Source organism: Polypterus senegalus, chromosome 8 (genome assembly GCF_016835505.1).
Source record: "Polypterus senegalus isolate Bchr_013 chromosome 8, ASM1683550v1, whole genome shotgun sequence".
Taxonomy (NCBI): Eukaryota; Metazoa; Chordata; class Cladistia; order Polypteriformes; family Polypteridae; genus Polypterus; species Polypterus senegalus.
Genome location: NC_053161.1, coordinates 20,728,491 through 20,872,669, shown reverse-complemented (window position 1 = coordinate 20,872,669; position 144,179 = coordinate 20,728,491).

Here is a 144,179-nt window from a genome sequence, read left to right as displayed (position 1 = left end):
CAGTTGTTGAGTACCTATGAATAACTCAATGAAAATTTTCATCCATCATGAGATTGTGAGGGTCTATGTTGGGTGCCGGAACCTTGATAATGAAAATTTTATCATCATAATTATTGTGCATATCTATACTAATAAAAGGCAAAGCCCTCACTCACTCACTGACTCATCACTAATTCTCCAACTTCCCATGTAGGTAGAAGGCTGAAATTTGGCAGGCTTATTCCTTACAGCTTACTTACAAAAGTTGGGCAGGTTTCATTGCGAAATTCTACGCGTAAGGGTCATAACTGGAACCTATTTTTCTACATATAATGTAATGGAGTTGAGTTAGAGATGGCGTGGGGCGGAGTTTCGTGTGACATCATCACGCCTCCTACGTAAGTACGTAAGAACAAGGAAGAACTCCAAACAGCGATGAGCACAAAACGCCATTTCACAATTGAGAAGGCAGAAAAACATTATGAAGCAAATGATGCATACAAGCATATTCATAAGTACAGCTACTGCGGAAACAAAGCACGGCGTGAACCGTAAGTTTATATTAAATTAAGTTCATAGACAGGCTGCCACTAGCGTTTGTAATTTAGTGCCTGCCCATATAAGGCCGTCCATCAGCGGCAATCCAATACAAACACTGCCGGTAAATATTCATGTGTGAAGGACTGTGCTTATGCAGAGGAAGATGAGATGGTCAGGGTGGTGTTTGGCACAAACTCAGCGAAACTGCGAGAGAAACTTTTAAGTGCGGGTCTTAGCTGACATTACGAGATGGCACCAGTACAGCTGGGAACCTTCGATGCAAGAACACCAAGTGACTCACGTGAACTGGCGCAGTGCACAGACAAAAGCAACAGTTCCAAAGAGTGCTGAACAAAAACCGAATTACACAATTGAGAAGGCAGCAAAAAAATATGAAGCGTCTGATACATAGAATCATATTCATAAGTGCAGCTACTGCGGAAACAAAGCACACGGTGGAAAAAGTGAATGTCCCGCTAAAGGAAGACAGTGTAAAAAAACCGTGCATGCAGTTTGTCACATCTCAGATAAAGAGGAAGACGAGCTGTTTATTGATGCAGTAAGAAACTAATCGATGAATGAAACCTCTTATCTTTACAACGATTGACAAACACGGAATGTAACTTGAACACAACACATCGTACAAATACGACCCTGATTGAAACAAATAATGATAATCAAATCCTTGATGACAGCAACATTCAATAACACTCACAAAACAATTACTGTATATTGACAATCATGTTACGTTATTTTTAAAATGTTCCCTTTTTCATAACTTCTACTTCTCCACTGCGATACGCGGGTATATATATATAAATGTATATATATACCCGATCTACAATACATACTCGCATAGACAAGCCACACGCTGTGGCTAATTGTAGAGTCTTCGCCTCTAATGCCGATATTCGAGGTTCGATTCCCAAGAGGGGATGCACTGAGTATGTACGCGCGCTACCCGATTCATTTTACCTTCGATCTCCTTGGTTTGGGGCGTATGAAAAATATTCGGTTAACGCAGAATCAGGTTACGTTATTTTTAAAATGTTTCCCTTTATTAGCACAAGCACAGCTGAGAAGCTTCGATGCATGTACTCCATAACGCGTTAAAAAAATAACGCATTTAATCACACTTTCAATTCCAAGCAAGCGGAACTTTTGTCAATGCATGATTTCCTGGTACATCCATTACACTGATGCACACATCACAGCTACAAAAATGTTAGAGTCGAATAAAGCGAAGCCTTGATAAAAGCATGGTTTTGTGCACACTGAAAAGCAAGCAAAATTAGATGCATTACAGAAAGCGGACTTTGTGGCTCTTACTGGGGATCATTGGATTTCCATGACCGTTAGTAATTCTGATTACATCTAATTACAAAATGTTCAATGATCACACTGTTTTAGCCTAATGTACAAAATAATTTTGGCTAAGGTTACTCAGAGTTTAAAGATTAAGTTGGTCAAATTACCTTTTATGTTTCTGACTTATTTTTTTAAGAAGAAAAACTGCACTTTATGTTGAAATTTTGGTTATTATTATTTAAAGACAATACTATTCTGAAAATCTACTTAAAGTACTTAAACTACCACTTTATTTTTAAGTCTGCCCAATTTTAACCAGGGATGATATTTTTGTTTCTGTTTTGAATTCAAATGCAGTTTAAAGGCTTTTTTTTTCAGAAATTAAAACAGCTTCAGTTTACAATATTCATGTACATGTCTATTATTTGATTCTGTCGCCCACTAAAACACTTTTAAATTAAAAAAAACATTTGCGATTTGGGGCAAATTTATGTAAGATTACATACGATTAATCAAGATTAATTCTTACACAGCCTGTAATTATTTGGATTAATTTTTTAAATCGAGTCCCACCCCTAATATATATATATGTGGATATATATATGTAGATTTGTATATATATGTGTATATACAGTATATATGTAGATATGTATATGTGTATATACAGTATGTATATATGTGTGTGTGTATATACAGTATGTGTATATATGTATATGTATACAGGGAGTGCAGAATTATTAGGCAAGTTGTATTTTTGAGGATTAATTTTAATATGGAACAAACACAGTGCTATCAGTCAATCCAAAATGTTAATAAACCTGAAACCTGAATGTTTCACAACGGAAATGTGAGTGTGAACATCATCAGGGAATACATATGTGCACAATTATTAGGCAACTATTAGTGTGCAGATTTATTATGCAACTAAAGGAAAAATGAAAATTTTCCCATCTCACTTGTTTATTTTCATCTGTTATAGTGAGAATAATAAACAAACACCTCAAAATTTACAAATAAACATCTCTGACATTTCAAAAAAAATCAATCAATCAATCAATGACCAATATAGCCACCCTTCTTTCCAATAACAGTCATAAGCCTTTCCATTCATGGAGTCTGTCAGTTTCTTGATCTGTTGACGATCAGCTTTTTGTGGAGCAGTGACTACAGCCTCCCAGACACTCTTCAGAGAGGTGTATTGTTTTTCTCCCCGTAAATCTAGCGTTTAGAAGTGCCCACAAGTTCTCGATAGGGTTTAGGTCAGATGAGGAAGGGGGCCATGTCATTATTCCTTCATCTTTAAGGCCTTTACTGGCTGGCCACGCAGTGGAGAACTTCGATGCAAGTGATGGAGCATTGGCCTGCATAAAAATCATGGTCTTTTTCCTGTATCACTGTTTGAAGAAAGTGTCTTCAAAAACTGGCAGTAGGTTTGGGAGTTTATTTTGAGTTCATCTTCAATGCAAAAAGGTCCAACTAGCTCATCTTTAAAAATACCAGCTCATACCAGTACCCAACCTCCACGTTGAGTGGAGCTCTGTGCCATTACTGATCCACAGGTCCATCCATCTGGTCCATCAAGAGTCACTCTCATCTCATCGGTCCATAAAACCTTTGAAAAAATCTGTCTTCAGATATTTCTTGGCCCAGTTTTGACGTTTCAACTTATGTTTCTTGTTCAGTGGTGGTTGGGTTTCAGCCCTCCTTTCCTTGGCCATGTCTTTGAGCACTGAACACCTTGTACTTCTGGGCACTCCAGGTAGGTTGCAGCTCTGGAATATGAAAGTACTGGAGGATAATGGGTTCCTGGTAGCTTCACGTTTGATTCTTCTCAAATCTTTGGCAGCTAATTTGCGTCTTTTGTTCTCAACACGTTTCTTGCAACCCTGTTGACTATTTGCAACAAAATGTTTGATGGTTCTGTGATCACACACCAATATCTTAGCAATTCCAAAAATGCTGCATCCCTCTGAAAGACTTTTTACAATTTTTGACTTTTCAGAGTCAGTTAAATCTCTTTTTTGGCCCATTTTGCCTGAGGAAAACTAGCTGCCTAATAATTCTGCACACCTTGATATAGGGTGTTGATCTCCTTAGGCCACACCCTCCCTCATTACACAAATACATATCACCTGACGTGCTTAAATCCAATAAGCATTCAAGTTAATACAGCTTGGAGTTGGAATATACGCATTAAAAATGATGATATGGTCAAAATAATCACTTGCCTAATAATTCTGCACTCCCTGTATATATGTATGTGTGTATATGTATATACTAGCAAAATACCAAGGCAAGCAGAGAGAAGTAGTATGTTAAAGAAGCAATGAAAAAGAAAACGAAACACTTTGAAAATAACGTAACATGATTGTCAATGTAATTGTTTTGTCACTGTTGTGAGTGATGAGTGTTGTTGTCATATATATATATTTACACACACACACATAAACATATATATATACATATCTATACATATACACATATATACATACATATATATATCTACATATATACACATACATATACATGCACACATACATACATACACACACATATATACACACAAATACATATATATATATACATACACACACACATATATAAACACTAGCAAAATACCCGCGCTTCGCAGTGGAGAAGTAGTGTGTTGAAGAAGCAATGAAAAAGAAAAGGAAACATTTTGAAAATAACGTAACATGATTGTCAATGTAATTGTTTTGTCACTGTTGTGAGTGATGAGTGTTGCTGTCATATATATATATATATATATTTACACACACATAAACATATATATATATACATATCTATACATATACACATATATACACATACACATATATACATACATATATATATCTACATATATACACATACATATACATACATACATACATACACACATATATACACACACATATATATATATACATACACACACACATATATAAACATATATATACATATACATACATATCTACATATATACACACACAGCTATTTCGTATCAGTGCAATACGCTGCTTGTTAAAACGGATAACTCCCGCTCTTACTTGCAAGTCTGCGTGGATATTATGAACTATCGTATTTGTTCAAGTTCTATTTAAATTTTAAATAGAAGGAATTTTTATTTAGTCGACAGAAATATCTTTGGTAGGAATGGTAAAAACAGACAGGAATATTATTTGTGAATAAATCAACTCAAACCTTAAATAACTTAAAAGAACAAACATTCAAATTTCTTTACTCTTATGTAAATTTATATAAAAAATAAACTTAGATTTTAAATATCCCAAAAGATTTTGCTCTCCATAAAAATATATCCTTTCAAAATTATACAAATTCAAATATGAACATGCTGCATAACAAAACCTGGAAATATAAATAAAATGTGTTCCTTTCAGCAATAACAAATCAAATCATTAAGTTGTCTTTGCTCATATGTCATTTTAGAGCTGGACGCCTGGCATCTATTTTTGGCAACAGGTTCGTTTATGTTTGGTGTGAGGTTCTGTGTTGTGGAGATTCTCAGGATGGATTGCAGGTGCTCATCAGTGAGGCGACTCCTGTGTGCTGTTTTGTTAGTCTTTATCACTGAGAAGAGCTTCTCACACAGATATGTGCTACCAAACATGCACAAGGTTCGAGCCGCATGTAGACGGACTTTTTGTTCTTCAAAGTCACCAAAGCGCCGTGCAAACTCAGTGCGCCGGTTTATCAGCAAAGTGCGTGTTTGGGAACACCGTAGTGACGACTTGGTTTAACATTACTTGGCAACAGGGAAAGTTGCACTGGTGCATTTGTGTCTCCCATAAAAGCAACTTCACTTGAAATCACTTTGTGATTGTGCACGGTAAAAACGTCCGCTGAAGTGTCAGATTCTTATTTAATTCTTCTGCTTTCTGTATCTTCTGCATTGCATTCAGGTCTTTCAGCCTCACTGATGAGCACCTGCAATCCATCCTGAGAATCTCCACAACACAGAACTCCCTGATGTTTTGTCTCATAGTGCCGTCTTAGATTAAATTCTGTAATTACAGCCACATTAGCTCCACAAATGAGACACACGGGTTCAGTAAACATATACTCAGCCTCCCATCGGTTTTTAAAGGCTCTATTTTCAGAATCAACTTTTCTCTTCAGCATCGTGTGAGCTAGCTTCGCAATAACTTGCAGCATCATAAGCTAGACTTGATTAACGCGGTAAGTGTTCGCCAAGGCAGCTGAAGCGCTGCATTATGGGATCTGTAGTTTATTGTGTTACCAGCGCTTCATATACCCGGCCATTAATAACAATAATACAGTATATAAAATGATCTCGCTGGCTGGATATAATTACACGCCGGGCGGATGTGGCCCGCGCCCTTGAGTTTGACACATATGGACTAAATAGAACTTGAAAAGATATATTTTTCAAATGTGATCGCAAATTCAGATAGAGTTGACGCCACTACAGCCTGCATGCCTCAATAAGTCATCCTCCCTCGCTCTTACTTTTTACCGTTCATCTAATGAATACACTGAGTATGGCTTTACCAAAACAATCATTGATGGCGAATAAAGTATCCATTATTCGAGTATGTAGATCGGGATATATATATATACATATATATATATACCGCTATCGCAGCGAGAAGTAGTGTGTTAAAAAGCTAGAAAAGAAAAGGGAACATTTTAAAAATAACGTAACATGACTGTCAATATACAGTATTTGTTTTGTGAGTGTTACTGAGTGTTGCTGTCATCAATGATTTGATTATCATTATTTCTTTCAATCAGGTTTGTATTTGTAGGATGTGTTGTGTTCAAGTTACATTCCGTGTTTGTCAATCGCTGTAAAGATGACAGGTTTCATTCATCGATTCGTTTCTTACTGCATCAATAAACAGCTCGTCTTCTTCTTTATCCGAGACCTGACACACTGCATGCACGGGTTTTTTACACTGTCTTCCTTTAGCGGGACATTGACTTTTTCCACCGTGTGCTTTGTTTCCACAGTAGCTGCATTTATGAATATGCTTGTATGTATCAGACGCTTCATATTTTTGCTGCCTTTTCAATTGTGTAATTCGGTTTTGTTCAGCTCTTTGGAACTGTTGCTTTTATCTGTGCACTGCGCCAGTTCACGTGAGCCGCTCGGTGTACATGCATCGGTTCCCAGTTGTGCTGGTGCCATCTCGCTGCTATGTCCATGGCTGTATTTAATGTTACCTTAGTCCTGGCACTTAAAACTTTCTCTCGCAGTTTCGCTGAGTTTGTGCCAAACACCACGCTGACCATCTCATCTTCCTCTGCATAAGCACAGTCCTTAACCCGTGAATATTTAGTGGAGTTTGCTATTGGATTGCCGCTGACGGACGGCCTTATATGGGCAGGCACTAAATTACAAACGCCAGCGGCAGCCTGTCTATGAACTTAATTTAAAGTGTAGGTTTACATCGTGCTTTGTTTCCGAAGTAGCAGAACTCATCAATATGGTTGTATATGTCACTCGCCGCTTCTTATTGTTTCGCTGCCTTCTCAATTATATAATGCATGTTTTCTTCAGCGCTTTTTGGAGGTCTTCCTGATTTTCTATGTACTGCGTGATTACGTGGAGGCGTGATGATGTCACACGAAACTCCGCCCCCACGGCGTTCAAGCTCATCTCCATTACAGTAAATGGAGAAAAACAGCTTCCAGTTATGACCATTACGCGTAGAATTTCGAAATGAAACCTGCCCAACTTTTGTAAGGAAGCTGTAAGGAATGAACCTGCGAAATTTCAGCCTTCCACCCACACGGGAAGTTGGAGAATTAGTGATGAGTCAGTGAGTGAGTGAGTGAGTGAGGGCTTTGCCTTTTATTAGTATAGATATCACAGCGACACTCATAACAATGACAAAACAATTACATTGACAATCATGTTACGTTATTTTCAAAATGTTTCCTTTTGTTTCTCTTTCCTTCTTCAACACACTACCAAGCGTGGGTATTTTGCTATATATATATATATAGCAGAATACCCGCGCTTCGCAGCGGAGAAGTAGTGTGTTAAAGAAGTTATGAAAAAGAAAAGCAAACATTTTAAAAATAACGTAAGATGATTGTTAATGTAATTGCTTTGTCATTGATATGAGTGTTGTTGTCATATCTATCTATTTATATTATATATATATATATATATATATATATATATATATATATATATATATATATAGCAAAATACCTGCGATTGGCAGCGAGAAGTAAAAAGAAAAGGAAACATTTTAATAATAACGTAACATGATTGACAATGTAATTGTTTTGTCATTGTCATGAGTGTTGCTGGCATATATATATATATATATACACACACAGACACATATATAAACATATATATACATATAAACATATATAAACTGGTCAAAAAAATTAAAGGAACACTTTGAAAACACATCAGATCTCAATGGGAAAAAGAAATCCTCCTGGATATCTATACTGATATAGACTGGGTAATGTGTTAGGAACGAAAGGATGCCACATCGTTTGATGGAAATGAAAATGATCAACCTACAGAGCCCTGAATTCAAAGACGCCCCAAAAATCAGAGTGAAAAAATTATGTGGCAGGCTAGTCCATTTTGCCAAAATTTAATTGCAGCAACTCAAAATTGTACGCAGCACTTTGTATGGCCCTGTGTTCTTGTATACATGCCTGACAACATTGGTGCATGCTTGTAATGAGATGACAGATGGTGTTGTGGGGGATCTCCTCCCAGTTCTGGACCAGGGCATCACTGAGCTCCTGGACAGTCTGAGGTGCAACCTGGTGGCATTGGATGTACCAAAACATAATGTCCCAGAGGTGTTCTATTGGATTTAGGTCAGGAAAGTGTGGTGGCCAGTCAATGGTATCAATTCCTTCATCCTCCAGGAACTGCCTGCATAGTCTCACCACATGATGCCAGGAATTGTCGTGCACCAGGAGCCACTGTACCAGCATAGGGTCTGACAATGGGTCCAAGGATTTCATCCTGATACCTAATGGTAGCCAAGGTGCCTTTGTCAAGCCTGTAGCGGTCTGTGTGACCCTCCATGGATATGCCTCCCCAGACAATCATTAACCCACCACCAAACTGCTCATGCTGAATGATGTTACAGGCAGCATAATGTTCTCCATGGCTTCTCCAGACCCTTTCACTTCTGTCACGTGCTCAGGGTGAACCTGCTCTCATCTGTAAAAGCACAGGGCACCAGTGGTGCATCTGCCAATTCTGGTATTCTATGGCGAATGCCAATCAAGCTGCATGCTGCTGGGCAGTGAGCTCAGGGCCCATTAGAGGACATGGGGCCCTTGGGTCACCCTCATGAAGTCTTTCTGGTTGTTTGGTCAGAGACATTCACACCAGTGGCCTGCTGGAGGTCATTTTGTAGGGCTCTGGCAGTGCTCATCCTGTTCCTCCTTGCCCAAAGGAGCAGATACTGGTCCTGCTGATGGGTTATGATTAATGATGTGGCATAGATTAATATCCCATAAGTTTCATTGACTTTATGCTACACTCTGATTAAAAAGTGTTCCTTTAATTCTTTTGAGCAGTATATATATATATATATACACATCTATACACATATATATACAGTTATATATATATACATATACACAGATACATATATACATATACATATATACACATACTGTATATATACACAAACACATATATACATACTGTATATACAACATATACATATCTACATATATACTGTATATACACATATATATACAAATCTACATATATATATATATAGGGGTGGGACTCGATTAAAAAAATTAATCCAATTAATTAGAGGCTGTGTAAGAATTAATCTTGATTAATCGTTTGTAATCGCACACGTAAATTTGCCCCAAATCGCAAATGTTTTTTTTTAATTTAAAACGGTTTTCGTGGGCGACAGAATCAAATAATAGACATGGACATGAATATTGTAAACTGAAGCTGTTTTAATTTCTGAAAAAAAGCTTTAAACTGCATTTGAATTCAAAACAGAAACAAAAATATCATCCCTGGTTAAAATTGGGCAGACTTAAAAATAAAGTGGTAGTTTAAGTACTTTAAGTACATTTTCAGAATAGTATTGTCTTTAAATAATAATAACCAAAATTTCAACATAAAGTGCAGTTTTCTTCTTAAAAAATAAGTCAGAAACATAAAAGGTAATTTGACCAGCTTACTCTTTAAACTCTGAGTAACATTAGCCAAAATTATTTTGTACATTAGGCTAAAACAGTGTGATCATTGAACATTTTGTAATTAGATGTATTTAGAATTACTAACGGTCACGGAAGTCCAATGATCCCCAGTAAGAGCCACAAAGTCCGCTTTCTGTAATGCATCTAATTTTGCTTGCTTTTCAGTGTGCACAAAACCATGCTTTTATCAAGGCTTCGCTCGGGTAGTCGAAATGATCAGTCGTAGGAACGCGCTTTATTCCGACTCTAACATTTTTGTAGCTGTGATGTGTGCATCAGTGTAATGGATGTACCAGGAAATCATGCATTGACAAAAGTTCCGTTTGCTTGGAATTGAAAGTGTGATTAAATGCGTTATTTTTTAACGCGTTATGGAGTACATGCATCGAAGCTTCTCAGCTGTGCTTGTGCTAAGAAAGGGAAAATTTTAAAAATAGCGTAACATGATTCTGTTAACCTAATATTTTTCATACGTCCCAAACCAAGGAGATCGAAGGTAAAATGAATGGGTAGCGCGTACATAGTCAGTACACCCCTCTCGGGAATCAACCTCGAATGTCGGCGTTAGAGGCTTAAGACTCTACAATTAGCACAGCGTGTGGCTTGTCTATGCTAAAGTATGTATTGTAGATCGGGTATATATATACATTTATATATATATACCCGTGTACCAGTGGAGAAGTAGAAGTTATGAAAAGAAAAGGGAACATTTTAAAAATAACGTAACATGATTGTCAATATACAGTAATTGTTTTGTGAGTGTTATTGAATGTTGCTGTCATCAAGGATTTGATTATCATTATTTCTTTCAATCAGGCTCGTATTTGTAGGATGTGTTCAAGTTACATTCCGTGTTTGTCAATCGTTGTAAAGATAAGAGGTTTCATTCATCGATTAGTTCCTTACTGCATCAATAAACAGCTCGTCTTCCTTTTATCTGTGATGTGACAAACTGCATGCACGGGTTTTTTTACACTGTCTTCCTTTAGCAGGACATTCACTTTTTCCACCGTGTGCTTTGTTTCCGCAGTAGCTGCACTTATGAATATGATTGTATGTATAAGACGCTTCATATTTTTTTGCTGCCTTCTCAATTGTGTAATTCGGTTTTTGTTCAGCACTCTTTGGAACTGTTGCTTTTTGTCTGCGCATTGCGTCAGTTCACGTGAGCCGCTTGGTGTTCTTGCATCGAAGGTTCCCAGCTGTACTGGTGCCATCTCGTGTAATGTCAGCTAAGACCCGCACTTAAAAGTTTCTCTCGCAGTTTCAATGAGTTTGTGCCAAACACCACCCTGACCATCTCATCTTCCTCTGCATAAGCACAGTCCTTCACCCGTGAACATTTACCGGCAGTGTTTGTATTGGATTGCGCTGATGGATGGCCTTATATGGGCAGGCACTAAATTACAAACGCTAGTGGCAGCCTGTCTATGAACTTAATTTAATATAAACTTACGGTTCACGCCGTGCTTTGTTTCCGCAGTAGCTGTACTTATGAATATGCTTGTATGCATCATTTGCTTCATAATGTTTTTCTGCCTTCTCAATTGTGAAATGGCGTTTTGTGCTCATCGCTGTTTGGAGTTCTTCCTTGTTCTCTACGTACTTACGTAGGAGGCGTGATGATGTCACACGAAACTCCCCCACGACCATCTCCAACTCAAGACTCCATAGCTTCCAGTTATGACCCTTATGCGTAGAATTTCGAAATGAAACCTGCCCAACTTTTGTAAGTAAGCTGTAAGGAATAAGCCTGCCAAATTTCAGCCTTCTACCTACACAGGAAGTTGGAGAATTAGTGATGAGTGAGTGAGTGAGTGAGTGAGTGAGTGAGGGCTTTGCCTTTTATTAGTATAGATATATAACTGTATATATATATGTGTATAGATGTGTATATATATATATTTATATATATGTTTATATATGTGTCTGTGTGTGTATATATATATATACATACATACATATATATATATATATATATATATATATATATATATATATATATATATATATATATATATACCAGCAACACTCATGACAATGACAAAACAATTACATTAACAATCATCTTACGTTATTTTTAAAATGTTTGCTTTTCTTTTTCATAACTTCTTTAACACACTACTTCTCCGCTGCGAAGCGCGGGTATTCTGCTAGTACTGTATATTAGCTAGGATTAATAACTCACTGTTTCAATAGCATACCATCTTTGTGAATAATATTCCCAATCTTATATAAGCCTTCTTACCATGAAAAATTTCAGTTGAGACTAATGCTTCCTATTTATATAGGTCTAGAGATGTTTCTCTGTCTCTCCCCTGAAGTAAGACAAAAGAGCCCCTTTTTCCCTCATCATGACTGAGACCTTTGATGTTGTAGATTAGGAGGTGAATTGAGTGATCTGTATTATGTCATGATATAGCATATTAATATTTCTTAAGAAAAAAATGTTCTTAATTTGTGTTCTTGTGGACAGACACATAACTGCTGTGATAGGTACACTATTCATGAGAATTACAAGCATATTGAACAATGGAAATTCTACTGTACATTGGTGTAAAATAAGCAAGGGGCTAATGAAAATTACAGTAAACGTATCATGGTATTTTCTGCAATTTTTTTTTCTGCTGAAGGGCTTGAAAAACATTCATAATATGTAGAAAGCTATTTAGTTTTTGTGCAAGCAGTAAATTAAAATCCTTTTATTTTTTAATAATTAATTAACTCTAAGCTCTTCAGTTCAGCAGTATTCCAAATAATGCTGTCTGAGTATTTAAATTTATTGTAACAGTTAAGAAACATTTTTTCTCCTAATGATTTAAGAGTAGGGCATCCCCAGATCATTTTAGCAAGGCAGGAGCTTGATGATTTTGTTCATAATTCGGATATAATTTAGATATTATTTATCAAGGTAGATATATGTTTTGTACAAATTTTAACAGAATACCAGCATGATTTGCACAAACTGATCTCTTTAACTGACTCTTATTCATTATTTGAGGTTTTAATTAAAGGGCTGCACTCCTTGAAGCAAGCTGGTAAGTCTTTAAATGCTGATTGTGGCTTCAGCATCCTTAGGTAGTTTAGTTACAGAATAAGGATATTTCTTTAATAATATTCTTTTGTATAGACATACAGATCTGCAGCTTAATTACTTTTAAGAGGATTTATAGCATCTTGGATTTGAAGAGCCTCCATGGTTTTGCAGCTCCTCTATACAATGTGCAACATTTATTTTATATTGAAGAAAGTATTGGCATGAGTTTCAGTTTCAATATACTGTGATATGTAAAAAATATTGTATTCTTAAATACCGGTATGTTAGTTATTTCTTTGCATTGGCTACTATTACTTCCAGCTGTATTGTTAATTTCTGTAGTTCTGTAGTTTGCTTCCAAATTTTTCGTGTATATTTTTGAAATAAACTCTTTTTAGACTTTCCTCTGGGATCATAACAGAATAGCAGTCGCTTATGAATTTGTTTTTCTTGCCATTAAAAAAATTAGCTATGTTTTTATAAAGACAACTCTTATTTGCAGTAGTGTATTGGACTATCTTGATCAGTTACAGAAATCTCAGTAAGTAACCGTGATGCCTTTCTACTTTGTAATTTATAAATAAAACGTGAAATGGTAACTGTGGTGCATTGATTATAGGTAGCAGTTTCCTGAAATTATTTTAGGCAAAACAGGAACAGATAAACCAGGTTGAATAGGGTGGATCAATTTATGAATAACAGACGGAAGTCTTTATGCCAAGACTTTAGCAAAGAGTTTCACAACCACATTCATTAGGGATAATGGTCTGAAATTCTGACACTGGGTAGGGTTTTTGCCTTGTTTTAGCAGAAGAGTGATGACTGAAGTGTTGAGTCTAAGATTTAAATAACAGGAGGAAATGGCTGCATTCAGCAGTTGGAAGAAAGCTATTCCCAAAAGGCTGAAATGAACTCAATCAGAATTTTATCAATTGCTGGAACTTTGTCTTTATTCATTGGTTTTACAGCTTCCTTCAGCTACTTCAGAGTAATCAGGATGTGCAAATGAAATGCTTCCTTCTCTGAAAGACAAAGCAAATTCAATGAATGTAAGAAAGATGAGTAAATTGTGGAGGGTGACATAGGCATCTCAAAAAAACAGATTGGAATAGCATTTGAGAAACTGTTTATTTATTTGCTTTCGGTCATTAGTGATTGCAGTAGAATCTATCCTGACAACTAAGAGTGTAGCAAATGACTCATTAAGATGGAGACAAAGAGCTAAATGTTTAATGGGCTTGGGTGTTTAGACAGAATTCATTTAATTTAGCAGCAACCTGATCACAAGATTGTTTATTACTTAAAAGTGATGTATTGAATTTCTATCAGTTGGCAAGTGGTTGCAAGTTAGGATGATGGCATTAAGGAAGAGCACTCTTATGGTCTTAGACTGGGGAGGCTAGATGACAGGAATATATAATAGGTAGAACCAAAGCTTGAGAAATAAATAACCAATGTGTGACTGGCATTTATAATTTGGAGAGAAGAAAGAGTATTGTTTAGCACATGAGCTGGATGAGGAAACTTGTCAATAAGGGGTTGCATAACCATGTAAGACCCCCCCTAACTCTTCTACCTACTGCACAAATTTGCAGGAGAAACAAAGTCAAAGAAAAACCAAACAAAATAAGTGAGCTCCCAAAAAACAACCAGTTTGTCCCAAACCCCCTTAAACTTGGTCAACCAAACAGGAGTTAAACTAATACTTAGTATTAGTGCAAATTGAAAGTCTCAAGAGGAGGAATTTATCATTGACACAGAAACAGCTCTCCAACAAAATCTTGTTCCATCCTCCGACCAGTACCTTACTGTTTAAAGTATGCATTGTAACAAAATTCTTATTTATATTCCAGTAATAAATCGAGTACGCAGACTGTTGAAAACTGAAGTTTATTATAGCTATCTTTACCTTATGACAGTTTATAGCCCTCCATGTGTCCAGTCGTGCTGCTTTATCTCCAGGCATGCTTTCAAATGGAAGTGATCTGACAGCATAGCGGATGCCTGAAGCCACTGCAGGAAGGAAAGAGCAGAGGGCTGCGATCAAGAGGTTGCTGGCAGAGAAAGAATGTGCATAGAGAAAGAGAGTAGTTGAAAGTTCACTATGCAACTTACCTGTAGTGGTGAACAAGCACCCAGCAGAACATGGTTGCAAACATATACACGCATGAAAGGATAAGAAGGTTTAAATGAGTGACACCATACCTGATCAAAGGATTTTTCTATTGGGGGACTCTGGAAGATGAAAATAATGATTGGCTAGGCAGAAGCATTAGCAAAATAAAACTGAAGTCTAGACCGCCATTGGTCATCTTTTGACTGGTCTTCAGGCTTGTAGACACTTCTTTATGCTGAACAGGAAGTGCAGAGAGAAGAGCATGTAAAGTCTGTATATATTAGTGAGGACAGCTTGCTTCTGATTTGTATATACGTTTTGGGTGTAAGTAATCTGTGTTTGTGAGTGCTCACTTTTTCATTATTGTCTGTGCATAGTTTTTTCATATTTTACTATTGATTAATTTTTTTGTCTGTTCTTTGTGAACTGTCTGTTGAAGAAGGAGGAGGAAGATAAGGATTTTTGTTTATTTTTGTTGGATTTTTTCTCATTGCTTTTTGCTTTGGAGTCACTATAATTATTGTATATATGTTCTTGCAAAAACTATGTATTTGCAAGACATTTCTGTAAATAGATATTGGCACATCTGAAATAAATGAGAATTCTGTGTTTGGAACAGTCAGTATTGTCTAAGTGTATATTCTCCCTTTCTCTGGTCATTCGTTTACGGCTCCAACATTGACTTGAGTAGACCCTGTAGACCCTTTCAAAGTGGTTCCACTTAACTCTAGAAAACATCTTGACCAGGCTTTAGTGACAAAAGTACGTAAATTGTCTTACTCCATTTTTTCAGGGAGGCTACAATTCATGTATTTTTTTTCTGGAGATCCATGTCCTCTTTGGCAGCTTTAACTTGTGTGTAGCAATCTCTCTGTGTAAGGATCCATTCTCTTCTCCATGATGTTAGACACTGGAATATAAGAATTGGAATTTGTTTCTAGTGTGGGATTGCTCAGATTTAATACCTTGTCCTCGTCCTATAGCATTCAAGGTGTTTCTTTGTTTTCTGAGATTTTCCATCATTTTCCAGAATGAAACAACAGATTCTCTAGTGTCCGCTGTTTGCCCCCAGGAATTCTTTGGCAAGTTGAAGGCTTTAGTGAGAGTCCTGTGAGCATAGTGAGTAATTTTCACAACAGTAAGGCAAGCAAAATCTTTGTCCTTTAACAAACTATTTAAAAATTGGGGTGTAAAACTGAATAGGTCTCAGATTGCGGGATGGCCAAAACAAAAGTACTAAGCTGCCATTGTCAAGAAGACCTCACATGACTCTTTCTCCTTTGGCACATTCTTAATGAATGTTGCTTTTTGCAGTGTCAAAATGTTTTATTATATTGTACTTTTATTATATTCTACATGCCATCCCTAAATAAACTCCCCAAATGAAAAATGTTCAGATGCAGACTCAGGAGTTGAATCCACAACTCAGAGCCACCCTATCGACACATGTTTCTTAGTTTCTTTGAGTCTGCCATTCTATGTAACTAAGATTCCTTGTTACCTATCATTTACTGCACATTAGCCAAGGAGATTATAAGATCATAGATCATATGCTTTTAATACTTTTATTAACAGCAGTGTTTATAAACAGTAAGATCTGTCTATTTGCAGGGGTTATGTGTCAATACAAGCGTTTCTGAAATTTATAAATGTTATGGTACTAACTTTAAATATACATTTTTAAAAGTTTTTCACTTAAACAAACACAACTAGTATATAGCATTTAAAATAGATAAATGAGATCTTTAATCAAATTTAAATAAAATTTTGATCTGTAATTAATAGATACATTTAAAATCATAATTTTCTAATAGTTTAAATGTTTAGAAATGTCAGGACAAGATAGCCAGTCATATGTGTGCTAAGTCACATGTCCCAAAACCCTTTGTGTGCATTTTAACATAAATATAGCTTGTCTGAGGGACCAAGAAAAAAAAACAACAAAAGAACATGGATTGCAAAATCAAAAGCTCCCAGAACAACATCTACCCATTGACATTTTTGATTTACAGTGAGCTTTATCTAAGGCGCATTTATATGTGTTTGTTAGCTCTTGTTATAGTGTATCCCTATATAGAGAATTCTGTGCAAAATATTGTGGAGTGCCTGGCACTTGGCACCACTTGATTCTGGCTAGGATCTCAATGTACATGTGTATTTATCTGTGTCTGTGCTAATCTTAACATTGAGATGTGGGAGTAAATCAAACCAAATAATGAAAGTGAAAAGTCTTACAAATTACAATATAATACAGATGTCCATCTTGGAAATATTGGAACAGTAAATATGACTATAATTTAAGATTATTTAAAGAGAATATCTGTAATAGTTTCCACATGCTATTTATCTTTGGTCAGATTTCCCAGATTAATTCAGTGGCACTTCATGGTGCCAAAGATTGATAATGTATTATATGTTTACTAGGGGGTTCGCCCCCTGCTTGCCAACCCCCCCGGAGTGTGCTACACGCTAGCCACTTCGTGTCTCTGCCGCTTGCATTGTGAAGAGGGGGGCTTAACGCACCCTAAGGAGATGCGGCCACTCCTCCAAAATCCCCTCTTAAACAGTGACACAATGGGAAACAAATACAGTTTTTTTTTTTTACCTCTTCTTTGCTCGATCAATTGCTGGCTTGCTGCTACTGCTGCTGCCGTACCGTGTGATCTGCATCTTGCATGGCGCTTTAAACATTTAAAAGCCTGTACAGCAGCTGTCCTACTCTTTGTCTTTTATTTCTGATCCAAAGCAATTTCCCTCATAGGATTGTATGTAAATACAATTAATCCATTCCACACCATATGGACTGTATGTAAATATGTAAATATATGTAAAGATTAAGCACAAATATAGCTAATTACACCATAGAATGCACAGTGTAATAGTAAACTAATATAAAAACATTGAATAACACTGACACAAAACACCCAGGCTCCCTGCTCAGCTACACGAACAGGCTCGCTCGCGCGCTCTCTTTCTCTGTAGCACACACACACCCCACCCCCTCCCTGTCAGCAGCACGCGCTCGCTCTCTCTACGCTTGCTTGCTCGCGCTCTCTAATCTCTCTGTAGCACAACCCCCACACCCCCCCTCTGTCAGCATCACGTGCTCGCTCTCTCTCTCTCTGTGCTCACTCGCACGCTCTCTCTCTCTCTCTCTGAACAGAGGGGAACATTTGAACAAATCTGAACTTTAATTTAAAAACCAACCACAAGCAACCAAAAAGTAGTATTGCAGGAATTCATGCTAATGGCCTTAAAGCCTGATCGCTGTAAACACTTTTTTAAAATGAGTTTTAAGCACAGCAGAAAAAAGGAGCATTAGAACAAATTCGAAATTTATTTAAAAACCAACCACAAGCAACCAAAAAAGTAACAAGATCACGCTATTTCAGCCTTATATTCCGATCGCTGTAAACACTTTTTATAAAATGAGGGAAAAAAAGGAACATTTGAAAAAAAGAGAAAAGTAACATTGCAACAAATCACACGATGAACTCCTCCATGTAAACAGTTTTTTTAATGAGTTTTAAGCACAGGGAAAAAAACAAACATTTGAAAAAAAGAGAAAAGTAACACTGCAACAAATCACGCTATGAAAAATTAACTTTTGAAAAATCCGTAATACAAAAACTACTGTATAAACCACCAAGAAAACTAACCTTGCATGAAGTGAGGAGGAAATGGGTGGAGAGGAGGTTACAGTTTTGAGGGAGAGTCCGGCTCCGCGATGGAGGGATATTTTCTTTCAGGCATTTTCTCTGTTGTGATTTCTTGGGTTTCTGGTGTTTTTAGCTGTTTAGCTGGTGGATCAGACTTAGTCAAATAGCGGTCTAATGTGACTTGCCTTTTCCTTAAAATTTTTTAGAAATGCGAGACGACATTGTCGTTCATCATGTTTATCACTCTGTTCGTAACCGCTTTGTCAGGGTGGTTCTTTTCAAAAAAATTCTGGCACTCGTTCCATTTTTCCATGATGGCTTTTATCGCATCACTTTTTATAACCGTCCTTTCCTCTTCTACCCCGGAGGACTGCTCCTCGGTGAGAAACCTAAGCTGCTCCTGCTGGAGTGCAATGAGTTCCTCCGTCGTCAGCTCCTCCTTGTGATCCAGGACCAGCTCCTCGGTGTCCTCATTGTCCACTTCAAGACCCATGCTCTTGCCCATGGACACAATCTCATTCAGAACAGGAGGCTCAAAGCTTTCTAAAACCTGTTCAGGAATGCATTCAGGCCAAAGTTTCTTCCAGGCCGAGATCAATGTGCGGTGTGTGACGTCTTCCCAGGTTTTATCAATGAGGCCGATGCAATGAACGATATTAAAATGGTTCTTCCAGAACTCTTTCAGGGTCAAAGACGTCTCCACGGTCACATTGAAACACCTGGTGAATAGTCCTTTGGTATGCAGTTTCTTGAAATTTGAAATAACCTGCTGGTCCACGGGCTGCAGAAGAGGAGTCGTATTGGGGGGGAGGAACACGACCTTAATAAATTCATACTCCTCAACCATATCGTCAACCAAATTTGGAGGGTGTGCCGGTGCATTGTCCATTAGAAGAAGCCATTTTTTAGGCAGGTTATTCTCTTTGAGTTATCGCTTCACAGCAGGAGCGAAAGCCTCGTGCAGCCATTCCAAAAACAAGGTCCTTGTGACCCACCCCTTCGAATTTGCCCTCCACATCACAGGCAGTCTGGCTTTGTTTACATTGTGCTGTTTGAAAGTACGAGGGTTCTCAAATTGGTAAACGAGTAGCGGCTTGATTTTTACATCGCCACTAGCGTTAGCACACACCAAAACAGTTAACCTGTCCTTCATTGGTTTATGGCCGGGCATAGCCTTCTGTTCCTGGGTAATGTAGGTCCTCTTCGGCATCCTCTTCCAGAACAATCCAGTCTCGTCACAGTTGAAGACTTGTTGCGGGATGTAGCCTTCGTCCTCCACTAATTTTGTGAAAATTTTCACAAATTCTTTCGCAGCTTCAGCGTCGGAACTAGCAGCCTCTCCATGCCTTACCATACTATGAATGCCACTTCTTTTGCAAAACTTTTCAAACCATCCTCTACTGGCTTTAAATTCCTCACTTCCGGCACTCGTAAAAGGATAGTTTTGCAGCAAATCGCCATGAATCTTCCTGGCTTCTCGCATAACATCGCCTCACTTACGCTATCCCCTGCAAGTTGCTTCTCATTCAGCCACACTAGCAACAGTTTTTCCACCTCTTCCAGCACTTGAGGCCTCTGCCTGGTTAACACTGTAACACCTTTTGCAACATCAGCTGCTTTAATAGATTCTTTCTGCTTTAGAATAGTCGAAATCTTAGATTTTGACTTCTTGTACTCGGCGGCAAGATCAGTAACACGAACGCCACTCTCAAACTTTTCAATAATTTTTTTCTTCACTTTGATTTCAATTTTCTTCAAAACTTTCTTCTCACCACTCTTCACTTGCTTAGAAGCCATGGTTTACTGCAAAAGGCCCCAAAATATAGAGCGCAAAGATATCACAGGTAAAGCACGCATGTCTGACTGAGAACAATGAACAGGGAGTGGCTCAACACGTGCTTAAATACAGTTAACGGCACGCACATGCAGGCAGGTGGGCACGCGCAGGAAGGCAGGCACACACGTGCAGGAAGGCAGGCACACACGTGCAGGAAGGCAGGCACACACGTGCAGGAAGGCAGGCAGGCACGTGCAGGAAGGCAGGCACGTACGTGCAAGAAGGCAGGCAGGCACGTGCAGGATGGTAGGCTTGCACACACATGCAGGCAGGCAGGCATACGCACGTGCAGGGAGGCAAGCACGCACGTGCAGACAGGCACGCACAAGCAGACAGGCAGGCATGTCTGACCGAGAACAATGCAACACATACGGAAATCATCGGCACGCACAAACCAAAAGGGAAACTGGCTTGTTCGTATACCGAGTGTGTGGTCGTGAACCGAGGCAAAAGTTTGTCGAACGTTTTGGCCGTGAACTGAGTTGTACGTGTACCAAGACGTTCGTGAACCGAGATTCCACTGTAGTTATATTTTGCCATCTTCACAAATATAATTTCTTCAAATATACCTCAATTTGCATTCCTTCACTGTTACTACATACCTGTTTTACAAGTAAGAATACTTTTACACTAGTACTAAATGTCCAATAAACAACTTGTATAACCCATATACTCTTATACTCAAAGAGATTTCTGCAAGACTTTCTTATGGAGTATTTATTGAAAAGTGGTCATCAAAAAGATATGGCAAAGGAACCTGATCAACCAACAGCTAACAAGCAAATCTAATAGTTTGGGACATCATTGGAGATGATTCATCAAGACAGGCTTGATTACTCAGTTCAGCGTAAAGCTGAAAATAGATCAATCCTTGTAACACCACACAGTGACAGTCATTAGGCTAAAGAAAGACTCATCCCTCATAATCTCACAGGTGTTTGGTTTAAGACTTTGCTAATAATCTTCACATTCAGCTAAGTTCTCAATACTTAAATTACCTTTAAATTTTGATGACATGAACAGGTGAACTGCTAATGACTGAAACTGTACTCTGGAGGATGAAATATGAAGACGTTAAAGTATAAAACAAGGACATGGTTAAAACAGGGAAAGCTATTTCATTGTCTTAAAAAATGAGCAAGGCAAGAATCTTGGGTAAGATACAGCATCTTTTCTAAGAACTGGTACTTGTAAATAGTCAGAGGGAAATGCTCTTTGGCATCAGTTTCTAAACAATGTCTGTTACATATAGTACAGTGCCTATAAAATGTTTTCCCCCCTTGGAAGTTTTAAAATTATATTATTAATCAAGTTTAAATCACTGTGGATTTCATTTGGCTATTTGCACATTAATCAGCAAAAAAGCTGAAAGTAATTTTTAAGGTCAAAGTTAAAACAGATCTCTGCAAACTCATCTACATTAAAAAACTTCCAAGGGGTGAATACTTTTTATAGGCAGTATAAACATGCTTTTCTTTACTATTTTTAAAGTCTCAGAAACAATTCTGACATGCCAAAAATTAGATTTCAACATCCCTAGTTATAATTGATTCATCAAAGACTATGGGATTATCTTTTTGCCAATAGACCATTAAAATTACTCTCATTTTGTTTTACCTGTATCTCTGGTTTATAGACAATTTATAATTCTCTCATAGTTCTGTATCATACACTTACTCTCATACTTTATCATAAACTTTCATAAATTAGTTTCCAGAAGATTTAGCGTTTAGTTTACTTGTTTTTCATTGATTAATAAAACTATAATTTTCAAGAGACTTCGTGATTCAAGTTTTTTATTCTTTTGCTTGTTTCTTTAATTATCTCTTCAAGCAGTATAGGACTATTTCATTTATTTACAGCAATTTTAAATGCAAATGAATTCCCAAAGGAACCCTTTACATTAGTTCTTGACATGCTACTAAATTAAAACAATAATTTTCAGAACATGAATTAAAATTGAGAAATGCATAGAATTTCTGAGCATTTACACAAATTCAGAAATATCCCTGCCTCTGATACAATGGAAGTAATTCTAAAACACCACATAATGAGACTATGCCTGCAAAATGACATAGCATATTTTAATTAATTTAACAACATATTGGTAACTAAAAAACATTTCACAACATTTATTAAAAATAGTTAAAAATATAATAGTCTTTTTATTTATATTATGATGGGTGTTATACAGGTAAATTGCAATTAGCCTTCCTGTTTCTACCTTCCTGTCTGTAACTGCTCAAATATTTCTATACAAAAATGAATAATTAAAGCCTCACTCCATGAGACAAGCTTTCAGAAGTATTATAATGGATTAAAGGTTAACATCAGCAGTCCACGCAGCATTGATTTAAAAAAGCAGCATGACCACTCATAATCTCCAAGGTGGAGGGTGAGGATCAGACATTATTCTACTTGGGTGACAAGTATACCTATTTTAAACTGGTTAGGTTTACGAAACTTTTACATGGCAAAGAAGAGGCTGGATCTTCAAACTACCATGTGTGACTCACCTATAAAGAGCCAGTCACTTGATAGCTTGCAGTAATTTATAGCATAATCCATCTTGCCATATTACATCACAAATGGGACAAGTCATTTTTTGTTGTTGCACTGTGCTTGCTCCCATTTCACCAGCCCAAATAACATGAACATGCTTGAGCAGCATTTTGTTATGTTGGGGAATGTACCTGCAAAGGTGTTAAATGCATTGTAAAACATTATTTTGTGCATGTATTTAATCTAAACACAAAAGTGAGAAGCTGGTGTGTTGCATTGTGTAAAGTTATATATTTCTTAGTGCTGGTTGCTGACTTTGTGATAAAATATTGTAACATAGCAGAGAAAACTCTTTATAAATATGACCAAAAGACAATGGCCTTTGAGTGCTTCACACAGTAGGCAGGCCAAAATATTAGAGTGCTGGCAAGAAATAAATAAGAACTTCATGCAGGTGCTGCTGCCTGCCTATATTCAGCATCACGTCAGGTAGTATTTACGTTTGATGATGTCATATGTCTGCATGTTGCAAGTTTTTGTTTTATTTGTAGACTACATATCAGTGTGTAATTCAATCTGCATTCCAAAGATATACATAGCTGAAGTGATATCATTCTCTATATATACAGTGGTGTGAAAAACTATTTGCCCCCTTCCTGATTTCTTATTCTTTTGCATGTTTGTCACACAAAATGTTTCTGATCATCAAACACATTTAACCATTAGTCAAATATAACACAAGTAAACACAAAATGCAGTTTTTAAATGATGGTTTTTATTATTTAGGGAGAAAAAAAATCCAAACCTACATGGCCCTAACTGTGGTGTATCACACCTGAGTTCAGTTTCCATAGCCACCCCCAGGCCTGATTACTGCCACACCTGTTTCAATCAAGAAATCACTTAAATAGGAGCTGCCTGACACAGAGAAGTAGATCAAAAGCACCTCAAAAGCTAGACATCATGCCAAGATCCAAAGAAATTCAGGAACAAATGAGAACAGAGGTAATTGAGATCTATCAGTCTGGTAAAGGTTATAAAGCCATTTCTAAAGCTTTGGGACTCCAGCGAACCACAGTGAGAGCCATTATCCACAAATGGCAAAAACATGGAACAGTGGTGAACCTTCCCAGGAGTGGCCGGCCGACCAAAATTACCCCAAGAGCGCAGAGACAACTCATCCGAGAGGTCACAAAAGACCCCAGGACAATGTCTAAAGAACTGCAGGCCTCACTTGCCTCAATTAAGGTCAGTGTTCATGACTCCACCATAAGAAAGAGACTGGGCAAAAACGGCCTGCATGGCAGATTTCCAAGACGCAAACCACTGTTAAGCAAAAAGAACATTAGGGATCATCTCAATTCTGCTAAGAAACATCTCAATGATTGCCAAGACTTTTGGGAAAATACCTTGAGGACTGATGAGACAAAATTTGAACTTTTTGGAAGGCAAATGTCCCGTTACATCTGGCGTAAAAGGAACACAGCATTTCAGAAAAAGAACATCATACCAACAGTAAAATATGGTGGTGGTAGTGTGATGGTCTGGGGTTGTTTTGCTGCTTCAGGACCTGGAAGGCTTTCTGTGATAGATGGAACCATGAATTCCACTGTCTACCAAAAAATCCTGAAGGAGAATGTCCGGCCATCTGTTCGTCAACTCAAGCTGAAGCGATCTTGGGTGCTGCAACAGGACAATGACCCAAAACACACCAGCAAATCCACCTCTGAATGGCTGAAGAAAACCAAAATATAGACTTTGGAGTGGCCTAGTCAAAGTCCTGACCTGAATCCAATTGAGATGCTATGGCATGACCTTAAAAAGGCGGTTCATGCTAGAAAACCCTCAAATAAAGCTGAATTACAACAATTCTGCAAAGATGAGTGGGCCAAAATTCCTCCAGAGCGCTGTAAAAGACTCATTGCAAGTTATCACAAACGCTTGATTGCAGTTATTGCTGCTAAGGGTGGCCCAACCAGTTATTAAGTTCAGGGGGCAATTACTTTTTCACACAGGGCCATGTAGGTTTGGATTTTTTTTCTCCCTAAATAATAAAAACCATCATTTAAAAACTGCATTTTGTGTTTACTTGTGTTATATTTGACTAATGGTTAAATGTGTTTGATGATCAGAAACATTTTGTGTGACAAACATGCAAAAGAATAAGAAATCAGGAAGGGGGCAAATAGTTTTTCACACCACTGTAAATTATTATGCCTCTAATCTATGCAAGAAATGGAAAAGAAATGTTACAAACATAATTTCTGAAACCAGTTATCCCATATACAGTGTGTGTGTCCTGGGGAACGGTGAGGTTAGAAGGTGGTGGTGTGTTTTTCCCAGCAACTTCAAGTGAAGGTTCTGACCAAATACAAGACAGACCATTAGATCATCCTCTAGAACACGTGTTGCATTACGTTCCTTTTTATCAAAGCCTTTATATTTTTTGAAAGAGCAACCCTCAGCATTATGCACTCAGAAAATGAAAAAAGACAGATTAAGCTATGATGAAAGAGACTGAATTTCCACAAACCAATTATTGAATTGTATGGCCTATATAGAGTCACTCTTACTGAGTATATGGTAATAAAAGTATGGAAGACAACATTTTTGAGTCAGTAAAACTAATTAAGGTTTCACTGTTTCTCCTTGGTAGACATTTTCTGAAACTCGTAATATGATGACATAGTTCTGAGTTTTGACTCATAGCAATTTTAAATTAATATTCACTTATTTACATAATCATTATTGCCTTATCACAAAGCACTGCTGATGGTGTCACATGCTAATACAAAATCCAACAGTAATATCTATGTACCCACAATCACCCATGCTGCTGATGCTTTCCACAGACTATCACTGAAATAACTGGAGAGCCGTCAATATTTCAGACATGTCTGTGAAAGTCTTCTTTCAACAAAATGAAAGACTGTGATTGTAAGAGTGAGATTTGTTTTAAATGACTATTGTCTAGTTGTCTACAAAACAGAGGTGGCAATTTACATCTGGGCATCAGCATTCAATAATGTCAATAACAGTACTTGAAGACAGTTCTTCAAGGTTAAAAGGATATGCTTGAGCAGGGGTGTCAGATTCAATTTATTAAGGGCTAAACATCACACAGTACACCCAATGTGGGCCAGAATCAGTAACAGATTTGGAACTCATTGGGCTCTAAATGTAGACTTATTAGGTCCGTATTATTTTACCAAAAACAGAACTGATTTTAACAGGCTTGAATAAGGACACATTCATCTCACAAAGTTTCTTTACATTTCAAATGCAATATGCATGTTGTGCCTGAAGGTTTTTGTTTAAACCAAGTTGTATTTTTTAGTTAGACTCCTAGCTTAATGACTCTGGCTGTTATTTCCCAAATATTATGTTTTGAGGTCAATGTAGAAATAATTAAACTATGTTTAATATTTTTAATAAGAATGCAACAAGCACTTATGTATGTTATAAGGGGGTCATTTAGTGTTCTTGTTTTAGGAGTTTTTGCAGTTCATTCTCCAATACTTACTAATTTGCATGTTAGTGAAGTTGACACTGCAGTAGTTGCAGCATTTCAGCTTTCAGTGTTGTGAAACTAGTAGGAATAGAAACATGATTTCACCAGGACTGAGTCTGAGAACTACTGCAAAGAAATTGACCCAAAATTAAAAGTTAATTGACTAGATTGCACTCATCAAATACACATTCAAAATCTTAGACCAGTATATTGCTTATACCTGTAAAATAGCAAACAACTAAAATTCCACCATCATTAAAGTAATACCACTAGATTGAACTAAACTAAATCAATTAAAGATAATTATCTGGCTAATCTCCTTACAAGTAGGAATTACTTTTAATTAAATATAAAAGTACAGACAAACAACTTATAAAAATGGTCTTATATTTATAGATCTCTTTATTAAAATATTGTTTATTGTAAGATTTTTTTATCTTTTTGAATATAATATGATATTGATCAAAACTTTAAAATAAATGGATTCTACATTTGTTTTTGTATTATTTACATTATTTTACAGACATTCGATGTTTTAAGTCATCATTATTGTGCATCTATAGAAATACATCAATTATCCATAAAATTTCAACAATTAATTGATACTAGAAGCCAAAACACTTCATAAATGTAAATATATACCTATGTTACCTATACAGTACTAGTTTTGTATCAATCGTAAACCATATGATATAAACAGAAATAATAAAAACAGTACAAACCCTTTTTGTTTGTTTTGCGCAAAACTATTGACTACTTCTTCTTTTCAGCTCCCTAAAGGGGTCACCACAGTGGATCATCTTTTTCCACATCCTTCTGTCCTTTGCATCTTGCTCTGTTACACCCATCATCTACATGCCTTCTCTCACCACTTCCATAAAATTCTTTTTAGACTTTCCTCTTTCCCTAATACCTGGCAGTTCCATCCTCAGCATTGTTCTCCCAACATGCACAGCATCTCTCCTCTGCACATGTCCAGAAAAATGCAATCTCTCCTTTCTGACATCTTTAACTCTGCCACCTCCAGCTTTGTCTCCAGTTTTTTGGTCAGTGACACCATCGCATATAATATAGCTGGTCTCACTACCATCCTGTAGACCTTCCCTTTCACTCTTGCTGATACCCGTCTGTCACAAATCACTCCTGACACTCTTCTCCACCCATCTCACCCTGCCTGCACTCTCTTTTTCATATCTCTTCCACGCTCCCCGTTACTCTGTACTATCCGAACAAAACTATCGACTACTTTATCAAAGTGCATATTTGCAGAGCATTCCATCACTAGAATTGCTGTGTTTGTTAAATGCTGGTGAGTTATTAAAGAAATTTATGACTCTTTTACTGTAAGTGCTCTGCACAACCATTGGCAAGATGCATTTGGTATGTTTAAATGTCATTACTACTACAAGTAAAAGATGCAGCTTTTGTGTGTTTTGCTAACACGTTGCTAATCAGATGCTCACAGTTGAAAAAATGGAGAAAATACCTGTGCTCTATTTGTGCTGTTGTCATTCTCTCTTATTATTTAATTTTTCATTTTCTGATGCATTCTTGCATTTCATGTCACAGTTTCTGTGAATTGAGTTAAGAACTTTTCTAAACAACAATGTTTGGCAGATCAAGCAGCCAAGTCTACTGGCAGAACAATAACTTTGTGTTCCTGAATTGCCACAGGCTGACCAATATTTTCAAAAACAAAAATAACTTTAGTATCGTGAATACATCTGATATCAAGAAGACAAGTATGTGTGGGATTGAAAGCCTAATTTTTTTTTCAAAATCACAACAGTACAGACTTGTCAGTACTGCATAAGAGTGGCCAACCCTGACACCAGTGTAGTTTTAAGAAGTGACCATAGAGGAAGATTTGTATCTATTTATCAATTGTCACACACACACACTTGGGAGGCAGTCTAAAGGCTTATCTGGGAGTAAGAAACAGAGATTGGGGTTGTTGAATTGTGCTAATAGCTTTTCTCCTTCCTCCACAGACTGGCAGAAGGAAAGCCTACCTAAGACTGTTTCCTTTGTGAACACCCCTCATATAAGACCTCACTTCTGGCCACGATCCCACCCCTTCCTGTCTCTTCTGTATATACCCAGACCCATTAATCCTCTTGTTTAGTCTATTGGTGACTCAGTATTGAATAATTACTTGGTTTTTTTTTTGTTGCAATTACAGTGATCCCTCGCTATATCACGCTTCGACTTTTGCGGCTTCACTTTATCGCAATTTTTTTCTCATACACACTTACGTCACTATGCATGCGCTTTCTGAGAACTTTTATCTAAGCCCTATGATGGCTCCTAAACGTGCTGCTTTTTCTAAGCCTTCTGACAATAAAACTAAGTGCTGGAGGAAGATGCTTACTATCCAGGAGAAGGTGAAACTCTTGGATATGATTAAAGATGGCAATACCCTACAAAAGCCTCCTCACGCATATGAAAAGACAGCGCCAGCAACTGCCTATCAAGATGTTCTTCAGCCGTGCACCCAGACACCCACTGCCTACTCCTAGTACTTCTTCACTGAAGACAACAATGCACCTGCTGAAGATACTGCACCACCTCTGAAGACTCTCCTACTGAGGTTGTGCCTTCATAGGTTAGTGGTTGTGTGTAATTAAATGTACAGTACAATAATCTACTATATAAAAGCGTTCGGGATTGTCCTTCCGTCCCGCGAGTGCAAAGCGTAGCGGTATTCCGCTTATTACAGACTTACTACTTGCGGCTTGAGGTACGAAGTGACGCGATATGAGCAGAGTTCTGGTGCTCTCATCGTTCCCTTGCTTTTGTGCGCGATAAGCTGGAAAAATAGACAAAATTATGTCTCTGGAAATAATTAATGTTGGAGTACAAATGCCTCACCGCGTAGTAAATATCAGGGGAGATGGTGTTTGCTTATTCTCATCTATAGCTTATTTAGTGCATGAAACTCCGTCTTTAAAGGTACAGATTCGGGCTGGCATTGTACGACTTTGGACAGGCACTTGAGGGGATAAAAAAAAACTTAGGTTTTTCGGGAGATGTTATGAATGGGCACTTTGATGTTCTCATTCCCTACACACATGTCTGATGTACACATGGAGCGCACAAAAATTGAGGATAAAAGTCAGTCACCTTAAAAGGCGAGTGTGCCTAGTAATATGATATTTGTAATGTCTAATATGTCTTATTTTGTCTAATATATTGGGTAATACGAGTGTAATGGTGACTAAAGGGTGTTATTTCATGTCTAGAGGGCTCTAATAATGTTAAAAAACGTATTTAGAAGGTCTTAAACAGGTTTTCTATACTCTAACTGTGAAAATATTCGATTTATAAATAAAGAACTTCCTACTTCGCGAAAATTCATTTATCACGGTAGCGTCTGGAACCACAGTATATGGGGTGGACTACCCAAACCTTGTTTTCTGTGTTTTTTTCACAGCTGGCATAGTCGGCAGGATTGCTTTCCAGGATGTCTGAGAAACAAGACCTGAATGCCATCCTTACCAATTTATCAACCGAACCACAACGGGTTCAAGTACAAGTGGCCAAGTAGAAGGCTAGGATAGAGGAATGACTTGCCGTATAAATAGATCAAGCCAAAAAGGCATCCCATTTACTCATCCCGTTAACAGAACAAGATGATGTGGAGACATATTTTGTTGTCTTCAAATGAACGGCGTAGAGGAACCGCTGGCCAAGGCTGAGTGGGGTAATTTTCACAGACCCATCCTGAAGGGCGAGGCGCACTGTGCTTAATACAGCCTCTCGGAAGAGGACGCTGTCGATTATGACAAACTCCGCTCTGAGGCCCTCAAGCGGTTCAGAGTATCTGCGGATCAGTAGGAGAAGCAGTGGTGTGAATGGCGTTTCAACTCATTGAGTTTCGCACACAGGCATTTGAGATCAGGAGGAAAATGGGACACTGGCTGAACACCACCCGCCAAATCATAGAACAGCTTGCCTGTGACACTATAATCAATGGTCTCCCTGATTTCATCACCCAGTAGGTCCTCAGGCAAATGTATAAGAATATGGAGGCCCTCATTGAGAACATCGAGCAGGTCTGAGAGAGGTCTGAGAGGTCCGAATGGCCTGCGTGTCAAACCCAACAGGTATGAAGCAACCTGCCTGATCCACCGGGTTTCCACAGTGTGGGAGACCGTGGGAGTAGACCCCGGGGCATCCCCTCTGTTACAAGTGTGGCAAGCCCAGGCATATCGTGATGACATGTCTCACACTGAACGAACCTATGGATTGCGGCTGGAACCACGGAGAGAGATAGTGTGCCTTCATTAACCCATTGTCTTTTCCCCATAAAGAAGTGGTTATTTTAAAAGGACACAAAGTACCTGCTTTATTCGACTCCGGGAGCAACATTTCCCTTGTTGCTCGCTGCTTGGTGTTGCTGCGACAAATGGCTTACTAAAAAGACCAGTATTATCTGTATACACAGGGAGATGCTGAAATATAGCATGGCGGCTTGTATCATGAGTTACGGAAACATCATACGATCCTTTCCATGGTCATCATGCCTGATCCACCGTTCCCTGTGATAATAGGTCAAGACTGGTCTAAATTAACTGGAGGCAACATATTTCTCACTCCTTCTAAAAAGTTAGCCATTTTTATGGATGATAATGATCTGCCCCAGGCTGCCTCCAAGGCGTGTTTATTGCCGGCGTTTAGAAGTGATGTTGCAGTACAGACCGACGTGCTCCATGAGTAAGTGCTGTCAACATCATCATCAGATGGCGATGCAGCATCGCGTCCCGTAGACACTCCCCTTGATGTCAGTCCGGATCTAATCTGTACTCTACATAATCAGTTTAGACTAAAGCCAAGATCCTTTAAGCGGAAGCAATGGAGTGACGATTCCTTAACAAAATGCTATTAATGCAGTTGTCTCTGTTAATATACAAGCTTGAGGTTTACCGAGATTTACCGAGGCCAAATATTTAGGCTACTTGGTGGGCCGGGGTGCCATCAGACCTCAGTGTTCAAAAGTCCATACAATACTGAATTTGCCCTGTCCAAAAACAAAAAAGCAAGTTCAAGCTTTCAAGAGGCTAGCAAGTTACTACCGCCAGTTTGTCACTTGCTTCTCTGAGAGGGCTACGCCTTTGACAGACCTAACAAAAAGCAAGCCCCTAATCAAGTGGTATGGGATGACAAAATGGAAGCTGCATTTCGTGACCTTAAACAGGCCCTTACGTCAGCATCTGTCTTAAGGGCACCAGATTTTTCATTGCCTTTTATTCTCCAGACGGATGCTTTGGACACAAGTCTGGGAGCCATGCTGAGCCAAAGCATCACCCCATCATGTTCCTGAACTGGAAACTGCTGGATTGTGAGACCAAGTACACAGCAGTCTGGGCTGAGGGGGGGCCATGTCACACACATGCAGTTGGGAGGCAGTCTAAAGGCTTAACTGGGAGGAAGACACAGAGACTGAGGTTTTTGAATGGTGCAAATACCTTTTCTCCTTCCTCCACAAAGCAGCAGAAGGAAAGTCTGCCTAAAACTACATTTATTTCCTTTGTGAACACGCCTCCTACAAGACCTCACTTCAAGCCATGATGCAACCCCTTCCTGTCTCCTCTGTATATAACCAGACCTGTTAATCCTCTTGTTTAGCCTGTTGGTGACTAAGTCTAGAAATGATTACTTGTTTTATGTTGCAATTACCACAATATATTGGGTGGACTCCCCAAACCTTTGTACTTTTTCTCTGTGTTTATTCCACAGTATCTACTGTATGTTGTCATTGTGCTGAAACACCTAACATTCCTATTTTAACTTTGTTTATGTTAGAATAGAAATTACTAATGACCTGAAAATTTAGTAGCTGTGATGCACTCTCTTGCGCAACTAAACATTTTTGGACAGTGAAGATGTATTTTAACAGCTGATGGAAATGAAATCTGGCTACAGTATATACAAATACAATCAATATATGAAATTAACGTGAAAGGTGGTCTTTTGAGAAAATCAACCCGTTTTTTCGGAACGCATGTAACATGTTTTGAATACGATGACACAGGCCACATTAAAAAGTTCCATGGACTGGACATGAGTTTGACACCCCTGTGCTAAAGGAAATCATGCCACTGGGTCTAAAAAGTTGCCACAGAGGATGATGCTCAATGAGGTAAAGCACAAATCTAGTATCTTTTTAAGATGACTAAATCTAACAAAAAAAATATATATTTTTTTTAATCTTAAAACTATATGAATGTGCTGTTTTACAATATGTGCAAAATCTAATGAAGCAGATCAATTTCAGATGACACTCTTGGCTTGAAAAATTGATTCATTCGGTAAGTTCTAAGGCTTTTGTTTTCACTTTTAGATTTGTGCCCAACAAAAACAGGCATATATTGAAAAAATTATTAAAATATGCTTCACTGTAGAGCACAACCTAATATGGCAAATTAATATATACCATGATTGTGAAGAAATAACTTTTAACTTGAAAAATACCAGGCTTGTATCCACTTGTGTTTAAACAATGAAACAGATGCCTTTGCCCATTGTTATGTTTAAATAAAGAAGTGTTAAAATGTTATCTGAAGTTTAATTAAACCTATAATTTTTATATATCATTTAATAATTTAAAAATAGCTTTACACAAACAGGAAGTAAATTAAAGATCTTGAAATGATTAAGTAATATTTTGAAGATACCTTTAGATGGTTAAACCTGATCAAGGTGCCATTATCATTTAATTCTTCCATGTGAAGCCTGTAAATCATGAGGACTGATTTAGAACATCAATGTTAGGTAAAATGCCCAGTGAGGGCTGGCCGGTCTTTTGGCCTCTGAACCTCTGCAATTTTTTTTTTCTCCAGCCCTCTGGCGTTTTTTTTTTTTGTTTTTTTTTCTCTCCTCCTGGTCATTGAATCTTACTTTATTCTCTTTTACTTATTATTGCCTAATCTTATTTTTATATTTTTCTTTTTTATTTCTTCATCCTGTAAAGCACTTTGAGATACATCATATGTATGAAAACATGCTATATAAATAAATGTTGCTGTTGTTAAAAGATATCTGTAGCTCTTTCATGAATATCTATAACTTAATTCAAAATAACGTAAAACTAATTATAGATACTGTGGTACCTCAGTATACTGTACGTCCTTAATCCGTTCCAGATCTTTGGACTTATACCAAACAGGACGTATACCAAACAAATTTTTCCCATAACAAAAAAAACAGAAAATGATTAATCCGTTCCCATGAAAAAAAATCCTATTGTTATTGGCATATTATACATTGATGGGGTTGTATAAAATAATTTAAACACTGCTTAATATTAAAATACATAAATACAAAAGCAATTAGATGAAATAAATGAAAATTTAACCTCACTTTACTTTTTAATAACGTCTTTGTTTTTCACAATCGTAGATACCATTGTTCTCGGCATACGGTATGCAGCAGCCATGTCCCGGATAAGCATGTCACCTTCATAATTTTCAACAATCAATTCAAATTTACGAGAAAAAACACTAAATTATGTGAAAATTCACATAGAGTTATAGCGTGGGCTGTTCACTGAATGCTAGCAACTGGCGCACTGACGCTCAGGTGCAGTCGTTGCTTTGTCTCGAGAGGGGTTAAACAAGGTTAGTGTGCGGTGTTCTAGCACGCGAGTCGTATTCCAAACAAAGGTCGTATACCAAGCAAAGTTTTTCGCATCCAAACAGTACGTATACCAAGTTGGACTTGTTCCAAAGTGGACGTATACCAAGGTACCACTGTATCTCATTTAGGGGTGTATTTAAAGATATTGTTAAATCATTTAGAGAAATCTTAAAATGTCTTAGATACTGTATCTACTATATCATTAAAGATAACCCAAAGGTATTAAAGATACTCTCAAATTTGCTTAATTCAGCTCAGAATCATATTAGACTATAGCTCTTCCCAGTACAATATAATCCATCATCTCTGATGACAGCCACCCAGCTCACCCCCTGTGTTCTGGCTTCTGGAAAGTGCTAACAGCCTCATCCTACCTGCCCTGCACTGTGTACTGTATGCACCTACTGGTTTATGTGTAATTGTACTGTATGTTACTTCTTAAACTCTTGTTTACTGAATTTATTTATCTTTTTATGCTCTTTATTGATTTATTTATTTATTTACTTATCTTTAAAGTGAGAGGAAAACACAAGCACAAGCAGACAAAATGAGAAAATGCAAAACCCAAAAACATCCACACAGTGTGGAATTCAAACCTAGGACAATGCACCAGCTCGATGCACAAAACCTCATGGGCTGCAAGCACATATATTTAGATAATATTCTCAAAATTATATAATTACAGTAATATTCAGTGCTGCCTTATATACTATTTTCAAGTGGAACAATAAGTCACAATTAGTAGTATTCTTAAGTATTGAATTACATCAACATTGTATCAACAGATCTACACAGAAATAAAAATGGTATTCTGTACTTTAGCCCCATATTCAACTTTTATTTAAAAACTAGCAAAATACTAGCTCTTCGCAGCGGAGAAGTAGTGTGTTAAAAGAAGTAATGAAAAAGAAAAGGAAACTTTTTGAAAATGACGACATGATTTTCAATGTAATTGTTTTGTCACTGTCATGAGTGTTGCTGTCATATATATATATATATATATATATATATATATATATATATATATATATATATATATATATATATATATATATATGTGAAGGACAGCTGGGTCCCATGCCCGGCAGGGACGCCCTGCTGCTTATGTTCGGGAGCCGCCATGGACAGTCTACCTCCCCGGGGCGCTTGGTGGCAGCCTCCCTGGCCGACGGTGTTTTCCCAACCACCCGCAGGGCTCCATGGGAGATGGAGTCCTCCACAGCTTGGTTGGGGCCCGGCGTGGCCGCTAGGGAGAGCTGCCTGCTTCCCACAGCCCGGCTAGACGAGCCTGCAGCCCCACCCGGAAGTGCAATAAGGACCAGGTGGTTAATCACCTGGAATGCTTCCGGGTGGGCTATAAAAGGGCCCAGCCACAACCACTCGGGGAGCCAGAGTTGGGAAGAAGGAGACAAAGCTTGTCTGGGAGGAGTGGTGGAGCTAGGTGGAGAATTGTGGTTTGTTTTGTGCTTTGGGACTGTGTTTGGGCTGTGTGGCACGGGGAAGATGTGTCACACAGCTGAAGAAAAAATAAAAGTAATTGTACTTTTTATACGTGCCTCCGTGTCTTTCAGTGTCGGGTCAGGCGACTATATAGCGCCTTTTCTACAATATACACACACACACATATAAACATATATATACATATATACATATACACATATATGTATACAGTATATATACACATACATATATAAACGCATACATATACACACACATATATATATATATATATATACCCTTTGGGGTGTGAGCAGCTGTTGCTGGGGGTGCCAGAATCCATCGAGGAAGAAAAATGAAAAACATTATTTGTACAAAATCTTAATTTATCTATCCATTCCTAAATAATTAAATGGGCAGACTATTTCGTATCAGTGCAATACACTGCTTGTTAAAACAGATGACTCCCGCTCTTACGTGCACTTAGTGCTGCGAGGGTATTATGAACTATCGTATCTGTTTAAGTTCTATTTAAATTTTAAATATAAGTAATTTTTATTTAGTTGACAGAAATATGTTTGGTAGGAATGTAAGTTAAATTTAGTCATCATTGCATAAATTTTTCTTCACCATATTGCATAAATTTTTCTTCACCATAGAAATTTAAAGACTAAATTCAACTTACATTCCTACCAAAGATATTTCTGTCGACTAAATAGAACCTACTTATATCCAAATAGAACTTGAAAAGATATATTTTTTCTAATCTGATCGTGCATTTTAAATCGACTTGACGCGCACCACATCGAGCCCGAGTGCTATTGTGCTCTCGCCTGCCTGCCTCAATAAGTCACCGTCACTTCACTCTTACTTTTTTACCATTCATTTAATCATGGCTAGTAGCGAAAAAATTTGAAAATGGAAGGAGGATTACACTGAATATGGCTTTACCAAAACAATTATTGATGGCGAATAAAGTATCCATTATTCATAAAGCTTCAATTGGTGATCAGTTTTTCTGCGTTAACCTTATATTTTTTCATACTTTTTCTCAAACCAAGGGGGTGCAAAATTGGGATCGTCTGTCACAGGGGGTGCGAGGGTAAAATGAATCAGGAAGCGCTGATATATATGTATGTGTGTGTATATATAATATATGTGTGTATATAATATATATATATATAAATAATTTTACTGTCAAATAATGCAAAGAGTACGCAGCACGTGTTTCATCCTAATTCTGGGCTCATCAAGCGTACACACTCATTGCACCCCTCTCGAGAATCGAACTTCAGACGTCAGCGCTGGAGGCGAAGGCTCTTTTGTTGCGCCACGGCGTGTGGTTCGTTTATTTGATGGTATGTAGATTGGAGTATGTAATATATATAAGATAACTCCTGTAGCCACAATAAATGCCTTTATTGAATAGACAAACCAGGGGTGAACAAGTTCCTTGCAGTCAGACACAGCCGCGACACACATAATAAACATCAATAATAACTTATAAACTTGCACAAAATCACAACATTTTACTCACCAAAAATTCGGATTATTTGTAAACAAAATCCATCCTTCTCTCTTTTCTCAAAAACAGTTCAATTACTCTGTCGTACAGATTATCTGTGTGCTTCAGTTCAATCAAAAAGTCCCTTTCTATCACCATCGAAGCTAATGCTGAAAGTCGAACCTGCCCAGTTTTAATAAGTTTTAATTCGTTTTAGGGCTGAAAATGTCCACTCGATAGAAGCAGTGTACACGGGAATGCTCACTGCCAAATATACCAATGTGAACAGCTGCCCCATGCTCTCATTCAGATTTTTCTGATGAAGGAAGTCAAGGAGATCAGTGGGAGATTTTCATGCAAAATCATCCATGGCATACATTACAGTCAGTTCTGTTTTTAGCTAAGACAGATCAAAAACCGCTCCGTGGCTCTTGTGTTAAACTGGAGAAGGCTGCATGCCTGAAATTTTTCTTGTATTCCCAAAACTTCTGGGGCTCGAGGAGCGTAACAAACATCAGGTTTTTGTGGTCTTGAAATCTGGTCTGTGTCTGGCAAATAATATTTTCCAGAATCCTGCCATGGAGTTGGCCGTAGTACGCGTGAGGATCTTGCGCTCGGAGCGTTTGCGGTGCGTTCAGTGGCCTCGTAGAGTTCCTCATAACGGCTTCTATCCAATCAATGGGTCTGAATACGGTAACGTTGCCGTATGCCTGCTAAAGGGACCTACTGACACCAACTCAAAATCTGATTGGTTGAAGCAACAGGTTAATCGACATTTATTCTGTGTTAGAGTGCCTGCACAATGGATAGTGAAGGCCTCTTTGCCTGGCAACAAATGATGGCTGAAATGTGATTGGTTAAATGCTTTAATAGGAAAATACATGCCTGGAAGCAGCATAACCATCAGAAAAGCTATGAAAGGAAGCAGACAGAATATTTGGAGTTATTTAATAAGTATTCATGGACAAAATATAATTAACATTAGTTTGTGATTCAGATATTTTTACTTATGAATATGCTAAGCACAGTCCTTGACCCGTGAATATTTACCTCATATGGGCAGGCACTCAATTACGTGGGAGGCGTGATGATGCGAGACGCAACTCCGCCTCCCACGACCATCGATCTGCAGTCTATTACAGTATATGGACGAAAATAGGTTCCAGTTATGACCATTACGCGTAGAATTTCGAAATGAAACCTGCCCAACTTTTGTAAGTAAGCTGTAAGGAATGAGTCTGCCAAATTTCAGCCTTCTACCTACATGGGAAGTTAGAGAATTAGTGATGAGTGAGTCAGTCAGTCAGTCAGTCAGTGGCTTTGCCATTTATTAGTATAGATACTGAATTACTTAAGTAAACAGTGATTTTGAGGTCTAAACATTTATATGCAGTATTTATAGTATATATTTTTCCTTCTGACACTGGTACTTTGATAATTTTGTATTATTCCTTTTTTTCAGTATTCCCATTGTTTAATGTTGACCTTTCATTCATCACCATTATTAATTTACATTGCAACTGTGTTCTTTTGCAAGTACTTCTCAAACTGGAAATATATGCTGTTATAACAAGGTTAATGTTGCAGAAATTTGAAGATTTTTTTTCTTATTTGCTGACATTTCCTAAAAAACATGCAAATTAGCTGAAACCATAGATCGGCTATGTAAAATATAACAGATTCATCGGTTACTTTATATGTTTGCTTCTATAAAAACTCATTAATAATATATTCTATAATGGCTCTGACCTTGAAGTAAAAATTGTGAAAAGTACATAAATCATAAAAAGAGAAAGGAATCTGTTGTTATTATAATAGCTGAAGCATAACTCTTTTTAAAAATGAATGTATTCACAACCATGGCTGTTTTCATCAAATTAACTCCACGTTTTATACATTCTGAATCATTTGTCACATTTGACCAAATTATAAGTATGTTCAAATCAAAGGTAAGGAATCAGGTTGAATTAATATTGGAAATTGGTCTGGTTCACTTTTTAATTACTTATAATCAATAACACTTTATGGCTAATGATCTAGTTTGCTGTATGGAGCATAGTAAATAGCTAGCCTTTATTTATATTCATGTTTCATAATGTTTTAGGAGCAGTTAAATCTGCCATGGTGTTTATGGGCAGCATATTGATGACTGCATCAAAGCTTGTATATTTTTTTTCTAGAGGCTGTAGCATTTCTAGAGGACACACTCTATTCCAGCAGTATTTATACGTTACCTTTAAACAGATTTACCATATATTTTAGGTGCTGGCTAATGTTGGTGTTTATGTACTGTAAATGAATACCTGGCTATGCAGTTTCTCACAAGTTAAAATCATATAAGTTTGAGAAGAAAGTCTGCACCCTAAGGTACAATTTCAGATAAAGGATGGTCTTCATGAGATAGTCCTTCTACGTTAATTAAATCAATAGGTTGCTCACAGGAGATGGCAACAAAGAACCAGTCTTCAGGGAGAATATTTTCCTGTTCGATACTATGGACTGTTCACAGTCATCTTGGTAAGGTGTAAGCTCTCATATTATGGTCCCTGGCCCTATATAAAATTACTAAATTTAACCAACTGAAGAATAATGAACCTCTTCACTGTCTGGCATTTAATTTTTTGGCTCAGCTCAATACATCAGCTTCTTATGATCAGTATAAACTACATGGAGTGTTCAGCCCCAGACAATGAAGCCACTCCCTAATGCCAATTATGTAACTAATAACTCCCTATTGCCGGGTAAAAAGAAGACACGAGGATGTAAATTGCAAGTACAGTGGAACCTCAGTTCACAACCATAATTCATTCCAAAACTCGTAAACCGAGTTGGTCGTGATTTCCCCCATAGGATTGTATGTAAATACAATTAATCCGTTCCAGACCATACGAACTGTATGTAAATATGAAAATATATGTAAAGATTAAGCACAAATATAGTTAAATTACACCATAGAATGCACAGTATAATAGTAAACTAATGTAAAAACATTGAATAACACTGACACAAAACACCCAGGCTCCCTGCTCAGCTACATGAGCAGGCTCCTCGCGCTCTCTCTCTCTCTCTCTCTCTGTAGCACAACCCCCCATCAGCAGCACGTGCTCGCTCTCTCTCTCCCTAAACAGAGATCACGCTATTTTAGCCTTACAGCCCGATCGCTGTAAAGACTTTTTTTAAAATGAGTTTTAAGCACAGCGGAAAAAAGAAACATTTGAAAAAAATGAAAAGTAACATTGCAACTAATCACGCTACGAACTGAAAAATCTACTTTTCAAAAATCTGTAATACAAAAACCACCAAGAAAACTAACCTTGCATGAGTCGGGTTCTGGCATGAAGTGAGGAGGAAGAGCCTGGCTCCACAATGAAGGGATGTTTTCCTTCAGGTGTTTTCTCTCTTGTGATTTCTTGGGTTTCTGGTGTTTTTAGCTGTTTAGCTGGTGGGAGCGAAAGCCTCATGCAGCCATTCCAAAAACAAAGTCCTTGTGACCCAACCCTTTGTGTTTGCCCTCCACATTACTGGCAGTCTGGCTTTGTTTACATTGTGCTGCTTGAAAGCACGAGGGTTCTCAAATTGGTAAATGAGTAAACTGGTAAACAGTTTTTCCACCTCTTCCAGCACTTGAAGCCTGGTTAATGCTGGAACTCCTTTTGCAATATCAGCTGCTTTAAATAGATTCTTTCTGCTTAAGAATAGTCAAAATCGCACTTCTTGTACTCGGCGGCAAGATCAATAACATGAACGCCGTGCTCAAATTTTTCAATAATTTCTTTCTTTACTTTGATTTCAATTTTCTTCAAAACTTTCTTCTCACCACTCTTCACTGGCTTAGAAGCCATAATTAACTGCAAAAGCACACAAAATACTGTAGAGCACAAAGAGAGTGCAGGTAAAGGATGCACGTCTGACTGAGAACAATGAACAGGGAGCGGCTCTGCTTAATTGAACCAGCCAGGCAGGCACGCGGCTCACTCTCTCTTTCTCTCTCAGCTGTACTCCACCCCTCCCTCGGCAGAAGGCAGGCAGTACGTGCACACGAACCATCCCCCAACTCCACCCACCGGCACAGGCAGGCAGACAGGCAGGCAAACATGTGCAGCAATCTCCCCCTCCCCAGCAGGCACGTGGCTCACTCTCTCTGTCTCTCTCTGTCTGTCTCTCTCTCTCTCTCTCTCCTGCAGCAGGCAGGCAGGCAGTCTGACCTAGAACAATGCAACACGTGCGGAAATCATCGACACGCACAAACCGAAAGGGAAACTGGCTTGTTCGTATACCGAGTGTGTGTTTGTGAACCGAGGCAAAAGTTTGGCAAAATTATTGGTCGTGAACCGAGTTGTACGTGAACCGAGTCCAATACATTCCACTGTATTTGTTGGGGACAAATAAGGGTCTGTCTATCTATCTATCTATCTATCTATCTATCTATCTATCTATCTATCTATCTATCTATCTATCTATCTATCTATCTATCTGTCTGTCTCTCTATCTACCTGTTATCTTTTTGTAGTATTTGTATTTCTTTTTCCCAAGAGCTAATATTATTGGCAGGCAGTGTGGTGTATTAGTTAGGGCGTTTAGAATTTAAAACCCTGAGGTTGTGGGTACAAATCCTGCTACTGATACTGTGTGTAAGTCACTCAATCTGTCTCTGCTCCAATTTGAAAAACAAAAGAAATGTAACCGATTGTATCTCAGATGCTGTAAGTTTCCTTTGATAAAGACATCAGTCAAGTAATAATATTAATATTTTAGATTACTGGAACTACTTACTCATTAACATTCTATATAAAATTATCCATGGGTAAAACTTTCCTGCATTTTAAATTTTAAATTGTTGATGGTCATTGAAAAACAAAATTTTACAGGCCATTTAATTCTTTTGAATTGAAATGGATAATTTGTAGGAATAATGTGAAGTTTGAGTGTATATAGTATCATTATTAGATGTTTATGATTTTCGTTAATTTACGCTGTTCCCTCAAGTTTTTGTTTCATTCAATGAATTGAGCGGTTTTACTTTTGGAGTTGTTTTCTCAAGTGCTTGAAATGGAAGAAAATAAGAGCCAGTACTATGTTTTTTCAGGCTTCTAAAACAATTGGGGGGAGTCCTCCTTTAAAGTCTACAAATGCGAATGTATACTTAAAGAATTTGAAACAGCTTGTGTGTTTAATGTCCACAGATGTGCATGTCAATGTAAATGTTTTTGGAGAACGGGGTGGGGGTTGTCTTTCAAAGTCCATAGACACTAATTTATATTACATTGAGGCAGCTTGTGGGGGACCCTTTATTGCTTCTAGTGAAATGAAATGTACACTCATAACCACAGTATCTGGCACTGGCACTCAAGGATTATAGCACACTTGCTAACCATTGAGCTTTTCATATTCCTTGAGCTTCACCTCAGTGTACTGTACATGGCAAGCACAATCATTTCCTGTCCAGGACGCTGCCTCTTCTTCAGTTGTCTATCCAGCTTATTGGTTAGTTGTGCTGTCAATCACTTCTGCTGTGCCCATCATTTGCATAAAGCCACCTCTAAGTACAGTGTAGAGCATGTACATTAACATATTAATAAATATCAACAAATAAAAAACAACACAAGTAAGCTAATTTTTTATAATTTCATCAAATTTCAATTAAATCACTGAAAGTGAGATTTTGAGTATTTAGTTTTTCTAGGGGGGGGTTACCCCTAAATATTAATATATCAAAATATCCTTTTTTAGTGGATGCCTACTACCCTAGATTTACTATGCTGCCAAATGTCAGTCAACTTTTTAGCTAAACAGTAAATACTGTTTTTGTTGATGAGTGACTGATAGACTATTACCTGACATAAATCCTTAAATCTCACCATTACTAAACTTCATGTCATTCATTCCCTAGTTAAAAGAGTCCTTGATTTATTTACTCATATGCTTGGCCAATACACCAGTAATACTCCTCTTTCTGAAAAGTCATCCATGTTTGACACAGCAGATCCTGTCTGTTGAAAAAAGCATCCCAATGTCTGTGTACCTGTATTCTACACCAAGATGTGATCCATGTGTTAAACTTTTTAATCTCCCCGGTCTGATCTGACCTCTGTGTGGCAACCCAAACATCTATGTGATTTGTTCAAATGTGGACAATGAAGCAAACCTTTTTGTCAGTCCCCTAATAACTCAGCTGTCTGCCATAAGAAATCTTCTCTTTCTGGGGATGGTGTGAGGACCTCAAAACTCAGAGGTATTGGAGTCACTTTGCATCTCTTTAAAGTGAAGAAGACATTTGGACACGTGAATTTTTGGGTTGATGTTTCAGAAGGTGTTCCACTGTTATGTTGTGCTTGTTTCCACCCTTATGCCACCTGTCTCTTCATTGCTGAACTAGAGTCATCTCCTATATGACCCTATAGGTCCATACTTTCTAAAGTGCATGTGAGTAAGTTCTAGACTCTGTACTTAAGGTGCTGGATTAGATGACATTTCTTAAAGATATATTGTAGGGTTTCTGGTACCAAGCTTCGAAAAAGTCCAACATCAATCAAGACTACCTTTTTATTCGCCTCATTTAAAAATATGCTCAGGTGAAATTGTTTAACTTCTTAAAATTAATAATTTAAATATAAGTTTAAAGAATCTACAGCAGCTGTATAATAGCATCTGACCTTCTCTAATCGCCCATATAAGCTGTTAATATTACTTTTAAAAGCTCTGGCCTTTTTACTTATTCTCATTGCCTGCTGTGTGACTTATATGTGTGGTGCAGGAACTTTTTAATGCTTTTATGGCCTTTACCTGCTTCCTTCTCTTAGATGACTGTTTCTATCCTTCCCTAGCTGCTACTTTGCTCTTTTATTTTTTAGCATAAACAGATGCTCCCTGCACTGTATTTGATTTAAACTTCTTTCTCTTTTAGAATGCATGTTATGACCCCCCCCTTTTTATTCTCCCTAGTAGTCACCAAATAAAGAGGGATGCAATTGATTAATTTACTAGTCTTTTTTAAGTGATGAAAGTATCAATGAATTATTTACTAGGTAATTCATTGTCTTGCTAGTTTCTGCCGTTTCTTTTACGTGCTAAAAAGTACCACAAGTCACCCACTCTCATACACGTACTTTACATTGCTTGAGAACAGCCTAACACTTCTAAAATAAACTTCTAAAGAAGATTTGGTACCTAAAACCTACATTGTTTTACCAAATGCAACAGAGTTCTAAACAGCATTCTAAACATTTTCAGATCAATATGTGTTCTCATTGTTGGTGTTTATTAATGATTGTAATGTCTAATGCCAGTCACTCAATCTTTTTCGTTGCTTTCAGAGCAAATGCATCCATAAAGCTGCACAAATTAAATAGGAAGATAACATGATAACTCCAAATACAATTAAAGTATAATACAATGAAATATTACCACACACAGATGTGTCAACAGACATCACAGCATCAAAAGGCAAACCATAAAACAATTAAATGAACATACCTAAAATGTTGCTGATTCCAAGAGCAGCGCGCACAGTATCCTGATTATTATGATAGGTGCAGAACACTTAGTTTTGATTAAGTTACATACAGGAATGGTAGAACTAAAGTATTAAGAGGAGGTGAATCTTCAGATTCATTTTGACAGAACATCAACTTTTATTTCTATTGTACATTTTCATTCACAGGGTGTAGGTCAAAGTTCTGTATATGACATCTATAAAATAGTTTCAAGGAAAGAAAGATCATTAAAATTACATAAGAAAAATAAAGAATAAATAACATTTAAAAAATAAATAATAAACGCTTGCATAAAATTAATATGTTATTAATAGAAAAGTAATCTGTATACATGTATATAGGATTGGTTTTTAAGTCTCTAATGATGAATCCAATGATAAGGGCAAGAGTAGACAGGCAGACATTAATACGAAGTATATTTGCAGGTAGGTGAAGACATTGTTTCTAGTTAGGAAGAACAGTAAATCATTGTATTGTTTTTAACTAAATAAAGTTCAAACATTTTAAAAATGATTTTAATGTAAAGGGTAAATGGAAAATTGCTTAATGTTTACTTCCAGTATGATGCTTGCCAATGTCAAATTCAAGAACCTAAAAAATGTAAACCTTTGTTCTGATAATATTGTTATATGTTATAAAAAAAATTGAATTTGGAAGAATCAAGACAAAATGACATACAGCATATTAAATCACATAGAAGATTATCTGAAAAATTATTTTAACCATATGAAACAATTACATTATCCATTAGCTTCAGGACTGAAAAAGTAATCAAGACATTAGCAGTAGTAGTGTTTTCAAAAAAGATATAATATTACACATTTTTCCTTTCTTTATTTACTTGCCTTTTTATTTTACTTTCCATTCATTTGTCCAAATGCACCAATATACTATTTTAAATCTTCATCTATATACTATAGCCCTGTCTTGAATCATTAAAAAATAGCTTAATTGACCACAAGTTCCGTAAAACACAGGGTAATGCTACAGTATTTACTACATATGTAAATTGGTTATCGCAATTACAGTATTAAACAATGTAAGTCAAAAAAGTTCAGAGGAAACAGAACAATTCTTGTGCAATCATTAGCAAACTAAATGCAGTCTTTGAAGGTACACAGGTAGTACAATATAAGATCAAATGACTCAAGTGGAAGAATTGGTTTCCACTCAGAGAAAAAAAAAATCAGCAGCCCTGAGCATAGAAAACAAATACAAGGCTACTGAAGCAATTGCATGGTCCTTGAATAGATATTTGTTGTGCAGCTTTTTGCAAGCCACACTACTGATGAGCATCCAGCTGTTTCCATTTTCATATGTGACACAAAGTTTCAGCTCAAAATCACTGAGTGCAACAGAGGTCAGGTGCCGTTCAAGGAGCAAAAACCGTAAAGCATGCATGATCAAGTGATGAGTGAATGCTACCCACTCGTCTGGTATATTATTCAGCAACCTTTAGATATTACTTGATTCAACAGAAAAAATGTATTATATTCTTTCAGTTTCTAAAATGAATGCAACTGTGAACTTATCAAATTTAACTATGTTAGCTTGATGTAAGTAGTTGTAATTTTACAATATTTAAAATTAACTATATTATAACAGTAATATTATAAATTAAATAAATGTAAGTACTGCAAAGTTTAATTATTTGTGCTTAATTTAGATTGTTTAAAAATACAACTATCAAAGCATTATTTTGTTGCAAGTGAATGAGATATATTTCATTTTCCATCCATCCATCCATCCATTATCCAACCCGCTATATCCTAACTACAGGGTCACGGGGGTCTGCCGGAGCCAATCCCAGCCAACACTGGGCACAAGGCAGGAAACAAACCCCAGGCAGGGCGCCAGCCCACTGCAGTATATATTTCATTGTGTGCCAGTATATCCACAATGGAAACAAAAATATAAAAACTGGGCCTATTTTTGAATATCTTGTCACTCTGCTAAATTATATTAAACAACAGGCCCCTTGCCAGTCTAAAAACCTGATTTACTGTATTTCATGTAGGAAGTGTCCAGCCATCTTCATAGGTCAGACGGCTAGCAGATTGTTTCAGGGAGCAAATTCAAGCCATTAATATCAAAGACCATACAAAGCCTATAGCAGAACACTTCACATCCCTTGATCATAGCCACACTGATCTCTCTGTTTGTGTTCATTCGCAGGGCTTCAAAAACACTTTTAATAGAAAAACTAAAGAAGATAACCATATCTTCTGAATCTCTCTATTCATTTTCTTTAATGCCACCATTTCCTTATCTATTCTCACCTCTTCTGCTTTTGTCTACCCTGAGTTATTTCCCTCCATTTCCTCTTATATATGTTACCTGCTCTGTCCTTTTCTGTTGCACACACAAAGAAGGTTAAAGAGCCGAAACATTGTCTTTTTAACCTTCTTTCCTTTCATCATGGAAATAACCTTTAATCATTTTATTGTAATTTTGAATATAACTCTTAAAATTACTGTTATACCAGCATAAAAGCAGAACTTAACCAATGAATAAAAAGGGGGTCAAAGCTTAATGAATTAAGTAAAAAAGCTATTTGTTTTGAAAAAGTTGACCTAGCTTTGGTAATTTTAAAGATACCTACAGAGTAGACTGGCAGAATTCATATTTAAAAGAAGCCTATTTTTTTATTCAGTGAGCTATTATCAATTTTTTTACAATGACATTGTTCTGCTGTTGTTACCTTAAGCCAAGTTTTCTTTACTTTTAACATTAAACAAATTAACATCTATAGAAAACTGGGAAATGCCCATCAAAAATGACAAGCAAAACCCAACTATAATAAAAAGGCACGGGAGAAGTTGTGCCCATACCGATAAATGGTACGCCTGTCTGGAAGAACTAAATTTGGCAAGCAGCTCCTTGTGTACATGCTTCATGAAACCGGCATATGACTGACTCACTGTGACTGGCCAAGCTCCCTCAGTCCTTAGCATTTGAAAACTGTTCTTCTGTTTTTTTCTTTTTTTTTAATGTTTGATTTATTCTTCTCAGCTAGCTTTCATTATATGAGCTTTGGCCCCCCATCTGCATCTCAATGTGATTGAGCCTATAGCCACAATATATTAGAAAAAAGGTTTACATTTATAATGGAGGGTAACATAATTAACATAATGAAAGACTTTGTTAGAATTCCCTTGCTCCGCTAATGGTAAGCCTTTCTGATCCTTCCAGGGAACATCTATCCTTTAGTATGAGACCTCAAAATTAAGGTCAGTTGACAAACAGTTTTAAAAAGTTTCCTGTTGCCTTTATGAATAGGATTGAACAAAAAAAGCACAATAAGGTAGTCAATTAACATCAATTTCAATTCAATTCAGTTGAAACTTTCAATCTGTGAAATTCCTTTAATATATACTTTCTGAACTATTTCTTTTTGAAGTAATAAATACCTATAAGGGGGGTAGCACACAGAAAGGTCTAACATGTTTTTACTTATAATTGGTGTCACTATCAACCGGTTGGAATCTTTAAAATTCCTTTGCACCGCTTTTACTCACAGTCTGACCTGGAATGAAAACATAACTGCTTAACTTTGTTAGATGTAATACCAAAATAATTTCCTATCAACTATGTTATGTGGCAATAAATTTTAAATTCAGTTCAATTCGACATTACATATGTTGGTGTTGTATGACTTCTGTTAGTTAGATAGTTTTAAAATTATTTATTGTGCTAGTCTGCAACCATGGCAACTCTGGACAGAAGGTTGGTAATCTGGTAAATACTCTGCATTTAGCTGAATTATTCTGCACTGTTTTCTTATGGTTCAGTATGGCTTCATTATATGAACCAAGCAAAGAAGATTGGTGCAGTAGTACAGCCTCACTCTGTGCACTCAAACATTTGACATGGCTACGAATCATAAATACTTGATAATTTAGTGGTTATAAGAAAAGAATGACATCTTATCTAGGTGTGTTTTGTGCCCAGTGCTCTAAGGACAGACATGTTGGGGAGCTGGAACCCCATTAAGTGCTTCACATCTTGTTTTTAATGAAATTTCATAATTAAAGTGACACCCCATTAGCAAATTGTTGCATGAAGGACTGGTAAATAGGATTAAAGCGACATACTAGTAAGCCGTTTTTGATTACAGGTAGTCTTCAACTTAAGGCCACGTTCGGTTCCGACGGACCGATTGCAAGTTAATCTGGACATAAGACGGACCGGTATACAGTATGTATACAAACCTGACCATGTGTATAGTATAATAAGTCCCTTAAGCCAAATTGTTTGTTTCATATCCTTCTTAGCACATTGTGTAGAGTTTCTTTTTTTTTTGTAAATTTAGTTTTATTTTATTATTTTGTTTCATTACTGCTTCTCTCATGGTTGCCGAACTTTTAACTTCTTTATGAATCCTTTCTTTGTCTGTGTTATGTCATCAATGTGAGCCTCTCCCAGTGTTAACTGTGACAGGAAGAGTTATACTGGCAGAGTTTAAGCACTTATATGTATTCCTGTTTTAACATTTCAACCGCGGCACAGTGGCGCATTGGGCAGAGCTGCTGCCTTGCAGTTAGGAGACCCGGGTTCGCTTCCCAGGTCCTCCCTACGTGGAGTTTGCATGTTCTCCCCATGTCTGTGTGGGTTCCTCCGGGTGCTCTGGTTTCCTCCCACAGTCCAAAGAGGTGCATTGGGAATTCTAAAATTGTCCCTAGTGTGTGTATGGTGGGCTAGCGCCATGCCCAGGGTTTGCTTGCTGCCTTGCACCCTGTGTTGGCTCAGATTGGCTCCAGCAGACCCCTGTGGCCCTGAAGTGGTTGGATAATGGATGGACATTTCAGACTGTTAATAATAAATATTAACAGATAAAGGAGTTCAGAGTGGTTCCATTTCCCCTTCAGGGCAGTTTGCACAAAGTGGTACCTCACGTGTCACAATGGAGAAGTTTTGGAGGTTAACTGGATTCAGAGCCAGAGTGCAGCATTACAGCGCATATGGCGAACACCAGTTTCAATGGTATAACTTAAAGTCACATGTGATTGCATTCGCTTTCTTTCCTCCCTGATACTGCGTGCCTTTTATCCCGTAATTGGAAGACAAATGTAACAGAACGTATTGAAAAATGCTGTAGGTAGGTAATAAACTAGGATTGAGATGAATGAAACAGCATACGGAGCTCGTGTGGTGAAAACTGTCGTTTGCCCATGAAACATGGTAGCAGTTGTAAGTCGATTGTCATAAGACGCATAGGTCATAAGTCAAATATTACCTGCATTCTGTTTTATTTAAATAAGTAGTCCTAATATAATTAGGACATTTCAATATACTATAAAGTATAAATTCCCAGCACGAAGGTCATGTTAATACATAGTCATTTCATTAGTCATCCCGAGATTAAGATCTTCTGATCCATCATTGAAATTGGTTATTTTAATTTCTTCTTTTCCCTGATACAGAATTCTGGTGCTCCTGTTTTATATAGTATTTATGAGTACAGAATTTCAAGGAAACAACCCTTGCTTTATTTCTCAAAATAATTTTGTCTAGCTCTTACAGAACTTTTTTCCTGATAACCAAATCAATCCAACAGTCATGAAATATCTAGTCAGAGGATGGACAAAGAACATCTAATCACAGTGCAGACTTCACAGTAGAGCACAATTTGTATGTAATTTATATTGTGAAAGATCATATATCAGATCTAGATACCACCACAACTCTCCGAAGTAATACAGCTTGGAAGAAACTGGCAACATCTTTCAACACGCACTTTCTGAACCATTGGCTTAGTGATTTCTTAATCAGGGACACCAACTCTGTCTTAAATATTTGTTGATCCATATTTTTCTTTTCTTATATTAAATATATTTCTTGGATATATTGGATTCAGTATCATGCTACACTTCAGTCCAATAGCACAATTGCATATTTGTGCTTTATCATGTCTATAACAGTCTGTCTGATGCTTGCATAATTCATTTTGTAACATTACCCACTGTAAAATCTATGTGCAAGGTGGTCTACGTTAGTATACAACTTTGTTCCAACTCCAGGAAATACACTGCAACTGCAATTAGATTTAGCATTAGTCTGCTGCTAGTTCACAGCTCTAGGGCACACTCTAAGGGCACTAAAACTATAAATTAGTCTTATTATTTTAAATACATACTAAGACCAGATCAGCATGGGATCATCCCGAGTGTCCGTAACCCTCAGTGCGACTAGCAAGATTTGAACCCACAACCTCAATCTTTAAGTCTAATGCCTTAACCACTATACCACACTGCTTTCACTCTGTGCAGATGTTAATGAATTAGTTCATTGAAAATTATCTACTGTAGGTATGGATGTGACTGTATCCTCCTATATTGTATCTTAACCAGGCTGGTTCCAGTTTTCTAGCTCCAACATATCTTTTTGCATAAGCTGAGAATGACTATTAGGTACAGGGTGTGGATGACTGGAGATAATTGCTTAATTCCTTGACTTGTCAAAAGTAATTATGAATAAACATTGCTGGGAGAAAATGTGTGGCTTAGCTGAGAATCAAGTGGAGCTTTAAGCATATACACAGTATTTGTTATGTTATCATATTTGTTATCATGACAACAACATTATTATGATTGGTTATTCAAATTTTTCCACTAAACCATGACAGCAGTGTAAAGTAATTTATCATGCTGAACTATGTTTCTGTTAAAGATTGCTTGAATTATAAAATATTAAAGTATCTCAATTAGAAAAAAAAAACAGACATCATCATATAGTATACTATATATAAATATCCAGTCATTATTTGTCTGTAATGGGAGAAGGAGTATTAGAATATGTTCTAGCCTTCACTGCAGTTGTGGCGCTATAGTCAACGTATTAGTGAATCTCTCTTTGTTTCTGTGCTTGTTTTTGATTTTTAAGTAATATAACATAATGTTTAATAATTTTGTGAGGCATGTATTTTGATAGATATTGCCAATAAAATCAACCAGGAGCTAATGGACTACAAAGAAAACATAGGTTTGTGGATGGTGCTGTGAATCTACTGTACAGTGCGGACATGCTATTATCACAAGACTAACTCCAAGATGGCTTTAATTGTAAAAATCCTGGACCACTGAAAGCTCAGAAACCTCATAACAAAGAAGCAGAGACAGGTTTCAAAGCAAGCCTGGGAAAAATGAATTTTAAACAACTACTGCAATAATCGTAATAACCAATGTACAGACATTATACAATAAAGGAGATGAGCTAAGAGCATCTGTATGATACCTCTACGTGTATTGGGAAAGATATCTAATTTGTTTTGCCGAAACTGTTTAAAATACAGACTCATATACAAACACTGAAATAAACTAATTTGTCTGTGAGGCTTCTTGTAAGCATGTTGGTGATGGTATCTGTTTCTCTGTCAATAAAAGATGGTGCACAAATATCATTGACAGACGATGCATCTGCTCAAAGCATATTGAGCTACTCCCTGTTAAACTTTGCCCATACCATTTGCCTTTTGAATTTAAATGAACTATTATCTTCCTCAGCTTCCTGTCTGACTGTCTTTGTCTCTTTTCTTCTTCCACTCATTATGTTTTTTTCTCTCAAGACAGGGTCTGGCTCTTCACAGTCCTAAGCAAAGCATTGGATTTTATTTTTTTTTAACATTAGGTTTATTATTTAGTAGTTGTGCATGCGCGGGTGACCTTAGATTGTCTAAGCTGCTGCAAAACATTGACATTTGTTAATATGTTTGATCTCCTTTCCACATGCAGCAAAGAAGAGCAAGGTTCCATTGTCAGTTTTTTTTAACTGTATGTGTATTAGGTGTGCAGATACATTGTTGCCTTTCAGCACAATATGAAAACAGTGCAACAGGGGAGTGACTATGAATGGAATGAAAGGTTAAAGATGACCGCACAAGTGTTATAGATGAAGAATGATCATATCGCCTGTCTGAGCACAGCACTGCTGACAATTTTAGATTAAGTTCTGGAAAACAAGTGTGTGTCCTTTGAACTAAGTGTGTTAATAACCAAGGAGAGTATGTCAAAAAATAATGCTCAGATAACCCTTGTCTGCATTCATATATATAAATATATTACAGACACTGTTGGATTTAACCTTGTACAGTATATTAATTACATTCTTTCTAAATAGAGTGTTTGTTTGATCTATAACTGATAATAATCTTTCCAACTAAATATTTGATTTTTACTTAATCCTTTTTATTCTTAAATAGTTGATTTCTCTTTGTTTGTTTCCATTACAGATTTTTATGCTATTTGTTCACATAAGGCATTATGTTATTCTTTTGTTCTTTTTTATTCTTTTTTACAGTAATATTAAGATATTTCTTTTCCTTGTACTTCCTAATATCGCCAGACTCTGACATTATTAAGCCAACCTCAGAAGATCTGGGCAGCCACAAAGGTTTATAAGAGATGAACTGCATAGACTTTTGTTTTCAGAGTATTCTTAGATATCTGGGAGTACTTTGAAATGGATGATAATGTATTGTATTAGGATTCCCTGAAGTGAGGTAACATGTTTTATAACCTTTGTTATAGGTGAATAAGAAAGGCAATACCAATGACAATTCAGCAAATAAGATTTTACTCTTAATACAATATAATACTTATATACAAGACAATGTATACAGCTGAAGTATGGAAAATTACAGAAGAAAATTACATTAGTTTGCTTTGAACAGTTACTTATTTGCAGAGGGAATAATTCAGTAAAACCAACAAACAGGAAGCCAATATATCTTCTGGGCTGAAGATATGCTTCCACGTTAGATGTCTAATACATGAAAGTTTCCTTATTTAAAAAGGCAGCAATAGAAATACACAGCAGAATAAGAAGTACTATGAAACCAGAGTAAAAGAACAATTCACATCTCTTATTTAACCCTTAACTACTTGCACCATTTCTCATCTCATAAGTACTTTGTTTCCTTTAGGGGCAATAGCTCCCTAATTGGAATAAGTTCTTTTAAATTTCGGCATTTTAAGTAACCAGAAACTATACAGATATAATGTAAAAGGTGATATCCCTCCCATAGTGATACGGTGGTAAAAATCACATAAGAGAATTATAACTTAGCTTTTTTTAATGACGATTTACGCAGTATTACAGACGGGAAGCCATAGCAAGACAATATCAAGGTGGGATCTTGATCTATAGAGTCTGCCATTTTTCGTCGCTGCGCTGAAAGGATTTTATGGACGGATGATGATATCATCCATCTGTCGGCTTCGAAGTGTTTGACTGGTTGTCCACGTATTTATACTGTCTTTTCCACGTGCATGCCCCTCTCTGGTCTCCAAACAAGGAAAGGAAAAGATTCAACCCAATCTCCAAAATACAGGAATAGCACAATGCCTACCCTTGCAGTTGCCCCCCTCATTCTCCAAATGGTAGCAGTTTCCAAATGCTGACTAGCAGTTTCCAAATGCTGACTAGCCCCTGTGTGCCAAACTTGGCCTGCACATGTGAATGAATCCATAAAACAATTTCTTGTACAGAGCACAGTGACATTAAACTTACATTCGTGTTACTTACTTGCATGGTGTTCTTTATGCACCAGTCTTAAAATGGATATTTATATGCACACTGTGAGTTCAGAATATAAAATATTGCAATAATTTTAAATTGAACATGTTTTAAATGTAATTTAATTCCATATTACTGAATAGTCTGACCCAGTCTTGGACCATCTCAAAATAAACCAGATCCACTTTTCCAGTGCTCATTCGTTACCGGTCACACATTTCATTTCAGTTATTGAATGTTCTTTGCAGACAAAGTCATTGCAAGAAGAAAATCTCATCCTTGTCATACATACCTAACTACACCCATAGTGTACCAAATGCACCATAGGGAACTTGCAACTGTGCATCCACTCATAAAACCAGGTGGTGGCACACTGGAGGGAAACCATTATGACTGTACTTGTAGTCGATCAAGCTGAGAACAGATGACGGATGATGCTGGTAGGTTAAAGTAAAAAGATGTTGGACAAGAATAATTGACATTGGTGTACAAAATATACCAGCGCAAGTAGTTAGGGGGTTAAGTACACACTGAGAAGTGACACTATAGTCATCTGCAGTGCTTCTTGATTCTGTTAACAAAATCGTTGAGGATTTCAAGAAAGGAACAGTTAGGCAGCCATCCACAAAAAACAGCTTCTCAATTGCATTTGATAGTGCAGATGATACTTTATGAGAAAGTTCTGCTCCAGATTGCTATGACGTTAGACACCAGTAAAAATATAAGGACTTGGATTGCATCATTATAAACAGAACACAGTGAATAGATGCCACACTGTATATGTTGTAACAAATTGAATTAGTTATAAATATTGATCAATTTGGTTAATTTAAGTAAAGAATTTAAAATCAAAAGCATCTTAAATTCAGGATAATGTGGTATGTCAACTGTAACACATTTTTGAAGATTTAAAAAGTCTAGGCAATTGAAGGAGGTATTTTTTTTTTTTTGCTCCAAAAAAAAATCTAGACATCACCACATCAAGCATGTGACTGAAATGGTGGGTCCTATTTTCAGATTTTCAGTCTGAGTTTGAAAAATGGAATTAAACTCCAAATGAAGAAATACATTTTGAATATTACAAAATACTTCTGTAGGTGTGGTGCTGAGATAAGCAAATTCTCCTCATCTTCTATATACAAAGGAGAGAAACTAAACCAATCTGTGCAGACTGATCATGTCTGGACTGCCCCTGAGGAACTGAAACTGGAGCTCAGCCAGTTTAGGTAAATTGATGTAAGATACTCAAACCACCTCAAACATGAAATACCTTCTCCTTCTTCTTTTGGCTGCTCCCATTAGGGAATACCACAGCGGATCATCTTTTCCCATATCTTCCTGTTCTGCATCTTGCTCTGTTACACTCACCAACTGCATGTCCTCTCTCACCACATCCATAAACCTTCTCTTAGGTCTTGCTCTTTTACTCTTGCCTAGCAGCTCTATCCTTAGCATCCTTCTCCCAATATACCCAGCATCTCTCCACTGCACATGTCCAAACCAATCCAATCTCACCTCTCTCAACTTTATCTCCAAATTGCCCAACCTGAACTGACTCTCTAATGTACTCATTTCTAATTTTGTCCATCCTCGTCACATCCAACAAGCAAAATTAAATAAACTCAGATGAATCTGGAAGCAAATCTTAAAGATTATTGAATCTCTGATATTAAAACTGAACATGAGTCAAAATAATAAGTAAACAACATAAAAAAAAACTGTAAAGGCAGAAACATCATCACCAAAGAAAGACTTAGTGACTACAACCTGACACGGTCTTTCATAGAAAGATATGTAGAAATGAAACAAATAGTCTGTGCAGTAACTCGTGGTTGCAGCAGATATAAAAATATCCTTTTCTCCTTCCCTTCACAAATACCTGCAGAAAGTACCTCCTCAGTTTTATTCAAAAATTGTATATTCCAAACAACACTGACAACAGAATGTTATTAGTTGAAAATTATCAGGCTATTGAACCAGCTAGCTGATATCTCCTTGCTTGTCATAGTTGAGGGGTGGTGGTGTGTAGTGCTATAGAATGAAGTAAAGTTTTGTGGCCTTGTTGCTCCATGTAAAGCAACCTCAGAAGCAGGAGGACTTACAAAAGACTGTAGACCATTAGGGGTAAGGACACACTTGTTAACCTGGTGATTAAAAATAAAGATGGACTGAACCATCCTTGGTATACGAATGAGAAACAAGTCACAACATCCCTGAGAAAGAACAGATAACAAGCTATGCCATTCTTAGTATACAGACGGGAAAAAAGTCAAGAAATTGAGGAAAGATAATAGACTCTGACTATAAATGTTAACCATATAACCAATGTAAAAATTATTTTAATCAATTATGACTAATGTAAACAAAAATGATGAAGCATCCATCCATCCATCCATTATCCAACCCGCTATATGCTAACTACAGGGTCACGGGGGTCTGCTGGAGCCAATCCCAGCCATCACAGGGCACAAGGCAGGAAACAAAACCTGGGCAGGGCACCAGCCCACCGCAGAAAATGATGAAGCAATTTTGTAGAATTATGCACAGACATCCTTTGCAAAGACAGTCATTTCAGCTCTGCGCAGAGAAAGAATGAGTGATGAGAGTGCAATCATCATACCACCAGAGTTTTCCGTCAACCTGATCACCCAGCGAGACATTCAGAGCAGATGCGGAAGGTAAATGGCTACAGTAAATGCCTTAAATTAGTCTAATTAATAAATGCATACAGAAAAGCTATATTATTACATGCAGTAAACAGTAAAGCAAAATAATCTATTTGTCAAATACATTGTGAACAGGAACATCTTTTCTTGATACAGAACATATTTTCAGAGTTGTAAAAAGTACCCAAAATGAAGAATAAAAAGTAGATGTATTTTGTCAAATTTTTACTTTCACCGAAGTAAAAAGCATTTCAATTAAAAAATATGTGAGTAAAAGTAAAAAAAAGTATAATCTTTCAAAAGTAAAAGTACATTATATAATAATGAACAAGTGTAAGGCTTTGTCTATTTTTTTTAAATAACACACAATATTTTTGCTGCAGTTGTGAACTACAGAATAATGAATCATGCAAGTGTAATCATAGCTTTGATCAGTACATAACAGAAAGTACATAACTGCAGTCAGTGTCATGGTGATGACCTGAACAGTGTAATTTATGAGTGTTGATATTACTTACACTGTGCCTCCCCTACTGGGATATGTGGCAGCAGAAAAGGAGGCACCCCTACTTCACAGAAAAGAATAATCAAATAAAATATCCATCCTCTTCTGCTTATCCGAGGTCAGGTCACGGGGGCAGCAACTTGAGCAGAGATGCCCAGACTTCCCTCTCCCTGGCCACTTCTTCTAGCTCTTCCAGGGGAATCCCGAGGCATTCCCAGGCCAGCCAGGAGACATAGTCCCTCCAGCGTGTCCTGGGTCTTCCCCGGGGCCTCCTCCCAGTTGGACGTGCCCGGAACACCTCGCCAGGGAGGCGTCCAGAAGGCATCCTGATCAGATGCCTGAGCCACCTCATCTGACTCCTCTCGATGTGGCGGAGCAGCGGCTCTACTCTGAGCCCCTCCCGGATGACTGAACTTCTCACCCTTTCCCTAAGGGAAAGCCCAGACACCCTGCGGAGGAAACTCATTTCAGCCACTTGTATTCACGATCTTGTTCTTTCGGTCATTACCCATAGCTCATGACCATAGGTGAATGTAGGAACTTAGATCGACTGGTAAATTGAGAGCTTTGCCTTACAGCTCAGCTCTTTTTTCACCACAACAGACGACGCAGAGCCCGCATCACTGCGGATGCCGCACTGATCCGCCTGTCAATCTCACGCTCCATTCTTCCCTCACTCATGAACAAGACCATGAGGTACTTGAACTCCTCCACTTGGGGCAGTATCTCGCTCCCAACCCTGAGAGGGCACTCCACTCTTTTCCAGCTGAGGACCATGGTCTCGGATTTGGAGGTGCTGATTCCCATTTCAGCCACTTCACACTCAGCTGCGAAACGATTCAGAGAGAGCTGAAGATCATGGCCTGATGAAGCAAACAGGACAACATCATCTGCAAAAAGCAGTGACCCAATCCTGAGTCCACCAAACCGGACCCCCTCAACACCCTGGCTGCGCCTAGAAATTCTGTCCATAAAAGTTATGAACAGAATCGGTGACAAAGGGCAGTCCTGGCGAAGTCCAACTCTCACTGGAAACGGGTTCGACTTACTGCCGGCAGTGCGGACCAAGCTCTGACACCGGTTGTACAGGGACCAAATAGCCCTTATCAGGGGGAATGGTACCCCATACTCCCAGAGCACACCCCACAGGATTCCGCAAGGGACACGGTCGAACACCTTTTCCAAGTCCACAAAACACATGTAGACTGGTTGGGCAAACTCCCATGCACCCTCCAGGACCCTGCTAAGGGTGTAGAGCTGGTCCACTGTTCCGCGACCAGAACGAAAACCACACTGTTCCTCCTGAATCCGAGGTTTGACTATCCGACGGACCCTCCTCTCCTAAACCCCCGAATAGACTTTTCCTTGGTGGCTGAGGAGTGTGATCCCTCTGTAGTTGGAACACACCCTCCGGTCCCCTTTCTTAAAGAGGGGGACCACCACCCCGGTCTGCCAATCCAGATGCACTGTCCCCGATGTCTATGCGATGTTGCAGAGACGTGTCCGCCAAGACAGTCTTACAACATCCAGAGCCTTGAGGATCTCTGGGTGTATCTCATCCACCCCTAGGGCCCTGCCCCAAGGAGTTTTTTGACCACCTCAGTGACCTCAGTCCCAGAGATGGAATAGCCCACCTCCGAGTCCCCAGGCTCTGCTTCCTCATTGGAAGGCATGTTATTGTGATTGAGGAGGTCTTCGAAGTACTCCCCCCAACGACCCACAGTGTCCCAAGTTGAGGTCATCAGCGTACCATCCCCACCATATACAGTGTTGACACTGCACTGCTTCCCCCTCCTGAGACGCTGGACGGTGGACCAGAATCTCCTCGAAGCCATCCGAAAGTCGTTCTCCATGGCCTCCCCAAATAAAATAAAATAAAATAAAATACAAAAATAAGAAAAAACTGAACTGAACAGCTCACAACCTTATTAATTGAATAGATACACAATGTAAAAAATTTAGTGCAAATCAACACAAACTGGGTTTATTATCTTTCACTGAAGTTAAGTCTATTTCAGAAGGGCAATTATTACATTAAATAGTAATTCAACAATTTCAGAATTGTAATTCATCTATAACATGAATTCTCTTAGAAAACTGTGGTTTTCTTTTGCCAACGTGTTACCCAATTTTATCTTCAAATTACCTGCTCAAATAGTTATATAAACTATAGAATTAACCACAATAAAACTCAACGCATATTATTAACTCTAGAGCATATCCAGAAGTATGCCAGTTGTCCCATAATATGTATTCATATTCTAATACAATCCAACTGACAAACAGAATTAAATTTTCCCACAAGTATAAGCAATAAACAAATTTCATTACAGTTAACACCAAAATAAGTCAATGTTAGTATAATGTAAGAAAATAGCAATTACAAATCTGAGAGTCAATGTTCTATTGAAGAATACTCTGGACATGGGTCAGTTCTCTTAAATTTAAATATTTTGTCCTGAATCACATGAAGAACTAATATAAGGGCAACTTGTAGATAATATAAATCAAAAACTTTGCAATTCAGTAGTAGACAGAATTATAGATGTGCAGCAATTCTCCATTGATTACCCAAGACAAATATCACTACTCAAACTTCAGTGATTCAATATCAGATAGTTTAAGAAGAGAGAAAAACACATTCTTCAACATGGTTCTCTGAATTTGAAGGTTCCTTAGGTGAGGGCAGGCACAGAAGACACTGCATATCCAGTATATTAATTCACCTTTGCATTTTACAAATTTGAAATTACTGTTCACATATGGTCATGGGAATAATACAGGTTCAGTTTGTATATTTTAACAGTGAGCGGGAATCATTGGCACAAATGAGCAGTGAAAGATAAGCTATTACACTTTTGTTTTTGATTGATATAAAGAACTCTTTTGGCTATGTCTGAGTAACACTAAACTACAGTATAACCTATAACACGCCTGATTGGTTTCTTTTATGAATTTATATTAGTTTGGCCTGTGTAACAACTAACAAGGACTTGCTGGAAAATGTAATGAAGTTAAAAGTATGCTATTTGACCGAAAAATGTAGTGGGGTAAAAGTAAACATAGTACTAAAAGAAATTCATTCAAATAAAGAACAAATATCTGAGAAATGTACTTATGTTATGTTGTACTTTTGTTATTTTACATCTCTGTATATTTTTAATTAAATTGACCTGGATTTCCAATAATGTTACAATTTGATCAAATAAAGGGAGTGTAGAAGGCAATTTCTAATCAAATCATAATACAAAGCCAGAAAATTAAATCAGAAACCTTGACAACTTTTAGGAACTATCTGGATGAGATATTATGAGATCCTGATAGACTCCTCTTATTTGACAAATTTCTTATATAATTCAAGATTATCTCATGTAATAGGCCTTAGACTGAATGTTTTATCAAGCTAATCAGAAGTGGAGTGTATTCTGGGAAAGCTAAGAGGCAAAGCAGGATTCAGAGTATTTTTGCATTGTTATTGTGCAGTTTTTGATTCCCATGCGAAAATAACCTTGAGCTTAGTGATAATGATTTGTAATATTTTCTGTGTGTTTTGAGAAACTATAAAATAGAATGTAAACAAGTAAGACAGGTGTTTTGTGTGTACTTATTTTGGGCAAGATGGAAGGAAAGCTAATGGGAGGAAGTAAGTTGTCATTTGCATGCCTCTACACAGATATTCTATGGAGTTTAAGTCTGGGCTTTGGCTGGGCCATGCAAGGAGTGTCAGAGACTTGTCCCAAAGCCACTGCAGTTTTACTTTTACAGTGTTTTTGTGCGGAAAGGTGAAACTTTGCCCCTGTTTGATGTTGCATGCACTCTGGAGCAGGTTTTCTTCAGAGACCTCTTTGTATTTGGTCACATTTATCCATTCTCAATTCTGATCAGCCTCCCGCTTCCTGACGCTGAGAAACATCTCCATGATATGAAGCTTCCACCACCATTTTTCATTGTAGGGATGATATTGGGCAAAAATGGAAACAAATTGCAAGAATTATTTTTAGTTTTTTAATAGAAGATATAAAGTGAATTCAGAAGATCTTCACCTCCTCTTTATTGCAGTCCCTGCTCTTCACCAGACATAGTGCTAAGGTTTCTGTCCAAAGAGTTCAGTTTTTATCTAATCAAAGAGTACTTTAGTCTCAGAGTACTTTAGACTGCTTTTTACTCAAGAGTGGCTTCCTTCTAGCCACTATATCATGAGTTCTTGATTGATGAAGTGATGCTGAGGTTTTCCCATCTCAACAGAGGTCTTCTACAGCTCTATTAGAGTGACCACTGGGTGCTTGGGAAACTGCCTCACCAAGATCCTTCTAGGCTGGGTACTAAATTTGATTGCACAGCTAAATCTAAGAAGAGTCCTAGTGGTTCCAAACGTATTCCTTTTCACAATTATTGAGTCCACTATTCTCCTGGGCACACTCAAAGCTTTAGCAATGTTTTTATCCCCTTGAACTGATCTATGCCTGAACACAATTTGATCACAGGGATCTATAGAGAGTTCCTTGAACTTTATGGGTTGGCACAGGTAGACTCCAATCAAGTTTTAAACATATCTCAAGGATAAATAAAATAAACAGAATGTCCCAACCACAATTTGTTTTACAATTGCAAATGATCTGAATACTTACATAAATGACAGATTTCAGATTTTGACTTTTAATAAATTTGCGAGTCTTTCTGAAAACATGTTTTTACTTTGTCATTAGGGATTATTGAGTGTAGACTGTTGGGCAAAAATGACAAACCTATCCATTTAAAATTAAATCTACAACAGAATAAAGTGTGGAGAAAGTGAAGGGGTCTGAATACTTTCTGAATCTAATGTGTAATCGGTAACTAAGGAACTGGGCCACCTGGGAATGTGTCAGCAGTGTCTTGCTGACACAAATGGGACTTGTGACAGATAGAGGGCGCTATTGTCTTCTTGAACCCTAGAACAATATGTCAGACAACAGATAAAAGTCCAATAGTTGACTTTGTTAAAGAAAATACGTGCACAAAGCACCCTCCTCTCCACAATACTCATTAACCAATAAACACAATTACTAATCAATAAACCAATTCACCACTCCCAGACACGTTTCCACCCTTTCACCCAGCTCAGCTCAATGCTCTGGTGTTTCTCAGAGTCTTTTATAGTCCCTGACCCGGAAGTGTTTCTTATCCTTCAGTCCATATGACTCCTTATTACTTCCGGGTCAGCTAAAAATCCTCTTCTTCATCCTGGAAGTACGTCATTTCCGTTGTCACTTTGCCTATGACGTACGTCCGGGTTATAGGGCACATGTGACTCTCTGGGCCTCCCTGCAGCATCCTCTGTTGCCCCCTGTGGTATCCAGCAGGGCTGTAGAGGAAAACACCATTGTTCACGATTCCCTGCTGGTATCTGGGGCACCTCCATGTTGCAGGGAGAGCTCCATTTGGCGGCCTGGGGGTATTGGCTGTGATGACAAGCCGGCCATAGACCACAGACTACATGAAGACTTTAACCCACCAGGTTGTGTAATTTTATGCATCTTTATATTTCCTGCCAATGGTTTTGATGCAAATAAATACATATTTTTAAATGAAACCTTAAAGGCAGTTACTCTGGGTTTTACTAATGTCATTGAGACACTTAAACTGACTTAGTTCTTTTAAGGGCATAAAAAGACACTGTTGTGAAGCTCTCTGTAGGTTGTAAATTGGGTTGGAGTAAGGGGGCAAAAGTAAAAGATAGTCCCAGTCAGCGATAGGCCTGCCATCAGAGTTTCCTTGAGTTGAATATGCGGGGCATATTGACAGTGAGACCAATAAGAGGTTACAGGTAATAGTTGCATAGCTGGTTTTGTCTTCCTATCTCCGATTAAGGAAAGAACATAAAAGGTTGGTATCTTTTGTGCTGGGTGCTTATCATATGTTATCTGATAACATGATAAAATAGGATCTGTTTCAAATTTAAAAAGTATGCCTGTTGTTCCCATATTTGATATGATTGTCATTGATATCAGATTTTGTTTTTACATTGGAAAATTTGCATATATGTACTGGGTAGGTATAATTTTACCACAAAGCTGTCCTTTTCATTTAAACGAGATCCTTCATCTTTCTGAATTTATTTTAATCCAACTTTAGTTACAGTAGCTGTTTCCAATTCCAGGACAGTAGGCCCATATCATGAACCAATTCTTGATGGGATGCCAGTTCATTTCAAGGGCCACTTATGTACATGTATGCTTATACACTCGTAGAATCATACCAGGATATATTAGAATTGATAATAACCATATCCAGGCATGTATTTGTTTTTGTTTGAATTATACATTCTATTTTCTGGAAATATAGTAACATTCTCAAATGTGCATGCATAATCCAATACAGAGCTGCAGGGTGTCACATACTATGCCAGCAGCCCTCGGCACATGGCAAAAACCTACACTAAACATCCATCGGTCCATCACAGGGCCATATTTTTTCCAAGACAAGCAACTAGTTGTTCCAAAACTATTATTATTTCAACAAGTGAATACTCAACTCTAAGCGGTATAATACAGAACAGCTATGTTACTGAAATTCAGTTAATCTGAGCAAATAATAAAATACTTGTGTAGATTAGTAAGTAATGCTGTCTTCATTTAGTAACAGTAGCATCTCTAAAAATAGCTGCAGAACAAATCTGCTTTGATTTATTTCAGACCAAGCCACATACAATCAAACTGGCATGAAATAGAAGACAGACTGACAGGGTAGGTAGTGCACTTGTCATATATAATACATTCAGATAGTTCAACCTGAACTCAAAAAATATTTTATTTTGCTCCAGCAAAATGTCAGAATGCCTCACTAATGGGAAATACAGTCTCCAATTACAATGCATATATTTAATTACCTTGGATAGCATAAAGCAGTTTATATAAATAACATCAATGTAAACTAAAAGCATCACACATAAACACTTTTTCTGTTGATATGAAATTTACAATTCATAGCTGTCTTTGAATTTAATTAACTGTTTGACATTTGCATCTCGGTAAACTTAACAGTAAAATAATGTTTTCATACCTTAGCAAAAGAAAAAAAATAATAATACAATAGGTAAATAATATAAGTAATGCAGATCTGTTCAAAAAGATCTGGATAAACAAATCACTAGATAAAAACCAACTATACCATAAATATGTATTATTTGAACTAATGTATTAAATTTCTAAATAGTACTTTTGTCATTATGTGGTTTCTATATTTTTTTTCTACAATTTGAAGACATTTTGCTGATGTTTAGAAGTCAATTTTAGTGATGTCAGTACCTTTCAGGTATAAATAGTGGTGATTGACCGGCTTGGCATCACTCAGTGGATGAAACTTTTTTGGAGAAACGAAATTCAGTGTAGCCAGCTTAAAAGGTGTTATTGTAGGATTCGACTTCCCAATCCTCCTTGAATTAAAAATGTTAGGATTTGGTGAATTCTCATGTTTCAAGTCCTGATTTCCTTTGATGATAGTCCTGTTCAGTCCTTCGATCCTTTTCATTTCCTGATCTTTTTTTGTGCTCACAAAAAATCCTCAGGTTGCCTGACAACAACAAAAGTAGAAATAACAAGTACAACTGCAGTTTCATGGACCAATCAATCTGGCTTTGCATTCATGTTATTTATATATCCTGTCAGGCACACCCACTTAGTGGACATCTTCAAGGTTCCTTTCAGCAATGAGAAATCAAAGTGTGAAGTGGTACTAATGTTAGTTCCTTCTCCTTTTCTGCCTATAGAACAGAAGACAAATGACCAAAACTTCCTTCTCCAACTCAGAAGTCCCACTGCATACATTTCAGAGAGTATTTAAGACCATGTGGAACTGGAAGTTGACATTCAGTCTTGAACCCAAATCTGATAGTGACAGAGCTGTACTTCAGATGTGCATTCCCATAATAGAAACTTGATCATGGATGAAGAAAGTCCTCATTGTTTTGTTCAATGGTTTATGTTTCAGCCAATTAATTTTGCTATTAAACTGGGATTACCTTGGACATTTCCCAACTCTACTTTATATTTTGTAAAAGAGAAAGAACACAGTGAAAAAGGTTTCTGGATCATCCCTGTATATCATAAGGTTTGCCCAAAAGAAAATGACCTGTATGATACTCTGCCGAGTAATCTTAAGAGACTGACACCAAAACTGGACTGACTACAGAGCAAGGCTCTGGGGCTTTATTGCTGTGGTGGGGGAAGAGGTGGGACATCTAGAAGGGAAGAGGTTATCCAAAAGCATGGTCTGGAGCCGGAGGAAGGAGAAGACTAGGTTTTACTGCTCCTGTAGGGAGGGAAGAAGAGGGATTAGCACACCTGATTACCCCTTGTAGCAGTAGCTAGACCCCCTTGCTGCCTCCCATGCGCACGTGCATGACTATATATATATATAGTCTTACTATTCATTCCAAAACTCTGGTCACAACCCAATTTGGTCATGAGCCGAAGTAATTTCCCCCATAGGATTGTATGTAAATACAATTAATCCGTTCCGGACTGTACAAGCTGTATGTAAACATACTTTTTTAAAGATTTTTAAGCACAAAAATAGTTAATTATACCATAGAATGCACAGTGTAATAGTAAACTAAATGTAAAAACATAGTAATAACACTGAGAAAACCTTGAACAGAGAAAACTAACATTGCAAGAGTTCACGCTATAGCCTTATGAACCTCTCGCTGTAAACACTTTTTTTAAATGAGTTTTAAGCACAGAGGAAAAAATGAACATTTGAAAAATCCGTAATTTATACGAAAACTAACCATAAACAACCAAGAAAACTAACCTTGCATGAGTCGAGTTCTGGCATTGGGGAAGTGAGGAGGAACTGGGTGGACAGGAGATTACAGTTTTCAGGTAAAGTCCCTCTGCGCGATGCACATCTGACCAAGAACAATGTCCTGTACAGGGAGAGACTGAACACGTGCGTAAATCACTGGCGCGTACGAACCGGAAGGGAAACGAAATAGAGCACAAAGTGTTCACAGCGAATGCACAGGGAGAGACTGAACGCATGCGGAAATCATTGCGTGCGAACCGGAAGGGAAACTAGCTTGTTTGTCACCCGAGTGTGTGGTTGTGAACAGATGTAAAAGTTTGGCTAACTTTTTGGTCGTAACCCGATTTGTACGTTTCAGAGACGTTTGTGACCCAAGGTTCCACTGTATATAAATAGACACAGAGCTGCTTCACATTCATACCAGTTCACTGCAGCTTTGTGCTAGAATTATTTAAATTATTTTTTTGCCCACATCAAGCAACACTCAGAATGATAAAAAAAAAAAAATTGCAAATTTGCAAATTTATTAAAAATACAAAACTGAAATATCACATTGACACAAGTTCTGCGACCCTTTGTTATGACACTTGAAATTTGACTCAGGGTCATCCCATTCTATTGATCATTATTGAACTGTTTCTACACCTTGTTTGGAGTCCACCTGTGCTGTAGGGTTGTTTTTTAGTGGCCGGGACTGAGAGACTAGACTGGGTTGAGGGAAAGCTGAATGGATCAAAGTACAAAGATATCCTCAATGAAAATCTGTTCTAGAGTGCTTTGGATTTTGGACTGGGCCAAATGTTCACCTTTCAGCAGGACAAAGACACTAACCACAAAGCAAAGACAATACTGAAATGGCATAGGGTAAACTCCTGGAACATCTTTATGTTGAACATCCAGAGCCTGGACTTGAGCCCAATGAAACATCTCTGGAGAGACCTGAAAACAGCTGTACACCAATGGTCTCTGTCCAACCTGGCAGAGCCTGAGAGGATCTGCAGAGAAGAATGGCAAATCAATGTGTGCAAAATTTCAGTATTTTATTTAAAGTAAATTTACAATAAAATTCTAAAAACCTGTATTTGCGTTCTCATTCTGAGGTATTGGGTGTAGCTTGAAGAGGGATTTTAAAGCATTAAATGCTTTTAGCGTAAGGCATCAACAAAATGTATAGGGGTCTGAATACAATAAGAACCAGGTTAGTACGGAGCATGCATTCCAAGTAAGTACAGTGGTAAAATTGAAACATTTTAAAGCAGGGTTATTATATGTACTGTATATATTTTTCAGTTACATGAAAATAGTAATACAGCACATTGTAATAATACAGTGATAGGAAAATTTACAGATGCAAAACTTACAAGAATAATAATAAACTTCTAATGAGTGATTTTTTTTTTTAAATGAAACTCACTGACTGTTAGATGAGGCATCAAACTGTGTGCCTTCCTGCAGCTGTGGCTTCTTAATTTAGCTGGCATTAAGAGTGGTTAGTCTTTTATCATGATGCATTTCTTAGTAGCAGCTTTACTTTAGAACACCAGTCATAGTAAGGGTCTTTATCTACAAAACTGGTCCATGACATGCATGATTACAGTGATGCTGTTGTTGAGGAATTCTAACACATTTACATAACTTGCAAGCTTTTTTTCTAGACATGATGGGCAGTAAGCACTGAACATAAACCAAAAATGTCCGCAGTACCTAACCGTGTACATTTATTTTGCATGAAGTGTGTAAAATGAAAACTGATGTAAATACGGGGGGGTGGCACTGGCTGTCTGGCATATACACTATAAAGAAAGAAGAATTTATATAGTGACAAATGATGGGCATTATGACCCACCTGGAAAACAATTAATTTCTTGACCATCCATCTTTTCATAAAGAATAAATACTTGCTGCTCTTTATTTTGGAGGGGTGACACGGTCATTGGAGTTGTTACCTCACTGCTCCAAGAACCTGTGTTTGATACACCTGTCAGGGCCGTCTTAATGCATGGGAATGCTGGGCAGTTGCCAAGGTGTACTGCTCTCAGATCCGGCACGATTATAATACGCGCTGCCCTATTTATGAGGCAGCAAAAAGAAAAAGAAAACAAATAATCCGGGGCGCGAGTGACCAACACTACTTTTCTACTTCACCACTTCAATTATAAAGACACACCAGTGAAAGCAGGGTCAAGCAAAAATGATTATTAGAAGACAATACATAAGATCACTGTAACAACAACAACAAAATACCTTACATACATAATATCGCGCTGCAGCGCTTCCCCTTTCTACACAAATCAAGACACAAACACTTGAAAACATACATCACTAATAAAGACTTGAGTGAATGGAAACACAACAACAAAAAAAAAAACAATGGATTTATAGTCTTTTAAATCTTATCTGTATGGAGCATTGAGCTCAGTCTGTAGTGGGGAATGAGACACCGACCATATCTCTTGTTCCGGGAAACGTACTGATTAACTGTTCCTTGTGTTAGCCCGTCAAGTCCTCTCCCGTATTCCTTCCTCCCGATAGAAAAAATAATTTGATTGGAAATGAACCCGGGTTCACCTGACGATATCCAAGAGGTGTTAATCCTTTCCCTCGTGCCTTCTTCTGTTATGGCCTCCTTCTCTCTCCTATCTCTCTCCTTTTACTTTTTTCCCGCCACCTATTTACATTGGGATAGCTCCTCCCCGTACAGTCTGTTGGCCCTCCAAGCCAGGTGCTCCCCTCCCTCTGTATAAAGGGCCAGCCCTAAACATAAAGGCATACCACAAAAACAAGTACGGGAAAAGGTACAAACTTACAGGTACATACACATATTTCAGTTGACCGTTACAAAGGGGCCCCACAAACATAGGAGCCCAATGCTAATCTATGTATGTTGTGACTTGCTGAGTGGTTGTGTAGATGCGGGCACCAGTGCACTGCTTTGCCAGGATCCTATAATGCTATTAAGATGGCACTGGTATGTGTATATGTTTTTTTTCCAAATACTCGCATTTCCAGGTGTATCCTTAAGATGTGTATGTTAGGTTAAGTGGTGCCTTTTAACTGACCCAGTATGAGCTCCTGTGTGTGTGCCCTGACTGACATTCTGAATTCAGTTTGTTGCTTGGTGCTTTCAAGTTCTCTGTAACATTGTATCATTAAAATGAATAGATATATATTATAGAACAAGCAATGTGGGTCTCTGAGTTATTCATGTCACATCAGGTGTTTGTGTTTTTTTTCTGGGCTTGAATTTTATTAGCATCATGTATAAAAATATTTAGGAAAACATACCATATTGTATTTTGGCTTCTACATGTCTGCCTTTACACTTAATTGCCAGCATTCTTCATCCTTTCCAGCATCAAAGGGCCAGAATACTTTGGTCAGGTAGCAGCAGAAATAAGTGTGACAAGATGATACTTGAAAGAGAAAACAAACAAAAAAAAAGACAAAACAAAAAATATGGAAGGCTTCATAAGTCTTTAAAATGATTAGGCACGGTCAATAACTGTTGTCTTAGTAGCTCTTATGCAATGAATTATTATTTTAGTTTTTGACATAGTGAAGATTATCAGACAGCACCATAAACATCAAAAACATCTCCATTGTTTTATAGTTGACTTTTTTAAAAAAGATTTTTAAATTATTGGGACAACCCCAAAAGAATTTATGAGCACACAATTTAATGACTGTGCTCATCTCATCTGTGTTGAGCAGAATTCTGTGCAGACTTCCATATGCTTAACCCTGCTTCTTACAAGGGGAATTTCTTATTTCCCTCCGGTAGACGAAAACATGCATATCTATTGTACATAACAAAATCTATGCAAGTAATTTCTTTAAAATTAAATATATACTGCATCTTCCCTTAATATTTCAGAATAATTATTCTATTATTTTACTAGGAGACTGAATAATTGAGAACACAGAATGCAGTAAATTTTATTTGGAGTAATAAGTGTTATTATTTTAGTTTTCCTTAAAGTTATTTGTTTTATGATAGGCAATATAACTTAATCTAATAATGAAAGATACAACACAAATAGAATGAATAATGTATAATTCTGAAAAAAAATTTCTGAAAGCTAACATAAAAGGAAAATCTGACAATATTTCTAAGGCAGCCCTCCAAAAGTGTACAATCTTTGTAGTGTGCATCTGATTTCTGGTTTATTCAGCTATGAAGTTTTAACAAGGTATACTTTGCAGAGATACTTCTAGACACTGTTGACTTTTACTTTTCAGCATGGCAATAGGCGTTATATACAATACAATCATTTTGAACAGGTGGTGTTTAGAATTAATATTGTTCTTTTATGTTTATTTTTTTCTTTTCCTTTATTAGTTTAAGAAGAATGTATAAAAGTAAGTATTGTACAGAAAAATTGATTATGCAATAGGTGATATAAAATTATTTCATATGGAATTCAAATGTAACACCATCTCTACCCATCTGAAGAGCTATGAAATGAAACTGGATAACCAACTGGTTTGTCAATCAAAGAAATTGAAGAAATGCTAATTAATCCTTATAAAAGTGTTGATTCCAATTCATTATCTGAACTTTTCATTGGTAGATCCCTTTCCTTAAGCTGCCTCAGATTATATAAGCAGACTTTTCTTTCACAGAGAATGGTAGTATTAGAGATACTGTTTTTATATTCTGTCATCAATATTGCAGGAGAATTATGAATTTTTGGCAGGTTTCTTTTAGGAAAAATTCTAATTTGCATATAACCAGAGCCTGAAGTGGGCTACAGCCGCACACCCACAGTAAATGGTGGAGAACAGCATTAAATGGCTCTGTAATGACACCTTCTGCTGTAGGATCCTCTTCCCACCCTCTGGTCAAATACAGTAAAACCTCAATTATCCGTCATTCAATTAACCGTCAGTCTACATTAACTGCTGCACACACCAGCGCCTATATATTACTTAACTACTACTGCTGTGCGGTACATTGGGAGCTATGCACATTGGAGCAACTCTCCCTTGTGCTAGCACGTAGTGTTCTTCTCCAGAAACACGTATAAGGCTGCTTTTTGAAATCACAGTGTCAGTTACTGTACCTTCAGTTTTAATAGCGTTTGATAGTTTTTCTCTTTTGTTATAATTAATCTACTATACATATGGCCGATAAATGTATGTGTGTGGCATTTGAATTGTCACGAAAAATTTTAATTAAATGTTTACAAAACTGCAAAATGCTTCAAGTATTGCTTCAATTGATGAAGCAGGAAGAACAACAGTGAACGATATAAAGCGTAATGCCCACAAAAATGAAAAACTTGTCGAAAATGGAAACCACTGATGGTAATGTTATTCTGTATTAATGTTTTTCTGCATTGTAATTTTCATTTTAAATTCTGTTATATTATGTTTTGTTAATATGTTGTGATGTGCAGTCAGCTTTAGATGTGCTGTGTTAGAGCAGAAAGGGTGGAATGAATGCTATAAGTGATGCGACTGGGTAAAGAGCTTCTGTTCTAGAACAGACGGACACACCTCTTAGGAGATGAGTGACAGGAGAAGACAGTAATTAGGAAGTCAGGAGACAATAAGCAGAAGTGCTTGTGGCACAGAGAAAAAAATAACGTAAGTTGCAGGAGAAACTGATTGGTAAGGAAAGCTTTCTGTTATTTGTTTTGGAGGTGTGCTACATAACCCAGATAACAGAGTATAGGAAAAGGCACCGTTTGTTACAGAACACTAGACTCTAAGTAAAATGTAGAAAACTTCAGTACCTTTGAGTAGTAATTGCTTATTACACTGGTCGTCACAATATTATATGACTTAATTAATTTTGTTAATACTATATTATATTTTATTAATATAGGTTTATTTTGTAAACAAATACGACTATTCACTAAACTAATCATTTTTTAAATAGTGCTGGGCAGCGATTAAAATTTTTAATCGTGATTCATCACTGACAATCACAACAATCACATTGTTATGTGCAAAATTCAATAATGAACTCAAAAGTAGTGTATTTGGTTTGCAAACACTTTAAACAAATAAAGTGCTTTTTAAGAGCAGTATTCCCTTTACATAGTAGCAGTTAAAATATTTATTGTAAATCTCAGCTTAAATTTTAATGCAATCAGATCAAATATAAAACCAAAGCTATTTGCCATTGCCAGGGTATTAATGTTTTATCTAGTTTGTTATAGAAAAATAAGTTACCCTCAGAGTCCAGAGCCACAATCACAACATTATAACAGGCACCTTCTGAGCAACAGCAAGTTAACATTTCTAAATCTGTTTTCTTTATTATCTGAACAGATACCAGCAGAAACATTTTCTTTTCTCAGGGAGCAGCATAAACAGTCCAAGTTCAGAAGCAACTTTTTGAGGGCTAATATTTTTTCCTGAAAAGCACACAAAGCAATGGTTTCACACATAAATCAACATAAAACGTCTGTTGCTGCCTGTTGTACCTGCTGTTGGCGCCTGTTTGCAGTTTGCGGCAGCAGTGGCTGTGCATGGGGTGGCTTGATGGCCAGCAGAAATACATGGTGGGCTGGCTGCCTGGCTGTCTTTGTGAGACAGGTGCAGATGGGTGGCAGTTTCAGTGAGATGCAATATGGTTTGTACCTCCTGTCATTGTAAGTGTTGCCATAGGTGCATCAGCTACACAAACATGTTCAGCACCACAATTAGCTGGGGACCGATCACCTGATGCCGGTACCTCAATTTCGTTTTCGATCTACATCTCCAGATCACTTGCATCAAAATCGGAGTCCGATTCAGCGATAATACAAAAAAATCCACGGATTATTTTGCTTTGAGTATTAATTTTGGTATCGCTCCACATGCCATTTTAGAATTTGCTTGCTCTTTGCTACTCATGCACACGCAGGGAATCAAGGTCAAATCAACAAAGCTAACTTTCCTTCAAGCAGAAGTGTATCGAAAAGCGTTGTAACAAGAAGATCACTGATCTTTATCGATCGCTAGCGAGACTGAGGCTTTTAAAATAATAATAACAAAAACTGCGTTAAAATAATTGTCAGTGTTAAATAATTAATGTGTTGACGCGATAATAACGCGTTAACTTGCCCAGTCCTATTTTTAAACTAATCAAATAATATCATTTTTGAATTAGCTGTTATGTTATCCATCTTTTCTCTTATCCATCACAGCCTCAGTCCCAACCCCTGTTGGATAATCAAGGTTTTACTGTATACAAATATCGTACCAATCGAAGCTCCAAGAGGAAGTTTCACCGATCTAATGTGCGTATCTCATCACAACCTAAACTCCTAAGGGGGAACCCATTTGCCGATCCAATGTTTGTATCTAGTCTAATTGAGGGGATGCTCAATAAAATCTGTAATGCATTGGGAGAAGAACCAAGAAACTGATAGAAAAGAGAGTATTTGCACTTATTTCTTTCCACTTTAGGCACTGCATATAAAATAAGTAATAAGACGCTGCTATATTAAATGTAAATGCTACATTTAGCTAAATGCAAAAGTATAAAAATCTACAATGTTTCTAAACTTCCACATATTAAAAGTAAGTTAAGAGCCATTGGAAATGACATCCTCTGTCACTGTGTTTCCCGGCCATAGAGTAATAGGTAGTACTCAGGACATTTGGCATATCTAGAATAATTACAACATTAGATTTTTTCAGTTGTGTTATATTGGCCCTTAACATCCACTTGATTACAGTGTGGATAACTCCAAAATCTGTGGACTGAATTATAGCACAGAATTCCCACCGATGGGCATTTATACAGTACCTAGAGTATTTTGTGCAATTTTTCTGTAATGGTGTTTTCAGCTGACCCCTCTTGTCATTGACAGACACCTTCTGCTTTACCTCAGTGACTGGTTCCAGCTCAACTAATCCAGCTTTGAATCAGTTTGGACTTTAAATAGTTTTCTTCCAAAGGTACCCATGACTGAGGTGAAGTTTGTATTAAATATGACAATGCATTTTTTGTAGGGCATTTCTGGAGTAATTTTTTTAGCAATAACAACTTAATTATTTATTGTATACTGGTATATTTTCATTCATACATTTAGCTCAAAGTACCTTAGAAATAGTAACAGAAAAAATTCCATGACATAAAAAAGATAGAAATGGCAATAGTGAATACAAATAAAAATAAAAGTGGATTCAGATAGCTTGCAGGTCTCTAACAGTTATAATAGAAAGGGTCAGTGTCCAATAGGATACCCTATGCTTTGGTGACCATAGACTAAACAAATTATTTGTTATTTGAAATAAACACTGCAAGTTTTTTGCACTTTAAATCTTGTCAGTCTCCTTACTTGCTACTTGTCGATCCTCTGTCAACAAACTACTAGATGCCCTGCCAAAGGACACTGGGCACTGCTGGCTCAGGACCTCACAATGCAACTCATAGCAGTCTTAATTACACCAGTGGGCTTATCATCTGTAACTGCTGCATCCTATGGTGTTCTGCTGTCATAATCAGTGGCATTGGAGTGACTTCCCCATGATAAAGACCTGAGCAAATGAAATTCAGATGTTTTTGTGTTACTACAGTGACTGTTTCACTAATGACATGTGGTTGTGCCATTTGGTATTTTTAGCTTACATTTTTTGTCACCTTTATGAGATCACCATGAGCCTTAAATGAGTGAACACAATTCAATTTGTGTCCACAGTAAAATTACATCTTTAAATGGCAAACCATCTTTACCAATAAGATAAATAGAAAATGAAGAAATATCTTTCTTTCCATTGCTGCATGGTTTCAGAGTAGAAAATGAACTGCTGTCTGAAAAAAATGGTGGTACAGTACTTTTTACTCGAAGGAAAGAAAAAGGTTAAGAACAAATGATTTATGGAATTCCAAAAGAATTATATTTTTGGAAGTTAACATTTTTGGAGTGACATGATGGTATATAGTTTGCAAAAATTCAGAAAGTTAAGTACTGTGTAACTGAAAAAAGTTAATACTTAAATAGTAAAATTAGAAACTACCCTCAGACCTCACACTGTCAAAAGTGAAAAAGGACAGAAATAACAGTAAAGGGTGTTAGAAAGCCACCTGCAAGTGCAGATACTACATTACAAACAGTTCCACAGTTCGTGATGTAAAAATATACAGTTCAAAATGTTTCACAAAAGTGTAATTCAAAATCAAAACAAAACACACACAAGTGGGAAATGAAAAATACATCTATACTAATAAAAGGCAAAGCTGACTGACTCATCACTAATTCTCCAACTTCCCGTGTAGGTAGAAGGCTGAAATTTGGCAGGCTCATTCCTTACAGCTTACTTACAAAAGTTAGGCAGGTTTCATTGCGAAATTCTACGCGTAACGGTCATAACTGGAACCTACTTACATACATATATACGGCCATAGCCTGCAGCTCGGTCGCCGGGTGAGGAGGAGTTGCGTCCCTCATCGTCACGCTTCCCACGTATTTGAGTGTCTGCCCATATAAGGCCGTCCGTCAGCAGCAATCCAATAGACACGCTGCCACTAAATATTCACGGGTGAAGGACTGTGCTTATGCAAACAAAGGTGAGATGGTCAGGGATAGACTAGTGTTTGGCACAAACTCAGTGAAAGTGCGAGAGAAACTTTTAAGTGCCGGGTCTTAGCTAACATTAAATAAAGCTGTGGACACAGCTGAGACCCTTCGATGCATGTACTCCGAGCAGAGCAGCTCACGTGAACTGACTGTGAACGCAGAGAACAAGCAAGAACCAAAGAGCGCTGAACAAAAAACGCATTACACAATTGAGAAGGCAGTAAAAGAATATGAAGCGAGTGACGCATACAAGCATATTCATAAGTGCAGCTACTGCAGAAACAAAGCATGGTGTAAACCTTAAGTTTAAATTATGTTCATAGACACGCTGCTGCTGGCGTTTGTCATGCCTACGATGAATACGATATTCACGAGATACAAGTTTAATGAGAAGATGCAGGGTATAAACGAGACTTTTCATCACTTTGTAATGGAGTTAAAATTGCTGTAACGGAGTTTTAATTGCTGGTGAAAGACTGTGCTTATGCAAACGAATAGGAAAGCAAGGTGTAAAGCTTAAGTTTAAATTAAGTTCATAGACATGCTGCCGCTGGCATTTGCCATGCCTAAGACGAATACGATATTCACGAGATACAAGTTAACTGAGAGGACACAGGGTATAAACGAGACTTTTGATCACTTTGTAACGGAGTTAAAATTGCTGGTGAAGGACTGTGCTTATGCAAACGAAGACGAGATGGTCAGGGATAGAATAGTGTTTGGCACAAACTCAGCGAAAGTGCGAGATAAACTTTTAAGTGGCGGGTCTGAGCTAACATTAAATAAAGCCGTGGATATCGCACGAGATAGCACAACCACAGCTGAGAACCTTCGATGTATGTACTCCGAGCAGCTCACGTGAACTGACTGTGAACACAGTACGCACACAAAAAGCAAGAGCTCCAAAGAGTGCTGAACAAAAAACGCATTGCACAATTGAGAAGGCAGCAAAAGAATATGAAGCGTATGACGCATACAAGCATATTCATAAGTGCAAGTACTCCGGAAACAAAGCACACCGTGTAAAAAGTCAATGTCCGGCTAAAGACAGTGTAAAAAATGTGGTAAATTGAACCACTTCGCTAAAGTTTGCAGGACTGGGAAAGGTAAACCCGTGCATGCAGTGTGTGATGTCTCAGATAAAGAGGAAGACGAGCTGTTTATTGATGCAGTAAGAAAGGAACAACCCTCTGAATCTGAACAAGCCTTTGTAGACATATCCATAGGAAAGCAAGGTGTAAAGCTTACGTTTAAATTAAGTTCATAGACTTGCTGCCGCTAAATATTCGCAGACAAATCCACAACTTAATACCGGGAATGCCTGTTAAACATCTTAGATTCACGAGTACCGATTTGGGTAGTGAACACTTCGATGAATGAAACCAGTTATCTTTACAACGGTTGACAAACACGGAAAATAACTTGAACACAACACATCCTCCAAATACGAACCTGATTGAAAGAAATAATGATAATCAAATCCTTGATGACAGCAACACTCATAACAATCACAAAACAATTACATTGATAATCATGTTACGTTATTTTTAAAATGTTTCCTTTTCTTTTTCATAACTTCTTTAACACACTACTTCTCCGCTGTGAAGCGCGGATATTTTGCTAGTATATAATAACCAAAAATAAAAAAAAATACTATACTTACGAAAAGAAATCAAAATGGTTGCAAAAATGTTTTCAAATGGTTTCCAGCCTTACAATCTACTGGTGCATGCACAACTCTTTCTTTAACCTTCTCCAGTCAATTGAAAAAAGCAACCCCCTCACTATGGCAGTCTCAACCATAATAAACTTTGATTCATTTCACAGATGATCTATGCTATCAAAAAGCTCAACCTTACATGGCGAGGGGGAAAAAATGGATCTGCTCGACAAAGCAATATTCCATACTGGGACTGCTAAAGGAAAGAAACACTAACCCAAATCAAACAGTTTTTAACTACCTCTTATATATAGTATATACACCAACATTTACTAGAAAAGTTAAACAAAACCAAAACAGCCACAAAAAATTAAATAAAAACTTCTCTATGCTTGTCTTTCCTGTGTTCCCACCGTTCATGCTTGCACTTGGCCGGGGCACAGTATTTAAAGTACAATGATCAGTGTATGCACATACGCACAAGACCCATGACTGAAGAAGACAGAAATGTTATAAGATGGCTTGCTGGTTAGCTCCAGGTTAGCTATTATTTTTCACAGTGAAAAATAATAGTTGAGCCACACAACACTAATGGCTTTACCTCCTGCATGTTCTGTAGCACTAGTGGCATGGTGAGGCTGTGAGCATCACTCTGGTAGGTTTTGTAACTTCAGAAGGACTTCAGAGAGATTTTTGCAAGTCATACAGACAAAATATTAATAACTGATCACTTAAGGTGTTGTAAGTTATTTAAGGAAATATAGCCAGTATGGCAAGATTCACTAACCAAAGAAACATCCTGTGGCAAATCAAATTATTTTTCCATATCTTATTTTAATAAGGCAACTACATATATTGTATGAACTATTGCAAAAATTGGCTCACTGTTTGTATTAACAATACATTTCACTAAAGCAAAATTAACAGAGCCACACCCTGTTTTACAGATAGGGACAATGTTAAACTCTACCTCTGTCTGAAGCCTTTTACAGATTAAAATCCCTAATGCTTTCTTAATTTGTAGCTGATACAGATTATACTGGTCATATCCAGATACTCATAATACAACCTTAAAAACAAAATACGCCATACAGTGATCCCTCGCTATATCGCGCTTCGACTTTTGCGGCTTCACTTCATTGCGGATTTTAAATGTAAGCATATCTAAATATATATCACGAATTTTTAGCTGGTTCGCGGATTTCTGCGGACAATGGGTCTTTTAATTTATGGTACATGCTTCCTCAGTTTGTTTGCCGAGTTGATCTCATACAAGGGACGCAATTGGCGGATGGCTGAGAAGCTATCCAATCAGAGCACGTTTTATGTCAGAGGGGGACATTTTTTTGTACACTAAGTCATTCCATTTTTCTCTTAGGAAAAGAAACATGCAAATATTATATTTAAAGCCCAGCAGATGAACAGGCAATAGGCACCCATTGTTGGAAGTGGAGGCAAGAAGTTAAAAGGCTGTCTGCAGATTGTAGGTATTGGCTGTATTGCAAAGGTGTCACCATTTTGAAGTTTATGGCTGGTTGAGATTTACAAACAATACCACGTGTGATAACAGAACTGCTGCTTCCTTGGAGGATCCAGGATAATCCAGTTACTGATTGTGTCAGGATTGTTTGTGTAAGTATTTGCTGTCTTGCAAAGGAGTCGCCGCTTTGAAGTCTGGCCTTGGAGGATGTTTGTATTTACCTGACTTGGAAATATTGGTTTCTAAACAGCATATTTGTACTTATTCATGATTGGTAACATTTTATTTTTTTAACTTGTGTTTTCATTAATTGTTAAACCCCGGGAATGCAGATGTACCATTGTTTAATCTGATTGTCCAGAACTGATAATGGCAGGGACTGAAGTAGATAAAAACTCCTGGCAGCAGAAGGCAAAGAGGGACAGTCCACAGAAAACACTGCCAAGGCACTCGGACAGAGCACAGGGGCTTGCAGGCAGACAAAGGTACCTGGCTGGCACGACGTGAGGCACAAGAACGGCAACACTTCCAGGGAGGAAGAGACAGTTCCACAAAGAGACGCCGGATGTGGGTTCTGCGAGAGAGGGAATCCGCATGAAAGGACCAAGTGAAGCTGACAGACGAGAAATAAGGCGTGCCTAGGTCCCAGCCACACAAGGAGCCCAGAGGGAAAGAAAAAGAAACAACGAAGAGACGCTAACAGGGATTCAACAATTTGACACAACTTCTGTAGGGGAACGAGTGTCCGGTGAACAGAGTGCATCCGTGGACTGTTGAACAATTAAGTGTTGGCGTAACACAGAGAACAAACTGGACTCTGCACCACTAAAGGTTGTATCCTCCATTCCTTGTTTTTGAAGGACTTTTAGAGTGTGGACTGTGTGTTTTCCTTTTAGAAAAGGAAATTAGTTCTTGATATTGTTAGATTTTGTTTATGTTCAGTTATCTTTTTAATGTACTTATTATTGCCTAGTGTAATAGAAGTTACTGTTGCTTTTCCTGATATTACTGTTGTGTCTTTCATTGTGTGTTTACTCACCGCCCAATTTAAAGAACACTGTGTGCTATTATTGGTAAATTTCAGGAGTTCCCAGTCTCTTAATAAACTGGGTGGCGTAGTCAGATATTTAAATGGTGTCTAAGTTAGATTACCTGTAAGTGTGACCTGACACCTGTCACATTTTACGTATTAAATAAAACTCCTCAATGATATACAATATGCTTCCCACACGGTTTGATTGTTTGCTTTTCTCTGTCTCTCTCACTCTCTCTGACATTCTCTGCTCCTGACGGAGGGGGTGTGAGCAGAGGGGCTGTTTGCACAGAGGCTGTTTGCTTAGAAGATACGTATGCTCTTCTAAAAAATGCTGAAAGACTACCTTCACATTGATCCCTTCATTGCCGCCGCTTTATCGCGGTGCTTCACATACATAAAAGCCCAACAGCCCTATTGATTTTTGATTGTTTACTTTTCTCTCTCTCTCTGACATTCTCTACTACGCACAGTCTTTTGAAGAGAATGATATGTTTGCATTCTTTTAATTGTGAGAAAGATCTGTCATCTCTGTCTTGTCATGGAGCACAGTTTAAACTTTTGACTAAAGGGTGTTATTTCATGTCTAGAGGGCTCTAATAATGTTAAAAAACGTATTTAGAAGGTCGTAAACAGATTTTAAATGCTCTAACTGTGAAAATATTAGATTTATAAATAAAGAATCCTACTTCGTGGAAATTCATTTATCTGTCTGGAGCGGATTAACTGAGATAAACAAGAGTTTACTTTATAACTGTGCGGAGAATATTTATAAACAGTGTGGGAGAGTTTCTAAGGACTTAAAATATATAAAAATAACCATACAAACATATGGTTTCTACTTTGCGGATTTTCACCTATCGCGGGGGGTTCTGGAACGCAACCCCCGCGATCGAGGAGGGATTACTGTACACCTTTGATTTATGCGTGGATGATTCCAGTTCGGCACAAAGACGATTCTTCATGTCGTCAGTTCGTACACTTCTCAATGGTATGGGATTTTTCGGGTGATTTTCTATGTAATAAACTTAATTATTTATAGCGTAATGAAAATTGCAAAATTAGATCTGGACCACCCTATACATGGCCTTAATCAGGAGAAATAAAAAAAAAATACAGCATGATGCTCAAAGAAGAGATACTCCATGTAAAACAGTACACAAGAGAATTTTACTTGTACTGGATAAAAAAGATTGGTAAACAAAGGCAGATAATCTGAGCACTACTGTGTAACAGATTGGTATAAATATACCCACCACCATCGATGATTTTTTGCCCAGTATAAACTTGGCAGATTCACCTCAGTCTTGAACAGGATATGATATATAGGATCTCAATTCTGGTCTCCAAAATTTTCAGCATGACCAAGCACAATTCACCTGATAATGCAATAAAGAATGCTTTCAAAAAGTATGGAAGAAAGAACTTCAAATACAAAAGGTATTGTGGGACTGTTAACAAATGTGCATACCATATAGCTGAAGCAGAGACCCTGACTATTTGTAAAAGTGTCAGGATGAGATATTGGGTGATTTAGCCGTTAGCTAATCAAACAGAACTGACAGATTAAATTTTCTTGAAATTGTAAACTTTCTTGTCTTTTTATTGAAATGTGTACAGTGACAAGCTGACAAGACTATTCAGAAAGTGATGAAAACAGCACAGGTTTAATAAAGACAAAACTCAATTCATAGTCATCAATGCCTCTTAATCCTCTTGAGATCCATAAATTTTACTATTCTATGCCTCATGAACACACATTTTCAGAGTCACATTTTGCACTTTGCTTGTCACTTCATACATTCAGTTTTGAATTCAAGTTTCCAGTGACACTTCTCTAAATGAAATGTATCCATAACCACATTGGCCTGTTTCTGATTGGACAAGATAGCATCTACCACAACTGCATATCTAACACAATGAAGAAAAGAAATACTGTATGTTTTGAGTGTGATATATTATACATATTCATCATTAACATACCAGCAGCAATGGTGATGACATTTTAGAGTACAGTAATGGATTGGAAAATTTTAAAATGTCAAAATTATTGGACATCACCACAATTTTTTATTTTCTTTCTTCATTCCATTCACTATTTTTAGGAAGATAAGAAGATAGGGCACAGGGTATTAGAAAGATGCACACACCTATAGTCTCTATAAAAATTATTCACTCCCTTGGACGTATTCACATTTTATTATTTTACATTGACATATAAATTAAAACATTTTATAAAAATGAATTTTTTGCAGTATATTTGACCGTATGATACCTGTTCATAATATAAACACATTTCTATATACAGTGTCGATGAAAGGTATTCACACCCTTTAACGTTTTCACATTTTATTTTATACAACATTGAATAACAGAGGATTTAATGTGGATTTTTTGAAACTGATCAGTAGAAAAAGACTCTTTAATAGCAAAGTGAAAACAGATCTCTGCAAAATGGTCTATATTAATTACAAATATAAAGCACAAAATAATTAAATGCATAAATATTTAGTAGATGCTCCTTTGACAGCATTTCCAACCTGGAGTCTGTATGGATAGGTCTGTGTAAACTTTATATAGTACCTTCTAAGAGCAGACTACCACTGGGCACTTTATAAAGCAAATGTGATAATATAAAAAACATAAAATTGAAAAGCACTGAAAATATGATATATTACATTGAATAAAATGAACAATACATGGAAATAATATGAAAAGAAAGTACAAGAGAATTAGGAATAGTATAGTTGGTATAAGATATTTAAAGTAGTGACCATAATAAAATTCTAAATAACTAAAACGCATGAAAGAAGTGAATTTTTAGAGATGATTTTAATACAACCAATGCTGGAGAATCATGAATAGGCCTACAGTATAAACAGATAAGGACTACACAAAGTCTTTGTTTGAGGAAAAATCAGTTATTAGTTACCAATCATGAGGTGGATCCGTGTAATTTGATTTAACTCTATACCACAAATAAGTTGTTATGTGAAAATGAACAAGAGCAAACATTATGATGACATAATTGAATAACACCATTTATTAGTTTGTTTGTATTACCACTCTGTTATATCAGAACCTGCTGATGTCCATCTGACTTCATTCCATTTTAGATGGTAGATTGGTAGTAAGTTCTTTGAAGACAAGTATAAATTCACAAGCCAACATGTAATTGATATTTAAAGGGGAAAAAACAGTGGAAGAGCTCAAGAAAATCTTTGAAATTGTGCTATACAAGCAGTGCTTTGGATTTCCAAGAGTCTAAAATATGATGGGCTACAATATCTAGACTTTGTGAAGTAATGGATAAATTACTCGATTATTTAGGCAACCTTTACCAACCAAGGAAAATCCAAATTAAGGATTGATTACTTTCTGGCTTCAAAATGTAGTTGTGTCATATTTTTATTTGTCAAAAGGAAAATGCAACATATATAAACACTAAAGGACACTGCAATGGATGACTGGCAATTATTTACTTGGCTGAAACAGTTCTTTCTGGAACTGAGCTGTACTTTGATTTTAACCTGAAATGTATTAGGATTTTTGTCTGGAAAGTAAACCTGAAATGAAGAGAAAGGACAAAAAAGAAGGCAAAATCTTTGTTGACACTGTTGTGCAATAAAGAAAGAAGGGGACATTAGAGGCAACAAAAAATGATTTGCTGAAACTGTGTGACACCCAGTTAGTGGGTCTAGCCTCCACATCTTGCCTCAACAGAAGCACAGTATGTGAAACAGACAACATGGTATGCTTCTGCAAGGTGTTATATTGGGTGAGTGATCTTCCACTTGTTTGATGCGTCAGTACATGAGACAATGAAGAAGACCCAAACAAAAAGGAAATTCCGCCTTTACTTCAGTCCATAGAGCCTCTTGCTGAAGCGTTGATTTCCCATCATGGACAGGTGCTTTGTGATCAAAAATTCAAGTGACAGCAGTTATATGCCACCAGCAAAACTAAATTTAAAGTAATTTCTGAGCAAGTATGGTGTTTTTCTTTTTCCATAAAATTGGGATTGCAGGCACGCCCAAAGAGTTAGAATAGAAAAATAAGAGATCAGATGCTCAAAATGTAATGTTGCTACAAACAAACGAAAAAGGGATCCTTTCTCAAAGCATTCTTGGACTGAGCCATGCTGAACTGCCTACAAAAATCCAATATAAGCACAAGTTTCAAAAGCCATTGCTTTAATAAAAACTAACCAAGGAAATATCACACATTTTCCAAACTTAACATCATATGAAGGGATTACCAACTCTTGTGATTTTATTTTTAAATCAATATTACAATATCCATCACAGTAAAAAGATTGTAAAAATAACAATTGATATATTGTTGCTGTTTCTGTGTGTGTATTTGTTTTAAATCTCTAATAGCTGGAAAATTAGGACAGAAATTGAGAAACTTTCATTTTGCTTGGTCTCGGGAGAATAGTGGAATTATGGGACACATCATTACACCAGAAAGTGCAGAGGCAGATAATGAAAACATTCTCACAATCAATACCATGCCACTTCTTCAGGATAAAAATTACTGCAAAGATTTCTGGGAAAGACAAGATACCTTGTACAGTATCTTACAAAACAAGCTATGCTGACCACAACTACTTTTTAAAAGACATGCACTGTGAAAAGTGTTAAACAAGAAAGTGTGCAGCCATGTGTGCTGCAGTTTTTTTATTTTTCCTAGTGCTTACTAAGTAGTATTGTAAGCAGATGCTTCTAAAAATGGACTGGGAACCTGTCTAATGCCAGAGGGAACGCCAGAAGCATATGCCTCTTGAATTTCTTCAAAACCAAGCTGATGAGTAATTGTCTACAATACTTTCTGCAATAAATATAGTGCATCCATACACAATCTCATTTATCATTTTGGGATATACAAACCTTCAAACACTAGCACGACATTATCCAACTTCTCAAATCACCTGAAAGCTGCAGGACATTTTAGACAAGCTATATAGCTTTACTCTGTCAATTAATTAAAATTAATATTGAAAGCAAGCTCTTATCTGCCTTACTACCTTCCACATATTCAAAACACTGAGGGAAGTCAAAAACAGTTATGAAGAGAACTAGTATAATGGATTGAGACTGTTATTTTATTATGAGTTCATCAAGAATAAGGGGACACAATTGGAAACTAGTTAAGTGTAAAGTTTGCACAAACATTAGGAAGTTTTTCTTTACACAGAGAACCACAGACACTTGGAATAAGCTACCAAGTAGAGAGGTGGACAGTGAGACTTTATGGATTTTCAAAACTAGATTTGATGTTTTTGTAGAAGAATTAAGTGGATAGGACTGACAAGCTTTGTTGGGCTGAATGGTCTGTTCTCATCTAGATAGTTCTAATAATGTTCTAATCTACTTTATTTAAGGCTTTGAATTTGATTAAGGTCATTTAACAGAGAGATGAAGATTGAAATTCATAAAAATACCAAACATCAAAATCCTACCCTGTTGAACAGTCAGATCCTTATTTGGTGTCTAACAGTAGAGTTTATCGATGTCAACAGAATAGCTGTCCATTTGTCAGGCTTGTATTTGTATAGTGATAAACCATTTGAAGTTGCCATACAGTACTAGGTGAGAAAAAACAGGTTGCATTAGTTGCATTAGTCAGCCATGTCTAAACAGATAGTAGAACATTTTTTGCATGCATTCAACATTTGTCTAAGCATCTCAAAGGTCCATTGTGTTCATGTTTAAAATTACAGTTAAACCACCCATGTATCCATCAGCCCATTTTCCTAACCATAATCTTCAAGATTTTGAGGGGCCTGTCACAGAAGCTGCAGTTACAAGGCTGAATCCCACCCTTTAGCAGTCCATCGCAGAGCACAGTCACCTATACAGTGCAGGACTAATTCAGAGCCACAAGACAACTTGCCTGTTTAATTAATGTTGAAACTACCCAGAGTTTCAATAGATGATCGGAAAATTCTCTGTACTTTGTTGTCAACGGCATCACAGCCTAAAGGAAATTACATATGATAACATTTCTTTTGCAAGTTGGATTTCTCAAAACCCCTAACTTAACGAAAGAACAGGCAAAAACTTCTCCATTGAACTGGATTTTTCAAGCATAAAGAAAGGAATAGGATAGTGCACCCTTCAAGACAATTTGATCCTTGAAAATAATAATATTACTCATAGAAAATGCCCATGAGACATTTCAGCATTAAATAAAAGCCTGGATCCAAAAGTGAAACAGGTGCTAAATATAAGCAGCCACAGTAACAAAGCATATGCAAAGTATATTTTAATTGCAAAAATTGTAAAATTGATTTGATAAACAATAGCATTTATATTATAGTGAACACAAAGAGGTGCCACATATATTACTTGTGCTGGGTGGTGAAAATCTGTCACACAAATGAGGATAGAACAAAGCAATTTACAAAGTGACACCATTTCTTCCTAACTGGCATGTCTGTCTTCTGCCAGGAAGTATAGCCAAAAGCTATGCATGCTCTGTGAACAAATAATCAATGCAGCAATCATGGGGGCTTGAACAAACTGCCATGAATGAAGAAAATTACAGATTACAGCTGCAGCAGTAGGCTCTCTACAGGTGAGTTAAAACTACTTTTGAGTGAGTGTCTGCTATAAAAACCTTCAAAATGTATATTGTTTAGCAATATACTGTATATGGACAATATACAGAAATGCAATGTTTTTATTTTTGCTCCAGCGTGTTTCCATATTTTATGTACTTTAAGTTAATCAATAATGAGTATTCTTTTCACTTTGCTCAGACAATTAAGGATAGTTGCTCTTAGCAACTCAAAGGGTCAAATTACAGTTGCAGCAGAATAAAAGTATGTAATATAAAAATATCTGTCTGCTGGATATAATTACTTATCTGACTATAAATGCTAATATAATCCATTTACTGCATTTGTTTGTAACTGGCAGTTATACATGTGTGATGTGTTGTTTAGAATGTAATGCATTTTTAAAATTTGCAGAGGCAAATGGGAGGGCCATGGCGGCACAGGCCCCCTTTAACATTTATATTTAAGAGCTTAAAAAGGGAAAAGCCTTAGATCAAGCATCAATAAACCAACCCATTAATTATTTCAAGGGGGAAAAAATTAAACCTTAGAATGGGCATCAATAAGGCTAAAAACTTCAATGGCTTATTTGCTTTCCCATCCAGGCCTACTCATTTTGCAATTTTGAGCCTTGTTTAAGTGTATGGTATTTCTGAAAGTAATTTTTCAAAGCAATAGTCATAAAAATCAGGAAAATACACTGGCTTGAAACTTTTTTTCAACAAACTGTTTTCTGATTATGAGCTATGAATTCAATCCAAAAGATCAATTTAAGAAAAGCGTCTCCATAAAAAGGATGTAGTACTAGATTAAATTTAAAAATTGTTTCAAAAACTAAAATAGTGCATGAACACAATACAACTAAACTTGTAAGTTTATAGCTAAAAAGAAATCTGCATAAAAAATAGCAGAACTATTCTGACAATCACTTTTTTTAAAGATTACACCATTTTGCACTGACATTTTCAGATGCCATACTGCCCTTAGTGGTGCCAAAAGTTTCAAACGTATTTGTATAAATTATTGTAAGTGTTAATATTACTACTAAGATGGAAGCAAAAAAAAAAAGAATAAATATCTTTAGAGAGACTGAGTGCAGCAGCATTTGAACCCATTTTCATCTTCAGCTCACTGGTATCAGAAACACTAGAGCAATAATCACAAAAGAGACTTCTGGAACCTTATGATGAGACAGCAAAGCACTCTTAATACCTTTACCCTGCGCAAAAAGCAAAAAGAATACTCCAAATTTGTGTGGAACTTGAGAAGAGAAACACCTCAATAAACAAGTGTTGGTCAAAAATGGAGATGGGTTATATCAGATGTGAAGATAAGATACCATAGGCAGATAAAGATTTGGGGTTTGGCTGTGCTTGCCTGTTTAATTTCTGGCTTGCTTGCTTGTGTTTCAAAAAAGGATATAGCAATAACAACAAGATGTTTGAAATAATAGTTTTATTGTCTCTCCAATGCCTCTTTAAGCAGTTCTGTCCTCCTTTGTAATTGGTCGAGAATTAACAATTACTTCAGGTGGCTGGTCTTCTTATAGAGTATAAAGACCAAATCACTCAGGTTTCAATGAGTACTGGTTTCAAGGAGTGACATCACATTCTTGTGCAGTTTCCTTCTCTAATCTAAAGGTGGAAATGAGAAAAAAAAGTTAGACTCTCCAACCTCTTTACTCTTCCCCATGATACTTACCTAGCAAGACCCCATAAGACAGTCCTTATGCTTGTGTGTTTGACACAGGCAACATTGTTAGATCAACTAACTAGAAGAGCAGGCATGTTTCAAGAATGAAACAAGCTAAGAAAATGGGTAGAATACATTAAGTTGAGTTTCATCGAGGATAATTATGGAACCCTACCAATGCAATATAACTGTAAAATCTGTTCACCTCCCATACACTTCAAATCAGGGTAAAGCAGTCAGAAATCCTAAAGATGCTGGGCAGTAAAATTAAATACTGGAAAAAAAGAAAGCATAAGCAATAATTATGACTGGAATTGCACTTATGCACACTATCCTCTTCTTCTTCAGTGAGAGAGGACTGAAATATTTTCTATAGGAGGTGAATAGCACACAATCTTGGGCTTCCATCATGTGAACCTGAATGTGTGTAAATGATGGGTGGTGTTTAGCCAGCCATAAGTAGATAACAGAAAGCCACAGTGTATAGTAACAGAAGAAAACTGGAGTAGGGATGCCTCCTTCAGAAACTGGAGTTCTGCTGGTAATAAGTGAGTTTCTAACCAGCACAGTGTGGTAAGAATGATCTCCAATTACCACCTACACCAAAATGTCACAGAAAAGTGGGACATGGCCAAGACGTAAAGACTTGTTAGAAAGCAAGAATGTCTGGATAAATGGTACCTAGCTAAAATAAATGCTTTAGCCTTATCTTTGCTATATGCATAAAGTAGTTCAAGATAATAAGGGACACTTCATAGTGTATCAAGAGTCAAAGCAGAGAATTGTGTGAATGCACAAAAGGTTTTGTCGTTTGTGAGATTAATTTCTTTTGGTAATTTATGATTTACTTCCACAATCTTGGACACCTTCTGTATAGTGAGCCAAATGATTTTTTTTTCCAAATTTTGTGTGATACTCAAATTTATATTTTCTCTTTTTTGTTCCAAGAAGCCTTTAATAAGTTCTTTGTATTTGTTACTTTTGTAAATACTGTGTATTTTTATAATTTTTGGTGTCTTTAATTAATGCACTCCTTGATGCCTTTGTGACTGGTCTCATAAATTCTCTCAGACACAAATTATTGTGCAGGACTATGTAAAAGTATTGAATGGAAATAAATATCAGTATTACTTTTGGCATAAAGTTTCTGATGGAAGTCTCTATAATTTCCTTACTATACACAATACTATAGCCGTATTCCACAAATGCTTTGTTTATTATTTACCAGTGTTACAATCCTGTGGGGAATATAAACAAATCTATACACAATGGATCACTTTTGAGTGGCAAAGCTTAAGTACCTAGTGGGAATAACAGTCAGGATTTATAATCAATAAAATACTAAACCTCATCATCAACTTTAGACCAAATGTCTTTGACTGTACAGATCAACCAGGACATATTTTCAAATTTGGATCCCTGATGGAGAAACTTTCTCAGTGGACAAAATGGGTTTACACAAATAGTTTTACAAGGTGACTTTTTATGATGCTCTGAAAGAATTAAGAGATTAAAATGCAGAGCAAAGTTTTATGTGGATGATAATAACAGACCAGCATGGTGGGCTTTGTATACACCTCCTTTGCAAAAGAAAGAGTGAGAATTACAGCAGAAGACTGTATACAATGAAAACTATATTTTACCTTTTCATTGATTGTGAAAGAATGAAGCCTCTTTTTACTTTTTAAGCTGTACTTTTTGGTAGTTTGGGGACAGAATTAGCAAAAGTAGGTTCTTAAAGCAAATTATAAGCACAAATATAAAAACAAGCACACTGTTGGGAACTGGCTATTAGTGTTATGATTCAGAGATAGAAACATGGCAAAAAGAGTTTGAGACCTCTAAAATGACCATAAAGTGGCCAGAAACCATCCCCAGCCAAGCTAGAAGAGGCTTATCTGTACTTCGGGCCAACTTGGCCCTAACAACTACTTGCTGGTTTTTAGCCAAGCAGGCCCCAAATTAGGCAGTTGGCTTTGAAAGCTCAAAAAGATTATAAATGTCCCAGAGTATACAAAATTGCCATACTAAAGAAAGAAACCATGACTAGTAGAGACATGTCTCACAAAGAATCTTCATAAAGAAAAATATATTTTTCACAAAAGACATAAAAAAGTAATATCATGTTCAAAACGGCAAAAACTGGCAAAAAGAATTTGCCTATAAAGGCAATCCAAGATAAATAAATTCCAATACATAAACCACAATTAAAAGAGGAGTGAAAGGTTCGACTGAGAAAATATCATGAAAACAGTACCAAATCACCAACAAATAGCTCACAATGATCCACTGGCTGAGTCACTCAGGGTGTTCCCACCTCCTGGTGCTCCCACCTACAAAGTGCTTGGATTTGTAGCACATTTAAAGACACAGTACATAAATATGAACATAATGGAAAAATAAACAAAAACAATAATTCAAAAACAACAATAATACATGAAAACACAAAAATACAGATCCATACATAACAGTTAAATCGTGTAAAATTAGCAATATTAAAAAAAGAAGGAATAAAGAAAAAAGTGGCAACTGATGAAATATTAATGTTTTAGTAAATTCAAATGAAATTTCACATTTACTAATTATAAACAACAACGTTAAAACTTTTGTGATGCATGATGAATTTGGAGAAGTGTTGTGATGTATGGACGGTGTTGATTTAATTATTAACGGATAATTTCCATTTAAAATGTGAGATAAGCCAGGAGCACAGTGTAGGTGAGGGGTGAAGTTTGTACACTGAAATAACAAAGTATATTGAATACATCACACAAAAAAAAATCTTAAGATTAAGAGAAAGCAAGGCACAGAAACTTGTCAGTCAGCCAGCTGGACTGTAACAAGGCAGTTGTCAGTTACTTCCTTTTAATGGATCAACTGGAGAGATAGAAAGTAGACAGTTTTAATCTTGTGGACTTCAGATCTGCTTTCGATGCAATCGCCCCAAAGCTCCTAGATAAGAAGCTCAACAAGTTCAATCTGCCATTGGATCACTGATTTTCTTACAGATAGAAAAAACAGTTGGGTACACACCTCTGACTCATTAACCCTAAGAATTGGTGCACCGCAGGGATGTGTCCTTTCCCCACTGCTCTTCTCACATTAAACAAATGATGGTTCCTCTGGCTATTTGTTGGTCAAACTTTTTAAATTTGCAGATGACATAACACTAATTGGCCTCATTTCAAACAATGATGAGTCCATATACAGACAAGAGGTGGAAAATCTGACATTGTTGTGTAGCCATAATAATGTGGACCTTAACATTCAAAAAATTCAGGAGTTGATCATAGATTTGAGGAAACTGTCACCTGTTCACCTATCACTTGCTATAAATAGCTCAGCCATTGGAATGATAGTCTTTTAAGTTTCTGGGCACTGTTCTGTTACAAAACCTTAAGTGGGACAATAACATCAAATGTATTATTAAGAAAGCCCATCAGTGAATGTTCTTTTTGCATCAGCTGAGGAAATTCAATGTCTGTAAGGAAATATTGCTCCATTTCTACACAGCCATCATCAAGTCCATTCTGACCTCATATATAATTGTCTGGTTTACTGCTGCCTCTGTTCAAGCTAAGGCCAATCTGCAACGCATGATCATCACCTGTTCCAAAAACTTCCCTCCAGCAAACATCTTTGTACAGTGAAAGCTAAAACAACCCATCGCCTAAACAGTTTTCTTCTACGTGCAGTTATTCTGACTAATCAGGTCTCAACTTCTACTCAATATCAATGTATACCTGCACAATAGACTGCCTGGACATTTTAATCCTGCAATCTCTTTATTTGTTGTTTTGCCTTTGTATACTGCATCATATTTTATCATTTTATACTGTATCTTATTATATTTATATTTTGTATTCTGTATTATCCTTGTACGTTAGATCAATATTACCAAGACAAATTCCTAGTACACATTGAATTACCTGGCTAATAAAGTGAATTCTGATTCCGATTCATGTAGTCCCCCAATGTCCATGGATACACTTCTAAGCTTTTCTAAGTTTCTCTCCAAACACACTCTTCTTTCATTGAGGACTTTTATTCATCCTATTACTCTCAATTTTCTTTGAGAAGCCAACATAATATATTATCAGTTTTTCTCAAAGTAAACACTAAAGTTTCTAAATTTTCTTTGGTTCTCTCAAAAGTAAAGGACTTTCTAAATTTCATTTGCTGAGTTTGTTTCCATTTTTTCCTTTCTCTCTCTATTGAAAGTTACAGTAAATTATATAGGTACATGTAGAAAATTAATTTACCCAGAATAAAGGAAACAATGCAAAAGACGTTCAACAGCTATCTTGCAGTTCCACAAAGTACATTCTTGGGGAAAACAGACGCAAAAAGTAATCAGAATCATTGGAGAATTTACTTGGGAGCTTTCATACCAAAAAAGACTATGGATATAATTATTAAGGTATTTGTGTTCATATCATTGGGTACGTTTTCCTGGGCATTAACTTTTCATTACCAGTTCAGGCTGAATTGGATTTCACACCTAAAAATATTAGCCCATTAAGTGAACAAAATCTAGGGCTGGCATGTTTTAGAGTTTGCTACATAGAGACTTTCTCGATATGCCTGTTTGACATAAGTAACATTCTCCTTCCAAGTAGTGCCGTATTAAACTTGAGCAGTATAGTGAAACCCAAGCCCTGGTAGTTAATCTGAAGAAAAAAAATATGATATTCCAAATAACATTCCAGATTTCAAGAAAACCGCCATCAGTTCACTCTAAGAAATGAAAAATATGGAATGATTACCTTAGAGTAAGTGTCCATCCATCCAAGAGCTTTAGACATAGATAGTTTAGATAGTAAATCAATTAAAGTGAAATGTGCATTGAACATTTCACAAAGTAAATATTAAAAACACCGTAAATTTACACTTCATAAACCTGCAGTTCTTTTCTACTGTTGGTTTTGTTTTATTATTGTGTCTTTTGTTCAGTTAAATGACAAAAATATGATGCCTTTTGGTTATGACCTGCTAACCCTAAATTTGACTGCAGAGAAACCATATATATTTAGTATGATATTTTCTGAAGAAGGAACTCAGCTTGCAGCTCTTTGACACAGTGGTTATTGTGAGACTTATCATATTGAAGCTGATTTTTTTAACAGATCACACCTTACTAATTCATGACACTCACAAACTGGCCTCCACCAGCCCCTGAGAGCTCATTGCAAATATGACATATATAGTAGTTTCATGATTAACTGACACCTCAATCTCTTATTCTTCATTCAAATGCTACACTATGACACACTGCATGAATTAAGAAATAGAAAAGGCACGGTCTACTGCTAGTGTAGGATATATCATACAAGTTCATCACCTATGAATTCTGAGCTTGACATTCATGCATAACCTTCACTGTTTCCTTTAATAAAAACATTCCTTCCATACATTTGTCTTCACTCAATGCCACTCCTTGAGGGTTTTCCATGAGGCACACTTAGCTGTATAAGTCTCACTTAAGAAAGCTTTATTATTCCATCAAGATTCAATCAGTTCCACAAACATAATGTTTTTTCATTACTCAATAAAGGCTTAGGGTTAGCAATCAAGCAATCATGCAGAAACTCATGATAATTACATTAAGCAGCTCCCAGAACCACTTGTCAATAACATCTATTATAGTTTAAAAAGCATGGAGGAGAGTGTATTATGGGCTGAAATAGTACCGGTGTCTTTAAGTATGACGCTGATGAGGTCAGTATTCTATTGCAGCACAGCTTCAAAAACTTTTCAGCTTTATTTAATTGCCATAAAATAAAAGAAAATGTTTCAGAAACAATGGCAAGCTTTCCAGCAGTTGATCAAGAAATACTAATAAAGAAGAAATCCATTCACAATTCAAATAGCAAGAGTTATGCCTAAGTACATTATGGTTCTAAATTAGTGCCTTATAAATGAAACATTCACAGTATTATTGAAAATTAAAACAGCTTAAATTTTGCATCGTCTTGTCTGATTTTAAGCTTACTAGTTTCAAATAGTTACTACTATTATGTTTCAATAGCAATGTGATGCACATTTTGAAGCAAGTGAAAATTATATTCAAGAATACACTTTAGAATTACTAGACATATACAGTATTTATAAGCAAACATGCGATTCAGATTTAGTATCCATAAACAAAGCTGCAGCTTCTGCCAATGGCCCAAGTATCACTTCTGCTGAAATTTACTTAGCAAAATAAAACAAAATTAGGACACCAATGGTTTTTGTCAGTGGTCAAAAGTTAACTTGGCAATGTATGGCTTCAGTTAATTAAGTTAACAATTAAGTTGTTTTTTGCAATTCTGTAGTCATCAGAAAATACCAAGGAGTCTGTGCTGTCCTTTACCACTTTTCACTAGCTGCTCAATCACTCCATCCACTTTGTGCCACTTCGTATGTTCTCCATTCCCCAATTCACATTTTCTTTCCAGCTATGTACCCCCAGTTAAAGAGTATTTATTTATTTTATTGCATTCTTGGAATGCACTTTATATTCTCTGTTTGAACACTAACCACTGTTGCTGCTTTTGACACGTAAGTCTCATGCTTATTTACTCCCTCACCCTGGTCTATCCTTGGTAGTGCCAAGGCTACGGGCACACACAGCATCGCAGGGGGTTTGATATAAGATTACAGCTCAGGCCTGAAGCTGTAGTGAAAGTCTCATAGGCAATGCCAAAGAAAAATAGAGCTATGCCACTTTGTCTTGCAAGTTTCTCAAAGACTAATGAAGGTCACTAAATTAGTTCTGTTAATTACACTATTTGGAAACTTATTTCTTGTGCGTATGGTTCTCTGTATATAATGAATTGTCATATTTATCTTTAACCATTGTCAGCCTTGCTTTTAAAAAATTGCTTTTAAAAGTAACAGAATCTATCTTGCTAATTACCATCATAAGTTTCAGTACTACAACAATTCCATCTCTTACCTTCTATATACCTAAGGTAAATTAAACACTGTTTGTCTTTTCTTACTATGAGACCCTTTAGTCTTAGAATCAATTTATTAGCTAGACAATGAAGGTGCAAGTGTACTAACCTGCATGGACAGAAAGTATTCATTTTTATAAAAAGGCTTTCTACCGAGCATGCTGGGAATATGTCTCTAGATTAACAAATGAAAGTATTAATAACACTTGAGATTTTTTCATAATAATAGCTTACCACACAAATAAAATTCAGACATTTCTGAAATAATTCTACTTTACATTAGTATTGATGAGCTAAAAGTGGCATCACAAGCATCATCCTTGTTTAAAGAATATGCTGTTAGGAAATAGAGAAATATAAACTATTACATCTATACAATCTTCTTAAAGGACAATTTATTTTAATTTATGTTTAACAGATTTTCACTGCTTCAATGAAAAGAGGAAACATGATGTCATAGTATGCTATAATTGCAGACTTAAATGAATGACTTCAGTATTACTGTGTAGATTGCAGGAGTCCTAGCTGCCTGGGTGAGAGAAGACCTTTTTTTAGGCCGGCTTAAAAGGGTTTGATTACTTATGTGTTTTGTCAATAACAGGACTATATGTGTGTAGGAAGTTAATAGTCTAGGTACTGTAGAAAACCCAGGTTGTATTCTTTAATGTGCAATAATTTCCTTGATGTCATGAGTGTGCTTTACAGTGATGAAACCTTGAGATGAGCTTATTAAATAGCTACATAGCCTCTGTGCAGCTCATTTGATACAATACCCCAAATCTAATTAATACACAATATCTTTGAACAGTTAGAGAATCTAAGAGTAATAGGAAAAATCATGTCATAAAAGACTGCATCATTTGCAGAACTGTTCTCTCAACCTCCAATGATAATTTAAGAAATATTTACAAATATATGGTATGGATGCCTGGACTGATAAATCTCTAGAGCAGGGGTCTCCAACTGCAGTCCTGTGGCCTCATTTATAAACGGTGTGTATGCACAAAAATGTGTACGCCCATTTCCACGCTCACATCTCGATGTATAAAAACTAAACTTGGTTTAAAGCCACACACATTTTCACGGCAGCTCAATCCCTGGTATACGCAAGTTCTCCGCTCACTTTTTCAAACTGGTGGCACCCAGCGTCAAAGCAGTGCTATTGTTCCAGTGTGGTTTCCCTTTATTTTTTAGATCCACATCCCCTACGCGGCTTTATCAAATACACTCAAATTAGCCGCATATCGTTTATTAGTTTAAGGCATCTGATTGTAATTAACCTGTAACAATATAATGGTCCACAGAATGTCCAAACAATTCCAAACACCATAGCTGCTTTAGCATTGTTACTCTCACTGCACCACTCAGAGGATTTATCCTACTTTATCTGAGTGTGGAAAGAGAATTATCAGTATACAGCATCAAGCACATGCTGCCTCAGCCATGCGCACAGTCTATTTGAACCCTACCATACAGCAAATGCTTCAGAGTTTTTCCTGTAGGGACCTCGCTGTTCAGAAACAGTTTTATCCCAAGAACTATAAATGCACTCAGTCAGTCCATCAAGTGCTCCTGGTAGAACTGTTTGTACTTATAAGTACAATCACCTCACTGTAAACTTGCAATACAGTTATAAAATTGCACAACCTGAGCCACTTTATAAAGTGCTTATTTACATATGATGACGACTGACTTCTAAGTCGATTTAAATTTTCAAGCGCTATCTTCTTGGAGCTTTTGAAATCATTTTCAACATAAAATGCAGCAAAATATGTTTAACTATACTGCTCAAAAGAATTAAAGGAACACTTTTTAATCAGAGTATAGCATAAAGTCAATGAAACTTATGGGATATTAATCTGGTCAGTTAAGTAGCAGAGGGGGTTGTTAATCAGTTTCAGCTGCTGTGGTGTTAATGAAATTAACAACAGATGCACTAGAGGGGCAACAATGAGATGACCCCGAAAACAGGAATGGTTTAACAGGTGGAGGCCACTGACATTTTTCCCTCTTCATTTTTTCTGGCTGTTTCTTCACTAGTTTTGCATTTGGCTACAGTCAGTGTCACTACTGGTAGCATGAGGCGATACCTGGACCCTACAGAGGTTGCACAGGTAGTCCAACTTCTCCAGGATGGCACATCAATACGTGTCATTGCCAGAAGGTTTGCTGTGTCTCCCTGCACAGTCTAAAGGGCATGGAGGAGATTCTAGGAGACAAGCAGTTACTCTAGGAGAGCTGGAGAGGGCCATAGAAGGTCCATAACCCATCAGCAGGACCAGTATCTGCTCCTTTGGGCAAGGAGGAACAGGATGAGCACTGCCAGAGCCCTACAAAATGACTTCCAGCAGGCCACTGGTGTGAATGTCTCTGACCAAACAACCAGAAAGACTTCATGAGGGTGACCCAAGGGCCCCATGTCCTCTAATGGGCCCTGAGCTCACTGCCCAGCAGCATGCAGATTGATTGGCATTCGCCATAGAATACCAGAATTGACAGATGCACCACTGGTGCCCTGTGCTTTTTACAGATGAGAGCAGGTTCACCCTGAGCACGTGACAGAAGTGAAAGGGTCTGGAGAAGCCAAGGAGAACATTATGCTGCCTGTAACATCATTCAGCATGAGCAGTTTGGTGGTGGGTTAATGATTGTCTGGGGAGGCATATCCATGGAGGGTCACACAGACCGCTACAGGCTTGACAAAGGCACCTTGCCTGCCTTTAGGTATCAGGATGAAATCCTTCGACCCATTGTCAGACCCTATGCTGGTACAGTGGCTCCTGGTGCACGACAATTCCTGGCCTCATGTGGTGAGAGTATGCAGGCAGTTCCTGGAGGATGAAGGAATTGATACCATTGACTGGCCACCACACTTTCCTGACCTAAATCCAATAGAACACCTCTGGGACATTATGTTTTGGTCCATCCAATGCCACCAGGTTGCACCTCAGACTGTCCAGGAGCTCAGTGATGCCCTGGTCCAGATCTGGGAGGAGATCCCCCACAACACCATCTGTCATCTCATTAGAAGCATGCACCGATGTTGTCAGGCATGTATACAAGAACGCAGGGGCCATACAAAGTGCTACGTACAATTTTGAGTTGCTGCAATTAAATTTTGGCAAAATGGACTAGCCTGCCACATAATTTTTTCACTCTGATTTTTGAAGCATCTTTAAATTCCGGGCTCTGTAGGTTGATCATTTTCATTTCCATCAAACGATGTGGCATCCTTTCGTTCCTAACACATTACCCAGTCTATATCAGTATAGACATCCAGGAGGATTTCTTTTTCCCATTGAGATCTGATGTGTTTTCAAAGTGTTCCTTTAATTTTTTTGAGCAGTTTATATAACTGTATTGTTAAGAATCAAACATGTGAGGACACGGTGGACAGTGGTAGCGACAAGCTGGTGCCCAGTTCAGGGATTGTTCCTGCCTCACGCTCTATGCTTGCTGGGGCTGGCGTGACCATGGATGGATAGAAGGATAGAATAATTAAACATGTACTACAAGGATATTTCAATGTTCTTTACAAGTTTTGAAGAATCGGCATTCTCAGCTTACAGATGGCTATTACAGAGCTGATTGTGTGGTGATTAGTTACTTGGAGAAAGAAAAGGACAGGAATTTGGGGGTTAGTACGTTTGAAAGAGACAATACTGCTGCAATAAATTATTTCATCAAAGGTCGTGCACAGCGCAGCAAGCATCTTGCAGGAGGCTGGAACAATCTCTGGACTGGGTGCCAGTTCATCACTATCACTGCACCACTGTTTTCCCATGTTTAATACCGGCTTTAATTCCTGTCATCATGAAAATGATAGTAACTATACATCTTAGTATTTAAATTGTTCAGTGAGCTGTGATATCATGAATGTAATGTATTCTGTGTCCTGTTGGAGGAAGAGAAAGCCCATTTAAGAAGCACATAGTGATTCACATACATAGAGCACATAGAAGAACACGCACAAAACAAAACATTTAACATGCTACTTTAGTTATGATGGGATTTGAGAAAGTAGTAAATTAAATGATTTTAAGATGAAGTTTATGACATGCTACTTTAATGACAAAATAAACTACATGATTAAAGTGGAAATTACGAGATGTTGACATTTTGAGCTTTTTTTCCCACTGTGTCCCTATTTTTTTTTCTTTTCTCTGTACCCTAATAAGCTTCTATATGACATTCAGACAGTGGGCTACGACTTGCATTTTCACGCCGACTTTAATATCTGACAAATTCTTTTTTATTTCAGGCACTGTGCAACTTTGTGAAGTTAAGTTTTCGAGTTTCTCCTTCACTCTATGTCACTCGATCAACTTCCTTTTGTTGTTTATACCACTGTTTAAACCAACAAATATGTTTTTCCTTGCCTCGACTTGTTATTTGCTGAAATTCTTCTATTTTCCCGCCGTGCTTTGCCATTGTCTTTTCACAGAATGCTAAACTTAAGGGCTATTTATGTTGATTTGCATATTCAAAAAGGCATAATTCTGGGAGCAGACGGGATGGGACGGTAGGGATTTATGGAGCGGAAGAACGTGGATTTATGCATGTGGATTTTTTTGTGCGTACACACATTTACGCTTTTGCCTATATGCCATGTTTTAGTGTGAATTCTACGTATGGTGTTATGCATGAGGCCCCTGGAGAGCTACTGTGGCTGCAAGTTTTCATTCTAACTCTTTTTTTAATTAGTGACCAGTTTTTGCTGCTAATTAACTATTTCCCTTTATTTTAACTGACTTTTCCTGAGACTCTGACCGCTGAATTGAGTTTTTTTTTCCTGAAACAGCACCTAAACATAAATTTGATGTGAAGTGAGCCAACAGATGACCAGCAAAGTTGGGGCTTCAAACTCCAACCAACTTCAGTTCATTTAGTTTCTTAATTTAAAGAAAATTCTCTTTGCTAATTAAGCTGGTTATTTAATTCCATGGTGCTCATTCTGCCATGGCAGACATTTTCAAAACTGTTGATTTTCTTTTTTAAGAGCACTGCCAAAATGTTTTGGGGACCTGAGCAGATCAACATTACTGAGGCCTTCACCTTTCTTTATTTTTAGTTATTGTGTGATGGATGCATATTGTTGTTTATGTGTTGGTGTCTTAATATTATTTGGTTGCTAATTAAGGAAAAAATAAATAATTAAGGGGCCTGAGTCTTAAGTTATGCATCAACTAAAATTAAAGCAAAGAGTTAATTCTCAGCAAAATCTGCTAACTTCCTAACTAAGCAGGAATTTGAACTCCATACAGAAAACAATTAATAATAAATTACAAGAAAGAAGGTGAACTCATTCATATTATTTTAAGAAGAGTATAAATGGATGGATGGATGAAAAGCCATGGTAGGGCTAGAAAAACACAGATATATCATTAATGATAATTGTTTTAAAAATTGTATAAAGATTACTTATGATCTAAATCCTTTTTACCAATGACAAGTTTAGTGGGATACAAAAGAAGACTGTCAGGTACTCTGAGTTTATTGCATCATGTGTTTTAAGTATTTTTTAAATCACAAGATAATGTGATTTCAGTATGTTACTTACTTTGCTTTAATGTTTTAATTTGGGCTAGAAATTAAATTCATATGCATTTTTGTTTTTAATTCTATTGTCACCCCCTTATATAGTTCTAAACATGGCCTGTCATAATCTGCCTGCCTGCCTCCCCCATTTTCTAGTTTAAACAATCATCAACTAACCTATTCATATTGTTGTCCAATACTTTGATTCCCCTCTAGTTCAAATGTAACTCATTATGGCGGAACAGGTTTAATCTATTCCAGAAGGAGACATAATGCCCCATAACCTATACCCGATTATCCTGCACAAAGATTTGAGCCATGCACTAAGCCTTCCTTTTTCCTCAGTCTTACATAAACTGGCGCCTTGCACAGATATTGTTTTAGAGAAGACTACCTTGTCAGTTCTTCTTCTAACCTTGCCACCTAACTATTTTAATTTGGACTGCAGAATTGACAGCCTGCTCTTCTTTATGTAATTTGTTTCAAAGCATATAATGGCTACTTGATCTACCCCAATTCCAGCCAAGAACCTATTTACACTTCCAGGGAGGTTTTCTACCTGTGAGCTCAGAGGGCAAGACACTGTATAAAACTCTCTGTCTCTGGATTAAACCTGCATCTCAATCCACCTAATGATTGATAACAACCTCTCTCTTTCTGGGATCAGTTTTTGTGGTGGCCTGTTGGTTCTCCTCATGCCTGCCTACCATCTCAGAATTGTCACCATCCAGCTTCTCAAAATCCTGAAAACAATTTGACACTTTAAATTCAGGAATTGGTGCCCCCAGAAATTATACACCTTTGTCCAACTGTGAATCACTTATCTCTGCCTCACTGGTCTGGTCTGGAGTCTCCTCCTACACCGCCTTAGTGGTACACATCATCTCCATAAAGGACACCTGGGTGAAGTCCGCCAATTCTTTACTGTAGTTGTTGAGGTGCTGGATTAGCTGGCATCTACTCTAGACTGATTCATCCAAGCCACTTTCCAAAAAGTCCAAGATTGAACAGGATTTGCATAGTACTGGCCTCATTATTAAAAAATGGATTTGGATAACTTAACAGCACAACACCTTTTTACCAAATGTAATTATTTAACATAGATTGGCAAAAGTAAGAAATTAACATCAAATTAAATAATTACTGTGGCTATTTAACACCTGCTAGTTTTTGGAGAACCTCCCCCTTGACTGTTATTAAATTTTACTTTCCCTTGTAAGTTTTCCAAAATTTTCATCCCTTTTAATACTTCCTTACTTTTAGGCTCTCTGCCTCTGCCTACACCATTTGTAATCATTAATTTTAATGTCCTACTTGCATTAGATGCCCATTTACAAATCACACAGCCCCCCCTTTCCCTAAAGCTTGGCATGCCACCCAATGGGAAAGGTGCTATATAAACATAATGTATTATTATTATTATTATTATTATTATTATGTACCTAAAGGCTGCAGACAATGGCAAAGAGTTTCTATAAGATGCCGATTGTGTGAAGCCAGTGTATCTGAAAGCTACTGAGTGAAAGGAGCTGGTGCCCCTGTGTCCTGAGCTGATGTCTGCTTTGCAGTCTGAGATACCCCAACCATCTACGAACTGTAAGACTCTAGAGGTGAGTATCCCACATAGTTTTAGTTTATATCTATCAGACAGACTGTCTGCCCCAACTGGGTGATGGTCTTCGTGCTATGCAGTCACCCTTGCCAGGACTTGTTCTACTAGCTGCCCAGTCACTGCCAATAGGAGTTGGTGTTCTGCTGCTTGTTGCCCAGTGGTAGACACCAGGAGGTGGTCATCTCCATATCTTTTCACCATTCTACTTGGAAAAATGGTATGTTTTTTGGACTGGTGGGAGTAAGCTGGAGTGTATAGAAGCCAACCCTTGACAAAGGGACCATGTTACGTTTCATCCCGGGTTCCTCCCCTGGCTGGGGTTCAAATTCTTTATTTATGTCTTTTCTTGCTCATGTTTAATTAATTTGTTTGTGCAAATATTGTTATTTATGTTTATGTTTTCCATTATATTGTATTTTTATTTAATTTGTGTGTTATTTATGTGTGTTTATGCTTGTTCTAGTATGTTCCATGAATTTTATGGGTGGTTCCCCAAGTGGCTTTTATAAAGATTCTTTGTCAGCCGTTTATGTTTACAAGCTGAAGGTTGATGGATGCTGTGGGACTTTTTGCTACAGTGTTTGGGACTCTGTGCTGAGGAACTCCCTAGTTCATCACAGCTTAGTTTGTTTTTTGCTTGATCAGAAATTTTATATGTTGTGTGGGGGAATGAGCTGCTCCTGGTGGGCTTGTTCACCTGCTCCTTCCATTATGGCATCCAGGCTGAATATGAATCCTTCCTTTATCCTGGCCAGGATGTCTGTCTTTCTTTCCTGGCACCTACAAGATATTAGTGTTGTTTGACACATGTGCAACAGAACTCCAAAGCTTTGAGGATGAAAGCTAGAGTTAAGAGTAAACTTAGTATAAATATAATAATAATAATAGTACATACATACATACATACATGCATACATAAACACATAGAATTATGCTGCCTCATTAAGGTATACTTAGAAGACTAGTACTAGTTTGTTACCTAATACTGTTGTGATGCCAGTATGGAAAGTTCAAATCAGTTTTACAAGTAAAAAATATTGATTGAATGTACTGCTAGTCTGTCTTTTCTTCGTATACAATGTTAGCTAATGGTTTAGGTATTTTTATTCTAATTTTATCTGTCTACTTTAATTCTGTAAGTCTTATTTACATATCATAATAAACACAACTTACTTTTGATTTTAATACCTCTTTTAGGTTGTGGTTGTTCCGGGAAAAGACAGAGTACAATTCTGCAATCCAGCACAGATGAGCATCTGCTGCAGTGGAGCTGTTAAAATTAGATGGATGCCAGCTGATTTTCAAGGTGTCTGTGGGAGTTTAAAGTGGGTGAATGTCATCTGCATCCTTTAAAATGAGTTTAGAATGGAGATTGCCTTCCCTTAGGTTTCACAAATATTTGAATTCCACTGTTTACCAGACTTCTCATTTTTTAAATTGATTTAAATACCATGTTTATCTTGTTGTTGTATGCTGATTTAATAACAGGCACATGTGAAAATATCGGTGTCAGTGGTGAATCATTACTAAATGGAATGTTTTTATTATTATTGTTATTTACATTTTATTTATTGTTTGATTTATAGTGCTATAAGTTCTTTTCTATTGTGTAGTTGTTCTGTTTCACTTATTTGTCTTTCCTTTAATGATTTCACAATTGAGTGACAAATTATTCTGTAGAGCTGCCCATGGATTACTGTTACTTACATTACTTGCGTCATTGCTTGAAATATGCAGTTATGCATATTGGCTTGTATGGGCGCAGATCATTTTGGTATTGATCAGTGAAATGCAAGGATTTCTGTCCTTCAGTAAAAGAACTGTATACACCTTGAGGAAGGTGATTTAAGCAAGCAACCATGAATAAAGATTCTTAAAATATTGCCACAGAGTTTCAGTTGCAGAATGTTAGATTTAAAGCCCTCTTTTGTTATCTTCATTTTATGGAGTTTCTGTTTCCTTAATCGTTCTCTTTACGAATTACTGTTGCAAGCATCCAAAAAATCTATCACAGCAGCAATCTACACAGCATATGAAATAGCTTTAGATAGCATACCAGTCAGTCTCATGGCATTCACATTAAACCACAATAATTTATTTAGGTCTCTGTCTGATTGAAGACATGCTTTGAACTATAGGAGGAAATTGGAATGATCAGAAGGAAGACACTGGATCACAGAGATAATGTAAATTCCACAAAGATGTCCCATCTGAGAACTGACCCTAAAATCTGTAATTTTTGAGGTTGCTGTATATCTGCTGCACAGGTGTACTTAGTTTTGTTTTAGCAATGTGTGTTATTACATTTAACAGTGTATTTCCCACACAATCTTTTAAACTCTGAAACATGTTAACATTCCACTGTTTAACTTCTGTGGCACAGCTTTACTCTCTTTACGTTCTTGTAGGAAATCCCTTGCTTCTGGTGCTGGTCTTGTGTCAAGAATGGGTTCAGCAAAGAAAATACATGAAACTTGTAGTGCCTCTGGGAAGTATATTCCCTCGTGTGCATGTTGATATTAATTCACAATGCATATATCTAGAGTCAGAAAAGGAAACAAGTTGAACAGAGGATAGAGGGAAAGAAAAGAAAGAAGTCAAATAATGTCTGCAGAGAATCTACTATCATCAAGAAGCACAGGAGTGATACACATTTGATTAGGCTTTTTGTCAGTAGTAATTTTTTTCAAACATTAAGAATTGTAGATGAACTGAACTCCTTGGTTCTTATATAATTAATAGTGGGGTAGCTGGTGCTGCCAGGAGTGGACGCACAGTAACCAAATACATTTCTCAAAATGGCCCAAAACCAAATTTTCAATGACTAAACCTACTGAGTGGAACTACATTGCATGCTTGTGCTAGGTCACATAAATGCCTGCTAGGAGCATGTCCCTAATAAAGCACTGTCATTAAATAAATGTCCCTAAAGGGAAAAATTTTGGAAGAAAACATACGCTATGATCTTGTACAAATTTGGTAGAGATTAGTACAACAGTATGGATTTTCAAAAATTGACACACTGCTTTACAAATGAGAAGATAGTGTCTCATGCTGCTTCATGGAGAGCAATGGAGGTGCAGAAGAATAGTTGGTGTTGTGCAGAGGAGAAAGCTCCTTTTGTCAGTGCACAGGGTACAGCCTACAGACAGCTGAGAGATATGTATGAGAAATAAAATACCAGAGCATTGGCACCGAAAAGGAAGAGTGATTTAGAACAAAGGGAAGAATAATGTTCTGAAAAGACAATGATTAGGAGAGAAGTAAAATGGCAGGCAAGAATGAATAGATCAAAGGCAGACTTCTTTTACTATTTTTTTAGAAGTCCTGTAAAAAAATCTTGCACTGTTTCAGTGATGTGCTGAAGTGTCACTCAGGTGCAAATGCAGGTGGTTTGTCATGTGGTGGGTGCAGCAACACGCTATCAGCGCTTGCTCCCACAATGGAGTGAGAGGTCCAGGACAGTGTGTAGTTTTCTAGTAAATAAAAATGGAGTGTTCAGGTATAGCAGATCGCACATCGCATGTATGAGCAGCTCTGGGGTGCTGATGGTGGAATTAGCTGGCCTGGCGCAGCAGGCCAATTTCCTCGTGAGAGCACTGGGGTCCATAATCATGGTTCCTGTGACTGAAAGAGGTATAAAGAAAAGGCTGAGCAGGAAACAGTGATATTTTTATAATGAAAATGAGAACTAGAACTAAAAATATTGTTTTTCGTTTTACAAGAACGTGAACTGAAATTAAGGCAAACAAAGAAACTAAAACTAAATAAAAACAAAAATTAGTGATATGTGAACAAACTAAAACGAAAATGAAAATTGAGAAAAAAACAGCAATAGCATTTTCATTCAATCTGGTTCAGTCGTGCAGAGGGGTTGTTTGTGGGAGCCCTGAGCGTTCAGTTACATTGCACTGTTCACTATGCGGTGATCTTGTGACTTGAGCTTACTAGAGTCACGTGACACAACTTCCGTAAAGAACCACTGTTTGTTTGTTGAGCGTATTTGGCTCGTCCAGTTGAAGCAGTAAGCAAGTGTGGTTGACGATGGCGAGTTTTGCACAGATGTTTGCAGGTAGAAATCGAGAAAGTAATGTGTGGAAATACTTTAATTACAGTGCAGATTATAATAAAATGTAGCATGCAAGAAGAAGAAAAGAGTCTCGGAGTTTCAGTGCAGGGCCAGCTGGATCAGTGTAAGTCCATACAGGGACATGCAATCTCACCTGTCATCATGAAAAAATTTAAAAAAACTAATAATGATAACGTAAAATAAATTTGTCCAGTGGTCTGTGCTATAAATTTGTTTTCTGTGTAATTCCAATAATTTTGATAATTTTTATAGTCAAAATCGCACTGCGCATTTCCTGATCAAATACTGTATAGGGGAGAAACATGAGGTGTGGCAGCAATGAGACAAGCTGAGCCTAACCTCACATCAGACTGCCCTATCCGTCACACACTGGGTTGATTCATAGAACTGGCGCATGCTTGTTGCTGTCTCTCTGTTCGTTGCCAATATAATTTTTGCACAAGCGTTTTATTATACACCCTGACTTTCCAAAGTCTGGTTAATATCTTTAATGAATGTGTTTGACATATTTAGTCTTGCTGATCGGACTTAAGACCGCAGTGAAAAGGCACAAGTTGAGCAGACAGTACCGTGCCGCCCTGAAGGGGGCGCATGTGAGCCCAACAGATGCTTGTTGCTGCTGTTCTTCTATGCAGAGGCTCTGAGTGGCAATAAGTTAACGATATCAGAAAGTCAAGTGCACTGCAGCCATCTGTTTATTTTTATTTTTTGTTCCAACTGACTGCCAAAATGGAAGATTAACACTTTTAAAACTAAAGGAAAATAAAGAGGACTTTTACAAGAAAGCGACAGAGATTTTTGTCGAGAAGGATTGGTGCATGGACTTCATTAATAAATAAAGGTAAGAAAGATTTTCAATTTTATAAAAAATGGGATCAGACTAAGATAAAAATCCAATATTTAAAAACTAAATTTTGACCTTAAATAAAATATTCTTTTGTTTTTCTTATTTTGTTGAAAAGTCTCTAATAAAATTGATTAAAGCATCAGAATGAAAAGCTTTTAAAAACGACTAAATACTTATATTAAGGTCAAAATTTAAATCTTTTTTTCGTACACCACTCTGTACTTTCATTTGTATTGAATGAGTATGAATTGTGAAATTGCAACAGCAAATTTAGAATACATGGAGAGTGCAGAGCAAATGCGCTCTCTCCTCTCTCTCTCTCGCCACTATAAATGTAACATTATTTCTTACCTTGCCTATGTGTGTGTAAAGAATGCTGATGAGATATAAAACAAAACCAATAGTCAAGGTGCCTGCTGGCTGCCAATTGAATAGTGAATAAGCTACTCTTTTGGGTTCATATATTTGTAAATCTGACTCTGTAGGCGTCAGTGCCTCACCAGCCACGAACCTCATCATACGTCACTGCTTCAGTAATGGCAGCAGAAATCGTCAACATACAGTCTGCCGGCGCCGGTGGCCGAGGACCTTATCTGTGTATCTGAATTAAAGGTTCTCGTCAAATGAATATTTTAACTGTGTGGCTATCTGTGCAATGGACATCGTTGCATGAACAAATCTTTCAAAATACATGCTTGTTTAAAGCTTAACAGCAACATGCTTGTAAAGACTGGTTTCTTGGGTTGAAACATTTGATCTTGCTGACTACACTCATTTGGCCACTTCATCTTTTTGATCATTAATAGTCAAGCTGTATTTAATGGCATTATGAACTGTGAGTGTATTTTGTTGACTGAAATATAACTTGCATTGAAATATGTGTAGGCCACTATTTGTGGTCTTGCAACAGAAAAAGAAATTGTACTAATATTATGTAAAAAAGCCAGAACTAAATAAAATAAAAACTAAAATTTTAAACACAGAACTAAATAAAAATAAAAATTGGTGACTCCACTGAAAACTAGAATGAAATAAAAATAAAAATTGATTTTATAAAATAAAATAAAAACTAAAACTACAATTAATATCAGAACTAAAATATCACTGGCCAGGAAACAGAGATGGGAAAAGCAGAAAGAAAACAAAATCGAGAGAAACAGAAACAGACAGACATTAAAGTGAAAGGAATGAGAAAGAAATGAAAGAGATGGCAAAATCAGGACTAAGTTAGCACTGTTGTGGAGTGGTAGCAGGTGGTTGGAAATGTGGCCCAGTACTCAAAGGGCAGAGGTTACTTCTAGTGAGCGTAATAGGAGCAGGGACAACCTACTGCTTCCAAGTGGGTCTCCTGCTTAAGGGCAAGGTTCAGCAGCGGGAGATGGGGAGCAAGGCTTGCAGTGGGGTTCACTGCTGAATGCTTGGGGTGGTGGCAGAAACGTAAGCCTGTTTTAAAGGTTGACTGCTCCTGCTGGTGGGTGTCTCCTTTAGCTGCGGTGACCCCTAAAGGGTAAACAGAGGAGGCTTCAGTTTTAGAGTGGAAGCACTGTGCCTCATGGTTGTTTAATGGATGGATTATGCAGTGTTTTTAAACTTGTTTAATGGATGGACTATTTTGTTGTTTATTTATTGATTTTAACCTCCACTGGAAGAACACTCATTTTAATAGGATTATTATTTTTTTCTTTATTTATAATGGATGGACAACCAGGACTGCACTTTGGGTTATGTTCTTCAGTTTGTAAATAAAACCACCAAGTACACTTCACCATCTCTTGCTTGTTCTGTGTCCTTATTGCCTGGCTCATCTCAGACATGACTATTGATGGTCTTGGGTTCAAAGGGAGTAAGGCGTCAGCAGCCAACCTGGGCTGTCACACCCACCCAGACAATAGGCACTGAAAGGCAGTCTTTATGTCATGTATTTAGAAATAAATGCCAGTTGGCACTTGCAAACTCACCCAGAATAGTGGCTCCTGCAGGTTTATTCAGCCATGTCATCACATTTTATTTATAAAGTGCACCGCAGTCCCTAGTGATAACTAAAACAGATGAGTTGCATATTTGTGTATACATTTTTTTTAAATTATGCTTAATTTTGCTTTGCAAAAATTGCAAAATGCAAAATTCACTAAAAAGGTTTTTTTTTGGGAATAGTTTGGCAAAACCTTGCCCATACCTGATCCACAAGTTCCTCAGAAAAATAAAGTGTTGGTGATCTTTTCGAAATGTGACATGGCTCATTAAAAGTTGACTGTTTGCCAATTTCTGTTTTAAGGGAGTGCTAGGTATGCACGGGCAAACTGGGACGCAAATAGCATTTCATGGCCCAGTGTTGGATTCTGATATAATAAAAATATGGGGTGCAAAACTGAGCTTGGGCGGCACGGTGGCGCAGTGGTAGCGCTGCTGCCTTGCAGTTAGGAGACCTGGGTTCGCTTCCCGGGTCCTCCCTGCGTGGAGTTTGCATGTTCTCCCAGTGTCTGCGTGGGTTTCCTCTGGGCGCTCCGGTTTCCTCCCACAATCCAAAGACATGCAGGTTAGGTGGATTGGCGATTCTAAATTGGGCTTGGTGTTTGTGTGTGTCCTGCAGTGGGTTGGCACCCTGCCCAGAATTGGTTCCTGCCTTGTGCCCTGTGTTGGCTGGGATTGGCTCCAGCAGACCCCTGTGACCCTGTATTCGGATTCAGCAGGTTAGAAAATGGATGGATGGATGGATGGATGGAAACTGAGCTTTACCAGAGTTGCCTTGCTAATAAAGCTGTGCACACATGAGAGAAAAAGAAAATCATATGCTTTTCCATGAGGAGAAAAAAGGTGGCAGAATAAATAAAAATATAGGTGGACGTTAAACATTTTTCTTCCTGATGTGAAATTTGATGATCGTGAAAACACTCTTGTTTTGCAATATTTTACTCGGCTCATACTGTATTTAGAAATCAGTATTAAATCTAATTATATGAGTTTTATATGAAGAAAAATTGCTTGAGTTATGAGGATTTTTTTTCTGATATTTGTGATGACTTTCAGAATGCTGTTTCAAAATAAATATATTTTAGCTGCTGTAGCCACAGGGAAATGTTCCTTTAAATTCTAAAAAACAATATTTAAGCTTTTTTCTCAAATTGCCATTTTAATACTATGCATCATTTTACCAGAGTAATTATTTAATTTTGGTGTAGTACCGATAAACAGTAGAATATAGCATTTTATAAAATAGGAAAGATATTTACTTATACTGTAGTAGATGAAAGTTAGCAAAAATAATAACACAACATAAAGGGTATTTGTGACCAGCAAAGACAAAACCCATTAGCGTACTATCACACTGTTCATTTGAAAGAGCTACTTTGTGTTTTAGCAACTATTTCTCTTGGGATCTCCCTTACTATAAAGTCTAGGCTTTAAACTACATATCATTTCCTGAACCGTGAGAGTGTCCAGTGGCTGTGCACGCTTACTATTACTTTGTTTTTGCAGAATAATATACTGGTTTCAGAAACTGCATCTCAGGGGGCTTTTCTGGTGAAAAATTTAATTTAATAAATGCATAAATAAATAAATACATGTCACTGTATCCTGGCAGTGGTCTCTTTCATCTGTCTCCTGGGATTTTTCTTTATCTACAATTTTGATTTTAGCTGCATTTTTTTTTTTTTTTTGGTTCTTCATGAAACATTCTCCCTGGTACTTTAGATCCCACTCGTGATATATTATTTAAGGGACTTTGTCTTTCTAACTCAAGGGAATTCCATGTTTGCCATATGCTCCCCTATAATATCCAGTATAAGGCAACATTGATGCAAGGCCATATCTGTCTTAGAACAGAGAAATCATCTTGCAACTGTGGTTCTACAGATGTTAAACAGACTGTTTTGTTCCCTAAAGATAACTTGTCTTTACAGTTTAAACTTTTATGATTCTCTTTTTAGTAATATACTAAAAATACATTTTTGCTCACAGTGTTGGTCAGACTACTGGGATTATAAATGCTACGCACATGTCTACAGCAGAATAAGAATTAGGATCAATATTTGTTCCGATACAGTAGAAGGCAAATTGAAAAACTGTTTTATGATTTTTTTTTGTCTCATATGATGTCTGTGGCCTGCATAAGATTTTAGGACAGATTGCAAAATGAGAGTTGTTTCCTATTTTTAGACATGTTGCATGATTGTTAGCAGTGCTGCTTCATGGATTCAGTATTCTGAATTTGAATCTCATATCTGGATATTGTCTGTGTTGACTTTGCATGTTCTTTTCGTGTGCTAATGAGGTTTCCTCCAGGGTTTCTTCCCACTTGCCCAACTATGTACATGTTAGATTCATTTTCTCTGCCATTTAGGCCCCACGGGGGGGTATGTAGGTGAAGTGCCCTGTTATGTTTCCTGTCTTGTGCCCAGTGCGGCCCGAGATGGGCTCAAGTATCGTATGAGCCTAAATTGAATGAAGAGGATTTAAAAAGTATGTATGTATCACCGTTTTAATCATATGCTATATTATAAATTATAAATTGAGAAAAGCACATTTCTTTAACGGCAGTTAACAATGACAGGTTGCCAGAGGACTGCAAAGAGCCTGGACTTGGTAAGCGTTATGTGTTCCTGCTGTCTTAACCCAGCTCCGGGAACTGCTAAAAATGGTGGCTAGCAAATTCACTGCATTTCTGTTCATAGTAACTTTATCATTTGTGCCTTTCAGTGCAATGACTGACAAACTGAAAAAATGTAAAAAGGAAGACATTTTTTTTCTAAAATCTAAAAATCATACATAATGTGTGTATTACTGAAAGAAGAAACAAGCTAAACTTAAAGGTTTAGCAAATAATGTGTTTTGTCTAAATATGCAGTTTAAAAGTTACTTATTAATTTGTATCATTAGGCACTCACTATGACATTGCCAACAATAACATGCTCTGTACACCACGTTCCATATTGTTTATAGTCACAGCAAGCTAAAATACAGACTAAATTTGCTTTTACTTTTACATTTCAGTTCAAGTATTTCTTTAATTGAGGAAGATACATGTTAAAATAATGAAAATATAGTGTATGTTATATTCAGCACTATCATAACAAACATCACTGGGGTTGGCAGTAAAATATATTATATCATTATAATATATTAATAGACTAAAAGATTCAATAAATTCTGTATCAAAAAGACAAGGGCAGTAACACAAAGAGGAAGGTCATATGCTGATATCTTCACGAATTTTCCTGGCATTTTCATGGTGATCTTTTCCTCCACTTAGATTTTCAATACAAGAAAATATGGGAGGTCATCAGTCTTTCTCTATATTATATTGTGTTTTCTGTCTTTCTAATAGTAGCAGTAGTAGTAGTAGTGGTGGTGGTGGTACCATCACATGTACAGAGTACAGTAGTGTGAAATTCTTATTTGAATGGTTTACAAACATGCAACAATTGACCACTCTACTGTGCCACAACAGACAAGAACGCATCAAAGTATATAACCTCACTCCATCCAATACTGCATGATAACCACAAATGCTGAATTGTTTTGTGAAATGGGTAGGAAAAGGAAACGCCATGGCATTGTGACAGTCCATTTTTAACACCCCGAAAACCTTATTATGCAAGAATCAAGTTACTTCCTCTGAACAATGGGCAAAATAATAAATAAAAAAATATTATTTTTGGAAAAGATGTGAAAAATAATAAAGTTATTATCTTAAAATTAGTCGTGCGGCACAGTGGTAGCACTGCTGCCTTGCAGTAAGGAGACCCTGGTTCACATTACGGGTCCTCCTTGTATGGAGTTTGCATGGTCTCCCCGTGTCTGCGTGGGTTTCCTCTGGGTGCTCCAGTTTCCTCCCACAGTCCAAGGACATGCAGGTTAGGTGAATCGATGACACTAAATTGGCCCTAGTGCATGTGTGTTCACTCAGTAACGGCCTGACGCACAGTCTGGGGTCTATTCCTGCATTGCACCCTGTGTTAGATGGGATAGGCTCTAGCACACCCTGTGATCCTGGTCTGGATTAAATAGGTTAGAAAATAAAATGACATGACACAAAATAGACGTTTAAACAATAAAAATGTATAGGTTCTTTACTGCTTCTATTTGACCCAAAAATATATGTTTACTTGAGATTTGTGATATTGAAATTGAATGCGAAATGAAACTTTCGCTCATCTTGTTTCAAAACTCTATCATGCGAACTAAAAGATTCTTGTCCTATTTAACTAAATTACACATGATGTAAACTTTAGAGTCATTTAACACTAGAATTACATGAGCCTACGAAAAAACTTGTAGGTCGGTCCCACCTTAAATCGCTACTTAAATCCGTCCGTACCTCTCCCAGCGTCTTTTGTCCTGTTAATGTGCAGATTAAGAACAGCTATTCTATCCTCCACCATTGCAGAACATGCACGGACTTCTCCCAGCTCATGCCTTGATTGATTATCTGAGAATGAAGTGGAGTTTTACAGTGGAAATAATAGATCGTTATTTGGAACACACGCATTTCATGTGTGTTCCGTTTCTATTTTTTTCTTGTTAAAATAGAAACTTTTTCATATTTTAGAAATAAATGTTACAAAATGTAGGCATAAACTATAGAATATATGAAGCCTGATTTCCAAAGATCAAATAAACACTTTCACAAAAGGTTCAGAAACACTACAGCAGCACTAAGATTTGCTGTTGTAGCATGTCTATTGTGCCTCAGAGACTTGAGTTCAATTCCCCATTGGGGAAGAACTGTTATTATTTTTTTCTTTTTAACCTCAAACGGACATAAAATTTATAAATTGGTATGCACTGTTAATGAGATTGTTATATTTTATTAATAATAAAATTACTGTTATTACTATATAGATAGACGGAGTTCATAGTATAATAGACAGAGAAAGCACTGCTAAATGAAAAATATGCGGGCAGGGGGTTAGAGCGTGATCGTCACTGAGAAAATAAAACTCAAAAAAGGAGGATGCAACATCGACAAGCTTCTGTTCCAAGACAGCCGCTTCCCCAGGAAAGTAAACTGTGTCAGTGTCAAGTGCCCTTTCAATGTAATAAAAACCACAGCATATAGAAAAGTGCGCGCATTGCAACAGGTACACACGTCTTAATGTAGGAAAGACGGTTCTTGTACGCTTGAACTCCGCCCCCCGCCTGTCTGCCTGTTTGCGTGCCTCTTCTGATCTGACTCAAAGTAACAGCACGAGCGTTACTTAGAGTCAGATCGGAGGAGAGGGGGAGGGGTTAAGCTCGTGAGCTTATTCAGTGCGGCAGGAACAACGCACATGTTGATCGACTTTCAGTACATGTGCCTTCCCTGTTTATTTAGTGACTTCTCTGCCTGTTTGTCTGTCTCTCTATTATGGATCTTAAAAATAACAGTTATAAGGACACTTGTTCATGTTAGTTGCAGTCTCAGTATGCTTGTTAAAAATTATTTTAAAAGGAGCATCCCACATGAAAATATAACAGTCTCATTAATGGACAGTGCATACAGATTTATAAATTTTATGTCTGTTTGAGGTTAAAAAAAAAACTCTTTCTTCTCAGCTGGGAATCGAACTCAGGTCTCTGAGGCACGGCAGGAAGGCTGTGACAGCATATCTTACCGCTACTCATTGGAGATGTATCATTCTTGAACTTTTTGTGAAAGTGTTTATTTGATCTTTGGAAATCAGGCTTCATATATTCTATAGTTTATGCCTACATTTTGTAACATTTATTACTAAAATATGAAAAAGTTTCTGTTTTAACAATGTGTTTATACAGATTACTGTTGAAACGGAACACAATAGACGTGCTACAACAGCAAATCTTAGTGCTGCGCCACAGGTGCTACTGTATTGTTTCTGAACCTTTTGTGAAAATGTTTATTTGATCTTTGGAAATCAGGCTTCATATATTCTATAGTTTATGCATACATTTTGTAACATTTATTTCTAAAATAGGAAAAAGTTTCTATTTTAACAAGAAAAAATAGAAGCGGAACACACATGAAATGCGTGTGTTCCAAATAACGATCTATTATTTCCACTCTAAAACTCCACTTCACTCCCAGATAATCAATCAAGGCATGAGCTGGGGGAAGTCTGTGCATGTTCTGCGACAGTGGGGGATGGAATAGCCGGCTGCTTGCTGGTCTTAATCTGCACATTAACAGGACAAAAGACGCTGGTGGAGAGGTGAGGACGGATTTAAGTAGCGATTTAAGGTGGGACGGAGTTTTTTCGTAGGCTCTGGTAATTCTAGTGTTAATGGACATTATACCTGTGATTGACAGCATAACAACATTCCAGAAATTTGCAAAATTTTATACAATGACAATTTAAACACATTATGATATGTGAAAAATCAGGAAAGTTAACACCATTATCAGTTGCTAACAGGTAGCTTTGACAAGCATATGCACTGTGTAAAGAAAGAAGTTGAGACAACACACTCATAAAGGTTTGGAGTATGTAAGGTCCAAAGTAGCCTCTCCTGGCTGATACGTTAAAAAAGAATCGTACAGAGGACAACATTGCAGTGAGTGAGAGGATTTTTTATAGTGAAGCTTGCAGGAAATTGAATACAGAGGGAATGCTGGAAAGATGGTCGAGCAGAAATGACGTGTAACGTTGAGGCCGGAAGTGCAGTCATCAGGTGAGGTCGGAAGTAAAGGCTTTGTTATTGTGTGTGTGGAATTGTCTGCCAGTTATCCCACGTCGTTGAGCCCATTAGCTGCTCACCAAGCTCACGTGTTTGACAACTGTTTTGATGGTCAAAAGCTTGCCATTTGGAAAAGCTGACCAAACTGTAGTTCTGAGATGTTTTAAACTTTTTTAAAATGAAAACATTTCTTACCATTTTTAACAATGGTATGTAAAGTACAATATTCATATGCATACAACTTTTACAGTTTACACATAACTCTCATTTCTTGTACTAATTTGTACTAAATTTTTGGTACTATCATAATTTTTAAAAAAATACTGCTACATAAAAATGCCAGTCTGAACAAACTTCCATATGAGGCAATTGCCCAGTCGCCTCACTCCTCTTGCTGGCCCTGATAGCGAGCACTAGGACATCACACTAGATTTTCAGGATGGGGTGTTCAAGCTGTCATAAAGAAATTTAAAGAACCTGGGCAAGTTGAAAACAGAAAAAACAGTTGAAGACCCCAAAAAATGCCTGCATCTGAGGAAGAGGACTTGGAGATTAGTTTCTTGAGGAGGAGAAGAAGTATCCACTGGTACAGCGTATTGCTGCACCCACCACACAACGAAACACCTCAGGATCCCAAATTAGGACCTGAGTGCAGCTGAACAATGGGTGACACCACAGCACCAAACTAGTTCAAATGGAGTAGAATACTGTTAGTGTTTTTTTTTTTTACAGTGCCAGTCCTGCCACCAACCTGCAGGTATTCCCTACAAGTTGGAGGAGCAGCTTACAGGGCTGAATGCAACAACAACAACAACATTTATTTATATAGCACATTTTCATGCAAATAATGTAGCTCAAAGTGCTTTACATGGTGAAGAAAAGAGAAATAAAAGACAAAGTAAGAATTAGAATAACACAACACTAATTAACATAGAATAAGAGTAAGGTCCGATGACCAGGGAGGACAGAAAAAACAAAAAAAACTCCAGACGGCTAGAAAGAAAAAATAAAATCTGCAAGGGTTCCAGGCCATGGGACCGCCCAGCCCCCTCTGGGCATTCTACCAAACATAAATGAAACAGTCCTCTTTGTATTTAGGGTTCTCTTGGAAGGACTTGATGATGATGGTCATGCAGACTTCTGGCTTTTAATCCATCAACCTAGAAACATCACGGTGCTTTGATTAGGTGGTGATGGCACAGATCGCCACCACAGAAAACCGGGAAAAGAAACAGCAGAGAGAGTAGGGGTCAGTACATATTTTAGAGACACCATGAACAGTTATTATAATGAATTGAATATACAGAGTATCAGGATTAAATGAAGGTGAAGTTATCAGAAAGCCATGTTAAACTAATGTGTTTTCTGCAGTTTTTTAAAGTGCTCCACTGTATTAGCCTGGTGAATTCCTACTGGCAGGCTATTCCAGATTTTAGGTGCATAATAGCAGAAGGCTGCCTCACCACTTATTTTAAGTTTTGCTCTTTGAATTCTAAGCAAACACTCATTTCAGGATCTAAGGTTACGATTTGGAATATAAGGTGTCAGACATTCCAATATATAAGATGCAGCGAGATTATTTAAGGATTTGTAAACCATAAGCAGTATTTTAAAGTCAATTCTGAATGACACAGGTAACCAGTGTAGTGACATCAAAATTGAAGAAATGTGCTCGGATTTTCTTTTCCTAGTTAAGATTCTAGCAGCTGCATTCTGCACTAGTTGCAAACAATTTATGTGTTTTTTGAATAGTCCTGAGAGGAGTGCATTACAGTAATCTACACGACTGAAAACAAAACCGTGAACTAATTTCTCAGACCCTTTCAATGCTATAAGAGGTCTAACTTATGGTATGTTTCTTAAGTGAAAAAATGCTGTCCTAGTGGTCTGATTAATATACAATTTAAAATACAGGTTACAGTCAACAGTTACCCCTACATTCTTTTAATCCTAATGCATCAAGTTTATTTCTAATAATCTCATTGTCTCCATTATTGCCAATCACTAAAATTTCTGTTTTCTCTTTATTTAGCTTGGGAAAATTACTGTTCATCCAATTAGAAACACAAGTAAGACATTGTGTTAGTGAATTAACAGAGTCTGGGTCATCAGGGGCTATTGACAAATACAGCTGCATGTCATCAGCATAGCTGTGGTAGCTCACGTTGTGCCCCAAGATAATCTGACCAAACGGAAGCATGTAGATTGAGAAGAGCAGCAGACCCAGGATAGAGCCTTGTGGAACACCATATAGAATATCGTGTGTCTTTGAGTTATAATTACCACAACTAACAAAGAATGTTCTACCTGCCAGGTAGGATTCAAACCAATTTAAGACACTGCCAGAGAGGCCCACCCATTGACTAAGGCGATTTCTAAGAATGTTGTGATCAATGGTGTCAAATGCGACACTCAGATCTAAGAGGATGAGAACAGATAGATGGCCTCTGTCTGCATTTACCTGCAAGTCATTTACTACTTTAAAGAGTGCAGTTTCTGTGCTGTGATTTGTTCTAAAACCTTACTGAAATTTATCAAGAATAGCATGTTTATTGAGGTGGTCATTTAATTGCAAAATGACTGCCTTCTCTAGAATTTTACTTAAGAACGGCAGGTTGGAGATGGGTCTAAAATTTTCAAAAGCAGAGGGGTCAAGATAATTTTTCTTGAGTAGGGGTTTAACTACAGCGGTCTTAAGACAGTCAGGAAGACCCCTGTATCTAATGACAAGTTTACAATGTCAAGAATATTATCAATTAGCACGCCTGATACTTCTTTGAAAAAACTTGTTGGTATTGGGTCAAGGACGCAGGTGGAGGGTCTCAGTTGAGAAATTATTTTATGTAAATCAGGTAAATCTATCCTGGTGAAAGAATTTAATTTGTTTATAACGAAGTACTAGGGCTCAAGAGGATCCGCAGTGTTGGGGAGATATACTGTATTATTTCTAATATCATTAATTTTTTGATTGAAAAATACAGCAATGTTCTCACAGGTTTCACTGGAGGTATTTTGGAGGCATTCCTTTGAGTTACCTGGGCTTAGCAGACGATCAATCGTAGAGAATAAGATTCTGGGATTACTAGCATTGTTATTTATAATCTTTGAGAACTAGCAGCGCCTTTCAAGACGGACTGTGTTATTGTATTCTGTTATTTTAACCTTCAATATCTCAACGGATAGTTAGTTTAGTTTTCTTCCATTTACGCTCAGCTGTCTGGCATGTTCTTTTTAAATCAGACACTCTTTGGGTCTTCCATGGTATAACAATGCTAGAAGATTTTTTAACTGTCTCTTCAGGTGCAACTATGTCAACAGCAGCTTTTACCTTAGTATTAAATTTTTCCACCTTACTATTTAAATTATCCTTGCTATTATAGTTAGCACTATAAATTGACTGATTGCTTAGAATGTTTGAAGGTTTTAAGGCTGCTGATGAATCAAAGAAGTGTTTTTTAACAATATGCTTCTCATGAATGTTTTCCATCATTATTTCTATATTAAATAGCAAAAGAAAATGGTCTGATAGACCAATATCAATGACCTGCTTTACATCAACTTTTAGTCCTTTGGTAATCACTAAGTCTAACGTATGACCTGCTTTATGTGTAGGCTGATTAACGAGCTGTCTCAAATCAAAAGAGTCCAGGAAGTTCATGAATTCTTTTACTTTTTGGTCACACTGATTATCAATATGAAAGTCGACAACTATTAAGAGTGTGTCATAGTTTGTAATTAAAATTGATATTATGTCAGAGAATTCCTCAAAGAAAGATGCGTTAAATTTAGGAGGTCTATACACGGATAATACTAGAAAGTGAGAATCTCCATGAATAATAACAGCGAGATACTCAAAGGACTTGAATTTACCAAAACTGACATCTTTACACTTTAACCGGCACAAGTAAATGCTTGCCAAGCCACCTCCTTTCTTTCCTTGGCAATCCACACGAGTAAAACTGTAATTCGTAGGCGCAGATTCAATTAAAACAACCGTGCCGTCTGAGCTAAGCCACGTTTCACTTAGTTCAATAAAATCAATTTTTCTATCACTAATAAGATCGTTGACAAAAAAACATCTTGTTAGTTAAAGCTCTAACATTTAATAGTGCCAGATGCAGGTTAACGCCATACCCAGGACGGAGCAATTGCACATGAACGGCCTTGCTGAAGGTCCCAACAGAGTAGAGTCATTTCTGGTATTTACAGGATTCAAACTGGCAACCTTCCGATTGTCAGCATAGATCCTTGTCTCAGAGCCTTTCTGAAGGGACAGGAGGAAATTCAATGAAGTGCTTGGACCTGTTTATTTTCCTGTCTGTAGTTATTCACGGTATGTTATGGCGTGTTTGTATACTGCAATGTAAGGTTTTTATAGAATAATGTGATCTGGTATAGCACTAAATATGAAAGGTTCCAAACAAAATAAATATTAGAACACTACCTTACCCTCTCAGGTTTACCCACTGTCTGCATGAAGTTTACACATTTTCCTTGTACCTGTGAAGTTTTTCCTTGACATTCCATACAAATGAATATTAGATCAATTAATGTATCCTTATTGGCACAGACTGAATATATTAATCAATGCTCTCCGCAATGGACTCCAGTATCTACATTGTGCAAAATGCTTCCCATATAATTTCCATGTCCTACTTATGCCAAGTCATTTTGATCCTGATTACACAAATATATGTAAATGAAAATAAGCGGACTACGGTATTTCCTGAAAACACAGAATACATCTAAAGAAAGCAATCATTATATTTTAAAAATATTACTGGTTTTGTGTAAAGTATTTTGTTTCTGCACTTTTTACAAGCACAAAACCACTGTAGCTTTCTGGTACAGTTCCGCTCCAAGCATTTTTTTTTCCAAAGAAGTACCACTTTTGTGCTACAAGAGGGTCTATTGCATTTTTAAAAACACTTCCCTGGATAAATAGGAGAATAGAAAAATCTGAAAAGGGAAAAAGAGCAGATTTTTTTTTATAATAAAGACCCATTCAGTGTTTTAGAAAGTAACACAGCTAGAAACCTGCACTTCATATGAGAACAAGTGGAAGACAGTTACTTCAGGTGTCCTTGGGGCAGTGTATGAAATGTTATTTCTGTCTCCATTCTGTTGATTTCAATGAATCCGAACCCCAGGATCAATCTTTCTTCTCTGACATTAAAAAAATGACTTCAATATTACAGAAATCTTACATTTTTAGGACAAGGATTCTTCTAATTTTAAAAAGTACCATATCATTAAATACAATCTTAGGCAATAACTAAATTAGTATATTTAATTTTGTTAATGACAATATTTAGGTATTAATTTCAATTACAACTACTGAATCTTTAGTAATTCCTACAAATTTCAGAGCCACAAAAACACAGTTTTGCATATAATGTACTATAATGGGGGACTGAGATGGCAGGCAGGATGGTGTGTTACAGGGCTGAGCACAAGCATAGACATATTCTGCCCAATAAATGATCTCAATCCCGAGTGGATGTACTGTATTTCCTAACATGCATTTCAACAGTAATGCTTATTTGGCACTGATACTGCTTTCCAAAATCAATATCCAGCAACAGAAAACAGAGCCAGCACTGCTAATTACATCCTCTTTTTTATAGTACAACTGCTTCTTACATTGCACCTTATAACATTTTATAAAGCAAGGAAATACTCAGGGATCTATGACACTTGTATTTATAGAGTAGTGGTGTGAAAGGAAATGCCTCATCCTTTATACTTTTTTTAGCTGGACAAGTGGCAGAAGTGATGGACGCACATTCCTGTTTATGAGTCCAAGCCCACTCAGGTGATGTTTGTTTTTTTGTGACATTATACACATCATAAAATTTTCCTCGTTATTCAAAATTTCTTGAAGTAGGACATGCATGTATACACAGACTAAATTAACTATCAGATAACAGGTCATCTTGTGCTCTGTCTTCATTGTTTTGTGTGAAGCATCTGTGAATACATCTCATTATTTTAAATTGTACTTTCGCAAATATGATGGTATTAAGAGTATGAAATTTTGTGTGATTTCTAATCATATATAAAGCTCAGAATAATGTTGACTAACCTCTACTATATTTTAGAGTGCCTGTCTCATTACTTTAAAAGTCATAATCTTAGGTCCTCAAACACTGGTTTGCTTATTATTTACCAACAGAGATATCCTAGAAAGCATTTTTTTAAAATTCCTATAAACCCACTTTTTTTTAAGTTGGCATTTTCATATTTCTGCACCATTTCTAATAGATTAAAATACTTTATGTATTGTAATATCATATACTTCATAGATTAGCTGTCATTACTAACTTGTACTGTTCTCTGTTTTCTTTACCAGTTCCTAACACTAGCGTCTAATCAAAGTACAGTGCAGCCGCTTGTGATGTTGGAAGGAATGTGGACACTCCGATTTTCTATGAGACACAATGCTTCTAATCATCTAGGACAGGATCATAACAATAATGAACTACACTAACACATCTATGTTTTATAGAATGGTGATGGCACAATCGTTTGGTCTTGGAACCCCTGTTTCTTTTCACCAGCATCTTGCCAACTGGAGTTTTATTTTTTCATCTTCTCCATGGCCATCTGACCATAACCATCAGACGTATTGTTATAGTCATAAGAGACTTAAAAAGGAGTTGAGCAATTTAATTCACACTTAAAGTCTCTGCCATTTCAATTACTTACTTATCAGTATTATGTAATTTTGTATTTATATGTTTATTTATTTATAAGTTTTTGTCTTTATTTATTTCTCATTTGTAACTTTACATTTTTTCATTTTGAAGCACTTTGAGATACATATTTAGCATGGAAATGTACTATAGAAATAATGGCTGTCGTTGACATTTTACATACTTAAATGAAGCCTGAATATTCTATATCAGATAGTCCTACACATGTCAAATTCATTATTATTTCTCCAGAACCAGCCTCAACATTAATGCTGACATACAGTGCTCACCATGTTTAACAATACTTTTTACTTCTATGCTTATATAAAAAAACAATATCTTCCCACACATTACTGTTCCATTCAGTATTAATTGCAGTACTATTATTGTTTTCTAAAAGAGAAGTTAAAACTTCTTTTTTCTTATGATGCAGGCTGACTGAGACACACATAAATGACAGTAAGAGCTGAATGTTGCCAACAATAAAAGAAGAAAAATAGTTTTTCAATAACAAAAGCAAACTCATGGTCAAAAAACAAAAGCACAGGTCAAATGTCCCCTTATTCAGCTTTTTGATTTACACATTAAAATATTTTCTTTATAATTTTCTTTCATTTTTTTTTTGTCTTTAGCTTTGTATGAAACAGGCTTAAGTGGTATGAGCTTGTGCTCACTAAAGAGCGCTGTACAAACATTAATTGAATTAAAGTTGTAAACGCCTGCCATTCCCCATTCTGTTTCTGATGATCAAAAGATTGCAATAAATCTGAGATATAGTTGAGCATTTCTGTCAGTTAGAATGTGATACCTTGTAAGACATGCTCTGCAAAATATTTGCCTTCTTTGTAATATGGCATGGTGGAGTCAATAAAATTTGACATCCTCGTGCTATGCCAGGAACTCATAATTTCAGGATAATTTAAAGCAGCTTAGTACCTTGGTTTGAAGGCATCATATCAGCCAATGATATTTATGTAAGTGTGTCAATCGCTCCTTAGGCACTTATTATCTCTTAATTTATATATATAATCATAGGAAGACCAGCCTTAAAAATTGTTCAAGACATAAGTCTTTCTCCAACAATACGGGTATACCTTTCTGATAATAACATAATGACTCAATTCTTTAAATGATAAAAAGGCAAAGAGTATTATTAACCCCTTATGCCCTAAAAGGTTTTTATTATAGCATCTAAATTACATACCAAAAATGAAGGGCTATTATTCTGCTTACGTAATAAAGGAGCTGCAAATAGCTGGAGTTGTGAGTATAACACTCCATAGTTTTAAAGGAAAGTATTTATATGATTAAAACCTTTATTTACACAAATATAAACTAAATAAAGCACAAAAATATGGCCCTTAAAGGATTTCTCCCTAACAATGCTGGATTTTACAGTACATTGCCAAGACATTTTATGATGAACAATCAATTTTCCTTTGTGCCCCAAATCTGTCAGCTATCGTTGTACAAGTTTAGATTGTATATCACATAGCATTGCAAAGTTATACTGTTTAGTACAAGCTGTCCCCTTGTTTGGAAACATTTAGTCTCTCAGAACAATTACTGGAGTTGCAGTTATACTTTTACATTTTTAGAAAAAATATATATACAGACAAACACTATATTATCACTGTATCACTCTGAGACGACAACTAAATCATTTGTTACTATGTACATATAATTACTTACTCATCCAAAGTTTTACTTTCAAAATTATTTTTCATGCTAATCCTTGAAACAAATTTTGTTTACCACTAGACACAACGAAAGCTTACATTTGTACTGTACAATAAATTGGGAGTTTTTTGCTGTAATTCACTTATCATCTGCTACTTTCTGCTGCAGCTGACCCACAAAGGTGTAGTGTGTTTTTATTTATTTATTTTTTTTGTTGTTGTGCTTGCTTTTATCTTGCATTTAACTTCTGGAATTAAGTAAGTACAGACATACATTTTCTTCTTCCAGTGCTGGGGACAAAGTTTTTTCTAGCAGTTTTGGATGCAGGGCAGAAAACAGTTCTGGACAGGGGTCCCCAGAGCTAGTCACAAACACCATACATACACCTAAACCAGTGCTCCTGGAACAGTTTTGGTTCACAGGTGGCTGTTACTGGGTCACAAGCACACAGGACTTGTTCACGGTAGAATATGGCAAAGGGATTGACTGGACTGTGGAAGATTTTTTATTTCATTTCTAATGATACTCATTTCAATCCCGTCTAACACAAAACCTCTCTTTTCAATTTGTGTTTCCTGTTTGTAATCATGCTTATTTTTTGTGGGGGTGGGGGGTGAAATGAAAATAACTACAAACAGAATAATTGCACAGTGCTGTTCAGCTTTTTGGTGGTGATGGGAGGTGGGAAATATACCATGAGCAAGTCAAAACCTAAAGCTGTTTTTATTTTCCTCGTGTATTTGCAACCCAGTGATGCAAGCAACGAGCATGGGAAAGAGGCTATATAAATAAAATGTATTATTATTATTATTATTATTACAAAGTGACATTTGATCGAAGAGGGGATCTTCATGCAAAAGTTCCGAGAGGTGCAGGTGCAGCATAACAGTATTCACCGGCATGCTAAGAGACATTGCTTGCACACTAAGTTGAAACTGGAAGATCAATGCTCAGAAATCTAACAGAAGAATATGCAGCAGATAGTCTTCCAGGTATGGTAATTGAACCCATGACACTTGAACTGTAAAACCGACGCTGCAATGCTTCAAAGTTATACTTATCATAGCAATGAATCCAAACAAACTTCAAGACTTATTGTGTGCCAACCAAACAATTCCCCTGCACTTTAACAGAAGCTTGTGCATACTGTCGCTTAAAAATGTTACAGTACATAATCAATTTATTTCTTGTCTTTTACACTCAGCTGTGATATGCAGTATGAATGACTAATCATAGACAGTTATACATTATTGTAATGTCTGAACCTCAGCTATCCAATAGTAATGAGCCTTTCACTGTATGTGACTCGACACAAGAGGATCTTTGATAAAAGCAGATTCACGTGTCTGTGACACGCTGCTTGCCTTGGTATACACGTGAGCAAATCACATACTTATTTGAAAGAAGACTCCCTTGGGTATATAAAAATATCAATATTACTTTTGATTGACTTGTGAGTTTATTGCAATGAACACAAAAAACTTTAAAATATGGCTGTGTATGCCTATGGGTCACCTTGTGCATAAGGGGCTACACACTTCAACCTTCCTGCCCATCAACTTTTCTCACTCCGTACTTCTGGCCAAAGATATAGGGCCATTTGCAATTACACTAGTACATTCACGCATAGTATCTATTCACAGGCCACAAGGTTATTGAAAAGCTAGTCATAACATACAGTATATTGTAAAAAATTATATTATTATAAAAAAAAATCTTGGAAGTAGATGAGATGTGATTGCATATATCTCACTATTATAAAAAAAAATCTTGGAAGGAGATGAGATGTGATTGTGTCAGAGACACTCACGTCCCACAAGACGAGTCTTCGTGCCAAGCAATGTAACCACGCCCGGGGCCGAAAGCCCCACGAGACAAGAGCACATGCAAAGAGATTTGGAAAAGTTCTGCGTGGTTATGTCAGGCACATTTCTTGTAGAAAGAAAGAAACAATATTCACAATACAATACACAATATTCACTCACGGGCAAGTTATACGTTGCGTTGTCACGATGTCATTCCAAATACGGAATCAAAATTCAATGCGATATTGATGAAAAGGTAAAAGAGAAAAGAGATCCAATATATGGACATAGGTGATATGACAGAAGTGCGCCGCGCGAAATACAGATCACATAGCACAGCAGCAGCAGCAAACCAATAGATGATTGTGCAAAGAGGAGGTTAAAAAAAAAACTATTTGTTTCCCATTGTATTACTGTTTAAATCGGAAGAGCGAATGCGTCTCCTTGGGGTGCTTTCAGCCCCCTCTTCACAATGGGAGCGGGTGAAGCCCCCTAGTGTGTATATACAGTATATATATATACAGTATATATACATACTGTAATTGGCCTACTCTAATCCTGTAGGTTTTCCATCCAACCACTTTCTTAGTCAGTGACAAATTTCTTCTGTTAACAGACTTCTTTAACTTCTTTTTCCTTCATTTTAATTACCTTTTTTTTTAATACTCAATCCTCTGAACTGCTTCTTTTTTGTTAAATAGCAGCCAAACAAAACTGAGTTGTGAAGCCAAAAGATGTCCAGCTAGATCAGCGCCTCAAACTCTAACAAATTTTACAGTTAGAAGCTTATCCTTGTTGTTAATTAAAACTGTGGCTTGTTGGTGCTTTCATTTTTCTACTTCAGATATTTCAAAAAATGTTGATTTTCTTTTCTATAAGTGCATTGTCAAAATGTTTTGTCAAAATGAGCAGATCAGCATTACTCAGAAATCCATGTTTCCTTATTTTCAGGTATTATATGATGGACACAATTTAGCTTGTTATGTGTTGCATTATAATTTGGCTGCTAATTAAGGAAAAAAACTTTTAAGGCGTCTAATTCTTAAACAGCAAGTCAACTAAAACTAAAAAAATAAGGTAATTAGCTGAAAAAACTAGTTATTAATTAAGAAAACGGTTAGAATAAAAATCTGCATCTGCAGAGGCCTCCAGGATTAGCCCCTTCATACTGTATATTTTCTGGTATTTTTGTTGGTATTGTAATATTATCAACTGTTCTAATGTGATTTGCAAGTAAAAATGTAATTGTACTATGTACATTATGACTATAAGAAAATAACCTTGAACAAGTATTGTTTTCTGATATCACTTGTACTAATAGCCTAACATTTCAATTCAGTTCAATTCAATTCATTCTTCTAATACCTTATCACGCAAAGAAAAATTTCTTGATATCCCACTAGTGGAGAAACACACAGAATGTCACAGCAGATACAAATTGCTAAACAAATAAATGTCATTTAAGAAGATGAACATATGTACAAAAATATGTACAATCTTAAATCCACTTAATGGAATTCAGAGCTGCAGGAAACTGAAGCCAATGAAACTTTGTAGACGGAAGCTCTCAATTGCAGTTACTGACAAGGTTGCTCACCCACACTTGTACCAATTTAGACTTGCAATGTGTTTGGGGATGTGGTAGGAAAACCAGAGCACCTGGAAGAAATCCCATACAGACACAGGGAAAGTATGAATGCTGCTCATTGACAACAACCAGGTGTGAGATTTAAGGAGGGCACTGGATCCAAGATGAACTTAGGTTTGAGCCATAAAGAGCATGTGTAAATACTAAACCCTGCCGCTGAGAATTAGGCCCAGTAACTGAATTATAATCAGTATTAGGCAAAAAATCCAAGAGAAGTACACCTTAATATAAAGATTTGTTTATTCTGTTTGTATGATAATGACAAATATATTCTGAAAATTTTCAGGTAAGGCAGAAAAAAGTATTGAGGTAAGGTTGTTATATTCACTAATCATTGCACTAAAGAGTGGTGATGTGTTGCATTTTGTTGTAGCACATACAAGAAAGAATTTCAGTGTACTCTGTATATACTGTATGTATAATGACATTAATTACCTTAGCAATATATAAACTATGAAGAATTTCAGTGTACTCTGTATATACTGTATGTATAATGACATTAATTACCTTAGCAGAAGAATTTCAGTGTACTCTGTATATACTGTATGTATAATGACATTAATTACCTTAGCAATATATAAACTATGAAGCAGCAGTGCTACCTACTAGGCCACTGTACTGCCTGAATTTAAAATTAATAAATACATATGTAACTATTACCATTCCAAATAAACACATACATTAAGCAAAGTATGAGGTATAACAATAAAAAATGTATTAGACAGGACAAATAATATTAAGCATTAAATAAGACATGTAGCAATAGCATATATTAGTGTTTGAAATGAGCAGAACTCATGAGGACTTTAACAGCAGGAATAAACCTAAAATAAGCATACACCAAAAATGATTTCCCAGTTTAAACAAACTTCACTTCTTCTTCTTCTTTTAATATTTAAGTTGCTAAATTCTATTAGTTAATTAGTAAGACAGACATCATCAAATGTGACTGTTATGTTTACACATAATGTGGTTTATGAATCTGTTTCAATGTGATGTAATGTAAAAAGAGTTTTTATTTTTAATGTGCCATCTATCTCTCTAAAATAAAAGGAAAATCACCTGTTTGATTAGACTGGTTTAGAAAATGAATGGTAAACTATGTTACTGGACATTTAGGTAACATATAAAGTATCTAAGCATTTTCAAATTTTAGATAAACTTAAAGCATTAAAGATGTTAAACCGAAGTAACATTTAAAAAAGAGCACACTTTTATACTGCATGAAAGTTTAGCACAGCAGAATTACCTTCTCCATGACTCTGTATGATAACTTATGTTGCACAAGTAAGCTTTTAGAAAATCTAATTGACATATAGGACACAAACACAGCTAGTCAACTGTCTAGGGCATGAAACTTGCAAACTAGTTAGAGGACTATTTTTAGCAGGAAATGTGAATTACATTGACAGGCACTCTGCCCAGGACTCCAGTAGTTCCTGCTTTGTGCCCAGCTTTATGCTGTCGGGAAAGTTTCTGGTCCACAGCACCATAAATTACATTAAGTGAGTTTGAAAATATGACATTATATTACTCAGAGACAAGGCAGGAATGTAATTGAATTGGTAAATGCTTTCAATTCCAAACAAAAATAATTAACAAAGGATATAGTTTAGGTTAGGCATATTGTTTATAAAATTTGTTTTGCTTGATTGTGAATGTTCACAATATTTTTCTTCATACTGAATCTTTTTAAGTCATTATACCTGTATTAGTATTAGCACAATGTCTACTTTAAATGTTTATTAATAATTAGGAAAAGAAATGATTTTTTTTCTTGCAAAAAAGACTTATATGACATCTTTCAAACTTACGACTTTTAGTAGAGTCACCTCCCAAGAGTCTGCTGTACAAAACACTTTCACATGAAGTCATGAAGCCATGACAGCTGTTAAGGTCTCTTGACTGCCTTAAGATGATAGTAATTTGACCTGATAGGCATGTGAATTATTAATTCAGTCAGCGTCAATTACTGAGCAGAAGAATCTAACAGACGCGTGTGGGATGAACAGTATTGACCGATGCTGCTTAGCAAGAAGGTTACTAAAAAATCCTGATAAAATTAAGCTGTAAAACTCTATATGCCTTACAGCATATCCACATGCATCCCAATTTTAAATTACAATTTAAAAAATAATATAAAGTTGACACTGAAGAGGCAAAAATGTCACTGTTTGATGTATTATCACATATGTCTTAAATTATTAGTTAAACTATTATAAAATACAATTAACACATTTTTCATACTGTATTAATCAGAAGCCCAGCATTTAAATAAAAGAGAATTACATTTCAGTGCCTCAAATATAAAGACAATAAAGAGGCTTAGAGCAAGAATGTACGTCCTAAGCCATTAGCACTCTACAGCATTATCTGTCTGGCTTGTTTTTATGTATGCTGCCTGAGTGTGTCCTCTAGCATTCATGTCAAACCTTCAAAACCACATGGCAAAATAGAAGTTAACTTAAAAGTTTTCATTAAGTGTCATATAAAAAACAAAAACAATATAAACACTTAAACAGAACAATGTATGCTCCTATAGAGCCTATAAACTTTACTAGGCAAATGTGATTTATTTTTGTTGTATAAAAAGGTTTGTTCAGATGCATACAATTCCAGATGCGACGTATTTCACTAATAATCCATATTCTATAACCAACCTTATATCTCGTTGATATTTAATAGAGCATTCTTTTGAAAATGTTGTTCCAGAGAATGAGGCCATACAGAGGTGCACCTCTCATATTTTTGAGTGTGTGGCTGCAATCATTGTTTCTAAATTTTTGATTTAAAATCATTTGGTCAGTGACAAATTTGTCTCTGCTGGATGCTGAAAAGCTTGTGGTATTCCATACTGCTGATATCCCCATCTTGTCTTTCTCTGTCATTATTGCTGATAAAACCAGTGGTTCTAAACATACATTACCAACTCTCCACTGCAAATGACTTTTTATTGTTTTTGATTTGTCTTGGTGCTGACGTTAACAAATAACAAATGTTCCATAAAATGTGAATTGAGGTGCCTTTATACTATTGTATTTTTATGAAATGTATGATTCAAATATAATTAGTAATTGTATTTGAATAAGAAAAAAATGTAATAAAAATACCAATACTTTTGCTCAGTGTGAAAAAGCACTGTGGCATTCATTCAGACATAATATTCTACCTCTTGTCTGTGTAAAATGTTCCCCTTGCTTTTCAAGTCATTGCAAACAAACTGATGGTAATTGATTCCTAGGATTTGTGTACCTAAAACCTCCCTATAGTGTACAGAATACAAACTTGGTCAGACATAGTTCCCTATTAAATAAATGAGAAAAGTTACAGTCATGTATCCTTCCATTATTGAATTTACTTGTTCCAGGTCAGATTTGCAGGGGCTGATTGCCTATAATGGCAGCAATGAACAAATGGAAACAGCCACTACTGTACAGGATTGAAGTCCATTACCCGGTTCATTCACACATACACTATTACTCACTCATACAGGATCAATTTAGAATCACTAGTTAGCATAACTCACACCGCTTTAGGGTTTGAAAGGAAAGCTGTGATATACCAGTGGTTTCCAGTCTCAGTAATGCGGGACCCCATGTGGTTTCAGGTTTGTGTTCCAGCCAGTTTCATAATCAGTGGCTCATTTTACCTCTGATTGATTAGTTGGTGGATCCATTTTTCTTCTCTTATTCTGCATTTAGAAAAAAAAGTAGTATGACACTTGCATTTATAAAGAATTTAGAAATAGCTCATGTTTTTGCCCTAGTCTTAAGTTAACTGTCTTTTATAATTTTACTATTAATTCACCTTCTTTTCCATGAAGCTTTTAATTGAATTCTAATAATGACAATTAACAATGAACAAAGAAGTCATCACAGTCAAAAAATGCATCAAATTAGGGTAAATTTACTAAAGCATCAGTTAAACATTGAGAAATGTACCATTTGGTTAAAGTGTTGATCATCCTTTGTTGTAACACTGATCCTTAAACATAGCATTATAAACTGAGATGTTTAAAATAAAAAACACCTGCAGCATACTCTTAAGCAAGACATTACAAAATTTGAATCCAAATAAAACATTTAAAAGGACACATATTGACAACAGATATTAAAAACATTAAGTCTGCTGGTCATAATATCAGTTAGGTCACAAATTCGGTTCTTTTTATGTATCCAAGAACATAACATTGAGTTTTTACAGACAGACATGTTGGCTATTCAGACTTTAGTGCTATTAAATCCCACGTACCTTAAATAGGGATGACTGCAAGACTTAATTTAACAACAAGACTGACAACATAAAATTTATTCTTGCAACCAGCAATTGCCAGCCCTAACACTCGGATTATTCTATTACCCATACAAACTAAACACTAACTTGCCTCATTTCTTTCATTTGCTGCATAGGCGTTAATCTTCTTTATCTCTAAAGTAAAATCTACAACATATGTAATAGACCTCATTCCAATTAAACTGATTAAAATGACTCAGCCCAAGGTATAATTGCTACAAGTGGACCAAATATAATTCAGACCTTTTCCTTAGGCATGAGGCCAGACTCTCTCAAACATGCTCGTGGAAAGCAAATACTTGAAAACCACAGCTGATATTTGAAAGGTCTAATATCTATAGATCTGTTTTATATATTTACTTTCTCTCAGGTATCAGAGACAAAAGAGCTGCATGCCGGTTTCATATTTAGCAGCACAAGAGAAACAGAGATCTGGGTGAGAGACACAGTGGTGAAGTCCTGTTGCTGCCTCACAGCCGTGGAGTCCTCGATTCTAAGCCTGCTCCCAGTTGCCCTGTGTGTGGGGTTTGCTTTGTTCTCTCTATATTTACTTGGATTTTTATCCAGGTATTCCAGTTTTTTATACCTTTCCAAATATATGTATGATGAAGAATTAAATAGGCACTGCAAATTTGTTGCATATGAGTGTGGGTGGGTTTGTTTTTGCTATATTTCTAATGCAGCTGGGATGGGATTACCCCTAAAATGGATTCAACAATTTTGATAAAGAATGGATTGATACTGGAATGGAAAAAGGTGGGAAATCCAGAATCATAATGCAGATTGTGTACAAACCATAATTAGAAATATTAATTTATCCTTCAGTACAGAAAATAGTACTGTACTAATATCCATAGAATTGTGTCTGTCTGTTGCATTAGTTTGTATTTTATGGCTGTAGCCTTTTCTGGCTTAATAATTCAGATGAGGCTATAGCAGAATTTACTACATGTGTGCAGACTTCTCAAACATTAACATTAATGTGCCTGAACAGTATTATCTGTTATATATTTCTACCAAATAAATTAATTAGATTATAAAAGTCTGGCAGCTGGTCTATCATGACTGGTTTCAGATTATTATGATACCATTTGACATCATCATCATCTGACAAAATACAGCCATATAGATTCAAATGTTAAGTAAGTTGAAAGTCCCTGAATCATCAGCCGTCAGAAAAATCAATTGCCTACTGTGGAGCACGGCCCGGACACAGACAGGCGGACACATTTAACTCACCCAACACACGTTTATTCTGCATATTTACTATTTACACAAGTGCACACAACCCCAAAGTCCCGGCCACACAATGCCTCTTTCACTCTTCAGGCTGCCTCATTTCCTCCTCCAAGACCTTGTCTTTCTTCACTCCCGACTCCAGCCATCGAATGGAGGGATGCAGCCCCTTTTATAATCACCCGGATGTGCATAAGCCCTCCTCCGGGGCATCCTGGCCGGGTCGACCCCCAGCCACCTGTGACACTACAAACTACCTAAATTAAAACGGTAATGCCTTAACTTTAAAATCAAGCAGCTTTCAGATGTAACAGGACAAGCCATATTAACATGGTTTAGAATACGCAGCATACACATATTGCGCGACTTGAATGGGCTGTCCAGTGCTTGTTCGACAGCTCAAGGCTGGTAAATAATTGGAAACAAAATATTTTTCTAAATGTGCGTTCTTTCAGCATAAGGGTCTGGCTTCTTTTGCAGCAATTTTGTATTAGGACTATCAGGCAGCAGCACAGTGGCGCAGTGGTAGCGCTGCTGCCTTGCAGTGAGGAGACCTGGGTTCGCTTCCTGGGTCCTCCCTGTGTGGAGTTTGCATGCTCTCCCCGTGGGTTGCCTCTGGGGGCTGCAGTTTCCTCCCACAGTCCAAAGACTTGCAGGTTAGGTGCATTGAAGATCCTAAATTGTCCCTAGTGTGTGCTTGGTATGTGGGTGTAATGGTGCCCTGCCCAGGAATTTGTTCCTGCCTTGCACCCTGTGTTGGATGGGATTGGCTCCAGTGGACCCCCATGACCCTGTGTTAGGATATAGTGGGTTGGAGAATGACTGACTGATTATCAGGCAGGCATCCACAGCACCTTTCTGATCAGCATACTGTAATAATGCCCTAAAGACATTCCTGATACTGATCTGCTTTCTTTTTTTTCAGATGACTTTGGCTACCTTAAGGGGAGCAAATGGTACTGGAATTTATGCTTCTTCTCTGGGTTTCGTCTGATAAATGCACAAACCTGAAGTGCAAACTTGGGAATATAGGGCTCTAACCTTCAAGTCTAATGGCTAAACATGAATATTCAAGTTACAAATTAGCACAAAAACCCAAGGGTAAAGTCAGAACACTTCATGGCATAGGCATAAACAGTAGGGTGGATTTCAAGCTGAACCTCCCATTCCCCCACCATCATGTACTTTCTCATTGACTCCTGAAATTATTTGTGGACCACATCCCTGCTGCACGGCCAATGGGTCCAGTCCATCAACTGGAAGCAGGTTTGCAGCACCCAGCAAGAAGATAATTTCATATATTACAAAAAGCAGTATTTTTGTAGGCAAGAAATTAAATTGAGCATATTAAAGAAACTGCTTAACAAGATAAAGCTGTTAAATTAAGAGAATTACTTATTTTGCACAAAACCTGGTCTGGCTGTGTCCCATTGACCCTTAAAGTAGAAACGCCACGGTTTCATGAACATGTAAAAGATAATAAACCTTAATGTGATTGTCTGACATTGGCTAGCTTGTATCAAATAATTTTAGTAAATATAAATGTGTATAAATAGAAATGTGTTACTTCTTTTTCTAGGTTAACTGCACAGGAACTCTAGAAATGGCCTGGGACAATAACTTTTTAGGCTTGTTCTATTTCATAGACCAAAGATATAGCTTCAAATGAGCATAAATCTTTATTTAAAAGTCACACATTGGCATTATGTTTCCTACAAAACATAATAACATTACATATTAATGAGATTAAAAACTTGACAGGAAGTAATTACCTTTGATTAACTCCCGATAAAAGAACTTAGAAAAATGAATAAAACATTTTGCTGGAAAATTTATATTCTTGAAAGCATCTTTAAAATCAGGTAAAAAGTAAACACATCTTTTTTCACATCCTTAAAGATACATATTTTTATAGATTTTCTTATATTTGTAATTTTAAAATTTTTCTTGCGCTTCTAGAATGTAAAATATTATTTTTAGGTATTAAAACCAAAATGAGACAAAATTCACCCATAGATCTGTAGAGCTACATATTCATTCAGTTTAATAGTCTGTCTACATTTCCATGACCACCTCTCATCACAAAGTTGCAGAACATCCTGGAATTGGACCACTGTTATTTAAGTTTGCTAAAGCATCTCATTAGAGAGCTTCATGTGAAACTTTCACAAAAATAGAACTGTACTTGATTGCCCAAGAGGACATAGAATCTTCATCAGGGTGAAGGTAATATGGTATTTGTGTCTCGTATAATATATTAGTTTTATGTCAATTACAAAGATACCACTTCTCCAATGGGTTAACCAAAAAGAATTAAAAAATGTTTCACCTGAAATACTTGATAAAAAGTATGTAAGATTTATTTGGTAGTGGTTAAGAACGGTGCAATTTTAATATGACATTTCATTCTCAGACAACTTAATATAGTTCAGGTTTGCAGGAAGCCACAATCTATCCCAACAGCACTGGGTGCAACGCCAATTTAAAATTAACAATTAACCAAACCTCCATGTGTTGTGGATGTGGGAGGAAAACTGAAGTACATGGAGATAAACCCATGCAGACACAGTGAGAACATTCAAATGCCACAGGAATGACAAACTGCTTATGGGATTCCAATTCAAGATGCTGAATGTAATGAAACAGCAGTACTACAATCATTTTGTAAAAATAAGTAGAGATATTTTATAGTAAGTAAGTTTTATGAACCAGCAGATAGTATTTTTGCCTCCTGTAGATTAGAAAAATCTATTCTTAAACACTTCAGTTAAAATAGTATCATAAATTTGCAACCTTCTGTTTTATCAGGATGTTAGAAAGGCAGTACAATTTAAATCTCTAGTATTAACATAAGAGTCTGCAATAGAGAGAATTATATGCCAATAAAAAGACACGGCTTCACTCCAATTAATTTTACTAATTGTAGGATGGCATGAATAATTGATTTTGAGTTTGTTAATAAATGAAATAGCATTAAATACACCTTCACACAGTTGGAAATGCTGGAACTCTCATTATATGCATGATACACACAGTTTAATGAGAGAGAAAAAATCAAGTATAATGGTGAAATCAAATACTTTTTGAAAAGAAACATATAAATGTATTTTAATAAATCATATTTTTATAATATCTAATAAAATGTAAAAATTACACTGATTACAGTTAGACGCTAGAGTTCAGTGACCTCTAGATGGCATCTCTGCTTTTGGCTGATGTTGTGGTCCTGAAGGCTTCATGGAGTGCTAACCTCAGGTGTGCACGGAGGCAGTTTGCATCCAATTGTAAAACGGTCAGGATAAGGATCAGCACCTCCAAGTCTGAGGTCATGGTTTTTAGCTGGAAATGTTGGAGTGCCAACTTCAGGTTGAGGAGGAGGTGTTATCTCAAGCAGAGGAATTTAAGTATCTCTCAATTTACTAGTACTTACCTGTGGCTATGAGCTTTGGGTAGTGACTGAAAAAACTAGATTATGAATAAAAGCAAAATAAAAGAGCTTCCTTCACAGAGTGTCTGTATTAAACCTTAGAGATAGCGTGAGGACCACAGATATTAGGGAGGAACTCAAAACAGAGTTGTTGCTCCACTACATCAAAAATACACAGGTGAGGTGAGATGCCTCAATGTGAAGGTGTTTCTGGCATATCCAACTGGGAGGAGACTTCAGGGCAGACAAAGGACACTATGGAGACATTGTATTTCCCAGATGACCTTGGAATGCCTCAGTATTCCACGGGCAGAGCTGGAGGATGTAGCAGGAAAGAGGGGGTCCTTGTTTAGACCGCTGCCCCCCATGGCCCACACCCAAACAAGTGGAACAAAATTGATTGTTACGATGATTAAAAGTAGACAACAACATCTTCCTTATGTCTGTTCCCATCTAATGTCAAGATTGCCACAGATATCAAAATTTTACTGATATTAAAATTGCTGGTGTAAATATAATTGTGTTTTACATAGAGTCAGTGCAGTACATCTTCACGGCTTTTTATTCCATCAGAATGTTATTGGCTGTTTTTCATCTGAACAGAAACAAGTCTGCCGTGCTTACAGTGCTAGCTAAATTAAACAGAAGCAGTCAGAAAGTAAGTAATTACCTGAAACCACTGCCATTAATATTAAATAAGTATATGAGTTTATCAGACAGAAAGGAATTAATATACTGAAAATGTATCTCTAAGTCACTTACTCCTAGTATTCACACTAAAAGAAATCAAATTTAAACAACACATTCAACAAAGTGGAAGATCTAAACAGGTATTCAAGACAATGATGTTGGGTGTAACAGAAAAAACGAGCACATTAACACTAGAATTACCAGAGCCTATGGAAAAAACTCGTAGATCCGTTCCACCTTAAATCGCTTCTCACCTCTCCATCAGTGTCTTTTGTCCTGTAAATGTGTCAATAAGCAGTAAGCAGCCAGCAGCCTGCTATCACATCCCCCACCAACACACAGTTTTCTCAGCTCAGGTCTGTTTCCCTGCCTGTCAATTGCTTAGAGTGAGAAGTCAAGCAAAATGACACCTTTTATAAATACTATATCGTTATTTGGAACATTTGCATTTCATGTGTGTTCCATGTCTACAAAGATCTATGTAAACACATTGTTAACATAGTGTTTACATAGATCGAGTAGACATGGAACACACATGAAATGCAAGTGTTCAAATAACGATATAGCATTTATAAAAGGTGTCATTTTGGCTTCCCACTCTACAACTCTAAATAACTGACACACAGGTAAACAGACTTGAGCTGAAAAACTGTGTTGGTGAGGGGATGTGATAGCAGGCTGCTTGCTGCTTATCGACATTTACAGGACAAAAGACACTGACGGAGAGGTGAGAAGAGATTTAAGGTGGGACGAATCTATGAGTTTTTCGTAGGCTCTGGTAATTCTAGTGTTTAAAAGAGACTTGAGCTATTGTTAAAGTATATATAATCTACAAACATAGATGTCCTTTATTTACACCAACAGGTGAAGCCCCCACATGCCTACTTCAATGCATTATTGTAAACTAAAGAGATCTAACAGAAAGCTTCCTTTAATTGACTAGGTTTATTTGCATGTAATGACTAAAAATAATTTTAAAACAAACCAATCAGCATACAGATAAATTGTATAATCCAGAAACACACCTCTTTCATTAAGCATTATGTAAAGTCCTAAACTAATTAAACATATTAAGAGTCATGGGTGGATACTTGGTTTTAAAAAATAAGATTTCTTAAAAGCTTAATGTTATCACAGAACATTTAATGTTAAATGTTATATATGACTGAATTTTTTCATTTAAATGTACTGATACAAATCAAGTCAAGATGTCCTAGTTAAACAGAGAGGCACTTTCAAGAACATTTTCTCTTTCATTGGCTACAAAGTAAAACAAAAAGTCATATAGGGAAGCAGACAGGAGAAACAGCAAGTATAAGTGAATGAAAATCAGTAAGCAATGCATGTGAGAGTAACCTTAACAGAAAATACAGGCACTTAGAGCGGTTCAATTGGTATTAAACAATTACTGTAGTTCATTTAAACTGATATTTAATTTTAACTAAGTAAAGGATAAGCAGTTCACATCCAAATTTCAAAAATTAGGTCAAATTAGTAAAAGTCCTGTTTGGTGTTAGATGCTTGCTCCAAAAAGGCCTGCTTCCTGGTGATGTTATCTAATCCAACACCTCAAGGTGTTGAGGAGAAGAACCTTTGTTGTACCACAGATTTGATTGACCTTACCCAGATGGTAGTAGGGGTTCAACCCTAAAGTTATACAGGAGGAGATTTCAGACAAAAGTGCAATATAGGTTTGGCACACTGTCGTAACTCATTGTTGTAATGTGAGATTTTGCAAATAACTTGATACATTTTTTGTATGTCTTTATTTATAATTTAGGCAAACCAATGTAATTTAGAGGTATTTGTGTTAACAACCCCCCGATTTTACGACTGTCTCTTTGTAATTTTATGCCAGGATTTGGGGGGGATGTGTCTTAAACCAGTTTGATGAGTATTTCTCTGCTAAAGTCTTTGAACCCCCTGCAAGGAGGCCAGGATGTTTAACATATGGTTTTGGGGCAGGAGATAAGATGATCTATTCCACCCCAGCTATTCTGAGATATGGCTGTCTGGATTGGCTGGAGGGTTTGGACAGAAAACCGATAAATTTGCTTGCTCAACCACATTCTCTCTCTCTAACCAACATATGATGAAGAAGCATCTCTCTTGCTAACCTGTGATGATGAAGACAACACAATGAAGAGCACAGCTCAGCAGTCATATTGAACAGACATGTGGCTGAAAGCTGAGCACCAACGATGCCTTAACTAGAGACATTTTAAATAACTACAAGTCTGTGTGCCACCTGAATTACACATCACCATTTTATCAGGTTGTATGGTTGCCAATATTCAAATGTACTTTGCATTTTGTTATTATTTATGAATATTATCAGTAATACATTATTTTATGTGTAACTCCTGCTTGTCTTTTTACTACATCTAATTGCCTGAGGTTATAGATATAGAAGGGAAGGTGGAGTTAAGTTATAAACAATAATACCTTATATACAGTGGTAAGTCTGTGAGATTAGGCATTCTAAGGCTACATATTAATAATACAATAGGGGAAAGTAAAGCAATATATATATTACTCTACCAAGATAAAACACTCATCAACCCATAACTTTGAGGTGATCAACAATTTTTTAGGAACTCACAAAACTGGTTGTTGACTCTGATAATATTGAGGTGGCAGGCAGGAATGAACTATAGCAATGAGTCGCCTCAAAACCAGTCCTTATAAACAGGAAAGTTACAATTGTGGGGAAGCTCAGATTAATTTCAAGGACAAAGTGTAAAGTGAACAGATTACAAGGTTTAACATGTAGTACAAATCTTGGTGTACGTTATAGGAACATTTGTTTATGATACTGGAACAGATCTGACTTGTACTGTCATGACTGGCTGGATTTGTACCAAAAGAGCACCAAGGTGTTAGAGAGGTGTATGAGTAGGTTAGCTAAAGATTGTTTAAAGCAGGAAATGAGGGTCAGGGAGTTTTAGACAGGCCAAATGTATAACCTTACATAAGGGAAAGGGTGACAGCATTAATAAAAAAATAAATGATAAATGAAATTTCTAGCCAACTGTTAAAAAGCCAAAGTAAAATGAGTAATGGCTTAAAACTTACTTTCCATAATGACAGAAGTAACAAAAATAAAATAAGTCAGTTAGTGTTTTACTGTAGCTGCAGATAGTCTCAATGTCATTGCAGTAACATAACTCAGCCCAACTCAGAAGGATGGGAATGAGAATAACATGAATGTATAAACATTATTTAGGAAAGATAAAAAACAAAATCAAAAGGTATTGCTATTTTTTGAAAAGGAAATTTGAAGGAGGATATTATAGTCAAGGGAAATTGTATTACTCAAATAGTAAGTGGGCTAACTTCAAAAACAGTACAGCACAAGAACATGCATTTTTGGATGTAATTAGTGACTGCTCTTTAATATAGTATGCTAAAACATCAACAAGAGAAGAAGCCCATGTCATTGACAGGTAGTAACACAAAAACTCAAACGGATTGTTAGGGTGCCAACCAGGCAACTTGATTTTCTCAAAAAGTTGTTCAAACAGAAAGAACAAGTACTCGATGGCACAGAGACTAACAGAAAGAGTACTAGCTGCTGGCTAAAGTAAGGATACTGTGTACACCGGATAGGCTTTAGAGTAAGAGCTCTGTCTTTCAGGTTGCTCATCTCCTAAATGAGATCCCCCCTTCTGGGAGTGTCCTGCATTTACAGTCTATTGACCAAAAGGGGAAAGGTCAGTTGCCCTCACTGGATGTTTTCTCTGGGCTGAGTGTAGAGAAGGAGACAAGTTGGTTAGCTATTGTGCCCCTTGGTGTCCCGGGGTTTTAGTGCTTACCTTAGACATGCCTGAAAGACAACCCTCTGTCATGCATGTTTGACACCTATCTTGATGTAGTAATTTGAAATAATAGGCATATAAATTAGAGGATAGAAGTGATTGAACCTTTATGATAGTGAGCATAATACTGTTATCTTTAATAGGACAAATTTTGAGAAGATGTGGCAAAATCTAAAAAAGGTAAACTGGGATAAGTTTATAAGTGTGGAATTAGTTGAGGAACAGTGGAGAAGGTTTCAAAGTGTTTTGCATATGGTGCAGGGCAAGTTCAATCCAAAATTTAGATGTAGTAATAATTCAAAGAGAGCTGCACAATTGATAAACAAGGATCTAAAAAAGAAACTGCAAAGAAAGAAACAGCTATGTAGGATTAAGTTGACTACAGCACTCATCATAGGGCTTACAAGAGCATCAAAGCAACAGTTAGAATGGTTGTCAGGAGATCCAAAAAATAATTAAGAGAGAAATATTGTGAAATAGGCAAAACAATGACTCAAAGAGATCTGTTCATGATTTTAGTAGTTAAAGAACCATACAGGAGTAAGAGAAATGTATTAGTAAAATTAAGTACAATAAAATATACTGATACTGTATCAAAATGGCAAATGCCCTAAATGTGTATTTTTTCAATGTTCAGTTGAAGGAGTTATAACCATAATTTGGATGTTGCAGAGAGAATAATGCTGCTTATACTAAACATGCTGAAATAAATAAATTCCATAGTCTCAGGAAACATTTATCCTAAAGTGTTTAAGGAGGTTGCCAAGCGCACACAGTACATAAACCCATGATGTATATATCTTTTTAATAGCTACAAGCTGGGGAAACTCTCAAAGATTGAAAAGTACAAAACTTGACATCATGTGTCAAGAAAAGGTGCATTAGCAAATAGCATTCTTCAGACAGAGGAGATTGTGTTTCACTAACATGCTAGAATTCTATGAGGAAGCAACAAAAGCATATAATCAGAGAAGTGTGTATAATATTATGTATCTTGATTTTTAAAAAGCTTTTTAATCAGGCTCCAGATGAGAGATAAGGGATAAAACTAAAACAAGTTTTCTGAATTCAGCAGGTTAAAAGTGGCATTCTTCACAGTTCATTAATGTAGCATTGCTTTTTGAAATATACATATCTTGATAAGAATATACACAATAAGTTAGATAAAACTAATTTAGGGTGAATAGCAGATGATTTAGGTAATGCAACAGCCAAATCATTTCAGAGGGACCTGGACAGAATACAAACTTGAGTGGATTTGTGGCTGATGAAATTTAAAGTAAATGAATGTGAACTATTAAAGGTAGGAAGTAAAAATATTAGGTCTTGAAGCTTGGAAGTAGAATTTCTGAGAAGGACTTAAGAGTTGTAGTGGACTCTTTACTTTCTACTTCCAGGCAGTTTATAGAAGCCACTAAAAAGGCTAATAATAGGATGTTAGTGGATATACAGCTTGACACCTGGGATACAAGCCAAGGGAGATTATGTTTATGCTAAGTAATGCACTAGTGAGGCCTTATCTGGAGTACTGCGCCCTGTCAAGTTTAAAAATACAAATTTTTTCAGTATGTGGTATACAAATCACATGTCATGCTCAGCATTTAGAGAATCTAATAATAACACTGTCGACTTCATTCACACATTGCTCTATAGTTTTAAGTGAAAATTGTAAATTTAAAAAGAAAATAAAAAAAAACTATGCCAATGTACTTAAAAATCACCTAGGATAACTTGTTAGTGAAACCATTTATATCCAGTGGTGATTCAAGCTGACAAAATGAGAAGCTATCTAATGTAATTGTGCTGATCATGCTAGACTTGTATCGTTTCAACTTTGCATTTTTTTACAAAGTGGATATTTAGCCTTTCTGAGATTTCAAGTTAGATAAAAAAAAAAAAAGTTTCACATTCATCCACCTTGAAGTGATTCAAAATCCCTATTCCTCTATAATCTGTATCCTATGTTATTATTACCCATGTACAGTAGATTCATAGGGAAATAGAAACCTGCTACATTTTACATTTTTTAATTTTAGTTTTAGATAACATAACTGAAATCTAGATGTGTAAGATGCATAGCTATTGCTCAGATCAATCTGTAACTTCAGTTGTAATAATGAAGAAATACTGCCATGCTATTTTTACCATTTTTGTAGTGAAATATGGTCAAAATAATTTATATGTAGCTCTATGGTATGTTTAATTCAACTACAGCATTTCTAAATAAACATACATATGCCTTATAAGTGCATCTCTTAAGCCTTTCCAGGATATTTAGGTTAACAGATGGAAAGAATATCAGACACCTTTGGGTAGGCTTATAAAATCGTATGTGTATAAGCATTCCCAGACTTGTCAAGAATGATATTCTTTAAATCAAGGCAGTAACTCCAAGGATTGTTTTTTTACAAGGTCAGTCTGTACAGTTAAAATAAATATACAACAACAACATTTATTTATATAGCACAATTTTATGTAAAAAAGGGTTGTTCAAAGTACTTTATAAATAGTATATATATATATATATATATATATATATATATATATATATATATATATATAATCACAGAGTGCTGGGATCCTTACCTGGCCGGGATACCTGGAAGGACCGGAAGGTGGCATTAATAGCTTCCGGGCCACAAGGGGACAACCGCCCTGGACTAGGAGAGGAACAAGGACATTACAACCCGTTGGGACCCGTGGCCTCTGCCAGGGGGCACCTTAAACCTCAGGGAACCCGGGGAATGAGTACTTCTGCCACACTCGGCAAGATGGTGGAAGAGCCTGCCAGGGACGCCTAGAGTGCTTCTGGGGAAAAAGGCAGCACTTCTGCCACACCAGGAAGTGCTGCCAGAAAGACGTCATCAGCCACCTGGAGCACATCCAGCGGAAATAAAAGGGCCCGCCTTCCTACAGTCTGTGAGCTTGAGTTGGGAGTGGGAGCAGGACAAAGCTCTCAGGAAGAGAAGAAAGTCAGCCAAGGACTGAGAGAGAGAAGCCCTTATAGTGGTGAGATTTGCTGTGTGCATTGTGTGTGGTG